We start from the raw sequence: 144,179 nt of genomic DNA on the forward strand, positions 1-144,179 counted from the left end.
AGAAGCATAATCATTGAGGACTAAGCTGTTGCACCCATTTAGTCTTTAATAAAAGAGATTATGCTCCATCAAATAATAACATCCTCTACCAATTGGCTTATAAGGTTTGATTTATTTGGCAAATTATTGCATATTCTTTTCCAGTAGATAGTGGTACTTGTAAGGGACAAGCAGATAAAGCACGAAGCTAAAGGGGGTTTCATAAATTGCAACACAATCCTCTGATGTATTTAGGTTGTATTTACTGAAATGGGGGATTGCAGGCTCTTCCTTTCCAGGCAAGAAAGCCGTTTTTCTGCTCTTCTGCAATCTGGTTTTTGATTCTCCCCCGAGGCAGTGGATGAAATTTGCAGTTTAAAGGGAGGATTCTGGAGAAGAAGCGACAGACGCTGCCCAGTGAGATGGTCGACAGACGCTGCCCAGTGAGATGGTCGACAGACACTGCCCAGTGAGATGGTCGCACCTTCGTTCACTGTCGCCTCGTTGGCGTTGGCTGATAATGTACATTGGAGAGAAGAAACTCAGAAAAGGTCAAATATCCTGCCCAGCATTCAGCAAGCAATGGTTTAAGAACTTACAGAGGCTGAGGTAATGCCCCTAATACTGCATTTAATGGCTGCAGATGGACACGTCCTTCATCTATTTCTCTAATCGCTGAGTTTGTTTTGTATTTGGACCTATATCTTCCAGTAGGGATCTCCAACAGTATCTTCTGGTAGCGATCTCCACAATTTTCTTATGTCACAAAAACTACTCGATCCTAGGAGGGTCCAGTTCATTACAATGAGACGTCCTGAGTGAAAAGCTGAAGACACAACCAGTGTTGCTTTAGGAATCCTCCATCACAGTGCTTTTAATTCTTGCCTAGTTTAGCACCAGCAGACCTCGCCTCATACCTGCGCTCCTCCCACTTCTCCCACTTAGACTCAGTTCTTTGGGGAAACTTGTTTGCTTGCTGTGCTTTTGGGGGTCAGCTGCACCGGGGCCGTAGGCCTGGGGAAGCCTAACGACTCAAATAACAGAGACAGCTATTCGCAGAAATAACAGCTCTTTGTAGGAAAAGAATACATTAACCTGACCCCAGAAACTTCCAGTCTGCTCTAGTGTTGAATCGATGGATGAAAGCGCATTGTGTGTCAGTCTGCCTGCTGTGTATGGTCCTGCTTTAGAGATTATCTCCATACTGAAAAAAATAACTAAAGGTTTAAGAGAATGAGGAACATCACCTGGACTCGGTTTGTAACTCAAAGTTGTGCCAAAAGGCAAATCAAAAAGCACCAGGTTCTGACACATGAAATGCAGATTTATTTTTTCTTCCTATATCAGGTTGCCCGTGTTTGTCTGTAGATTTGTATAAAAACAATATTCCTGAAGGCATCACGTGTTATTGGCATTTCCCTGTCGATCTCTGTGTCAGTCGCTTCAAATATTTCTAGATTTCCCTTGTATTTGGTAATTTCTGCTTGCCAAGCTGCCTGTCAGTTTGTTATTTTGAGGAGGGTGACAGATTGCTGCTGGGTGGGGTGATGTTTGGTTGGGCTTAATGTTTTCCAGCCCTTTCTGGCAGCAGATGTCTTCAATCACTAGAATATTTGACTTTAGAAATAAATAATAGTGCATAGAATTAACCGCCGCGATCAATTTGATAAGTAACAGCAACTCAAAAATTCAGCTTTCAAATAGGGAGAAGCCTTCAGGTTTATTCTGCCTGTGAGCATGTATAAGATCAAGGATTTCATCTCTGAGAAACAGCTGGCTCCTGAACTTCTTGTTTTCAGTCACGTATTGAAGCAAACATTTGAGGCATGTTTAACTTCCAGATGATCTGTTCCTTATAGTGCAAAACAAAAAGATAGTTTTCTCATTCCGCAAATGTAAAAATTGTTCGCTTGTGCCCATTCTGCAAATTTGGACTCAATTCTTCCCAACCTTCAAAAATTGCAGGTTGAGAGATTGTTCTGTACTAGACTTATTTTGGATTATTAGATGCTTGGTACCAGATACCATTTGTACATTAAGGTTCAGCTGCTCCAGAAATATTGAAAATTCAAATTCGGCCTCAGTCCACAGTCTCAGTTTCCCTGTAACGGAAATTAACGGTGCATCCATAACGCTTACTGGTAGAACAATTCTCTATATTTGAGTTTAAATTGTTTTATGGAGTGTTTCTTTGTGATAAGGGAATATGTTTGTGTGCTTTGCTTTTGTCATAATAATATAGTAGATTTAGGGAATGAGGTTTCCTCATTAAGGAGTCAAGGACTCCTTAATGGTATCTTGTAACTTTATTGAATATTATAACATATTAAAAAATAAGTCCGCCTCCCTGCCTAGTGTAGTTTCTCCTATTGGTCTTTGATGTCGGTTTTTTATGTCTAACTTAGTTTATGGACAGGAGACAAATGAAGTAACATTTAGAAGAATGACCACAAAATAACCCAAAAGAGATTGGAGCAGAATTTACCAGCAGCAGATGCAACACTCTTTGGAAACAGCACCTGAGGTTTTCACTGCTCCTGGCCTTCCCTTTGAATTCCCAGTGTGGGTGTCGAGTTTCTTCTTGTGCTCACAGCAAAACTCGGGTTGATCTCAGCCGAAGAACATGCAGAAGAGTAATGGGTGTTATGATAAAAAAGACAAATCCCTTTAGCACACAGGATAAATTGGAAATCTGGGCTTAAGTGACAAAGAAAACAGAGAAAACAGGAGGTGAAATGTTTATTGAAGCGGATGCGGCTGAAATGTTCATTTTCTTAACTGCCTGAGCAAATAGTTCCACTACAAACAGAACTGTATTAATCTGAAGAGGAAAGACATTTCTGGAGTATTTTAAACTTTTAATTGAAACAGAAAAAAGAAGAAACACTTCAATACATCAGAAGAAAAATTAATGCCGAAGTGGTACACTGGAGATTTGCTTACAGTGGTATGTTACAGTAGTGGAAATGTTGTTGTAAATAACACAATAAGAAACTTTGCCATCACTAAAAAAAAAGGCATTATAACCGAAGTGCGCTCATTTAGGAGAGGAAATGTGCAAGTTACCCTTTAACTGCAGTGTTGCCTTTGAAGAACCTGAATGAAGTACGCAGAAAACCGGTGAGCCATGATGTTAACAATAGCGTGTCAAGGGAATGTTTATTATGCAATAATTCTCAAAAGGGCAGACAAGGTTGTCCAAACACTACCTTCAGCTTTTGAACAGAAATAATTTATCTCCTGAAAAGTGTTTCTCCAATATAAACTGTGGGCTTCTTTCAGTATTCTTGCGATGCTTGGGTGAGTTCTTTGCAGAAAACAACATCTGCTCGATGGAAGCCTTGACTCTACACACAACCTGCTCCATACTGTCCATGTCAGAAACTTCTTTCTAAACATCTCGGGTTTTTTTAATCATACAGTTTACTAGTGTGGTCGATTTAACTTCTTTTGATTTCTGTGTTGATGCAGTTTTGTCAGATCACAAAGTCTTCATTGGTTGCTGATATTTAGGTTGAATTTCAAACTTAAATGTATTTCTTATGGTTTTCCCCTTACACCTTCTCTTGAGATGCATACGGGGTGTAACAGGAGCACTCAAGGACGACAGCAAATTGTGGAAAATCTAAATAAGTGTAATGCATCCATTCTGCAAACAGCAGAAGGCGATGGGATCCTCCCAGTGGAGCTGTTCTTCATGGGATGCGCTTAGAGGGGAAGTTTCAGTAACAGAATTTTGGGACAGAGTGATAACAGAAATACAAGAGCAGCTCACGTAGCGGAATTTGGAGCTGTGGTTTTGCTGTGTGCAGCCTATCGCTCGATTCGGTCTCGCTGCGGGGCCGGGAGCTGACCTACTACAGATTCTTATAGCGATGGTTGTAGGGCAGAGTTGCGACTTCTAGACTAGTGAATTCTTACTTCTTCACAGGCAATATTGAATTGCTTCTATAAATATGTTGATAACAACGTAATTTTTTCTAGGGTGAATCATGCCTCAGAAATCCACTCTGAAGGTGTCAACCGCCTTTTAGGTGATCCAGGTTGATAAACTGGGATTTTTGAAAACGAATGTGCAATATCCACAATCCTCTCATGGATTAATAACTGCTTAAAAGAGGGGAAAAAGGATAGGAAGGAGTGTTCAGTTTTCATAACTGACAGTGATAACCAGTAGAATCTCGTGCTGGAGCCTGTGCTGTTTAATATGTTCATTCAAGCAAAAAGGGGAGGGGACGGGAAGGGAAGGGAAGGGAAGGGAAGGGAAGGGAAGGGAAGGGAAGGGAAGGGAAGGGAAGGGAAGGGAAAGGGAAAGGGAAAGGGAAAGGGAAGGAGAAGAGAAAGGGGAAGGAGAAGGGGAAGGGGAAGGGGAAGGGAAGGGGAAGGGAAGGGGAAGGGAAGGGGAAGGGGAAGGAAAGGAGAAAGAAAAGAAAAAAAAGGAAAGGAAAGGAAAGGAAAGGAAAGGAAAGGAAAGGAAAGGAAAGGAAAGGAAAGGAAAGGAAAGGAAAGGAAAGGAAAGGAAAGGAAAGGAAAGGAAAGGAAAGGAAAGGAAAGGAAAGGAAAGGAAAGGAAAGGAAAGGAAAGGAAAGGAAAGGAAAGGAAAGGAAAAAAGAAAAGAAAAGAAAAAAAAGAAAAGAAAAGAAAAGAAAAGAAAAGAAAAGAAAAGAAAAGAAAAGAAAAGAAAAGAAAAGAAAAGAAAAGAAAAGAAAAGAAAAGAAAAGAAAGAAAGAAAAGAAAAGAAAAGAAAAGAAAAGAAAAGAAAAGAAAAGAAAAGAAAAGAAAAGAAAAGAAAAGAAAAGAAAAGAAAAGAAAAGAAAGAAAAGAAGAAAAGAACGAAGAGAAATGTTTAAAAGTGAAGGAACTAGCTTTGCAGCTAAGAGAATGATTCTGTGTAGCCTGAACTGCAGCACATATACACAGATGTGGATCCAAATTCACTCTTTCTGTTTAGGAAGGGCCAAGCTCAGCTGTCAGCAAAAGGCAAGGAGGAAGTTTACAAATAGTTGGGAAGAAAATGGAAAACAAGGAAAACCATCGTTCCTGTATGAACTCACAGCTTTGACAGACACATGTCTACTCGCCGTCTTGGGAAGAATGTGGTAGACAGAAAATGTAGATGAAAGATCAGTGACTTATGTAGCTCAAGAAAAAACCTTGTTCAGCTTGGAGAAGAGGTGACAGACAAAGGTCTGTAAGTGGTTGGTGATTTGGAGAAGGTGTGCAGGAAACTACTCGCTGTTACTTAAGCACGAAAACTCAGCTTCCGGCAATAAATGGCCAACCTTTAAACAAACATACAAAAGAAAGTAAATTTTCTACCCACTTAAATTGTGGGATTTCTAGGCATAGGAAGGTACAGAGACTGAGGGTATTCCATTGAAAAGGTGAGACACCGAAGAGTTATGTGTTTTTTTATTGTTTACTTTTATTCTGCAGTGTAAATGATACTCCAGGGTATAATGTAATAAAATATTTGGTCCTGTGCTCATCTCCTTTAAAATGAAATGCTTCTAAGTGGTTGTAGCCCAGAGCTGCCGCCTCCTTGAGCAGGAGGTTGGACGAGAAACATGTCGAGGTCCCTCCCAGCCAGAGTTACTCTACAATCCCATCATTTTCTGAGGTCAGATGTTACAGATATAATAGCAGACAGTTCGAGAGACCAACTTCTTTCTTAATATGAAGGTTTCACCTGACGTGCTGCACTTCAAGCTGTCAGAAGATATTTCAGGACTGCAGGACTGTGTCTGAAACCCACTGTTATTTTTGCCCTTGATGTTTGTTTCCATAACTGCCATGGGTGGGTTGGCCACAACCCCAGAAAACCACCGTGTAGGTGGCAGGAGGGACAGAAAGAAGAGATCAGACACCTGAGCAGAATTCCCTTCGAGTGCAAACTTTCCTCATTCACAGTGGAAAGTCCTCCAGAACGATTCGTTATTTTTTTAAGCGATAGGGGGAATGTTTGCGTGTGGATGTGGGGGAGTAAATGCAGAGACAAACTGGCTTACAGGAAATTTCACTTTTCTGCTGTACCGATATGCCTGATAAATAGTATTAGAGGAGCAAACTAGAAATTTAGGGTGCATTTATTGTGCCAGACAGCAGTGACAGGAGGAACTGGATGGTTGCTGCTTGCTGAGGATCCAGCTGTGGGCAGGAAACCAGCCTCACCGCATCAGGTTATGCAATTGATAAGCAAATGGCTATTTTTCACTAGAAGCAATCTTAATAGCAAGATTTATAAATCTCCATCATCCCACGGTGTTATGTACAATGGATTAAATTATTTTCACCACAGAAAGGTGTTCTTTTTTTTGAGGACCAAATGACTCCGTGGAGGTCTTGGGAACATGGAATGGAGGTGGTTCTGTATGGAATAGTTGGGGTTTGTACGCCTGGTCAAAGAGCGTTTGTTCTGATACGTTGTGAAGCGTCTGTGCTTAAAACTGACTGGAAGAAAACACTGGGTTTGTGTTAAAAAAATATCCCTTTTTGTCTGCTCAGTTGCTTGTTTGTCCTGATATGCCCAGTCTGGCTTTTCCACGGTTCGCCTCAAGTTGTGTCTGGGCTTTGTCGCTCCACAGCAGCACGGCCTCTGTCGTTTGTCACAGCTGCCCTCTCAAGTCTGCTTCACAAGAGACCTCGGGCTGCTTTGTACTTCACAATTCTGCTTCCCGCACCCTCTAATTTCCTCACCGCAGCTCCTGGTTCATTTCCATCAGAGAGGAGCTCATGATCTGGGGGCTGTTGATCACTGGAGGGACATCTCACACCACAGGGTATCGCAGCACCAGCAGCAGGTCATTGTTAGTGGGTTGAAATAATCTGAAATAAAGCAAAACAATCATGTAAGAGAGAACAGAAGGAGGTTTCTTAACCCACATCATTCAGAGATTAGTTGACGAGGCACCCCACAAAATCTTACAGGGTGAGGTGAGTAAAGAGCTGCAGCGCGTGGGGAAGAACGAGAGATGGGGGAAGGCATCTGCTCAACTGGTTTTGTCATGGGGAAAAAAGAATCATAGTACACTACCCATAATTTTCTTGAAATAGGATTAATACCAAAAATAACTTTCATAGTATTACACGAAATAACGGGAACAGTCATAATGTAAAAGAAAGTTTTCCATTTCTTCTTGCGTCAAAAGGAAAGAGGAATTTTTGCTTGCTAGTTAGTCAGTTCCTTATCAAGAGTCTGCGTTGTTCCCTTGGACAGGGAGAAATCGGAGTCTTGCTACTCGGAACTAAGGGAGTTTGGATGGAAATACTGGAGTTCCCCGATTTGTTGGGTTTTGTGTTTATTTTTGCATGTGCTATTTGCAAAACCACAGAGGGCTATAACAAGAGCTGTACTGCGGGAATGGTGTTTCGAACGCATTTAAAATGCCAAGAAAGAGGGTTGGAGCTGAAGCCTCGGTTTGCAGATAACCCTTCCTTGGCACAGCTCAGGGACAGCTCGTCAAGCCTGGGAGCTTGTGCGTGCCTGGAGCAGGACTGTAGTACTTGTAAATATTGTAGATGCATCCAAATAAGAAAATTTGGGGAACTTAAGAGCACAGGAAGGGCGACCATACCCTCAGCCTTGCCAATCAGTCTCCAAAGGGAAGAAAGTAACTCATTAAGAACAATCGTATTCATGCCATGACTCCAAACCATCACCGAGCTTTTCTGACACATTTTAAATAGAGTCCTTTGCTACCAAAAGACGAGTTTCTGGTGATTTTCAGACAGTAGCTGATGTGGAAAAAGACCCAAATAGTGACACCATTGTGGTTTTGCTGCATTTTTCTGGTTACTGCTCCCTCAAATAGGCCCCATGGGGAAGTGGGTGAAGAGCTTGGCCACATCAAATAGGAGTTTTCTGAGCTGGCAGGCCTGGGTTTGCTCTCTAAACATAAACTCGCCTTTCTTTGTGACAGCCCTCCCAGGACAGCACTTTCCTCCCATGCCTTTTTTCCTTACCAGACAAGGCAGAAAACCAGGTTAAAAGTAATGGCCAGAGTTGCTCAGCTCTCGCAGTGCATCATAGCAGGAGACCAGGGAGATGATGGAGAAAATGAGGTTTCTGGCTTGCTGGCCTCTAATTGTGGCTACCAGTTTACTACATGTTAAGGCATCTTGTTAACAGAATGTGAATGCCCCTCATTTCCCCCTCATTTGTGGAAGGGAACCCTTTGGTTTTTTGTGCTTTGAGGAGCTCCTAGTTGAGTCATTTAAGCGTTTTTTTTTTTATTTTTCTTTTATCTCTGCTTTTTTTACGGCCACATTTTTCAAAGGAGCAAGTCCCTATTTAGATGCGCAAAGCCTCAGCGAATTCTGTCGTAAAACTTAAAACTGGGTATTTGGAAAGAGCTTGACGTCAATATCAAAGTGAAACTTGGTCTTGTCTTTTGTTGTCTCTAGAGAAGAACTGGCGTCTTTGAGATCTGTTTTGTTGAGGGCAGTAGTTACGGGTGAGCAAGAGCCGAGGTTCAGGCCTGTGTTGAAATACAGCAAATAATACCTCAGTTTATAAATATATAAATATACTTCAGTATATTTCCATTTTAAATCCTTTGAAGTAAACCAGAAGAAAATGTAGGAGGGCACCTTAAAGTCATCTCAAATCTTTGCAAAGGGCAAAAGTGATGGAATTAATAAAAATCACTGTGTTGCCATTAATGAGAAGCCGGTGGCATAATTTGAATAAGGCGAGATGGGGCTGTGGTTCAGCCTAAAATGTTTGGTGGTGCTGAGGTGTGACGGGGAGCAGGAGCCTGGCACAAAAAAGACAGCGACAAGAGGTGACTTCCATGTGTGCTTTGTGCTAAGCCTCAGAGTGGTGAAATATTGACTTGAAAGTCAGAATTTGCGTTGCAGAGACTGTTCTCGCTGAGCTGAAAGGTTTATAAATGGACACCCCGTGTCCCCAGGTGTTCCCGTGCACTGTTGGGTCCAAACTGCCTCTTTATTGATCGACTGTGCCGCCAATTGGGGCATCTCCGCACCATTTCATCCTGTTGCTCCCCAACTTTGTTGCCTGTTTCTGTAATTCAGACCCACGGCGGGGTGAGGAAGCATCACCTGGCAGTTTTGAGAGGAGATCGTGGTAAATGTTGTGTAAAATGGGCAGAATTGCCATTCCTGTCCGTAGTTCTGAGGATTTTGGGTGGTCTTGGAGCCCTGACAGACCCTGAGTGGGAGCGGCCACGGGCTGAGGCGGGACATTCTAGCCGTATGATAGCTATTTGACCTTTTTTTTTTTTTTTTCACTTCAACTTCACGCTTCTTGTGGGAAGGCCCCGCGGAGCCCATAGCGCCGGGCAAAGCCAGCGCTGCCCGCCCGGCCGCCGCCGCTCTCCTCAGGGCAGCGCGGGGCGCCCTTAAGGTGTCCCGTCCGCGGGGCCCGCTCGCCAGCCCGGCCGTTGCCCTGCGGGCCCCCGGAGCGGGGAAAGGCAGATAGCCATACCCACCCCCGGAGCGGGGGACAGCAAACAGCCATACCCACCACCGCCGGCGCTCTGCCCCCGCAGCCACCCCGGCCGGCCGGCTCCTCACGCCTCCTTAAGAGGCGGCGGTCAGCTGACGGCTGGCACCTCCCCCGCCGCGCCGCTGAAAAGTGCCGAGTGCCCGCAATGGGGAACGCGACCGTGCCCCGGCCCGGAGGGACGGCCGAGCCCGCGGGACCCCCGGCTACCGTAAGCGCGGTGCCTCCTTCTTTAACACGCTCGGCAGCGGGTGGGAAGGGAGGGTTGGCAGCGCGGGGGGTGCCCCCGGCCCCGCGGGCAGGTGGCGGGTTGAGGCGGGGGGAGCACCCGCAGGGCGGGCAGGGGCGCGGCGGTGCCGAGAGGGCCCGGCCGCCCGCCCTCCCTCTCTCCCCCGCGGTGGGGCTGTTGTAGTGGGGGCTGCCGAGCAGCGGCGTGTTCCCGCGGGCGCCGCCTCAAGCACCTGGCAGCGCGGCCGCCGGGGAAGGCGCGTTGACCGCCCGCCTCTCCGCCAGGAACGGCCGCCGTGCGCCGACCGGTCCCCCCCTCACCCCCAGGCACGTCCGCGTGTAAAACGAAGGTTTCGTGAGGTAAAAGAAAAGCAGGCAGGGGAAAAAAAGGCGTTTGCAGCGCTGGCGTGTGTCAGCGCGGCGTGTGTGCTGTGGGATCGCGCTGCGCGGGGAAGGAGGGGCCGCCCAAGGCACTCAAAGCGCGTTAGTCACGGGCTGGCCGGGGGTTCGTGCGCGCCCTGGCCCTGTGTCCTGGTTTTGTTGAAAACAAGACTGGTTCTCTTTTAGTGATTTTTCCTCTCAGCTAAGTGCCTTCTAAGTGCCTGCATATTTTTCTCGGACGCTGTACTTGGTGCTGATAAGAGGACCGACAGAATCGTGCCAGCAGCAACCACTGCGAGTGGCTTTGGCAGCAGTTCTGTGAACCTGGCCGTGTCATTTAGTGCAGTGTGTGCAATGGAGCAATGCATTTTGAAATGTATAGGGAAGTAACACAATACATCTGCTAAGGAAAAATTGCACAAAATGTCAGTGATGGCAGCTTTTCTTTTGGTTCTGATCTAAAAAGGACTGACTGTCAAAGTTCCCGTTTGTGACTTACAGCAGGTATCTGTTACCGTACATCATTGCTATGACCACAGACTGCCATCCCGTTTGGCTGGGTTTGCACGTTCCGCTTTGGGGGCAAACTCAAGCGCTTCCTGATGGAGGTTCATTTGTTGTCCAGCTGCATCATTTGGAGAAGCTGCTGCTGGGCGCCGTGATGCTTCCTGTGCTGGTGGTCGCGCTTCCTCCCAGTAGCTCACCGGTGAGCACTGGTCAGTCATCTGCCCTCAAGATGCAGCTGCTGGGTTTGGAGGACTGTGCTGGGCTATGACCCTCTGTAGAGCTGGGACACCTTGTGTCAGACCTGTGGGGACAGCTTTATTTTCCTTCTGCTGGTGTAAGGTTTTGTATATACAGCATAGAGTGAAGTGATCCTCTGCAATTGTTTCTGTCTCCACGTTGTCCCTTTACAACCACCTTTCTGCGCTCTCTCGTTGTGCTGTGGCAGGGGTACGTAACAGAAGAGAAACGGATATACTTATTCTTGAATCATCTAATTTAATCTCCTCTTGCGTGGCCAGTTAATCTGCACTGGAAAAGTACCAGTTTGACTCTTGGCACCAAGTGCTGTTTATGACTTAAATTTTTCTTTTTGTCTAATTCTAAGAAAAAACAAAATAAGTCTAATGCTGTTGCTTCACTAAGATTGCATGTTGATTTCATCTTAACAATGGTCAATAAAATACTTTTAAGTTATCATAAGGTGTATGCGGCAACTTTGACAGCATTGGCAGTAGAACTGAAGCCATTCTAGATAGCTGGGACCTGTGAATTCAAACTGAATTAAATTAATTGATCAGCTTGGGCTGGGAAGTATCAGGGGCAGAGTTGTGTAGCAGCCAGAGGGGATGTCTCCTGCTTGTACTCAGAATTCAAGCGTATGAAAACTGACTATAAAATACAAAGCAAATACGTAGTTTCCCATGGAAACTCTGCTAGCACAACAGGTGGAAGCTCTGAGTACAGAATGGCTCATGGTCGGTGTGTGGAGTTGAGATGGGAGATTGAGTTCAAATTTGTTTTTTACCTTAAAAATACCGCAGTGGATCAAAGCCTACTGGCCCTTCAGGGCAGGGAAATGACCTTGGGGGAGCAAAACTGAATTCTTGACTAACTGTTTACTTGACATTAATGGGGAAGCCCATGTTTTGGTGGTTGCCCTAAAGGGAAGTACGTGTCAAAAATATCTGACTTACGGTCTGGAGATGATTTAAGTAATAAAATCAAGTGCTTGCTGACAGCTCTGGTTGGTTCAGCTCCCAGCGAAAGCCTGGGTGACCACTCACGAGACAAATTTTAAAATTCAATTTACAACCAGTCTGTTTTTGTTTCATTTACCTCTTTCTAAACAAAAGCTCCATGTAATCTGCGGAAGGATTTCTCTTTGATTTCATGGATGGTGGCAGCAGAATTGGCTCTCATCTTCCCGAGAGGTGCTGAACTTTCCCGTGTGTGGTGGCTGTGCCTCAGTGATATAACAGAGTCTTTCTCACTTGTCTGAAAAACAAATCCCAGAAACCTTAGTAATGGAAATGATCTCATCACTGCCCTAGGTTATAATAACGCAATGTAGTAACAGAATACTTTCAGAAGAACTCTTTTTTTTGAAGAAAAAGCACACCCTAGTATCCAGACTTCCCTGAGGGCTTTCATTTACTGTTTACCTCAGAGAAATGATACGAATTTCCTGAATGTACCAATTTCCAGTAGCCTGTGGAATGTCTGGAGCAGCGTTACTCAGCCCCTGGTGCGGGGATGAGAGGGCAATGCTGCGACATGTGAAAGTGGTCCACAAAGTGCCAAGAAGCCCCAAAGGTGATTTTTAAACAGGTTGTGGGGAAAGTAAAAGTGACTAATGAATATTTAGACTTCAGTCTATTTTTTTTTTTTAAGTGGAAGATGGCAATACTACTTGAGAGAATTGTTGGACCTTCCTTAGAAAGATCAATTAGTTCTTCAGTGTGAAAGTATAGTGTAGAATTATTTCTATAAAAAAATGAGACCACAGTGTTGGTAAAGGGAAAAATATCAGACAAATATTGATAGGTGATGGGGGAAGTCGCTGTGTGAGTCGCTCAGACCCTTCTAGTGATCCCTGGAGGAGAAACAGGATAAAATTAATATGATCTTAAAGTGGATATCCAACAGGCCGCATAATTAATGTGCTAGAAGTGCTTCTTTCTCTCTACTAGTTAAGCACAGATGAAGACATCTACATGATAGGAGTTTGAGGTGAAAAGCTTCCATGTACACAACTTCAGAACTACACATCTGTAACACTTGTGTTTTTTGTGGTTATCTGATAATAAAACCATTGAACTGACTCATCTTTGATACTTATCAAATATTTTTCCTTAAAATGATCTCAGCATAACTCAGTAGAACTTTCCTATTGGTATTATCAGACAGTTACAACAGCGCTTCTATCCATAGCCAAGATCTGTAGGAATGTGCAGTTCTATAACAAATTATATATTTACAGTTATTAAAAAGTTGTGTGTGTATACAAATACATACATATTATGAGATCTGTACAAATATGTATTTATTGTAATAAGTGGCAATCACAGCCCCCAAGGGATTTCATTTTAGAAGATGTGTGAGGAACAAGACTGATATGTGGAATGTTGGGGTAGATGGAGATGGTGGAACAAGATCTGGCTTTTGGGAAGCCTTATAGGTTAAGTATAGAGGATTTATATTATATATGTATATATGATTTCCCCTCCCAATTAGCATGTCTGTATTTCCAGCATATAGATTGTAAATGGGACTTGACTCCTAGAACTGTATTTCTCATGCATTCAACTTACTGTGTTACCAACTGGATGCTAAAAAGAAATGCCCCAAAGTAGAGCATTCATTTTGGACTGTTCCAATTCCTGTTAATATCCTCAGGAAAACGAGCAACGCTTGTGGGCAATTGTTGTACCAGTCAGGGAGAAGCTCTTGCTGTGGCCTGGGCCATTATTTGCATGCTCTGTCAGAAGAATTGTGCCTTTGTACTCAATATGCAAAGGTGGAATTCTATGCAAAATCAGCAGCTGCTGCCTAACACTGCAGTCTTGTTAGGAAATGAAAAAAAAAACAACAGAACAAATAATTTTGGGGAGAAGCTGATTGTGTAGACCCTTGGAATGTAACTAATTAGAAATTTCCTGGTTGTTACTCTTATGTACCATCTTTTAAAAATAACCTGTAATAGAGAACTGTAAAAGATAATGCACTTTTGAGGCACTTCTAATCTTGAAAGTTTCATTGATATGTATGCCTGCTTAAATGAACATCTGCAATAATGATCATATCTAGACCTAAGCAATGTCTATAAAATAACCATTCTTACGCTGCTGTTTTGTTTGAATCCTTTCTCCTCTCCATCCAAAGAGTTGATAACGAGTTTCTAACTATAGCACTAAGTTCAACACCCTTTTCGCTTTCGATAAAGGCGTGAATCTAAGTTTTCACAACCGTGGTTGTTAGCGACTGTTGTCTTATGTGGTAAAGTATATATTTTTCATGTAATGAAAACCCTGCAGCTATGAATCAAGGACGGTGGTAGTGAAAAACCTCCAGACAGATAAGAATAGCAGCTTGTGCAACAAGAGGAAGATGCTAGGAAGCAAGTTTGGGCTTTTCTTATGTCCACTTTGTGTGTGTGTGTGTGTGTGTGTGTGTGTGTGTGTGTGTGTGTGTGTGTGTGTGTGTGTGTGTGTGTGTGTGTGTGTGTTCAGTGATGATACCTACAGACTTCTTACCAAGTAGTTAAGGTTCCTGTAGGAAGTTGGTGTGATATCTGTGCTGACATTTCTGATTTCAAAATCTTCCAAATTCTTGCATCTCTCTGGCACTTTCCACTTTGAATAGCACGTGCTCACACAGACCTTCTTGGTAAGTGACTGATTACATTTAACTGTGGCTTACTTCCAAGTTTATTGTTATACTTAAATTCCTTTTTCTAAGAGTCCCAAATTTATTAATTTAACGAGCTCTTCAACTCTCCTGTGGCCTAGTGAATACAGCTTTAATTTTGATAAGGGTGGTTTTGAAATGAAATAGCTTCTTTCCAGCCGTTAAGTCAAATCTGAATCAAAACCATGTATCAAAACCTGAAACCATGTCTTACAGTCTCACCTTTGACATTATCCCCTCCTAAATCCACAGTGTGTGAAAAAAATGACCACGATAATTATGGTGATTTTTATGGTGACCTGGCCACATGCAGCTTGGCTGTCTTGAATTAAGTTCAGTTTTGAGTATAGACAGGATAAACTATCTAACAACAGCTTTTTGCTTTGGCAAATTGACATTTTTCTGCACAAAAACTGCTGTTGAAAAGTGCGTGGACATTTCCACTGTGTGTTCCTCTGTCCTGTGATGTGTGGCAATAATTTGCGGAGCAGGCACATGAACTGTGGTTTAATATGCTGAAAGTTGGAGTTGCCAAGGGAGGTGGTAAGTCCTTGGTGTCTTAAGAAATAGGTAAATTAAAAGCTTAGACAATTTGGTAAGAGAGTAGTCACAGTCCATTGAAGTTTAGCTGAACTTTCTCTGGCTGACCAATGCTCCGTGCCTTGTGAAAGTCCCCCTTGCGTCCCTAATTTTGCAAAGCTGTTTTAACAAGGGAATATGTAAATGTAGAGTTTCTTCCTGACTTTGGTTGCTGTCTGTTTACTTCTTGAGTCATGTTTTGTGGCTCCTTAGTGAATTGGATTGTTTGTATCACATTCCTGAAGGCCACATTTCAGGGCTGGGTAGCTTTTCGGTTAGTTTTGTGGTTTTTGTTTGCTTTGTGTAACCATTGGTGTAGCCTTTTGGTGCCGGTAGAATCAGATTACAGTAAGGTTTGACGTATCTTCTTGCTTATGATAAATAGAAAAAATTCCAATAATTATATTAAATCCAAATGTTGTTTTCAGTTTTAGCCCATCTCCAAAGCCTTTGTTGTTAGTATTGTGCATTCATTTATAGTGGCTTAGACCCTTCCCCTCATCCTCCCCGGGGCTTGGCTGTGGTGTAGCGTGGTAGCGCTTGAGGTAGCTGTCTAAAAATAAAGCGAGTGTCACCCGATTCAAAGCTTTCTTCCTAAATCAGCAGAGAAGTTGCACTGAGGCTCTTGGCATTTTTGCTGTTGTTACTCTGAAGTCATCTGAAATGGTGGAGCAGAAAACTCAAAGCATTCTGCTGCTGTAGCCCCAGGAAAAGAGGCGCTTGTTGGCTGAGATGCCCCGAAAACTCCAGAGAAGCTGTGAGAGGCACGGTACAGAAAGGGAAGCTGAGCAAGGAAGACAAGCTCCTGCGGAGGAGCCACAAGATCTCGTGTGAGTTTGTAGAGAAAATCAAAAGCCCTGGGTATGTGCTTTGCCAGTGTAAGCTTGGCTTCTAACACAAGCTGGTCACTCGTGATGGTTGGTTTGGTTTTGGTAACTGCTCAGATCATGGAGTGAAGATCTTGCTCTGTCCCAGCTGTTTGGGTTTGTGGGGACGCTGAGGGTAAGATACCAGATCAGTCCGCAGGTATTGGTGCAGTTTCTGTTGCGAAAGCGTCCTGCCACAGACTTCTCAAGAAAATGTCTAGGGCACTTGGGCTAGCCTGCTGGGTCTAGTATAGATCTAGTGAATGAGTTGATTATAAAATTATTTCTGTGTGAAATATGCGAAGAAATCTTTTGTTGTATAAGTTTACCACTTAGTCTTTCCCCTCAAGAATATATCATAGAATCATGGTTTAGTTTGGGTTGGAAGGGCCCTTCCCAGCTCCCCCAGTGCCAGCCCTGCCATGAGCAGGGACATCTTCACCAGCTCAGGTGAACGATTTCTTCCCCGTGTCTGGCCCAAATCTCCCTCCTTTAGTTGAAAACCGTCACCCCATATGCAGTAGGAATGTCTATATTTGCTTGCGTGTCTGTCTGCTTGTGTGTAAAACATATGTTTATGTTACTTACTCAAACTCCAGCTTGGAAATAGTCATAACATATTTCCATATAAATTTTCCTCACATCATTTAAAAGAGGCTGAAAAATCCCAGCGTCAGAAGCTTATTCATGATTACTTTTACTAGAAAGTCCTGACAAATTTCCTTGTTTCACTCTAAGCGCTTTGTCATGCTTTTGAAGTTATGACCAAAGGAAGTGCAGCACAATTGTCCCCTTAATTGCATATGGTGACCAGAGCTCATATTTTGAGGAAAGATTCCAAAACCAGAATGCGAAAGTTGTAACGTTGAGTCACATTGTACAGACACGGTGAGGTAAGGTGACGAAACAACCTCATGTGTGCGGTCCTTTCTCCATCCCACAGCACCAGCGTGACAGTCGCCCGCATTGCATGTGCCGGCTGGTGTTACAGTTTGTGCTGAAACGCCAGGAAATTCAGAAAAAAAGAGCAGCTTGGATAACTTGCTAGTTGAATTGAAAAAGAATTAAAATATATATTTAAAGGAAATGCCTTCCTGAGCAGAAGCCAGCTGTTAATTTTACCAGCTCCTTGAATGTTTAGCTGTTACTGTGGTTGTCCATGTGTAACCACTGTGTAACTGTAATGCAGAAGGATTGTCATCCGCAATTGAAGACTGAAAGGATCAGCAGCTTTGCATACTTGTCACTTTCCCCAAAATTCAGTCATAAATACTTAAATAAAAACTTATCCTAATATTTTCCTGGAAGTTTTTCGTTTTAAAACATCCCTATTTCACATCAGGGAAGCATAAGAAGGTGTAGGTAAGTTAAGGATACATGAGCCAAACTCTTGTTATTTTAATAATCTTTAAAAGGCGTTGGCCTAGAAATATTAAGAAGTTGGATGGCATCCCTGTTGTCACCAAGGAGAGTGAGGGATTTGGATTAAGCCCTTTGGGGTGTAATTCTGGTGCTCTAAAACATTCGGCACCAGTTCTTCCGCAGTACCAGTGTGGGTTTTTAAGGGTGTTCCTGGAAGGTTTTAAAGGAGGTTCCTGGAGGTTTTGGCAGGCAACAGCTCCTGACCAGCACAGTGGGCAAAAAGGAAAGGTTTGACAAAGGTCCGGGTAAAAATGAGATGCAGGGCAGTTGGTTTTGGTTTTGTTTTGGTTTTCCCCTTCGCCCAGGTTTTAAAGCAATATGTTCAGAAAACAGCTCTGTCCAGTCAAGGTATTGCACTTGCCATGTATGTCACTTAATTTTAGAAGTTATTATTTAAGTGCTTGCATCTTTGGCATCACTTTTAAACCTCCCACTGGGATTAAGGCTTTTCCATTTTGGAGAGCCTGGCTGGACATCTCAACCATGCCGGGTCCTTGGGGCACCCAGTAGTTTGAAATGTGAGGTTTTCCTTCTCTGCTGCCTTAAATTTGGCTTCCAAAAGTGAGAACACCCTTAAATGAATATAATATATAAAAAGTTTATTTGTGGAATAGCTGAATGCTGAAATCCTAATGTACAGGAATGCTGGCCATATTTTAATCTTGCTTTTTATTAATTAGTATGCATATAACAGCCTTCATAGATGATCTTGAAATGATTCAAATAATAGGTGGACTTGACTGGTATACTGTCAAGTTTTTCTGGGGAATATACCCTAATAAATCTTCTTTTTCATGGAACTTCCATGGGATTTTTCACATTCTTCTTTGTATTTTGGCCTTCTTGCTGGAAAAACAAGCTAGCTGGGCATCTGATCTCCACAGCAGGGATTACTAACGTGCTGCTTGAGGTTTTTTGACACATTTTTAGACTCTGCCATCTAAACTATCTGTATTGTGGCTTGGTTTGCTGTAGAAAAACAGAGTGATCTTTGCCATTTTTCAATAATGTACTTGGAGTCCCTCTACTGAGGCTGTTTCTTATTCTAGTGCAATTTCAATTGAAGTAAAATACAGGACATTGGGGAATAAAATTATTAGCTCAAGTAACAGTGTCATTCTCAGAATAAATTGACTCCTTACTTTGAATTTACGCACTTCCGCTTTCTAGTGTTTCTGTAAGTTGGCCAGACAGTAAAATCATGTATGATGCCATGGATTTTTTCGTAACATCTCTCAAACCGTTGGGGTGAGTGTTTCTAGTTAACTCTCCTGTGTGTAAGCAGTATAGCTGCAAGATAAACCATGGTGCCCTGAATCAGCTGCCTCTTCAGGCCTGTAGTTCGTGCTCATGGTGACAATACGACGCTTGGCTGGGTAGGAAGCATTCTGGGGAGTTCCAGGAGCGGTGTGAAATAGGTGCGGGTATTCAGGCAGAAATGCTTCTCGAGTATTTCTGTTGGTATGGTCACTGCTTGGAAAAATGTAAGAGAGGGAGCTTTCTTGGTTTTTCTTTCTCTTGAACAAAGTCCAGCTCAGTTAAGTTGGTTACGGGAGCACATCTGATTTCCCTGACTCACCAAGCCTTGCCTCTGCTTACAGGAGGTGACTGCCATGTGTTTCTACAGCAGCTGCTGGGCAGCTGTGTGATTGTTTTACCACCTCTGCCTTCCTTGCTTTTAGGCTCTAAAGTAGCCACCAGCACTAGATAAGGTGTAAGTTTGCCTTGCTCAAGATTTCTGTGCCATTCCCGGAGTTTCAGCCCTGCTAGGCTGTTTTATAACGCTCCTTCCGTTGAAAGGAAATCTTAATTACTCTGTGTCATTTTAATTTCAGTAATTGCTTTCAGCCTGACAGGTCATCTTTCAGAAAGAGATTCACGGTCTTTCATTTGTTACGTCCTCTTTAGCAGGAAGTCAAATGTGGTTTCTCAATCCTGTCTAGCTATTTTTGCCTTGTCAACTTCCTTGCTGAACTTCACCCTGGAGCATCCTCCAAAAATGTGGCACAAAGGTCAAGCTTTTTGCTTTTCTACTCGGAATCCTTCCTTCTACCCGTGCTCTCTTAGCAAGGCATGGGAAGAACAGTTGTTGCATGTCAGCAAAGCAAATACTTTTAAATTTGTAATGCAAATGGAGTGATGGGTGCTCTACGCAGAGCAAGAGGTAAACCTTCCTGTGTGGGAAGACCTAAATTGAGAAATAACATTACAGTGATTTTCCAGGATGCTGGGCAAAATCATGTAGAAACAGATTATTTGTTAGTTCTGTTATACAATCACAGGATCAATCTGTAACCAAATAAAATTCTGTAATCTGATGTGATAAAAATGGCCGGTGACATTCATACCAAAAGCCTGAGTCGATTCTTAGCTTATTCTGTAACCTTACTCTTATCATATTAGATTGAGCATTAATGACTGTACTGGTGACTCGGAATTATTCACTCACTTCTTAATTGTCTGTCTTTAATTTTTAATAAGAATTGGCCAGCTTAATATAAACAGTCTCCCTCTGATGATTTTTCTTATAATATTGCGGATGTATTACGGTGGTGATATTTACACTGTTCTGCTTTACTCATTTTCAGGAGCTTTTCCATTCAGAGAGACCAACTGTGGAGTAAGTTCATACTCAGCATGAAATAGGAAAATCTCATTATTCTTCTTTTCCTTTGTCCTCGACATATCCTGTAAAATGGAGCTATCTCTAGGAATTTACTGGATCAACACTGAGAAGGAAAATGTTCCAGTAATAATCTCTGTCCTTGTGTGTGTGAACTTCTTTTTGTGGAATTGCTTTGTTGTTGTCGGTCTTTAGAGACAATAATCCCATTTCACTGTGTCACCTCAAGTGAAAATGAGCTAAGATTGCAGAAGAGTCTTCATTTAAACAACGAAACACCTTTCTATTAATAGCTTGTTACTTTTGATGTCTGAAACTGTGCCTAATAATCAAATGCCCTTGGGCTGACGGAAATAGAGTTCGTTTTTGGGTGAGATTTAGGAATTCAGCAGCTGTCTCTGTATTACACGACCGAGCTAAACTGTGGGCTGTTCCACAGTTCGCTGTGGTGTTCTGTAAACTTGGGACAATTGGTCAATAAAACACCACGGAGTATATTGTCAGTTAGTCTGGCCAGCGGAGTTAATGTTGGTGATACTGTCTGAATTGACAGAATTGATGCTGGTGTTGCTGCAGAGGTGCCGGAATGGCTCAGTTCACAGACCACGCGATACCAGCAGATACAAGGGAACCAAAACAAGACATGCTTATGATACAAAAGTGTCCTTGAAGATGGGCTCAGAGGCGCAGCTTCCCCTGCAATCCAAGCGTTGGTCTGGCACCAGCTTCAGCTCTAGTTTCTTTATATGCGCTTGTGATGCAGTCCTTAATTAGCTGATGATTTTTGCGTTGGGCTTTATGGGCTGGACAGTGCGTAGCGGCGGCATTAAGGGAGATAATTTTGGGTTCACGGCTCTATTTGGTGCAGATGTTTGAACTGAATGTTCTTCAAGCCTTTGTGGCTCTTGATAAGTGCAATAGGCAGCTTGTCTTAGTGCTATGTTTTGGCTCCTCTGCCACACTGAGATTTTAGATCTAGAAATATATTGGTATGCTTACCCCAAATTCCACTGACAATGTACTGCAAGCTTGCAAAGGGTATGCTATCATTATGTTAGGGTCAAGTAACTCTGATTGGAATTAAACCCACTGGAAAGGACATAAGTATTCAAGTCACTTAAACATAAATGTCTGCTACTACTTCAGATGTCCTGCTGGCCTCTGGTAGGCATCCTTGGCCATTTTTCTCAATATTCAGCGACTCTGCCTGTGTGTCCTTAGCTTGCAGGTTGTGTGTGTGATCCAGCTGTTAATTACGTGATTGCATATTTATCTGTCTGCATGATCCTTGCCTCGTTCAACATGCAGGACAGCCGGTGCTCAGGGATTCATTAGGGCTCTGTAGTCAAAGAGACTCTTGTTTGCAGGATCACAAACGTGTTTCCTGCAGATGTTGAGACAAATGAGGTGGGGGCGATTGCAGAAAAGAGGATGATCTCATGTCTCAGCCAGTCGACCATTGGAGTGATTATCTGGAGGACTGGAACTCTGCCTCCAAGACACTGGACTAATAACTCAAATTAGGCTTCTTGTCCTAGGCCTAACCCATTTTCTTATTTCTGCAGATAAAGCAGTATCCTCAGCTTAATTTCATGTGATTTCTCAAAACGACCAGAGGAACTGACTGTGCAGTTAGGGGGGAAACAGTGTATTTGCTGGTTTGCAACTTAAATTTCCTCTTCATTACAGTGACTGGATAAGGCTCACTGTTCCCTTTTTTTGATTGCCTTTGATGTTGGCAGTATTTCCTCAAACTGATACAGCAGGGCTTGTTTACCAAGGTTTCCAATGTCTTCCTTTAAACAGGGCACAAGGTAGAATAAACCTGAACGTAACAAGCCAGCTACACAATATGTCTGTAAACACAATGCTACTTCCCTTCCATCTGCCTGTTTACACCACTACTGGGTTTGGCTAATAAAATTTTAATACAAATAAATCTTTGCAATTATTATTACAGTAGGAGAAATAATGGTGGGTTGGAGATCTTCCTTTAAATCTGAAAAGCTACTTGCTTTCTGTGACAAAGGTGGCACTGAGCTGCCTTGAATGAAAACTATGAACCGAATGTATGTTCAAGTCCTTCTTATTCAGGCTTCCTCAGATAAAAACTAATAAATAAGCCCAGGGTAATTTCTAGCCTCAAGCTATTGTTAGGGTTGGGAAGATCAAAGAAGGGATATTGTAATGTTCTAGTGATCATAACGAAACAAAATTTTTATGGAAATACCTGCACATAATTGCACAAGAGCAAGGGTTTTGGGAGTGACATATGGCATCATTATTGAGGGCTTATTCAAAATTGAGGTATCAGGAATCGTTTCCTTGAGACCAAACCCACACATGGTGCTTTTTGTCTTTTCACTCTGGAGCTTCTGCTGATGGTTCAGGTCCGACTGTGGTCCAGCTGAATCTGAGAACAGGTCCCATCCAGCAGTTTCCATGGGTCTTTAGAGATGCAGAAAGGAATAATCTCTCTTAATATGTTTTACTTTGGTGGTTGGAAACAGTTCTGCAGTTTGAGTCCCCTGATTTGAGTAGAAACCCTCACAAAGTGTTCAGAAAACAGTGACCTGTGTATAAATCCTGGCCTCTGGTTTGCAGTTTGCCCACCGAAGCCTCTCCTGGATCTGTGTGGACAACTGGGGGGTTACCCACAGCTTGGGCTGGAATTCCCTTCCCACCTTACAGAGGGCACTAATTGCTGCTCAGTTATGGCTTTTCAGTTCTAAACTTCACATCCCTTGGTATGAATGGAGGATGTATCCATGTACCTCACCTTGTGTGGGAAGGGGATACAAAAAGGAGCTTCATCTGTCTTTTCCTCACCATGTTAGCACGGGAACCAAGAGTTTATCACTACAGTAAAAAGGCTGTTACCTGAACACTGATTATTAATTTTTTTTAACTAATGTAATGCATGGAAGCATATACATTTTATTGGATGTAATAGATAAATATAATTGCTTGATTCTTTTGTTTATCTGTAGAGCTGCTAGAAACACTTGAATGACTGGAATTCAAGATACTTAGTGCATACTCTTACACTATGGTAGAGGATATAAGCACAAGAAATTTCTCTAGTTCAGGCAAGTAAATAGCTATACCTCTATAACTTATATGAAATTAAGTTCTTGGTAAACAAATGAAGTGTGGGAACCTTCCTAAAGTGGAGGGACTAATTTGCTCTGTTACAAAACATAGTTCAAAAGGAACATACAAATTTTTATTCTGTGATTTTATGATTCTAATTATATTTTTTTCTTCGTTTAACAGTTAAAGGGTCTGTCATACTGAACTTTGCTTTGAAAAACTGAGAAGCCTCTTCTGTGTAGAATTGAAAGAGACATTTGACAGTTGTCTTGAAGAAAAAATAAGGCGAAAATGTCCATCATAGATCCCTATCAACACATTGTGGTAAGTCATTTTGAATCTTCTGTGTATACCATCTTGTATATTATTTGTCTTCTATAATGCATCCTGTTAGAGGTTACTCTGAGTATGCAACATTAGAGTTTTTGTTAATTCCTTAAAGAAGTGGTAAGTATGGTTAGAGCAAACTCCTTCAGAAATGTACTTGGATGGGATTTGGGAGATTCAAGTTAGGTTTTCAAGAGCGTGTCATGGCTTGGAGTGGAGTTGCTCATGTGTAAGTCACAATGGAATCCGGGCTCCTAACAGCCTCATGGGTGTGATGTCGTGGGGTTTTGTTATAAAGGACTTGCCTGTTCAAAGTGCTTCCTAAAAGTGCCTGGAGTTGACTATTTCATACAAGCTTTTCCACACGCTGATTGTCAAACTGTAGCTTACAACAGTAAAATCACATGTTTAGCTCTCTCCTTTATGGCATAATTTGGTTTTTGTACAATTCTACTTGCTGAATAATGATATTGTTTTTTCCCCCTTTTCATAGTTGTAGATAAAGGGATAAGTTGGCAATTTTTGCAAATTTAGATCTTGAACTAGTGTGTGTCAGTGGTGTTGATTCAAAGAGGATCTTTGGAATATAGCCTCCAAATTCTATGTGAAGGTCCGTGTTCTGTGCCACTCAACTACACACGGCTGCCAAGAACTCCTGCTCCCTCCTTCCCTCTTTATTCCAGTGTTATTGCTGTGTCCTTGTACCAGCCAGCAAACCATGGGGCTGGAGTGAGCGCAGGGGAAGGGGACAACATGTGAGCACAACCTGTAAAGCAGAAAGCAGGGGTGAGGGAAGAAAAGCTTCCTTTTGTATGGCAAGGCAGTGGAGCGGCTCAGCAGCTCATTCGGTGCTGGCTGCCGGCTGTAATATTCACATGTATCTTTGCTGCAGTGACTTTCCAAAGTAGACACTGAAATGGCAATTCTTCCTCAAGCTGAAGTCTTGAAACAAGCTGGGTGTGTTTGTATCAAGCCATTTTCGTAACAGTCCCAGAATCTCACGGCAGGAACAGTGATATGTGCTTGGAGGTAGTTACCATATGCTTATGGTGTTGAACTTTTGCATTGCTAAAAATACAGCGTGTGCTTCCTTGAAATGATCTCTTATCAATTCTGTGGTTTCTACCCCACACAGTCACATCCTTCACATGAGTTTGCAGCCAGCAGATGTCAAACTTGTGTTTTACTCGCTCTGTAGTTCCATGAGCGCTGCCGTGAAGGCAAATTTGGGGTTGATGTCTGTGTTTAATGCTGTCAGAATAATACGTTAACTCCTTTCTGCATCAGTGCCCTCTCCTGGATGGAATGCTGGAACTGGTCTGTACCTTTATGGAAGAGTAAGGCAGTCAGTTGTATTTCATCAAATCATTCATATAAGATCTTTTTATCTACAGATGTATATTCCATAAGGAACAAAACGCAAGGTTAGGAATAGGTGTAGTTACAGTCCTGAGCTGCTGCTCTAGGAATGCTGCTGATGCAGGAAGGGAGACAGCTGATCCTATAATTGCTTGAAAAGTGAATGGAAAATCCTTGAGGTTTCTTAATTGAAACATTGAAATTGTATGGAAAGTTTTATGAAAATTTATAAGTCAAGGGTAGCAGGTTCATATCAATGCAAAAATGTAGAATTGTTAATATTTGACATTAAAAGACTCAAAAGAATTCTGCATATTCCAGCAGCCCTTCTGTTAACTATGATTTGTTTTCCAATTCACAAAGTTACTGCAGGTACAGACAGAACCGACTGTTCCAAAACACTTTTTAGATTCGGAGAATAAAGAGTTAAAGTGTGTAATACATCTTCAGTTACACTGATATGGGGGATAAATATTATAACAATGGGAAGAATCACTTCAAGATAAAATTTGTGTGTGAGAGCACAGATGTTTATCATAATTTTAATACTCTGTGAAAGAAGAACATGGATTTTATGAAAAGCTGTTACTTAAGAAAACAGGCAAACATTTTCATTTCTCCACCCAGTCATCAGCTCAAGTGTACTTGATGCCAAGGAAGTAAAAGTAATACACAATGACACAATTTATCTATACCAGAGCTTCCTGAGGGATATTTTGTGTGCGAGTATATCTCCTGATTGAGTTACCTTTTGTGACTCAGCATTCTGGGATAGGAAATATAATATATTCAATGCATGCAAATCCCAGCAAGCACGGAAAGTTTGTGGGTAAAACCTGATTGTGTTACAGGAGATCTTGGCGTGTTCTTCTGTTTCCCAGTCCCGAAGTGGGAAGGCGATGTCTACATACGAATGCAGTAATATCTAAAACGGAGGAAATCAGATAATGAGGGAAATTTTACTGGAAGGAAAAAGAGCAAAGGTGGGAGGAGAACAAAGGAGAAAGGAGGAGGAGTTGGAAGGCTGTGGTGTGAAAACAGGACATCTTGAACCATGAGGAGCCTTGGGAAAACTTGTGGGTGGATCTACAAGGGGTGGATGGAACCCGCAGAGTCAATACTGTCCGCAGGAGTTCCCATAATGCAGAAAATCCATGGTCAGAGAGGGCATATTGAAAGCTTTTAAAATCTCCTTTGTTTTCTAAATTTATGGGGAAGTAGGAAGTGAAATGAAGCATATATGTCAAGCCAGGTCACTGTGGGATGATAGGATTTAGTTTTCTGAGTTAATGATGAGCTTCTGAAACCTTCAACCTGGCTTAGATTTTTAAAGGTATGCAGGTGTTGCTCCACTCACTGTTGCAATGTTTAAGTGATTTATATAATACCATCATCTCTTTTTCAGAAGTGATTGAGGAGTTGGCAATGTACAGATGTTTATCAAGACTTACGGTGAACATAAGTCACTTTAGAAAATGCAGCTTAGTCATCTAAAGCAGCAAGGGCTGGATTTAGGGAGGTATTTAGAGTCAATAGATTTCTTGCGGTATTTGCAGTGGGTATCTGAATTCTGTAGAACTCACTCTTCCAAAAAACTAATCAAGAAATGCTTCTGAAAGTTGTGTTAGCTGTTAATATAGACGTTTAGGCCTCTTAATTCCCTTAGAAACTGGATCCTAAGTGGAAAATTGCCTTAATTTCCGATTGCACTTAAGCTGCATGAAAAACATTTGGTTTTGGGGTAAGAAAAGATCTAGACTTGTGAGCTTCCTGTGTTTCTCTGTGTATTTTTTTTTTAACTAAGAGGGAGATAATTTATTTTAGTACCATTCTGCTGCAAATTTCTTCCAAACATGTGATTATGGCCAAATATTAACTTTGTAATTATAAGCTTCAGTATATTATTTTGGGTGAGGCATGGAGGAATAAGATAATTTTGTTTTGCCAGACCTCTGTGTGCTTGCACTCATTTCAGAGGATACCAGATCTTAAGCCAGACTTAACTCCCTTGGCAGAACAACAGCTGGAGTGACGGGATTTGCTGCTTAAGTCAATAAAAAGCAATTCTCGTGGTGGTATTAGCAAAACAGTTATGGACTTGATAATAGAGAGTAGTGATGATCTCTGTGCTGCTGTAACGAGAATACACTAATAAGTGGTGGTTTGAAGGTAGGCATTTTATTTAAGCTTGCGAGGTTCAACAGTAGGACTAGGGGATGCAAGAAAACTACAGCAGTGCTTTTTGTCAGTGAGCATCTTGTCATATCCCCATTTTACAGCCAGAACTCTGGGGCAACAGGTTCCACAGAGCAGCTGAGAACTAAATCTGTGTCCCGTGCTTGTAACTTAATTATAACTCCATCCTCTTCTCCATTGCTAAATGCTCAGTGTTCCCTGATGTGTAGAGTTCAGTGAGGAACAGGCTTTTTCTTAACAGCTGAGGAGAAGGGCGGTGTGTTTGTACTGTGGGCTGTTTCTCTTAATTACAAGGTTGTGTATGACAGAGGAGCTGCATCAGTCTGTGTGAGCAAACTCGGAGGCCAGCGCCGCGTTGCGAAACCACCGCTTCAGCGTGTGAAGTGTGGCACACACCGATAAAACAGCTTCAAGCGCTTGCAAGCAGCGAACTGAAAATGAGGGACAGTGACAGTCGTCGTTTTCTGGAGATTCACAGCTTGTGAAGTTTTTTTGAAGCAGGGTAGATGATGCGGCTGGGGTAATTTTGTGTAGCTGTGTTACAGTCGTACCGGCTGTTCCCAGATACCCACCAAATTCCCTGTTTGCTGGGATGGAAAACTATGGAATTTTTTTTTCTTTTTGCCATGTGGTGGAGGCAGAAGTTTGTCAGGGAGATCTCCCACCCTCATCCCATCCATCCATCTGTCCACTCTTGGAAGCTACAATGCAAAAGGTGGTGGATGTCACAAAATCATTCCTATGTCTTCATGTCAGCACCAGACACATGTTGCTTTTTAACTCCTTCAGATTCCCACATCTAAACCCTTTTTCTTGGGGTTGATAGGTCTGAGGTAACAGTCTGGGTTCTGTTTTTCCTGTGGCTGGTGAGGCACTTGCTGTGCAGCGCTGATTCCAGTGTGCCACTTGTAAGGTGACAGTTGACTTGGCCACAGCTTTCCCCCTGCCTGCTTACGTGGTCTCCGAACCAGACGACTCCTACAGCTTACAGGGGAAAAATTACAGAGCTGGAATTTCACCATAGTCCACCCAGCAGCAAATGAGCCGTCACATGTGGGTGATTCCAGCCTTAATGAAGATGCAACCATGCGGTGTCTGGGCCAGCCCGTGTCTGCAGTGAAGTCATTCCCTCGGTGTGGCCGTGGCCGTTTTGTCCCGGTTATTTTTGCCGCGGTGATGCGGCTCTGCCCTTGCAGACACCTGGAGCACACACTTGGGAAGGAGTTTGTGTTGGGATCATTTGCATAGTTACTTAATGTGTTCTGACTTGAGTGTCACTTAAACATTCACAAGCACTTTTGCTGTTTTTAGGGGATTGTTTTTGGCTCCCCCCCTTTTATTATTAATTTAGAAAATGATACATTGCCTATAAGAAACTGCCACCATTTTGTTTTTCTATTAGAGATCCAGTTTGTTTCTAGTCTCTGGGTGTAAGCATGTTGTAGATGTGCAATAATGAGGCTTGGCTGAAGCAACCGGTTCTGAAATTGAGATGAGAATCACCTGCAGGCAGTTAGGGATCTAACAGTTAAAGCAGCAGTAGCTCAAATGGAGGCATGTGCCACTGTTGAAAACTAAACTATGTATTGTTGGCTTTTCTGTTCCTTTAAAAAGGGCTTTAAAAAAGGAAAAAGGGAACTATCCAGGTGAAAACATATGAAGGCAGCATGAGGCACAGACTGAATTAAGGATGTCTAGTGTCCCATATCAAGGGAATTGTCTATAATTTTAAATAAACTTCAATGGATTTCCTGATTCTGGTACTTTCCCCTTTTCCTTCTGATTAGGATACTTAATATTTAGTTTTTCTGCCTTGCCATATGCAGTGCCGATCCTCACAATGGAATTCAGTAGGTTGGTCAAAGTTACATGCAGATAAAGTAAAAACAGGTGTGAGTTACTGACCTCTTAGTTATGGTTTTAGTTTTGTTTCCTAATTTCACGCCTATTTCTATGTGCCTGTTTTGCTCAGGACAGACCTGCTCTTAGAAAGGCAGCTCCTCCTATGTGCTGGGCTTTGCAGGGAACGGGAACCTCCAGAAACCTCACAAAATTTGGCTGCGGATGTTTTAGCAGCTTGCTTTTCACCTTCTCTCCATTGCTGTAAGGACACTTGCACTTTGAATATTGTTGTGCACTAAACCGGTATATTCCAGGCATTACTAACTCTACCCCTTGCATGTGCAGTATGCATACATCTGTTCTAGAACGTATACTTCGAAATAATTGCACCCATTGTTTTTACTGGGGAAAGATAATTACAAAGACGAGCGCACTGTAAAATAGTCCCCTCTTAATTTTTTTCTTAGTGTACCAAGTTGCCCCTGCCTGACTAAACGCCTTAGAGCAGGTTCTGTGGAGAGGAGGAGTGTTATTCATTGAGATGAGTAGGTGTGGCTGCAGGAAAATCAAGTAACCCTTGTATGAAGTCTCTGACCTTTCAGCAAAGCTACAGGGCGCAGTTCAGCTTTAAGATGCTCTATCCAGTATGAGTTTCTCTTATATTTTGACTGGGTGATTTCTCTCTCTCAGTTTTTGGACAAAATGAAACCTGTTTCGATAGGTGGTTTTTGGTTCTGGAGCTTAATCACCTCTAACTCTCTGACTTCCAGGTGGAACACCAGTATTCACACATATTCACTGTGACAGTCAGGAAAGCCACAAATGTCACGAAGGGAGCATTTGGTGACATGCGTGAGTATTTCTCTTTATACTTTGCCTCTTTCTTTTCGGAGACTGTTGCCACAGGCAGGGGGAGGTGACACATTGAGCTTGTCACGCGTTAAATGATTGTTAGTGGGTTGGTGGTTTTTTATTTTGTGTATGTCTCGCTTGTTAAAGCTGGGGCGATGTACCCATTTCATTGCTCACTCAACTCCAACTCAGAAAGCCGATCTGCCGCTCCTTCTTTCCATTGATCTGGAAAAGCTGAGCGAGTTGTAAACAATTTGCCTACAAGCAAGCAACACCTACACTTAGTTTTTTGGCTCGGTCGGAAGTGCCGTTCTGAGTGTAGTGAAACTGGCAGCCTTCAAAAGGCTGTGGTTTGGTGGTGGGAACACGTCAAAAGAAAAGTCCAGAGCTCTGCTGAGTCAATGCAGTAAGAAGAAGAAAAAGAAAGCCTAAAATGGATAAGCAGATGTCATGGTGGAAGTATATATAGGACACCAGCACTTCTTTGCCTTACTGTGATGCTTCTGAGCCTCCAGACTTAGTAGCTGAGCAGGAAACCACAAGCAAGAGTGACCCGTGAAAACTCTTGTCTGCTCGTAAGGGGGGAATAAGGAGAGAACTTGCAGCTGGGGCTGGGGGGTGAGCAGGGTGCCTCGCTCCTGCTTGCTCATCAGGCTTGTTTGACACGCAATTAGCTCGCTCCCAGCACGTTCCTGGAAACTGCTGCAGGTCAAACTAGAGCAGCTGCTCTGACACACAGCTTTGCTTATGTGGGTTAACTTTTTTGTTTTTTTACATAATTAGTGTCTACTGTTGATATTAAACTTGGGGGTAAGTGGGAGGGACAGTTGGGGCTCCTGAACATTCCCATTGCAGGTATGAGCAGAGCCCTGGCAGATGGGGAAGAAGGAATTTGGCATCTATTTAGCATCTGCTGTGTGGTGAAGGAAAGGAGTACACGGAAGATGCAGTGGGATGTTATCTTGATGGTCCCCAAGAGGGTCTTTGCATAAGAAGACCCCAGGAAAAAACCCCAGTTGTAACGAGTACAAAGGGCCTGCTCATTAGCGTGTGTAAGAAAATGGGTTAAATGAAAGACACAGAGGCAGTGTGGGGAACACGGGAAGGGGGGAAAAGTGGTCGAAATGGGGACCCCATAATATGATATTAAAGGGAGAAGAAAGCCAGAAGACCGTGGCATTCCCTCCCCACCACAGGACAAGTATGGCCCTGTAGTGTAAATTCCAAATATTACCCATCAGTATAATTGGAATTTTTTTTCCAGACCAAACTCTTATCTCGCCAAACCATCAAAACCAAACAGCTACTCAGGAAGAGCTTTTTATTTCGATCAAACCTGACAGAACTGTGCTCAAGGCCAGTGGAACCTGCTCGGTTTCCTGTCAGGCAGCTGCGAGTGCCCCGTAGCCCGAGGCACCTGCGCTCTGGGGCTTGTTCCTGGAGTCCTGGCAAATCCCCCCGAGTGAAACAAAGAGCTCATTGCTTCTGGTTTTATTTTGGGAAAATGAAAAATGTTTTTATTTCCCAGGTATATACAAAGCTCAGAGCCTGGGAGCTATTTCATCGAATCAGTAATCATGTGAATTACTTAAAGATACAGGAAGCTGTGAGTGGTGGAGGGTCTGTACAGTTGAGCCTATATATACACACACATATATATATATATATACATTTTTTTATTATTATTTTTTCAATTTTATTTGCCAAAACTGTAACGTGTTGAAGCAATTTCTAAACTTTTGCATTGGGTTTCTGATCGCAAGGATAGGATTCACTTCCATGGAGCGTGGTTGCAATACATAATGTGAAAAGCCTTGGTTGGGCTGGGTATGTGGGTGTTGCTCTTCCATGGTGGGCACTACTGAGCTGGTGACTCTTCTGGTGGGTTTCTCCTAATTTATTCTGCTGTTGTTGCTCCAGTTTGTATAGACAATGACTGCTCTGTGGGAAATGGAGGTAATTTTACATTGTGGTGATGATGGAGGTCCTGGGGAACATGAGAGATTTTTGTATGGTTTTTCTTTTTATTTTTCTCTTCATATCAGTCTTGCCAAGACTTTCTGGAAGAGCTGCAGAAGATCAGAGTGAATCTAAGTTTATTAAATATGTGGAAGTGCTTATAATTTTGCTGTTTGTGTGATATTTTTTTACCCGAAGGATGTGAGTTCTGCCTCTGCTCAAGGAGTTTTAGGCGAGAGGTCTGGTGTGCATGGAGGGCCTGACTTCTCTGCCATAGTTACCCACAATTCTGTCTCCTCAAGCCCAGGCTGGGGAGATATGCAGAATTTTAAGCAAGTTTTCAAGGTTCCTTGAGCTCCTCATTAATGAAGTGCACAAATGATTGTGTCACCCTTAAAACTAGGTAAGAGGTGCCCACTGCACTGTGATTTTTATAGGTGATGTGTTTCCTTGAGCGAACAGCTCACACACACATCACTGCTGATTCAAGCCGTATTTTTAGTGTACTGGGTGGCTGGAACAGCTAGGATAGCTTCCAGCCCTCCGTTTTGATTTTATTTGGCTGAGGTTTCCCATTGTCTCTGCAAGCTTTAAAATGTTTGTAGAGAGATCTGACAAAGGCGAGCGATCACATTTGAAGCTGGGTCATACCAGGATCTGAGGAGCTACAGCAGCTGCTTTTCTTTTTCAATGATACATCAAAATAAACAAAAATGACACTAGTTGCATCATAGAAATTTTCCATGCAAATGCTTTTCTTATATGAAGTTAATCTACTTACACCAGTTTATCATCCCATGAGTGTGTGTGGGGATGATAAATGAGAATTCCTGTAAGAAAGGATGACCCAGGATGTTTGGGAGGGGGGTAAAAGTTTTGAGGGTAGACTCAGGAGTATATTCAAGCACCTCCTTGTCTCGAGTATCTGCCAAGTCTTTTTATGGGCTGGAAGTTTCATGCGATGAGCAGCTGCAGGAGCTGTGTGGTGGGTTGACCTGGCTGCCAGGTGCCCACCAAGCTGCTCCATCACTCCCCTTCCATCTGCAGGGCTGGGGAGAAAATAGGATGAAAATCTCTCACAGGTCACGAGAAAAGGGAGATCACTTACCTGTTACCATCACAGGCCAAACAGACTCAATTATTTTAATTGGTTGCCAGTTGATTGTAACAGAGTAGGGTAGTTAGAAATAGAACTAAAACCACCTTCCCTCTTCCCAGGCTCAATTTCACTCCTGACTCTTCTACAACCTCCCCAGGTGAGGCAGGGGATGTGCAATGGGGGTTGTGGTCAGTTCTTAACGTCTTGTCTCTGCTGCATCTTCTTCCTCACGCTTTTCCCTGCTCCAGCGTGAAGTCCTGCAGCATAAAGTCCTTCATGACCTCCAATGTGGGTCCTTCCCATGGGCTGCAGCCCTTCAACAGCTGTTCCAGCATGGGTGCTTCCCATAGGATAGAGTCCTTCAGGAATATACTGTTCCAACATGGATCCCCCATGGACCACAGTTCCCACCAGCAAAATCTGCTCCTGTGTGGGCTCCTCTCCACAGGCTGCAGCTCCTGCCAAGGGATCTTCTCCTGTGTGGGCTCTACACAGATGTCGAGGTTTTGATTGTGGGGTGACAACAAAACCGTGGCAGATGTATTGTTAACCCCTTCTCCTTCCCCCTTCAGCCCCTTCCCACTAAGGACAGGCGATTGGGTGGGAAAGGAGGACAGAGAGAAGAGAGTAGTAAAACATTTTTAATTTTTCCAAATGCTACTAATAAGAATAGAGAAAAATAATACAAAATATATAAAACCAATCTTGAAAGTCCTGGCAACCGCTCCAGCAGATGACAGGCCAGGACCTGAAGTCCTGGACTGGGTTCTGCAGCCAACTGGAACTGGATTCAGTCTGTCACTAGGCCTCAGTTCGCAGGGATTACTTGCAAGGTCCTCTCCTAATGTCAGCCATAAGAGAAAAGGTACGGGTTCCTCGTGATCTCCCACTTTTATATGAAGTATGACGTGAGTGGGATGGAATACTTCAGTTGGTCAGTTTTTTGGTCATCTGTTTCTTGTTGCCTCTCTCATGAGATGTACATCAATTCTTAACAATGAGCTCGCATTCCATTGCTATGTTTACCAAAATATGTATCTGGTTCTCCAGGAAAATGCAGCTAATATGAAGCTTTAGCTGACAGGCAAATTCACTGAAAGAGAAACTTGTTTTTAACAAAACCAGGACAACAGGCTGTGGTTTCCTTCAGGTCTTCTGTGGACCTCTGCTCCACCATGGTCCTCCATGGGCTTCAGTGGATCTGTGCTCCACCGTGGTCCTCCATGGGCTTCAGTGGATCTGTGCTCCACCGTGGTCCTCCATGGGCTGCAGGGGACAATCTGTGTCACTATGGGGGAACCTCTGCTCTGGCACCGGGAACCACCTCCTCCTCCTTCACTGACTTGCTATCTACGTAGTTACTTCTCTGGTGTTTTCTCCTTCTCTTGCAGCTGCTGCGCTGGTTTTTTTTACCTTTTCCTTAAATATGTTATCACAGGTACCACTGAGCTGGTGGGCTCAGCCTTGGCCAGCAGCTGGTCCCTCTATCTGATGTCTTCTCATAGAAGCCACCTCTGCAGCCCTCTTAGCCCTGCTGCCTAAAACCTGCCACATAAGACCAAGATAAGATGGACTGTCTCAAAATCTGCACGTTTTTGGTCAGGATTTATCTTAATAGCTTAGCTTTCTGCTGCTTTCAGGGGTCAACAGATCTTGCAAAATCACTTCTTTGCCCTGAGCTTTTGGAAGAGATCTTGTCTCCAGTCCAGTGAGCTCTTATATAGCAGATATTTAGTTTTGAATCTATTCCAGATACCACACTGTACTGTAGAGCCTTCCCATGGCAGTACAAGAACTTGGAGAAAAGGACTAGAATCCCAAACTGCACCATTCTGGAGGAGAAATGCTTTCAAATCCTTTCCATAGGATCTGTCCCCTTCTGGATTTTCAGGAGGGTTGGTGAAAAACTGGGCCAAATAAAGCATTGAAAAAAATAGCTCTTTACAGATAGACAAATTTTACAAGAGTACCATCTTTCAAAACACTTGGTAGCGTCTACAGAGGAAACCAGTTGTGTGACTCTGCTCTTAATGATCACTAATCTCACTTAATCCTGTTTTGGTTTTGCAGCTTTTATTTGCCTCATCTACTTTCAATGTTATGATAATAAACAGTGTAATTCCAGGCATTTTAAGGCAAAGTCTTTTCTTTGAAGCATTTAAAGTTTGGATAGTTTGTGGCACTGGCATGGGATTGTGCTTGCTATGAGCTGTGCCTCTTGGTGTTAAACTGGCTTATTTAAGCCCAGTCACAGCAGCCTAGCGCAGTTTAGATGTGCACATGCTCTGTTTAACCTGGGCTAGTTAAAAGGGGAGGAATTGGAGTCTTGTGTGCTTGTATTAGAGCAGGGACACAAGGAGCTCAGCCAGGACTAATCCATCTGGTCTGTTAGCACAGCTGGCGGTCTTGTGCTCTGACTTAGTTACAGCAGGCTTGATTTCAGTCTCGGAGCGTCATCAGGTAATGCTGTTCCTGCAAGGCCCTGAAGCAGGACCTGCTTTTTGCAAGGGAGGAAGACCAAGCCAAACTCCTCCCCTTTGTCAGCCTAACCATCGGGAGAAAGTAGGTCAGAGTTGGCCAATCTTCCAGGTCCTCCGGGCTGCATGTGCCGATCTTCACGTGGCCAGGAGCCAGAGGCGGAACACTGGAGCTGTCTGGTAGGAAGGAGGTAGAAATATTCCCATTTGGGCCATACTGCTGCAGGCTGTGCCGGGGTGAATCCCGGGGTGACCAAGCTCCATGGGCTTCAGCAACTCCTTTGGATTTATCTCTTCCCAACAGCCCTGTGCTGGTCTGTGCTCCATCACCAGCCTCAGCTGCTGGTACAGAAGTACACCTCCTTAAAATCTGTGCATCTTCAAAAATTAACAGTACGAGTAACAACTGCTCGTGAAATGTCTACTGCAAATCTCAGTCTAATGTTGAGGCAGCTATAGACATTATTTCAGGTTCCTGGACACATGTGGTGTGGGGTGAGCCAGCAGCAGTGCTGGGAGGTGGAAGTCATGTTGGAAACAGGCTCCTGTGTTCCACAGTGAAACTGCTGCTCTTTCCAGTTGCAAAAATAGCTTTTTGATGAGAACCAAGTACTTGCCTGTAGTTATTGAGAGAGGGACTGTTTCTATGTAATGTTAATGAGAACTTCTTGTCATCCTGGGGGAAGGCTCCTCTCTTAATCCATTACACGATAACATCAAAGCAGTCATGCTGGCCTAGACCACGGATCAGTCTTGCCCAGTGTTCTGGTTGAAGAACCTCCCTGGGAACTGCTCCTGTTTCATGTGCTGTGGTGTCTCCAGGCAGAACTTGGTGGTGGGGCTCTCTCCTCCAGGGAGCTGTGCACGCCCCCATTCCCCCAGTTTGAGCCATCTCCCTCCTTTTAATCCATTTGTCCTCTGTATAATTGGATTTTTTCCTGTCTTTATTTTTATTTTTTTTAAATTTTTTCCCCTTTCCCTCTCCTCCCCATTCCCAGGGAGGGCTTTGAAGTTGTGCTAGGGCTGGGCTAACGCCTCTTTCTAAGGGAGAATCAAGAAGAACATCAGTCATAGTCGGATATAAAGGGAAAACATGAGCAGGGTGAGCATGTGTTGCTTTCCTCTGATCCTCTCCAAACGCTCAGCTGCCTTCACTCAGGGCTGCATGTGCTTCTCATACCCTTAGCATAAATGTCACTGGTTTTCCTTGAATCCACATAAGTCTTCTCACACATTGCGCCTTTGATAAGGAGTTTTGCAGCCTGCTATTTACTGCATAAATAAGACTTTTAATTTGTTGTGAATTTTTTTTATAGTGTGATTTGAAGCATCCTCTGGTTACTGTTTTGCCTTTTGCAGGATGCTAGGAACAACCCCAGGTTCCAGTATAAGTTGGGGAATGACCTATTAGAGAGCAGCGTAGGGGAAAGGGACCTGGGGGTCCTGGGGACAGCAGGGTGACCATGAGCCAGCACTGGGCCCTTGTGGCCAGGAAGCCAATGGTACCTGGGGTGGGTTAGAAGGGGGTGGTCAGTGGGTCAGAGAGGTTCTCCTGCCCCTCTGCTCTGCCCTGGGGAGACCACACCTGGGATATTGTGTCCAGTTGTGGCCCCTCAGTTCCAGCAGGACAGGGAACTGCTGGAGAGAGTCCAGCGCAGCCACCAAGATGCTGCAGGGAGTGGAGCATCCCCCGTGTGAGGAAAGGCTGAGGGAGCTGGGGCTCTGGAGCTGGACAAGAGGAGACTGAGGGGGGACTCATTAATGTTTACAGATAGATAAAGGGTGAGTGTCAGGAGGATGGAGCCAGGCTCTTCTTGGTGCCAACCAGTGATAGGACAAGGGGCAATGGGTACAAACTGGAACACAGGAGGTTCCACTTAAATATGAGAAGAAACTTGTTCCTGGTGAGGGTGGCAGAGCCTGGCCCAGGCTGCCCAGGGAGGTTGTGGAGTCTCCTTCTGTGCAGACATTCCAACCCGCCTGGACACCTTCCTGTGTAACCTCATCTGGGTGTTCCTGCTCCATGGGGGGATTGCACTGGATGAGCTTTCCAGGTCCCTTCCAATCCTTGACATTCTGTGATTCTGTGAAGCTGTCCCAAGTATCATTCTATACCAAAGAAAGTTCTTGAAAATAACTAAATGTGTTCATTTATGTATTTCTGACTGATCACATTCTGAAAAGGAGGAAAAAAACCCACCCTCATTGACCTTCCTTATCTTCATCGGTGCAGAAAGGAATGCATTTGTAAAGCCTGTCACCATAACCAGCGCTATCCAAGTTCCAGGACAGGTGCCACCCAGGGCCCACCTGCTCAATGCTCGGACAGATAAATTCACATGCACAATCATCCCCTTCCCTCGGTGCATCTGTTACCGTTGCTGACTCAGTGCTCTGCAATCCCTTCTTTGGGCCCCTCGGGGAAACGCCTGTAACAACCCGACCCAACAGCGAGGAAACAATTCCCAGGTGTCGCTTCACTTCTGAATTTCCTGTAGTTGCTTGCAGTAGCAATGTTGAAGGTTTTACCAAGATGTCATGTTTACATATCCAACCTATACTTAGCTATGGTTCTCCCCAGTTGGGACAGCTCCAGGTTTTTAAAATGTTCCTGACAATTGTCTGAATTAAAAAATCAAGGGAAGAGCCTCTTCTCCCTCCAGGGCCTGGAGCCTGCAGTTTAGCGCTACAGTAAATCAAGCTCTGGGACCAAAACCTCTAAAGCCCTATGATACCAAACATGGATCCAGTGTAAACTTGTTCTGCGGCTTCGGGAAACGTTGCCAGTTTAAATTCGCATTAGCGGCCTTTCTGCCAGACTAGGAGTAATCTGTACTCCATCAGCTAACATGAATCTGGAATAAAAGTCAGATTGTGGGCTTTGACTAATGGGCCAGGAATGTGAGGATGTGCCTGAACCTACTCCAGACTGAATTATTGCTGCCCGGATCTGGTGTTACCTGGACTCCCGCTCCTCCTCTCCTGCCAGTGTCTGTTGGCACAGAAATGTTCCACAAGTTCGACACTGAAAAAGCTCTTTGGAAATAGGCATTTCAATTAATTAAAAAAGCTCCAAACCCCTTGGATTCTGGTATCTGCTAGAAAAGCAGATTTTTCTCTGAGCTACTGCAAGCTAAGTTTTTAGTTGCTTTTCACTGCCGTCTGCAAATGGAACTGTATAAATAACCCGGAGAAGTGAATATATTTTTCATCTTGGCACCTCTATCAATTCAGTTTGAACCTACTGAAGGATTCTGTTGATTTGTTTGGGTTTTTTTGTTCCTGTCAGGGCTGGATCAGCAAAACTACTAGTGGTGTCCCGGCTCCGTAAACTGGGCAGTAGCGCATGGAACTTCAGTTCTTCGCTTAAGTAAGGCCGGAGATGAGAAGCACTGTAATAAAAGGCACTAGTAATCTCTAATAAGCACGTTACCAAGTCACAGGATTTCTCATAGCGTAGCTGCTGCTTTGGGAGCTGCCTTCCTTCAATCGTAGTCACCTTCCGCTCGTGAAACCTCGCGCCGCATCATCCCCCTTGTAAAATCCCTCTTAGAAGTCAAAAGCTCTAATGTTCCCTATAGCACCTTGAGCAAAGGCACCTACTCTGCGTACTCCTGGATATTTTAGGTTCCCTGTGGCCCTCTGGCGTGTCTCCAGGCTCTTAGTCTAGAATCTGTAGCGCTGCTAAACTCAATTTATCCATTTGAAGGCTTTCAGGTATCACGTCCAAATAAATGGGAGGCCTGGATTTGTAGTGGACTCAGCTGCAGTCCTCTGAAGATGGAAATTCAGAACAGATCTAAGAAGATGAAGAGGTGGCCGCGTTGCTGTTGGCTGCTGCGGTGGTTTCGGTACTGGCGGGTGTGCGGCCCCGCTGGGTTTTGAACGCAAAGGTGACCCAGGAGGGTGACGAGGTGTGTTGGTACGTGCAGTTCTGCTCCTGGCGTTCCCGGGCTCAACCTCTGTGGGGAATCATTGATATTTGACAATTATTGAGAAGTACTGGTTTTGAAAATTTCCCCTTTTGATAACTCATTAAACCAAATCATTTGTATTTGACAATTATTGAGAAGTACTGGTTTTGAAAATTTCCCCTTTTTATAACTCATTAAACTGGGAAAAAGCATTACTTTAATATTAATTACATTTTCACCTGACTGTAGTGGAGAGACCGAATCCCATTTCCATGCCGCTGCAAAGCATATTGTCCAGCGAGCGCCGTAAAATTTGCTGTTTGAGTAAAAATTCGGTGATTATTTTTAAACACATATCAGAACTAGGTTTTTGGCCTAGAAGGAGGTTCACGTAGCTCACGCCATGCTGGTTTGCTGTGATCAATACCTTCGCTGTGATCGATACCAGTTAATGTTCAACCTATTGGAAAGCAGACAAAGATGGTAATTTGGGACCTAGTAAGGTGAAGGGTGTTGGTTAATGAGAAGGCGAAACACTTCAATGAACCAAACCAACGTCATTCTTTAAAGAAGTTCTGCTATGTATTTGCTGGAGTATTTCTGTAATTGCATGCACATGGTATCTGGAGATCATGGGTCCAAAATCTCTGAATTAAAATTGACTTTCTATAATGGTGATGAGTATATTAACTGAAAGTAAAGTTAATATAGTTTTATTTAATATCCATTATGGTCATAAGTGTTTAGGATGTGCTCACATGGAAAGATAAACCCTCAAATTCTTACAGTGCAGGATTTTTTGGTAGCAAACCAGATTTTGGAATACTTGAAGAACTTTGCGTTTCTTTCAGGTTTTGATGGACAAATGAGATAGATTTTAATGTATGATGCTAGTGGCTTCATCCTTGGTACTTTATATTTCAACAGGCTTTCTTCGTGACTCTTATGCTATTGAAATAATTGAGGTTGCAATGATTGAAATATGAATTATATGCCTGATAAATTAATTATATTAATATGGAGGCCTGATGACAGTCATCTCACCAAATCAGTAACACAAGATCAAATGATTTCCAGTCATTGTATAAAATTGTAGAGGTTTCTTTAACAGATTGCTTAAAGCATTACTCATTTTTAACGTGAAAATGATTGATCCTAATTACTGTCTGTTGTGTGTTTCGCTTCGTGATTCATAATGTAATGCACGGAGAGAATTCTATGGCAATTACTTGACCAGGAGATAAATCAAACAAGGAAAAGTCATTGCATCCTCACTTCTACCTCTCACCCATTTCTTCAGCCGGCGTGTGTGGAAATAACAGTTGAGATGCCGACTCTGCTGTTGTTATTGGACTTCAGCCCTGGTGTATCTTGTCAATCTTCTGAAAGGATGATTATGAACATTTTGTTAATTACTTTTATAACTCATCTGGCTATAAACTACTAGTTGCAGGACCCTCTGTTAGTTCCATCGGCATCAATGCTGACACTTTGTTTAGCGTAAAGCTCGGGTTTTAGATAAGCTTATACTTAATTGTCGCTTCACGTTCATTTTTTCGTGCTAAATGCTAATGGAGTATTTATCCCCCTACTCCAGATGACAGATAACAGCAGGGATCAAGCTACTTTTTCACTTACATTTTCAGATTAGTTTTTGTTTAAAACATACCTGACAAACCAACTAGCAAACAGTAGTAAATACATCCACGCGGAAGGATACACACCATCTATTTTATCTCTGTTTGATAATATTTTGAAACACATTAAGTGAATGCTCTTGTTTTACTTGCCAGAGTTTTTGGTCCCCAACCAACAATAAGGCATAAGATTTTGATGAACATAGTATAGCTTACAGCAATATCTGAATCAGAACACACAGTCTTCCAGTATTTTTCCTCCTCTGAGGAAGAAGGAAGTTATACAAGAATAGATTTTAATTTCCATCATTGAAAATAGCGCAAAGTAAACTTTCAAACATGAAAGGGCGGATGATTAACTCATTGCCGCGGGTTACAAAAGATAATAAAGGCAGGGAGTGCGGGGGCGGCTTGGCAATACCCGCTCGCGAGGAGTGATTTTGCTAAGTTTAGTCGTTCCAGGCCTTGGCTTTAGTTTCTGTTTCAACACTTGTTTGAGTGTGTCTGATGGGAAGGGAGCGATGGCATCGGTGTGCCAGCCGGGAGCCCTTGGACACACCAAACCATTCGCTGCCTGCGTTCAAAACAAAACAATAGACTTTTATATCTTATAGTTAGAGCTGATCACATACAGAATTGAACAGAAAGGGACGTGTTGGCGTTTTGCGCAGAACACTGTTTAGCGCCGGTATTTTTTGTTAAAAAAACAAGCTTTTGCGGTCAAGTTCGGTCTCTTGGCTGAGCAAGTCTGTGGTGTTTATTGCCAAATAATGGCCAGGCTTACCAGGTGAGATCTTGCTGCTGCTGATTTGGGTAGGTATTTTGCTGTTTAGTTTCAAGGTGGCTCGATTCCGTTATTTCTGGCACAATTTTGGGTAAGAATTCAAGAGCACTAATGTATTCAGTAAAAGCAATCAGCTTGAGAAAAACAGATGGAAAAGGTACTTGGGGCTTGATCACCCGCTCCCCTGACTTTAAAAAAAGAGACAAGATCAGACGTAAATTCTTCGGAGCTAATTAAGGTTGCTATTTAAAGGCTTTCTGCATGGATCCCCGACTTTAAATAGCTCCTTCTTAATTACCTGTGTGGCAGCACGACCTGCAATTAGCAAAGCCCCGTAGATCCTGTGTAAAACTCCCCGAGAAGGTCTGGGGAGGGTTGGAGCAGTTCAAGGAAACTCTCACACGGTGAAATCGTTGAATCGTAAAGTCTATTTACATCCAAAATTTTAATTGAGGGAGCCTTAGTCTAGCAGGAGGTTGTTTTACTGTCCCTAAAGCTTCCCTAGTTAGAGGAATATTTAATTTGCAGCGTGACGCTTGCGTGTTATTCTGTATCTTCAGAGGTATCTGGGGTGCTCTGTGGGTAAATTCAGGATTTCTTACATTTGGCGATGGCATCGGAAGGTGTTTTAGGTCTGGCTGACGTTCCCCAGAATTGCTGGGTGGCCCTGGTGCACATACAGAACCTCCGGAGTGGAGGCTTTTCCTCTTTTCATCCTCAAAGATGATCAATTCCCATTTGACACTATCAACCTTTGCTTTGTTTTGCTCTTTCCCATTTCTCCCCGCTGAAATGCCCATATGGTTCTGAGCCTCAGCAATCTCTCTGGCAGCATTACATTGAAATCCAAGAGTCTCTAAAAACATTTGCTGCTAAAAAAGGTGTGTTAGACATAAAGCGTGTCCAAGGAGGAACATTCAGACCTGTTTTACCTTGTAATGGGGTTTAACCTCTTTGAAAAAGAGACTTTAGGAAAACGCTTCTTGTTTATGGCAGGTATTGTATTTGCTTGAAGATGTTTCACTAGAGCACAGGAGACGCTTTGAAGAGGGGAAGCTGGAAAGACGTGTGTGTTCCACCACAGCAGAGCAGGTGGCTTCTCGTGATCACCAAATCCACTGAAATAACTTCGCTTGCTTTCCTGTGAAGCATCTGAGCGATGTTTTAGAGAAATCTGTGAAGGGCTTGGCCCAGTTTGAGAGAAAGGAAATTCCAACTGGGTGGTAAAAACCTCCTTGGACAGAATAAAGTTACGTAGAATCATAGAATCGTTTTGGTTGGAAAAGACCTTGAAGATCATTGGGTCCAACCATAACCAAGCACTGACAAGTCCACCTCTAACCCCCGTCCCTAAGAACCTCATCTATCATCATTTATCAACTATCGTCTATTATAGTTGGCATGACGTTTCTATATTTTTGGTGAGTGTTCTGTGCGGTTGGTATTCAAATACACTGTGTTGGTGACCCCCACAAAGCTCAGGGGCTTCCAATGGGAGCAGCTCTCCTTACACCGTTAAAGGAATACGTATTTCCAATAAAACTGAATCAGTCCCAATGCTGGTCTGTTTGTTCAAGGCTTTTTTCTCCTCCCCTCTTAGAAGCATCATGTCTGTTTCTTTTTTGGGAGATTGTCAATATCATTGTATGGTGTCATTATATTAATGTCATTTATATAGTTGAATGTTTTTTGTCATAGACTGTGAAGTCAAGACCATGAGCTTGACTGTATTGATGATTACAACCCAAACTTGAGTTTTATCTGGCTTGAACATGTGTTTTGCTCTGCAGTTGACACTCCGGATCCCTATGTGGAGCTGTTCATCCCATCCGCCCCTGACTGCAGGAAGAGAACCAAACATTTCAATAACGATGTCAATCCTGTGTGGGACGAGACCTTTGAGTTCATTTTGGACCCCAACCAAGACAACATTCTTGAGGTAAATCTCATGGCTGAGTTGTACAAGGTCTGGAAGGTTAAAATAACAGTAGCTTGTGTGTGTATGGCATCTGTTAGTCTCAAGATGGCACTTCTTTATTAAGCGTTAAAGGCCGTTTTTTGCCTTTAGGCATGGTGCGAAGCAAGAGGCGCTGTATAAATTGTATTATTCAAGGAGTAGCCTTGAGAGTCATGGTGAGATCTGATTCTGAGTCATCTCCTGGACTGGCTTTGAGAATGAGGAGTTTACTGCTCTTCACATCAGCTGTAAATTATTGTCTCTTCCTCCACTGATTGAACTCTTCTGAACAGTGAATAGCTGGGGGTAAAGTCAAGTCTCTGCCCATTCCCTGCTTCTCCCTGAGGAGACAGAAAGCAGAAACGTGGTTCTGTCTCCCCTATGCCTGGAGCCAAGGGCTGAGCAGCCCCCTGCGATGCTTTGGGTGCTCTTGTTCCATACACAGGCTTATTGACTGAGCCACCGTTAAGTCTTAATATGTTAAACCTTGCCAGATTGTGTACAGAAGGTGAGTGTTAAGCGTAACTATTTTGTAAGCGGGCATGGCAGGCATTTAAGGTGATCTATTGTCCTTTGTTAGCTTGGTTCTTTGTAGGAAATGACCTAATATGTGAAGTCTTCTGACCCAAACTTATGGAGTTTCAGACTAAATTGGCCAACTGGGACAGAGGCCTGTGAAGCTTTTCATTGAGCTGGTAACCATAATTTCTTGGGGCTAAACTGTTCCAGATCTGAAAACTGAATTGCGCTTCCTCCAAGGCTCCCTGTGTTCCTGGGGACAGGGGCAGGTTCTACATTTTGAGGAGGAAAGATCCCACAGTCACCTCCATAGAACATGAAGAACCATCATACGCCTCCTGCACAAGAGACAGCAGTAGGGAATTCGCTACAACCTCACTCAGCTCTGCAGAAAACAATTACCCAAAACAGCTTCCACCAGCCGGGCTGGTGCAACAGTCACCTGAGCTGGTTGTTGCCAAACGTTTTGGTCGGAGACATGCAAACCAACCGCAAGAAACTTGAGAGAAGTTTGAAATCTCTAACTTAGTTCTCGCTTTCTAATGACGAGTCATGCAAATAGGGGTCAGGAATTGGAAAGAGGAATGGGGTGCTTCTGGTTTCTTCGTGAGAAAGCATTTGTTGCAACAGGAAGAAGAAAAGAAGAACTTGGGTTCATCAACCTGCCCTTGTTGCAGTATGGGAAACAAAAATGGTTTGAATTTTGCCTGATAAAGCCTTTGTGGATTTCGGGGGCAGAGTTTTACCTGTCTCTTTGCAGATCCTGTGCTTTTTTGGCAGATCTGCAGGAGCTATGGCTGGCTAAATAATTGTGGTGATCTGTGGTATCTCTCGTGATCTTCAAAAGATGAGTGGAATGGTAAACTGAGGAATAGGAAATAATAGTTAAAATGTACTCCTTTGGTTTCACTGGCATTGTGTAAAGACCGGGCCAGATTCTGCTTGGAGTTACACTTGGGCGGCTTCCCTAGTAATGTGGGAGTTTGTTGAGTACGAAGTTTGCTTCAAGGGCTTTTTTAAAGGATAAATTATTGAAGTCACAAACAGCAGCAGCCGTTGACTTACTTGTTGCCTTCTTGGGAACAGTACCGCCTCCTATACTCTGCAAAACGTATGCATTTTGATGTGAAGAAGTTGAGGTGCTGGTGAGCCATCAATTTCTTACTGTTACACGATCTCAGACACTTGTGAACATGTGGGTCATTCGCTTCCTTCTGCAGTAATAATGTGACTGGCTCATTTCCCACCAGGCCGAGAACCCCCAGTTACCAAAGAATCTTGTATAATTTGACTAACATTTTGTACGACGTTTCTCGATTTTCAGCATGGTTTTATGCATTCACTACAAAGTACAGACTCCACAACCCACTCAACTCAGCTTATTTTAATCTAAATCTTTAACTCTGTCCCGAGTGCAGGTTTCACTCGGAGTTGTAAGAAACTCTCCAAAATCTCATTGAGAAGTTGTTGCTGTTAATATTGGTTTTAAAGGGCGGCCCTCGGAGATTGCAGCAATGGACATAAAGTTCTGCCAGGAGATGCCTTTAAAACAATGAGTTTTGTTCATAATTTCAAAGATTTGCTTGTGGCACAGGATAAAGAGGATTCTTTATAGCTGAGAAGAGGCTGAACCCAGATTCAAGTGATTGCGTCTTCATTCCTTTTGTTTTATGCAAAAGATATGATCCAAGCCGCAAACATATGTTTTAGAATATACAGTTCCACAAAGTGGGAAAAGTTCCTAAGCCAAAAGAGTTTGGAGAACTGATTTAATAGAAGCTATGTAAATGGTAATATGAAATTCTTTCTGAATATCTTGCTTGAGAGCTTGAAAGGCTGCCGCTGAGAAAAAAGGAGCAAAAAGATGGAACGCTGCTCTGCGGTATCCATGTACAGCTTTGGATAGCATCGTGTTTTGCAAAGGTATATGCTCTGACATGGGGAGTATGAGAAGAGACTTGAAGATCCAGCTGGACGCAGAGAAAAGCTCTGTGTCATTTGGAATGCTGCACATTTTGCCAAATCATTGCCATAAAAATCTCGGTCTGTAGATACAAGGCTAGGATGCGTGGATTCTATCTTCACTGAAAAGTCGCTGCGTGTTTTTTGGTGTATCACGTTTTAAACTACATAAGTTTCTCCATAGAGAAGTTTTACTAACTGGAAATGTGAAATAATTGTATATTTTATATGTATATTTAGAAGTTACAATATCTGCTTAAAAAGATGGCGGGATTTAGTGACAGAGACGTGCTCAGATGGAAAACCCTTTGTAAATCATAGAATCATGGAATCATTTATGTTGGAAAAGACCTTTAAGATCACCGAGTCCAACCATTAACCCAACACTACGCCATGTCCCTGAGAACCTCATGTCCGTCTGTCCAGCCCTCCAGGGATAGTGACTCCAGCACTGCCCTGGGCAGCCTGTTCCAATGCCCCACAGCCCTTTGGGGAAGAAATTGTTCCCAGATCCAACCTCAGCCTCCCCTGGCGCAACTTGAGGCCGTTTCCTCTGCTCCTGACGCTTGTTCCTGGGGAGCAGAGCCCGACCCCCCTGGCTCCAAGCTCCTTTCAGGCAGTTCAGAGATCAGAAGGTCTCCCCTCAGCTCCTGTTCTCCAGCTGAACCCCCTAGCTCCCTCAGCTCTTCCTATTCCTTTTCCATAAAAAAATATTTTTTTTTTTACTTTAGGCATAGCCTGTATGGAATTTAAAAGGGATTTATTGAAACAGAATTGAATACCCCTGTATCTTTTCTAGGTTACTCTGATGGATGCCAACTACGTGATGGATGAGACTCTTGGCACATCCACATTTCCTATATCTTCTCTGAAACTGGGAGAGAAGAAGGAGGTCCAGTTAACTTTCAATGACGTAAGTTGCAACATTCATGGCTTTGCCTTTGTTGGTGCAGCTTTGAACATGAGGGAAAGTTCTTAATATAGAGTGAAGTTTTGAATTCCAGAAGGGACTAGAATATGCTGCTCAGTGTATTACCTGGTGCCTGTGGCTCCCGGAAAGCTAACAGAAATTCTTTTGTCATTATATGTTTCCCTTTCAGTAAATGGCTTGTTGTAACACAGCCCTAGTTGACATGCAATAATGCATTCATGTGAATGCTCAAAATAAAAGGCAAATCAATTGGATCATTCTCTTTAAACATAATACAAAACGGATGGAGTTGTTGGTTTAACGGGGATTGTCTGCCTGCACGGTAACTCCTGGGAATTGTTGCTAAATCTGCATGTAATTGAACTTGGTCTGCATGTATTAAAATAACCGTCATTTATTAGAGTAACATGTCAGAGGCCATTCTGAACGTAATTCTGTATTTGTAATTGTATTTATCACATCTGGTTATCTTTTTATATATATGTATATATATAAAATGCTTATAATGTATGTATAAATACTGTCTGTATTTCTGTTTGGGGTATAGTTTATTGTATGATCAAGGACTTGTGCCTGCTGTTTTCCGTGTAGTTTAACTTTAAAAGCGTGGCTACAACAAATAACTGCTTAAGGCCTATTAGTTTCAAATCAGACAGTTTCATATGTAAGATTTAGCATTTCATAGCCTTAGGGAAATTGGAATTTTGATACCCTCCCTTTTTTTTTTTTTTCCTTTTTTTTCCAATTTACTGCATTTTTTGAAGTTTCTGCTTATTTCCTTGAGTGCTTTAACAGCTCGTGGGCTTCCAGAGCACAGACTGACAGCTGGTGCCTGGTTCTGCCGACACGACGGGAGGTGCTGAGGAAGAGCGGTACATTTTTTATCACCCAGTTTGCAAAGCTCATACTAATAACACAAGGCCTCGCCACATTACAGATATGCTTGAACTTCTTGTCAGCACTCAGCAAAGCTTGCTAGACTACATGGGGAAGGAAATCCGTGAAAAAAGCCAAGTACACTCTGAAATTTGTCAGCATGAAATCAGATCGAGCCCCATGTAGACGATTTGTGTACACAGTGCGTATTCCTGAGATTTCTGTGGCAGTCTGTATAAGGTATAGAAAATGGCCTGCTGGTTCCCGATTGGAACACTTCATTCCAAGGGTTTATTTAATACCGTGCGCATACATTTTTTTTCAACCACTGGATCGCTGCGTGGTTTCCAAAGTGCTTTCTAAATTAGTAATATCAGGTGCGGGAATAGTGTAATTACTGCCCTGCCTTTGAAGTATTTCTGTAAGTGACTCTTCGCTCTGTTTCTTCATGTTCTCCCATGTTATTTCTTTGCCTTTTCTGTCTCCCACCCCCTCATGCACAACTCCCGTTTCGGAGGGGAGGAGCGGAGTGCCAGGTTTTGCCAGGGACGTGGAGAGGGGCCAGAGGAGTCACAGAAATGATGCGAGGCTGGAACAGCTCTGCTGGAGGACAGGCTGAGAGAGCTGGGGGGTTCAGCTGGAGAAGAGAAGCTCTGGGAGACCTTAGTGCGGCCTTTCCTGACTTAAAACAGGTTGATAAGAAAGATGGGGATGGACTTTTGAGCAGGGCTTGTTGTGACAGGACAAGGGGTGATGGTTTGAAACTAAAGGAGGGAGATTCAGGCTGGACATGAGGAAGGAATTGTTGGCCCTGAGGGTGGTGAGAGCCTGGCCCAGGTTGGCCAGAGAGGTGGTGGCTGAACCATCCCTGGAGACATCCCAGGCCAGGCTGGACGGGGCTCTGAGCAACCTGAGCTGGTGAAGATGTCCCTGTCATGGCAGGGGGGGCACTGGGGGAGCTGGGAAGGTCCCTCCAACACAAACTGTTCTGTAATTCTATGATAAGCTGTTTATAGGCAGAGGCAGAGTGAGACGACACTGTGTGAGACTGTTCCACACCTACCAGGCTGTACCGATATGTTGGTGGCCGTTGCATGAGAGCGAGCTCGGGGGGATGAAAATGCCTGTCTGTTCTTAGTTGTAGCAACTTCGTACTCTCACATTTTGCCTAACAAATGCAATTGGTGCTAGAACCATAATTTTTTTAACTATTTCCCTTCAGGTGACCCCTTTAAGTGAAAGGCAGAGGAGACCAACCCATCGCTTATGGCTCAGGTCATTCTCTGTGGCCTGCGAGTGAAATCATGATGTAGTGCCATTATTAATAAATTACTTCCATCTTTCAGAAACTAGTAAGCGATTGCTCTTCCTGCTTGATAATTTCAATGTATTTAGCTGTGTTAGGGGACTCGGTGACTCATGTGGAGCACAGAACAGCCGTTCCCTTACAAGTCTTTGATTTAGGCACAAGCTGAGTCTGAAGTTTACCCAGCGAACTGAGAAGGAAATGGCAGATAGACCGTGGCTGGCAGGAGAAACAAAGGATCATAATTGCATGAAGATAATGAGATCCCTTCAGGCCAAAGATGAATAGCACTGGCTAAAAGTCCATGGAAGAAAGCCAAGAAAATGGGATCTGGTGAATGAAAGTCAGGACCAAGCAGCACCCAGCAGCATTTTCTGCTGCGCTCAGTGCTGGTGGTGTGTTTTGGAATCACACTGTGTGCTTTTCTGTAGAAAAGGAACACATTCATATATCTCAGAAATGTCCTCTTTTTTTAAAAAGTGATTTAAAGAAAAATCCTGACAGCAATATTTTCTGTTCAGGTGTGTTTGGTTTTTTTCCCTTTGTAAGTAGTGTAACCATATTTAAATATTTCTTGTTTAGGTCACAGAAATGACCTTGGAATTGTCTCTTGAAGTATGGTAAGTATCTCCTAGTGAAAAGAAAAGGGTAGAAAATGAATTAGCAGTGAAGGTATTTTTTATTTTACTCATTAGAATTTTCTTAAAAACATGTCACGTATAGTGCAAAAATTTCTTGTTTTAGCAAAGAAATACCAACTGCTGTAAAGTCAGGAGACTTTAAAATTGAGAGATATTTTCACACTGTAATTCTGTCATGGACTTAAACGCCATTGCTTGTACTAAGAGCTGTGCCCTTTCCAAATGTTTGCTGGAGCGAGGCCAACGTATCCGAATTCCTCATCCTGGTTTATATTAAGTGCTTTACTTTTCAAGGGCTTTTTCTTTAATAAACTCACACCCATTGGGTTCAGCTGTTCTCCTCATTATTTTACCTTCTGTGGTAGCTTTGTGTCTCACGTTCACATTCAGCGTATGTGGGTGCTCATTACAAAGCTGCCCCTGAAACAGAAGATATTGGAGTGTTGATACCACACGGTACTGAAGCCAAAGGCGAAGGTCTCAGCAGGGCCAGGATTGCACCATCTCCAGATTGCTTTCTCAACCTATCTCGGTGAAAGACCAAAAATCACCTTGAGGCATCTTTTCATCCTAAAAATGAATTACTGAGAACAAGGCATTAAAAGTTTTGTTGTTGGGTTTTTTTTGTAATGTGTAACTATAAATAGCAGCACTGAGCACTGTAAATGTACAACTCTTTAATAATGACTCTGGAGACTGCCAAACATCCCCCAGGGATCATTCCTGCTTATCTTTCTGTACTAATAGAAATGTATATGTGGGCGGTCCTGAGACCACTCCTAAATCACCCAGGGCTTGTACTTTTATTTCTCTGACATTAAAACCCCTTGGAACGACGTACGGGCTCCGTGAGTTAACAAGTCCAAATGAGATGACAGTTCAAATTGTTCATCCCACCTCGATATCTGAAATGAGCTGAAGTTGTAGCTTTTGTTTAAGTACAGTATTGGGGTCTTTATGCAGCCCTATGTACATTTTTGATCACACATTGTGGGGAAAAAGCTGGAGAAAATAGTTTTTTCCTCTGGCCAGCCAGTACAATTAGTGCTGAGATACACACAGTTTTTGACTGTAAGATGGAATGGGTGTAGAGTCAAAATTACTTTCTCCTCCCTTAACACAAACCTGTAACTTAGGAAGGGTAAATGTTAGTAAAAATGTATGCACATTTTTCATTGCAGTCCTTTGTTCCGTGGATTAGCAGAGAATTCAAATTTCTAGACTGTGGAAATGTATAATTGTATGTGAGTCGCGAACTCACTTGCTATATTCTCATATTTATTTTAGGCCACAAAACCGACCACTTTAAACTGCAGGTTTTGTTGTCAGTAGTATGTGAACAATGAGGTTTCTATATAAAATGCCTTAAAAATGCAGCTTGCCATTGCTCTTTGTGTCCATCACTCCATGGAAGCAGCTGTTGCAATTGCGTTACATGAAAAATCTTTTGGTTTATTTTGGTTTTTGTTATGTTTTATGTAAGTTAATGAGGAATTTGCTCTAACTGCCATGCATTTCCCTAGGTGATACTTGAACTGTGTTTGGAATTAAGCCTTTTGTTAAAGCCTGTCTGTTTTCCAAACAGCTCTTCAACTGATCTCCGGTTCAGCATGGCTCTGTGTGACGAGGAGAAGAAATTTCGGCAGCAGAGAAAAGAGAATATCATGCAGAGCATGAAATCATTTCTAGGAGAGGAAAACAGCAAGAACTTGACCAGTTCCCGTGATGTAAGTTTGAAAAGTTCCCATTAAGATTAATATCACCTTCTGCATTTGTCTCTGAACAGCAGAAGGGTTCAATGGAAAGGCAGATGGCAGAAGCAAAACAATTTCTTTTTCCTCTACGCACATCGAACGTTTAGAATGGACAATAAGTTTTTGTTTTGCTCTGAATTTACAGTTTAGGAGACAAAATTCTGTGCCCAAGTAAAGCTTCACTGATTAACAGGTGGCTAGAGGATTGGTGTCACTTTTCAGGAAAGAGATTGAAGTGCTGGAGCGGGTCCAGAGAAGAGCAACAAGACTGGGGAAGGGACTTGAACACAAGCCCTATGGGGAGAGGCTGAGGGAGCTGGGCTTGTTTAGTCTGGAGAAGAGGAGGCTTAGAACTGAGCTCAGCACTCTCTAGAACTACCTGAAGGGCAGTTCTAGCCAGGTGGGGATTGGTCTCTTCTCCCAGGCATCAGCAATAGGACAAGGGGCCATGGGCTTCAACTCTGCCAGGGGAAATTGAGGCTGGAGATTAGAAAGCAATTCTGTGCAGAGAGAGTGGTCAGGCATTGGAATGGCTGCCCAGGGAGGTGTTGGACTCACCGGCCCTGGAGGTTTTTAAACTGAGATTGGACACGGCACTTAGTGCCATGATCTAGTGAATGGACTGGAGCTGGACCAAGGGTTGGACTGGATGATCTCTGAGGGCTTTTCCAACCCAGTCCATTCTGTGATTCTGTGATTCACTTAAATACTATATCTGTCCATTATATACAAAGGACAAGATGGGGTAAATGCCACTGTAGGACAGAAATCACAGCTTTTCATTTGCACTGGCGAGGTAAGCAAACTGCCGTAACTTTTACTTGGTTCTTTATTGGTTGAACCCTTTGCAGGCTGTGCCTGGGTTAAAATTGGGTAAAGAAGCTAAATCCACACTTTTCCTTTTTGCTCTGGTTCTGAATTCCGTGCTTTGTTAAGGCGCTGGTTCTGAGCTGAGCTCGTCATGCGCGGGATGCCCGGAGGGTACGTGAAATATGGGCGGCACGAGGCGCGTGCGGTGCTGCGGGACCTGCCCCTGCCTGCTCCGCCCCTCCCGAAACGGCCTTGGCCTTCGTGTCGGAGGGAGGAGGCAGAAAATGAGCTGGTTTAATGACACCATCAGCTTAGAAATTATTTTCTTTCCTTCCTTCCTTTCCTTTGGCCTGTTTTATATGATTAGGATTATGAAGTTTATTTCTTCAAGAATGTGTACAGATGCAGCTTTTGTTGGCTGGCTGGTGCTCTGGACCAAGCCAGCGGACTGAGATGGGTCACATCAAAGCGAGGAAGGGAGCCGAACCCCACCGATCTTTCCAGCGATTTCCTAGAACCCCACGTTATTTTGAGTTAATTAAGAATCATAGAATCATTTTGGTTGGAAGAGACCCTTAAGATCATCAAGTCCAACCATAAAAGGATGCACATGGTACAAGTCCACTTGTTCTGGAGTAGGTTTCCATTCTCCTCTGTCTTCCCTGCTTGTTCCCCGTCCTGTTCTGCTCCCAGAATTGTGACGGGAAGCCCATGTGTATGTGGGGGTGTCAAGCCATGAACAGAGTCAGTGAATTAATCCAAACTGATTCCTTTTGAGTGTTTTTAGTATAAGCAGAACGTGACGCTCTTTTGCAGAAACTGGAACCGACACTGAGGGATTCCTTTTAAATTTCTCTGAAGTTTAAAGCAGGCGGTAAATGTCGTCTAGTTCGAAATTGTCTTGCCCGGTAAAATGTGTGTACTTTTTGAGGAAGATGAAAGAATTTGACAAGTATTGTACATATTTTATTTGTAGAGATATAAGCCGTCCATATTGTGAAGGAACATTTTCAAGGCTTTTTAGTTTTCAGTTCAGTTATTTTAGTCTTAACACAGGCAGATCTTATCAGAATAGACATTTGTGGATGTGACGCTGCGCTGATCTCCTAGAGCAGAATAGGCCCTTTCTCAGGGTACAGATATTCTGCCCAGATGCAGTTAGGACCGGAGCGATACTCGGTGCCTAAACAATCAGTTCTGTGCAGCTGGTATGTGTGTAGGAATTATTGCAAACGCTAGGCAAGCTTTCCTACTCTTTTCGCCATCGTTTTCCCCGGGTATCCCTTGCTGTCTCAAATACTGAAAGTTTCTCAGTTCAACTGCGTCTTCCAAGACCAGACCGCGATCTCTAATTGCAGGTTTATCTGAGGACTGAGGTAATGCCATCCTCCCCATTTTCATACGCCGAGTGTGTATTTTTAAGCTGACTCGTCAGAATTTTTAGCTGCCTCTAGCAATTAAGAAAACCCTTTTGTTCTAATTAAAATACAGTTTTGTCCTTAGAGCCCATCATTTTTGCTTTTATTGCTACAGATGGGAGATAGCGGGAGGATTTATAGGGTGTTTGTAGTCTTAACGTGGCATCAGAAGGAAGGAGACGTGAATATTCTTAGCTGCCTGTGAGTCATTGTTTAATCTTAAACAAGTCGCTTACTTGCTCAAAGTTCACCTCAGTTTCTTCATCTGTGAAGAGCAACTCGTGTGCCTTGCAGGAATGCCGGGAGACTTCAATACCTGGGAAATAATTACCCATCCCTGCCTGGGGAAGTGAGTACTTCCAAATTTCCTTACTTCATCTTGAGGCACTTTTTGAAAACACAGAGGATGAGATTTCTCATATCTGTGTTACCGCTCAGCTTATTTCTATAATTTTTGTTGCTTTAAACAATTTTCTAAAAATGCCATAATTAAAGCAAGCGTCTATTCCCAAAGACCGCATTTGCAGAACGCTTTTTAATAATCATCCCTGTACCCCATGGCATTTTGTTTTGCGCCACAGGTCTGGATTTTGTGTGCTGTGTTTCCAGGGCATTTGAATAAAAACATCTACACCACTCGTTCCCAAAACAAGATTTAATATGTTTTAGCTTTGCTTTTTTTTTTGCCAGATGACTGCAAAATACTACGATTGAGATTGTTTTTTTCAGAGCTCGCTTTTCTTGAAACATATCTCGTTTCCCAAATCCTTTTCATTTTCATGCCCGGTTTGGTGATGCAGCGCTTGTTGAGATGACCCATATGCTGCTGAGCTTGTCCACACAGCGCGGCGCCCCATGTTTCTGAGAAACAGCACAGATATATTGACAAAACACTTGGTCTGCGCCGTTAAATCCTCTTCAGTGGAGCTGGAATGGTATCTCAGCAGCTTTGTCCAAAAACAGTGTGGGTCCCTTAGCCTTGTGTTCAATTCCCATCTTGGCCGTTGACTCACCACATCATTATCTTGTGAGTCACTTCAAAATGGTTTTGGGTCTAAGTTTACTAATCTGCTCGAATGGGTTTAGTACCTCTGCCCCCGTTTTATCGATTCTGTACAAAGGCTGTTGGGTTCAGAGCTCCCGAGAGTGGAGCCTGTGCAGATGGAGAAGCCTCCGCGCCTCCATCTCCCATCTTTGCTCTGTTCTTTCTAGCCATGAAATGACTTCTTGGTTCTTTTCCCTTTGGACTCTCTCTGCAGCTTCTTCCTCCCGCCCCGTTTGTCTTAGACATCAACTCGTAAAATAGACGTCATTTCACATCTTACCATTTCTTGTCCTTAAACGGTTTGGAAACTGAATTGCAGCTAAAGGGCCGCTTTACCAAACCTGCCCGCTTGGAAATGTGCTCCCCTCTTCAGAACTCAACCTTCCGCACCTGGCTTTTGCCTACGAGTCAACGTGTGTTCAGTTGGCTGAGATAAATGAAGATAAATGCGCAGCAGATGATTGTTTGCAGTTCTTTTTTCATGGCTGAAAAGCTTTCTGTGCTGCGGGAAGCCTGCGTAGGCTGCTGCCTTCTGCTTTAGAGCTCTTTAGTTGAATTGAATTCCTGGAAATAAGGTAACGATCGCAACTCTTTGTACTTTGTTATCAAGAAGAAAAGAAGAGATCTTATACTGTACATCCACTGGCCTCTCGTTAAACTCGCCCTCCTGTATATGGATCTGTGATTGCCAGTACACCTGTGGATTAAATACGTGTTTGCAGCCAGGATGCTCGTGACTTCTTGACTGTGTTTGTTGATCCTCCCTACAGATTCCTCTGCATCCTGAAGAAAACTCAGATTTTCCCTTGTGTTCATTGCTGATGAATAGAGCTGTTGAGTAGTGGTGCTTTGGAATTGCTCTCACATACTTTTTCCAGGCTTGCACCTGCAAACCAGTCTCGGTCCTGTTGGGATTTGCCCGCGGAGGTTAATTAGGTAGTGTTTGTAAAGAGCTTTCAAAGCCTGATGTACATTATGAACTTCGTGATTAGTAATGCGGCTCTTCTGTTCAAAGCAATTGCTCCGTTATTGGGGCGTTGGCTTAACAAAACAGGCACGTCCTAAATCTTTACCTTTGTTTGGTCGTTTTTTGATAGATAGCTATCTCCGAGGCGCGGGATGCAATCCAATGCCAGAAATACCTATGGTTTCTATTACTAAAGCTTAACACTTATGAAGAAGATAATCAAATCATCTCACCGCATCACAAATAAGCAGTTTTCGCGAGAAGCGTCTCGACGTATTTGGTCATCGTGCATTATTCTGTCCGTGTGACTGTGTTTTCGGTCCGCAGGGCAGTTTCACGGCTTGGCACACGGAGTCCACAGAACGAAACGCAACTCAGGAGCCACATCGGTCCTTTTTTTATAACTAATCCCATCTATTGGCACCTTAAATTGCGTTTCAGTGAAATTTTTGACTGATGACCGGTTTGATCAGATAGGGACTTTCTGCACGACTGTGTAATTCTTTTTACGCTTCGTAACAACCAAGAGGCTGTTACCTTATCACCGCTGAACAGTGGAAAATTCTTGTAGGTTTCGGAAACTGGGAACCAGCTGGGAGCTTTGCTGAGTCTAAAACACTCTGATGATGGTAGCGAGTGAATTTTGATTTTATTTTGTCTTCTTTCTAGATACTTGGGGAAACTATGCGGTGGAAGGGAACAGCTTTGAAGTCAGGACTGGGGAGTAAGAAGGAAAGAAGTGTAAAATAAACCCCCTGTAGATACATTTTCAATGTGGCATCACGTATAACTGGCCCTGCTTTTCCTCACTTTGCTGTCTCTTGGTACCTGCACAGATACACATAAATTCTCCTTCCCTCTCCTGTAGTTTTTTGCAAGGTTATTCTGAATTTGAGACTGTTTGCATGCTATCTAGTAATAGCATATTTTTATTTGAAAACGTGTTTTTAAACTCCTAGCCAAAATATTATTTCTCTCACTTCTGGTTCTGATTAGTAACTTGTACTGCTTTTGGCTCTGTCACAAAGATGTCATTTGGTGCTTGGAATGCTTTAAAAATTTCTGTGGTCTTCTTGTAACTAAATAGTTTATTTAATAACCAAATTTAATATCTGGGATTATGAATAAGAAGGACAGGCATTCTAAAGAAATACTGAGTATATTTTTATTTAGAAATCTTGCTACAAGTGGTGACTTCTTCAAATAAATTCTAATTCCTCAGATACCAGGCAATTAGAGTTCAGCGTAACAGGGCATCACGGGGGCGACCACTTAGTAATGCTGAGACCTGGCGTGGTTTATTCGCCTGATATGGAGACTTATTGGTTGTATTTTAAGGTCTGCAGCGGTGCCACAGATCTGTGTGAGTGAACTGAACTTGAAATTCTGCACATGATTTTAGTAGACAGGGCGCTGACATCCCCTGGGAGCACCGTAGCCGGATCGGGACACTTCTGGTCTTCAGAGAAGCCCCTGCCTGGCTCATCCCGTCGCTCAGCAGTCTGAATCCCAGTGCCACCATGTCCCCAGCGGTACTTTATTTCTGATCGCAGCCCAGAAACTCCCAAAAGACGCGTGTCTGGTTGTATCCTGATGTTCTGTGCAACCAAAGAGCTGCTTTCCCGTAGAACACAGCCCCCTTGTATGCTTTCCCTGCCTGCATTCCCTCCTCCACCCATCCATGGCAACGTCCCAAGCATCCCTGCTGTCCCACCAAATCTAGGACATTCTGATTGTGTCAGAGGCCTCTGACTGCACTTGAACTTCCAATTTTTCTTGTGCATCAGTCTAGAGACACTGGAGGATGTTTCATTTGGAGCAGGAACACACAGATCTCACTTCCAGCTTTTTCTCCCCTGCGTTCCTCCTGCCTTTACAATGTTTGCAGCCTTTACTCGCTTAGGTCCTTGTCACTGAAGTTTGTCTGAAGTCTTCCTCATTAGATTAGCAAGTCCGTTCATGTAAGTGTTCCTCACTCTGTTGGTCAGGTGGTTTCTTTCTTCTCCTGCGGACCATCTGCATGAGCACGCAATGCTTCATGAGCAAGAAGCCAAGCGTCTCACTGGTGACACTGCCTGAGCCTGATAGCATCTGCTGGAGCTGTTCCTCTTTCAGACTGGAAAGAACAAGGCTGCAGGCCCCAGTCTTGGGTGCCTGCGCCCCTTGTTCTTGCTCTGAGGGGGGTCTGGCGGGGGTATCCCCTGCCTGTGTTACTGCTGCCCGCAGTGCTGAGCAGTCCCACCTCCTCCCTGACAGCATTTGCTCCTGTGTAATCAGAACTCTGAGCTGAGGCCAAGAGCTGCAGGTGGGAGGTGTCTGTCACTGCCAGCAGGAGCAATCTTGCAGCTCCCTTCTCTTGGGCATTCCTGCTTTTGTCCTGCCCTCGTGTTGCCTCAGTCAGATCTTCCTCTTGCCTGCATGGGAGCCAGGTGCATTTAGAATCACAGAATCTTTTTGGTTGGAAAAGACCTCTAAGATCATTGATTCCACCCGTACCCCACCCCTGGCACTGCCCCATATCCTGAAAACCTCATGTCCGTCTGTCCAGCCCTCCAGGGATGGTGACTCCAGCAGTGCCCTGGGCAGACTGTTCCAGTGCCCCACAGCTCTTTGGGGAAGAAATTGTTCCCCACATCCAACCTTAACCTCCCCTGGTGCAACTTGAGGCCGTTTCCTCTTATCACTTGGGAGAAGAGACCGACCCTCGCTCGGTCCAACCTCCTTTCAGGTAACTCCAGTAACCATCTAGAAACATTTCACTGCCCTTTATGTCCCTGCCTGCTAGGTGCTTTGTTATGTGCTGTCTGTTTCGCCTCCTGGGTGTCCGTAGGGATAAGATAAATAGGAAGCCGAAAGGAATCATGCTCTGCTCCTCTGTGAGGTTTCCACCGCGGCAGACAGGACCTCTCGTGCTGCCGGTGGGTTCTGGCGTCTCTTGCTCGTGGTCGGCAGCGCTCTCCTCCCGCGCTGCAGGCCCAAAATCAAGAATAACAGAATGTCCTGAGCCGGAAGGACCCACAGGATCATGGAGTCCAACTCCTGTCCCTGCATTGACAACCCCACAGGTCACCCCGTGTGTCTGAGGACGTTGTCCAGTCTCTTCTTGAACACTGTCAGGTTGGGGCCATGACACGTCCCTGGGGAGCCTGTTCAGTGTCCAGCACCTCTGGGTGAAGAACCTTTTCCTCATGTCCAGCTGACCCTCCCCTGGCAAAACGCTTCTGCCCTCCAGCTCTTTGTGAAGCAGAAAGGCCTGAGTAAATGACACACCGATACTGAGCGTCACTCTTGGGGACAGATGACTTCATGGGTGGGATTACAGTACTGTTCCGTTCCACGCACACTGTTTAAAAGTCGCATCTCAAAGTGCTTTGTTAAAGTGCTTTGTTGTCTCTTACACACATGCAAAATACCTTCTTTTTGGCTTGCTAGAGCTTTTGTGCCCAGCTTTGGAAAAGCACAGGTCTTTTTGTGAGGATCTTGGGATGGTCACCTATGAATTGCACAAGTATGTTTGGCTGTGGGTTGATGAATAACATGTATTTAGTACTTTTAAGTCTTTATCAGCATTGATGTGGTGATACGCTGTTCTTCTCGTCTCTGCAGGTGCCGGTGATCGCAGTGCTGGGCTCAGGAGGTGGATTTCGCGCCATGGTCGGCTTTGCTGGCGTCATGAAAGCGCTTTACGAATCGGGAGTTTTGGACTGCGCGACGTACGTTGCTGGTCTCTCGGGATCCACGTGGTAAGGGGCTTTTTCCTTTGTTTTTCTTCACTGTTTCTTCAGGCAGTTCAAGAAGGAATTTTTGTGAGACTTGACTTATTTCTAATATTCTAGTTCACAGACAATTTTATGCATGCACAATCAGTGCAGCAGAGGCATACGGAGCAGCTGCCTGGCAGCGTAGCAGGTTGGTGGGACAAGTCTGCTGGTTGGGGTGGTTCAGAATGGCTCCATCTCCAGGTCATCTCCAAGGAGTTCTGACAGCAGGAGTGGATGAAAAAAGATGCTACATGTATGCACCCATGTTTCTGAATCAACAGCTGATGTTTTATGTACTCTGTAACTGATTCTTTCATCTTAATAACCAGAAAAAAAAAAAGACTTCATGCTACTGGTATAAATGCAAAATATTTTTTATTTTCCTGATGAAATTAAAAAAAAAAAAGCCTTGTGATTTGAAAATGATGCCTCGTGCAACCGAAACTGCATAATATCCTTTTGAGGCACTTTTCAGAGATTCTCAACATCACCGGAAGATCTTTTGCTCTGTTTTAGACTCAGTAGTCCCCTTCTTAGTGGATTTACTGGGACCTGTTCACTAATTCTTTCTTAGTGTAAGGAGATTTGAGCAGATGTGTTTCAGCTCGTAGGAAAGCGCATCGATCGACTGCCGTGCTGCGGAGTGTCCTGCTGTGGATTGCCTCATATCGCTCCTATTGTCACTGTTTAATTTAGAAATTACATCGGTTTTTCGAACAGTTCTCCCTGTCAGATGGGAGAAAAGATCTACAAAGACATCTCAGTTTGAATGTCCTACGCAGGTAGTGATGATGTCCTTGTGTCTGACTCAATGGATGCCTCAAACCATTGAGAGGAACAACATCAACAGGGAAAAATCAGAGTGATGTCAGTGTGTGAAAGGCATTTTTTGGGTGCTGTGAGCTCAGCGTTTGTGGGCAGCAGAACGCTTTGAACCCCGGGATTGCGGCTGCATCAACCACTCTTCTGACTGAGCGGGTTCCTCCCTGCCCAGTGCTGGGAAACCGTAACCTTTTGTCTTCTCAGCTTTGATAAAAATTCCCCAAATCACACTTACTACAAACATTGAAACTATTTGTCTTGATGTTTCTTCGATGAAGTGATGTAACATATTTAAAAGCCGTGTAATTTTCGTCAGCCAAAGACATCTGACAAATTCAATCCAAGTTTCTTAACTGTTTGGAATCCTTAACTCTACATTCTTTTTCATTGAGTGAAAAATTACAGACTAACTTTACAGTCAAACTTTTAAACTTGTAACAGCCTCTTTTTGGAGATGGGCAGCGAGAGGATGAGATGTAATGGCCTTAAGTTACAGCAAGGCACATTCGATTAGCTATTAGGGAAATGATTTTGCAGCGAGAGTGGTCAAGCTCGGGGATGTGTTCCCGCATCCTTGTTTAACTGGGTGAGGTGTCGTTCTCTTTCTCTGACTCAGTGAATTCTTCATGTGAAAGCAGAACTTGACTGAACAAAGCCCTGAGCAACCTCGTCTGACTTCAGCTGGAGAGCTCGAGGTTCCTTCCAGTCTAAATTATAAGGTTAAATGAAGGTCTCATTTCTTCGAGAGTAAGGGAAAAAGACTTTTGTTGGACTAGCTAAATATAAATGAGCAGGGAATCTGCGTGGATGAGTTTTATCCCCTGGTTTAACCAAGGAAGCACATGAATTTTGATTCCACACACTCTAACCCCAAAGTCGTTAAGTCTTTTGGAATAGATAAGGATCTATTCTGTTTCTTGTGTGGTTTATTTTCAATTATTTTTGATTTGCATGAGGCTTGTTTCCCCTCTCCCGGACTAGACAGAAATCCTTCAGAATACCAGAAGATTCTGAAATGCCGTGAGCGTTCGTCAGCCAGAGTAAATTTCTTGTTCAGATGGAGCTCTAAATGGTTTGCATCCCTGGAACCTGGGTTTTCTATCAGTAGTGCTTGTTGGGGGCAGATTTACCACTGTCTATTGAGAGACCTGAATGTGCTTTTGTCCGATTTGCACAAAGTGGAAGGTATGTTTTGGCTGCATAAAGAGCAATAGCGTGGCCCAATGCGGTGTGGAAAGTTTCTGCTGTGTTCCTGGGGAACGGTGTGTAGTCCACGGTCTGCAAAGATGTCACTCAGCTGGCCACAACGTCCTTTTATTGGGAAAGCCCAGGTGTGAATACGTAGTTGATGTAATGTACACCTATAAAATCGGTATTAAAATAGCAAGATTATCTGAACTGATTCGGTCAGAAACATATGTTGGAAGCAGTTGCATTTAAACAAATTTGCTTTTGCTGTCTTGGTGATGTCACCTATTCAGTCTTTCCATGCTTGATGAATAAATAAATTGACACTTTGACACTCCCTTTCTTTTCTTTTTTTTTTTTTTTCCATGCAATCTATACTTGGGAATAATGCTCTTTTCTTTTTCTTTCCTGAAGGCTGGAGAATTCCTTTTCTGGAGACAGAGGCAGGTTTTTGCTTGCTTGCCCAGCTGCATGCCTAACCTTGGAGCAATGCATTGACCTCTCCGATAGTTTCTGTCATCTGGCTTCAACCTTGCGCTGAATTCTTCATCCTGTGTTTCCCTTTCTCCGCTCACCTGGCAGCCGCTGCCCCGTGCGTTTCGCCCACGGGCTGACGTGCGCGCTCAGCTCTAGCTGAGTCAAGTTCTTACATCACCCGTGCCGGGGTTCGTCGTGCTGCCCAGCAAAGCGCCGGGCAGTGATCTCAGGGCTGAGCTCACGCAGCGTGTGCCTCACTGCTCTGCACAATTAGAGCGTTATGCCTGCAGTGTGGTATGTATACCCGAGCCAGCTAATTGCATAAGTAATAGTGAAATTAGCAGCTAATAGGTTGGTGCAAAAGTAATTGTGGTTTTGGACTATGGGTTTGAAACCATTGTAACAAGGCTCAAACACATCTTTAGTAATCAAAGTAGGAACCATTATAATCATCACATTTTTGCCAATGAGAAATAAGTTTGTTTATTCCTGTATTGTAAAAATCCATGCTTTGGGATTCAACGAACTCTTGGAAAGCACAAAGCTGTCGAGATGCTTGAAGAGGCGCAGTCGGTTGGGGGAGCTCAGGCGAATGTGGCACATGAGGCAAAACTTAGTACCTTTTGCAGCGTTGTTTGTGTGACCTGCGCTCTGGCTTTGTCATGGCGAAGAATCGGCCCTCTCTGGTGAGCGATGCCGCTGCCGACGCTGCAGTTTTGGTGCATCTCACCGGTTTGCTGAGCAGACGGCTCAGGTGTGACGGTTCCGCTGGGATGCAGGAAGCTGGAGCGGATCAGAGCGGCAGTACCAAACAGTGACCGTGACCTTTTTTTGGTGCACGTTTGGCTTTGGGAAGTGCTTTGGAGGTTCTTCTAGGTCCACGCACTGAGCTGGTTGTCGTGTACAGTCCACGTTTTGTCACACATCACAATCCGATCGGGCAATGGTTTGTTGTTGTTGTTGTGTAGAAGACGACACTTCCAAACAATAATTTCTTTGTTTTTTGGTCAGCTCACCAGACACCCACTTATTGAGCTTTTCCACCTTTCCAATTTGCTTCAAATGCCGAACGACCGTAGAATGGTCGACGTTGAGTCTTCGGCAGCTTCTGGTGTAGCTGTAAGAGGCCCAGCTTCCATGATCGCTCTCAGCTGGTCGTTGTCACCTTCCAATGGTGGCCATTCTGCTCCTCGTCCTCAAGGCCTCATCTCCTTTGCGAAACTTCCTGAACCACTGAGCCCAGGCGGCTCCTGGGCCAAACACCGTGTTCGTCTTGTGAGTTGTCTCCGCTGCTTTATGACCCATCTTGAATAAAAGCATTGCTCGAATTTTCTTTCTGTCTGACATCACTTCCATAGCCTAAAATAAATCTAAAATAAACAAAGTGATAAGTCAGCAGCAAAAAAACATAAAGTGAGAAAAGCGCATTAAAATGGTGTATAACATAACCACATTTATTTAAGAATGTATTCCAAAATGGCAAATTTCAACAAGGCAAAAATGGCAATAAGTTTTGCACCAACCTAATAGCAGGTTTCAGCGGCCCATCTTGAGTCTTTACCCATCGTGTTACTTGAGACAACCAAGTGTGAACCACACGTGTCCACAGGGGTGTCTGAGCACACAAAACTGCAGTTTCCAGAGTTAGTGAGAAAACCAGGATTTGCCAGAATTTGACTCTCCTGAATCTCCAGAGTCAATTAAATCTCTGCACACATTGTAGTTATTGTGCTTCGTCTGATTATGGAGCCATCTCGGTATTCTCATATGTTTTAGGGATTTTTGAATAGTGATAATAAACTGGAGAGTGACAGAGAGAGGTACATCTTAGAGTTACAGAGCTGTGTATTTACAGGACCTCCCATCTGCAAAATGTACCTACACCCTGACAGCTGCTTTTTCTGCTTATGATGATTCTGTTCTTTTCCCTTAAATAAATATATGAGGAATACTTTCTGATCTTTTACATCATCCACATTATGGAAATCTATGAGTGTCTGTATGCTTACATTTTGAACGAGTTGTTTAGCTTTCTATGCCTTGAGAAAAAGACATGACCATTTACTGTATAAATGGTGAGTAAATTAATCTGATTCATTCAGTAATTGGATCAAATTACTTATTGTACATTTCAGGCAGGTGACTTTGAACCGGGCTTCGGTACTTACAGAGCAAATTTTCCATTGCAGGTACATGTCGACTTTGTATTCGCACCCAGATTTTCCAGAGAAAGGACCCAAGGAGATTAATCAAGAATTGATGAACTCTGTGAGTCACAACCCACTTCTGCTGCTCACTCCTCAGAAAGTCAAACGCTACATCGAAGCGCTGTGGAATAAGAAAAGCTCGGGCCAGCCCGTCACCTTCACCGATATCTTTGGAATGCTGATAGGTGAAACACTTATCCATAACGTGAGTTCATTTCTCGATGGTAATTAGGGCTGTGAAACTATTGCATAATAACCGCTGATACTATTTTTTTTTAAATTACCTTGGTGACATTGTTTAGCAATAGGAATGTTTAAAGTTACAGCTGAACAAATCCTGAATAAGACACTTCTAAAAGGCTTTCCTTGCTCTGGGACATGTTTGTGAATGGTATTAATTTATTTAAGAGCCAGGAAAACACTGTGCGTTCGTGTGCAACAGAAACGAACTCAACTGCAGCCTCTTAACATTGTGTATCATCCATTAAAATCACCACTCAAGCCATTGCAACAAAAATTATGGAATGGTATCACCTCTTCATGCAGATTTTGCTATAAGAAAAGCAACATTTGCTTAACAAAATACTAATTTCAAGGTGAAATATCCACATCTCTATTTATTATTACTTGTTTTCCTGAAAAATAGAGGCCATAAGAGGGCTTCATACTGTTGTATTTCACAGACGTGTTTTCTACACCTGTATTTTTCATGACTACACGATGCTGTTAGGTTTAAACACTCTAAAATACTGAAAAATGGGCAACGCAGCTTTTAGTAACTGTGATCTCTAAGGTGAGTTTCTGATGCTGAAGGGATGTTAAAGATCTTTGTTGACTTTTCAGAAGAAGCACAGATTAAATACAAATAATACATTATGATCAATGGTGGTGCTGCCTAAGAGCGTTTTCCTCTAAGAGTAGCAAAGAACTTACTTCATCCAGCAGTGCTATTTGCTCTTTGGTCACATTATTTTTTATATCATTCATGCTTATTTCATCTTCACATCATGTCTACTCCCACTCCTTCCTTCCTGAATTGTGCACTTAGAAGATATTCAAGTCAATTACTTCCTTTTACAAGTTCTTCTGTTTTTCTTGGCAGTAACTGAGCTTGTCCATTTTCCTTCTCTTGGAGGATTTTCGAGCAGTGGGTAGTTTCCCAGACACGGGCAGGATCTGTTTGGACGTAATATCTTTCTTTTCGTGCAGAGAATGGACACCACCCTGAGCGACATGAAAGAGAAAATCAACCGTGCCCAGTGCGCTCTCCCACTCTTCACGTGTCTCCACGTCAAACCAGATGTCTCGGAGCTCATGTTTGCAGGTGTGTTTTCCAGCTGTGGATGAGTCAATTGTGAAAAGCAGCGTGTGGCTGAAAAAGAGCTTATTATTGTTTTTTTTTAATACTTCTGAGACTAATTGTATCCTGCAACTTGGGACACGTTGAAGTTATTAGTCGTATGGCGAGGATTAGGAAAGAATTTGCTGTAATATGAAAACATTCTTCGGGGCTTAACAGAATTTGTGTTGTTATAAACTGAGTTATGGGGAGATTTGAATTTATTTCAAAAATAGGAATGTGTGATATCAGAGGAGATACCATGTCAGAGGATATATACCATGTCAGAGGATATATACCATGTCAGAGGATATACCACATCAAGGGTATACCATGTCAAAGGAGATACCAAATGGGCACTTCCAAGGGGTTTTCAGAGGTGATGGGGCAAGGGACACATCTGTGTTCGGTGGCTTCTGAAAACACAAGGTTACTCAGGGATAAGTGATCACATACTTCAGTAGGTGCATATTTATACAATTGGTGCAGTATTTGCATCAAGGTTGTGGAGATCAGGTATCATACGGACGTATTTTTCATGGCATACCATGCAACTGAGCCTATTTTAGGCTTTTACGATGCATTTTTTCCTGTCCATGGAAAGCCAGACTTCATTATAGGTCAATGGCCTTTTATTTCTTGGGTTTGGAGACTTACTCTTAGACTATTTTGTAACCTTTATTTTTTTTTTCTGAAATTAAGTCTAACACTTTAGGTTGTTGTGAAATATTAAGTGGCAACCAAGGTTTATTCTGTATATGTGGCAAAAAGATTATTTCCTGCCCATTGTGAAGAATATTGCTTTTCCATGAAGTAGCTATTAATAAGTACATCGCTTGAGTCAAGACAAAAAGAAAGCTGCTGTTTCTCCAACAGCAGAAAACTGTTTAACATTAGTGTATGAAACAGGGAAAGGGAAATGTCTTCAGTTGGACAGGATTATTCCTCTTTTTAAGAAGAGTTAAAATAAAGTTAAACAAAGATGATCTGCTACCTCTTTTTTACTTGTACAGAGTCTTAAGTACTGTTAGTAACACAAAAGGGGGGTTTGCTTTTATTTATACTGTAGGTTTTAATCCCACCTAGTAGCCTCGGTTGAGAGTGGGTCCGATTGTGCTAGATGCTGTATGAAAAAAAAGGAGATATATATATATATAACTATAACTATATATATAGTTATATACAAGACTGAGAATGTAAGGACCAAGGTTTATAAGTCAGGCATTGTATCCACATTTCCTAAAAAGATTATTTGGAGAAGCTGCTGTCAAAACTTTGTTTGTAATGGAAAATGAGGGTGTAAATTAGGTTACGTTTTTCATGGGAGAAAGTCTACTTTCCTCCTTAGGAAATGGAAAGCTTTTTGCTTAAAATGAAAGTATTTGGGGTTTTGATGAGTTGCTGTTTTATGAAAAGTTTTATTTGGGTTACTTGCTTACCATATTAAAAATAAAATTATCTTTAATTAATAATGATGTTCTCTAAGCGAACCCAGAAGTACCCGAAGGCTGGTCTGTAACTTCTCTGACCTTACCCATTGGTCTAATAAAGGCATCACCTCTACCTGTGGATCTTGGTTTTGCTTTTTGAGACCGTCGTCTATATCATTATATAGGAAGCTAGATCTTGATCTTTTCTTTTGTATGTTTTCTTTTCCTTTTAGAACGGAACAGCTTGATGTGAAAGTCATAGTAAGATTTGGACAGGACTATCTACACTTTCTTATTTGCTAGATGACAGCTGTAGATGAACTCTTTCATGTGCATGCAAGTTGAAATGCATTAATGAGAGCAGATAATTTTGGGGAGCGCTGGAGCGGGGTTTCCTGCAGCTGCTCAGAGCTCTCGTGCCCCAGGCTCTGCATGTTTTCCTGGCCACCGGCATTTCTGACCCGGCATTTATCACAGATTAAATTAATTCTAATTCTAAATTCCATTTTGCCGTCAATATGCTTCTGAAATCCCTATCTGCCAATTCCTCTTTGTGTATCTAAAGGGAAATACTGTTATATTCCTAGACTGGGTCTTCCCCAAGGAAGGAATTTCCATCTGTTCCAATGAATGCGAAGACTTGTGGGTGGTTTATTTGGCAAATAGGATGTTTTATTTGACTTAGCATAGATAAGCATTGCTCCGTGAAACGGAACTCTCAGCGGTCGTGATTAAACCTTTCCTTTGCAGGACGAGTGGTTAACGCTGGTATTGACGTTTCCACAGAAACACCGAATATCTCGAGGAGCGGATGGCGTCCCATCACTTGTGGGCATTTTTCAAAGCTGTTTCTTTTGCCTTTCCATTTCAGAGTTATTTCACAAATCAATCGCTACTAAAAATATAGACCATCAAATAGATGAATGGGTGAAATACTAACAACACAAGGTATTCTTTATTTGCCGTTGCTCCCTTTTTGAAATGAATTCCCTAATGTAAGCAACTCCATTGCTATCAAAGAAGACATTTCAAAATCAGCTAAAATCCGTTTTCAAAAAAGACATACATCACAGAATGTAAATCACTGCTGAAATGTTCTGCTAAGATCATAGAATGCATTTGAACATTTTATGCCATATTTTTATTGAGCTCTCTATTCAGTCATGTACTTTTAAAATCTATTTTGCGTCATTTAGTACTAATAAGTTTCTCAGCTGCCTCCCAGCTTTGCCTTATCAAATTGGATTTCACTAGAAACTCCAGGTTTTGGCGGAATCCAAATGCCTCTCCTAGAATCTTTCCCAACTTTTCTGCTATTAAGTATTTTTTCTGCCGCCTTTTTCTCTGCCTTCCACATTTTTGTAGGATCACAATGAAAGAAACTTGGGACTTGGACCCACGTGGCATTTCGTGTGACAGTGAAGCATGAGATGGAAACCAGATGTCATTTTGTTTTTCTCCTTCGTGATCGCTACTTTTAAACGTCTGTTTTTACAGCCTCATATTCTTCTACCATAGTTTGTTGTGATACGAGAGAATGACAATTCCTTCTTTGCTGTGACATTAGACTGTCCGTCATTTGAAATAAAACAATTCTGACTTCTTTACAACCTCAGAGATATTCCTTTTGGTTATTTCCCTTCCTATGTAACTAAAATGTCTCTGCTTGGACAGAGGTTTCGTTCATTTATGAATGAAATACCCTGGATGAATATCCTCTGCTTCTGTTCAGGTTGAGATTGCTAATTAAATCAAATGTGTTTCCTGTTTTGCAGACTGGGTGGAATTCAGTCCCTATGAGATTGGTATGGCCAAGTATGGCACTTTTATGTCTCCTGATTTGTTTGGAAGCAAATTTTTTATGGGGACAGTGGTGAAGAAGTATAATGAAAATCCCCTGCATTTCTTGATGGGTGAGTATGTGACCGAGACTTTAAATTAAATCTAATTTTGGTGGTTCACAGAATCACAGAATGTGAGGGGTTGGAAGGGCCCTGGAAAGCTCATCCAGTGCAATCCCCCCATGGAGCAGGAACACCCAGATGAGGTTACACAGGAAGGTGTCCAGGCGGGTTGGAATGTCTGCACAGAAGGAGACTCCACAACACAGGGGGTTTTAAATGCAATCCCACAAATTGTCCAACAAGCAGCAGAGTTCTCAGTTTGTTTGGAAACATCCATTGGAAAGATTTCACAGACATGGGTTGGCATTCCCCATTTCCTTGTTGCTTTTGAGCTTATGAGGTAGCATGTTCCAAAATCAGAGTTGTGCTCCAATAATTGCTTAAATACCGCAATATATGTTTGGGTTTTTTTCTTCTACCAACCTCCATTCACTGTTTATTTTTCCCTTTCAGGTGTCTGGGGCAGTGCCTTTTCTATATTATTTAACAGAGTGCTTGGCGTCTCCAATTCTCAAAATAGAGGTCCCACCATGGAAGAAGAATTAGGTAATACTAAGAACTAATTCTGCTGCTATGCAAAATAATTATGAGCAAGATGCAGGGCTTGTGGAAGGACGGTAGTCATTTGTGGTCGTCATTTGAAGAATGTGGAATGAAGTCACTGTAGTTGCTGACATTGCTAAATGCTGAATGAGGTCAGGGAAAGAACATTCATAATTGGATTTTCTTTCTCTCACTTTGGTTTCTGATCAGTATCCGAGGTGCTGTAAGTCACCTGCGTATATCCAACTGTTTTCACACAGCTAAGAGAGTCCAATTCCCTTTTTTATGTTGTTAGGCAGGTTTTTGGAGATTGGAAGTTGACAAATACTGTGTGGCCTCTTGTCACTGAACTGTATTATTCAAGGGATTAGTAAAATCAAATTTTAGCATCTCTAGATTGTTGGGTTGTTCCATTCTAACCACAGATCACCTGTTGGTATCTGATCCTTTATTTACTACTTAATAATTTTGGTTTCATTCCTAACGCACAAATGGCAAAACGACTGTAAGGAATTCATCTTAGGTTGGTTTCGACAGACTTTTTGTGTTTCGTTTGAGAATGCAGTTGACAATGAAGGGGTTTTTTACACTTTTTTTTTTTTGCTATTCAGAACACAGGGACATATAAAACCAATAAATAAATTGTACTAGGCAGTCAGATTTTTTCTGAAGAGCGTAGAGAGAAAATGCAGATAGAGTTGATTTAAAACAGCAACAACAAAACCAAGCCCCTTAGCTGTCTCAGTCCCCTAATAGGTGGCATTCAGCTGTGTGAAAATGTACTTTTATGGATGAAAATGAGACCTGTGCCTCCAGGTTCATATTTCTGATACAGCTCATGAGTGTTAACACCTACTGATGGGAAGAAGCCAGAGAGTCGTGGTCAATGGGGCAGAGTCCAGTTGAGGCCTGTATCCAGTGCAGTGCCTCAGGGGCAGTGCTGGGGCCAGTATTGTTCAATATATTCATCAATTATTTGGCCGAGGGAATAGAGTGTACTATCAGCAAGTTTGCTGATGACACCAAGCTGGGAGGAGTGGCTGACACTGGAAGCTGTGCTGCCATCAGAGACCTGGACAGGCTGGAGAGCTGGGCGGGGAGAAATTTAATGCAATATAACAAGGGCAAGTGTAGAGTCTTGAATCTGGGCAGGAACAACCCCAGGTTCCAGTGTAAGTTGGGGAACGAGCTGTTGGAGAGGAGTGTAGGGGAAAGGGACCTGGGGGTCCTGGGGACAGCAGGGTGACCATGAGCCAGCACTGGGCCCTTGTGGCCAGGAAGCCAATGGTACCTGGGGTGGGTTAGAAGGGGGTGGTCAGTAGGTCAGAGAGGTTCTCCTGCCCCTCTGCTCTGCCCTGGGGAGACCACACCTGGAATCTTGTGTCCAGTTGTGGCCCCTCAGTTCCAGCAGGACAGGGAACTGCTGGAGAGACTCCAGCGCAGCCACCAAGATGCTGAAGGGAGTGGAGCGTCTCCCGTGTGAGGAAAGGCTGAGGGAGCTGGGGCTCTGGAGCTGGACAAGAGGAGACTGAGGGGGGACTCATTAATGTTTACAGATAGATAAAGGGTGAGTGTCAGGAGGATGGAGCCAGGCTCTTCGCGGTGACAACCAGTGATACGACACGTGGTAATGGGTTCAAACTGGAACACAGGAGGTTCTATTTTAATTTGAGAAGAAACTTCTTCCCAGTGAGGGTGGCAGAGCCTGGCCCAGGCTGCCCAGGGGGGTTGTGGAGTCTCCTTCTCTGCAGACATTCCAACCCGCCTGGACACCTTCCTGTGTAACCTCATCTGGGTGTTCCTGCTCCATGGGGGGATTGCACTGGATGAGCTTTCCAGGTCCCTTCCAACCCCTGACATTGTGGCATTCTGTGGTTCTGTGATCTCTGTCAATAAATCTGATAGTGGACATGTCTCTTATTGCTTTTGAAGACGTAGAGACACAGAATGGTAGCTCTCATCCATGGCTCATTTCAGATATGTTGAAAAACAGGCTTTGAAGTAGGATCACATGTGAAAATAGTGACGTGACTTGAACCACCAGAGCTGTAGATGTCCCAGTGAAACTTTGGTACCCCCAAAGTCAATGACAAAATTCCAGGGGACATGCGAAAAGCCACTGTGCGTAGAGCACATAGAAAACCACACCTAGAAACAGTAAATAAGAGATTTTGCTTTAAAGAGATGATTTGATGTCCAAAAATTTGATTTATTGGGGGTTTTTGTCTTCCTTTTTTGGTCACTATTTTTTATTTTGACCTGTCTCCTATGTCATCGCCAAAGAATTTGTGTGTGTTTGTCTTTGGCGCATGTTTGTCCATTGACGGTGTTTGAGGACCTGATGAGTATTAAAGAGAAAAAATACTTAAGGAAAAATACATGATGACTAAGCTCTTCTGCTTCTGTGGGCGTTTTACAGTGTTGTATGTTCCTTTGTAGAAAAAAGGTGACAGTGGTGGTCACTTGAGGCCAGCATTCATTACCTAGAGTAATAAAGCTGTTTTTTTTACACTTGATATTACAGAGACTCTCTCATTAATCTTTTCTCTCAGATTTAGACTTAAGCAAAAAGCGCCAAGTGTAATTGCCGTTGTAATTACCATATTGGGTAGGAATCACAGCATTTGCGGGAAATACCAACCCAAGGCAGGGACGAGCCACCGGTGACCAACGTTGTCCTTCTGTCACATTGTATTTTCATTTTCAAATGGAAAAAACAGTTATTACAGCACGTTCAAGTTCATTAGGAAACAACCCTCATTAAGTTTATTTTAACTGGCTTCAGATTTCGATTAGAGATTAATCCCAGCATACAATACACTAGAGAATAAAGAGTGCTAGTTTTCCAAAGTCTTCTCTTGGATGCCCTTGCCTGTAGGCTCTACGCTTCCAAGATAAGGCTGCTCATAAAACATTGCAAATCTGTTATATTTCAATAAATTAGGCCATCCATAATGAGTGAAAATAACATTGTCAGCCTATAATCCATTTTTACATGTATTCACCTCCACTACAAACCTTACTCAAGGGATGGAAGGTGTCGCTCTTCAGTACTAGTTTTGATTTGAAATAATTCCGTGAGATAGCAGTGAACAGGTAACAAAGAGTTTGTGGACAAAGCTGTTGACCTTCACAAAGCTCCGATTTTTGCCAGAGAAGTTAATTCCTTTCTTGCTTTATTTCTCTCACTTAACGTTATGAGAAGAAATGGTCTTTTCTACCCGTGTAGCTGCATTGACCTTTATTTTTCGCACATATCCAGTAGAACTTCCATAACCATCTTGGATTTTGTTTTCTCCCCACTGCTTTGGGAGGTGCTCATTTATAGATGAATAAGGTTAAGCATTTGTTTTTTCCAATAGCAGGTAATTAATAGAAATTAACTTGGAGTTATTGGGCGAAGAGAAGCTATACATCTAAATTTTAATCCCGGTGAATGAAATGAGTCAGCTGTGTGATGCAGAGGCGAGCGGTAGGTCCTGCTTTAGGATGACATTGTGTTTTCTCAGCCCTTTGGCTAAATCTCCTTAGCGCAGGAGCTTTGTTAAAATTGCAGATGAACGTGAGTATATTCTGATCAGATTCTGTACACAGAGAGAGATCCACAGCAGCTCGAATCTCTTCAGCTGGATTTTTCTATGATGAAGACTATGATAGCGTTTATGACTCAGATTGTCTTGAAATTCTTAGCTTTTCTGCTAATTAAAGCCCAGCTGTTTAAAGGAATTTTCTATTTCTTTCAACAGAAAATATCAGGCTAAAGCACCTCGTAAGCAACGACAGTTCAGACAGTGAAGATGAATCGCAGCATCCAAAAGGTAAGGAAATGCTCACATTTTCTTCCGTAGTTTACTATTTTCATCAGCTTTTGCTGATGAATTGTAGTCAACCCAGCCAATTATGTCCATTGTTTTCAGGGCTTCCTTGATCAAGTATTAATTTGTGCTTCCAGCATTCATAGGTATCTTCTAGCACCTTTACACGGTGTTTTAAATAACGCCCAAATCCGGTTTCCCAGAAAAGGTGCAGCCACAAGGGGAACATGGGGCAGTGGGATGAAAAGATCCTCTTGAAAATTTTCTTCAGGCACCTAAAGCACCTGGGGATTGCTGGGATTTTAGTCAGGATCTATGTTTCATCCTAATAATGCTTTTGTATTTGATGATACTTTGGGGGACAACAGTGATTTTCACCTGAAGAAATTGATGGTGTTTTTAACAACTAAAGCAAATGCAGCTCTTGGGAATTTTGGGATCTCCAGGAAGAAAAGATCTTGTGCGATGAGACGATGAATTATGTCATGAGCTCAGTTAAACGATTCCTTCTTCTTGTGTAAAAGAATAGAGGGCGGGTGATGGCACAGTTTTGTGTTTGTTTGTGGATTTCCTGTGTAAGCGCTACAGCCAGCACGAAACGCTGCATTTCTCTCATAGTTTGTAGCCATAGTGGGCAGCCTACAAATCTGTCATTTGTAAACACCTGGTCATCCCTCTCACTTCTATACAATATTATTGTACAGATGTTGGGCCTCTAAACTTGGTGCTGTTTGATGCTTGTTTGCTCTCTACTTATATAAAACCCAGCTTTGTTAAAGCCTGGTTTAAAGAGGCACATCTCAGTGCTGGAGTTAAAGTAACAAGCCTGAACTTGAATTATCCTGTTGCATAAAATACCCCAAAAAAGTTAAGTTTTGACACCGGTCCAAGTCATTTTTACTGCGACATCTAGCAGTAGACATCTAAGTCTTTTGTACTCTTTAGTTAATTAAAACCAGATATTAATTGTAGTCTGCAGTTCACTGAAAGGATATTTTGAGATATTTTAGAATTCCCATGCTGTAGCATTCTCTTGTATGCAGACTAACTTTGCCTTCTTAAGGAAAGCTGGGTTTCTAGCAGGCGGTAAAGGATGGAGATGGGTGTCAACACACAGCCAGGTGAATTTACCTCTACGTAAATCTTGGAGACTCAAATCTGTCCCCTGAGCCTGGATCGTTTGCATTTTGGTCACTAGTGCAGATAAAGCTGTATCCTCATCGCCCTCACCATCCGGACCAATTAAGTCTGTCTGGCTCAGGTCATCTATTATAATAGATGCTTTATTTTAGTAGACCTAGAAATCTTGGTTTTACACTTTGCGTATGAACTGTCTCACCGTGGATTATGTTGATTTTCCTCTACAGGCACTGAAAACACGGAGGCGAATCAGGAGTATCAGAACAGCAGCCAGGAGAGCTGGGTCCAGCGGATGCTGATGGCGCTGGTGGGCGACAGCGCCCTTTTCAACACCAGGGAAGGGCGCGCTGGAAAAGTGCACAACTTCATGCTGGGCTTGAACCTCAACAGCTGTTACCCGCTCTCTCCCCTGGCAGATCTCCTGTCCCAGGAGTCCGTGGAGGAGGACGAGCTCGATGCCGCCGTTGCAGGTTAGAAACAGCGAGTTTGCAGCGTGGTAATGTCAGCTGTTGTTGTGACAGGACAAGGGGTGATGGGTTTAAACTAAAGGAGGGAGATTCAGGCTGGACATGAGGAAGGAATTGTTGGCCCTGAGGGTGGTGAGAGCGTGGCCCAGGTTGGCCAGAGAGGTGGTGGCTGAACCATCCCTGGAGACATCCCAGGCCAGGCTGGACGGGGCTCTGAGCAACCTGAGCTGGTGAAGATGTCCCTGCTCATGGCAGGGGGGCACTGGGGGAGCTTTGGAGGTCCCTCCAACCCGAACGATCCTGTGATTCTGTGAACCATGTGGCTTTCTCCTGCCTGCAGGTACGTGCTGTTGTATGTTTCTGTAGCAGCAGTGATGACCATTGACCGGCAGCTCTTCTGCTGCCTTCGTCTTCCTCTGAAAGAGCTGTGGAGGCGACACATTGCTTTACTCATAGATCCTTGCTTGCTGACAGCGTGTTCTTCCCAGTGACCCCGTTCCATCAGGTGCATCCACCTCTCGATTGCGACTGATGGGCAGGTCACATTGGCATAAGCAAGAATGTGGGCAGAAAATTAGAATTCTGGGAAAACGTTGATTTGCAAAAGAAGTTCAGGGTCTTCCCCTACTCCATGAAGTCTAAGGTGCCTGGGACAGGAGCTGCAGAGAGTTAGGACTCATGTTTAAGTAGTATTTTGAAGATCTGCTATAGACAATCATGACAATCTTCTTAATGAGAGCCAATGTATTTCTTAGTATTCTTCCAGCACTGGTGCTTTTTAAAAATTCCTCAGTAGGCGACAGAGCCCTGAGTTAAGGCTGTGAGTTTCCCTATAGGAAAGTTACGTCGTGGTGAAGATGCGCACGTTGTGGAGCCTCCACGTACAGTGTCTGATACAAACTAACTAACTTACTTCTGGATTATTGTGGATTATTCCTGACATCCATCAAGTGGAGGAGCTACAAATCACTGACAATGGCGTTTCTCCCCGATCTTGTGTAGCAGCACAGCGCTGCCAACCAGCCCTCGCAATAACAGGAGTCCCTGCAGCCTTTATTCCCTGTCCAGAGGAAAGAGATTGTCCTGCCTGGTCATTATGCAACAGTAAATACCAGATGTCATTTAAGAGCTTAAGTAGCAGACGCGCTCTGATGTGTATTTGTTCGTGTAACAAATCCCTTTGAGTGCCTCTATAGTAATTTCCATCTGTACTCCACTTTCTAAATATTTTTGTCATCTCAGAGGTGTTTACAGCTGCGTAATCTTAATATTTATAGTGGTCGTAAAAGAGGCAGGAAAGAGGGTAGTAAATTTATGGTTGGAAAAAATGGCAGTTGATGAGAATTTTGCATAATTAAGACATGTGGATAATCTTCAGAATCAACTCTCAACTTCCTGGGTTTTCATTTCAATTGCACTAAAATGCTGGTTTGACAGAACGAGCCTGCACCCCCGAGACAATTACTTTTCAGTGGCTGAAACTTCTTGGGGTAAAATGTCTGGCAAAAATTGGACATAACTGCGACTTTTTTAGCGTTAGCTGAAGCCCACGCTCCTAATCCTCAGCTAACAAATCTAACAGCCGTGAGTAGTTGCAATATTATGATCAAGAATAGCTAAAACCCCTTGAAATTTCAGTAGTTAATGTGAAATTCAGTCATTCGGTAGCGTGGTAAGTGTATCCACATTTTAATGCTGTGAATTTTGTCTAGGAGCCCAGGGGAGTAGATAGAAAGGAAACTTTGGCGTAAATTTAAAATACTGTATATTACCAAGGCGCTAGATGCATTTAAGCTTTGCATATGTATTCCTACCACTGTCAGCTTGAGTACAGAGAGAAGTCTGAATTGCTTTAGGAGTTTTCCTTTATTACCAGGTGCTGTGAAGAAGACAAAAGTTTACCAGAAAGGATCTAAATAATCCTTTACATCTCCAATTGTGTCAAAGCTTCTGTGACCCCCGCGTTGTGCTGCAGGGATGGAGCTGTGCTAGAGCTACGCCCATGTTAGAGCTGTTCCTTAGGATGGAGTTTAGGCTCTGCCTAGATGGCAGTGGCTTGGTCTGGCAGTAAAACTTGGCTTGGCTTTGCTACAGATTCCGCTTTTGCCGAGCGTTTTCGTAATTGATCTCCAATCTACTTTACAGCCCTTGTGTGATTTCATCGTGTTTTGTTTCTGTGCCTTGATGTTACAACACACCAAAATCACTGGAGAAAATGCCAAGTGAATAACAATAGGGGAAAAAATAACTCAGAATCTGCTTCCTTATTTCAGTATTTATGGAAACTCCGCTATAGCAGACACGCGTCAGTAGCAAATATGGATCTGATTACTGCAGATCAGACAGATCTGCGCTGCTTTAAGGCAGAACTGGGCTCCTCAGCATCTCCTGCTGCTCCCACTTTGCTCTTTGATGCACTGAAAGCTGCTCCTGATACCGACAAATCTTTCATGAGATGGGTTGGAAGTTCATGTACTTCTAAAAGGAATTCTAATAAAAAGCAAAACCTTTAGGTTGAGTCTCTCCTGCGTTTGCAGAAGACCACAAGTAAGAAAAGACATATATGCGGTCATTACAATTTTTTGACGGCTTTATGATATTTTATCATCTATAAAATAAAATTATTATGATAAATTTGATGGTGGAGCCATGAAGGCTCTAAGAATAGGAACTGTCTTGTTCCTCAACACCTTTTTGGTAGGAAGTTTGCAAGTGCAGTAACACTCCTATCACAAACGTGATTACAGGCGGTACGGTTCTTGTTTAAAGAATCACTAGTTGACTTCAAATTCAAATTTCATAAGATAATACAAAACTTGAACAAAATTATTTTTGCTTTTTTTTTTAATTCTAATGAGAACAAAGCTTAAATTATGTTTGAAATATCTTTTAAAAAGGAGGGGGAATACAAAACCGGTTTACTCGTGCTAAAAGGATCTGTAGTAAGTGTATTTTTTTTACCAGTAAAAGATTGTCATTGCTTTATGCCAACACATGGTTATGAAATAAAACTGGTTCTAAAATAGGTCTATAAACACACTTGGCCCTTTAGCAGCAGGCAATGATTTGAAAGTGTTTTCTCCCTTAGAAATCAAGGCAAATATTACAAAACTTGTGCTTCATTTCACAGTGCATTCTAAGAAATAATAATAATAATAATAATAATAATAATAATAATAATAATAATAATAATAATAATAATAACAGAAATAAAAAGTCAAAATGTCTGCTCTGAGATTTTTTTGCTGCTCAGAGCAATAATTTTTTTTCGTGGATCCTGAAACGATTGGAACGAGAATTTGAATGATTTTAATGGATTTTCTTCGCATTAAAATATCTTTTTTTTTTTTTCAAATTACGTCCATCGCCAATAAGTGGGTGCTGAGAAATCTAATTATACAATAAATATTGTATACAATAAAGAAATAGATCTGTAAATACAATAATAAATATATTATTCTGTTCAGCATTCCTTAGATTACACTGCCCTCTACAGATATGAGCATTAGTCAAAAGGCCAGAAACATGCACTGGAAACATTGTGAAGATCTAGAGCAAGAAAAAGACCATCAGGAGAGAAGTTCTGAGCTCTGCAGGGATCGTTTAGTAGAATCCAGAGACTTGATAAGCGCAAAGACACTTGGGACAGATTGCTCGTCCTTTCCTGAGCTTCACCGACGGATATTAAAGGGGAAACCAAATCTTTTCCAGCCCTCATTTTGGGCACTGGAGGCAGGAGATAGTTTTGTCCTTTACCACGACGGTAACAGCAGTAAGGGGCTTATACATAATTCTGCTCGATGCTTAAAATTCCGATATGGCAATTTTTGGTTTGTTTTATTTGTCCTGCGCAGATCCTGATGAGTTTGAGAGGATATACGAGCCGCTGGATGTGAAGAGCAAGAAGATCCATATAGTGGACAGCGGGCTCACCTTCAACCTGCCGTACCCGCTTATCTTGAGACCTCAGAGAGGTGTCGATCTCATCATCTCTTTTGATTTTTCTGCAAGGCCAAGTGATTCCAGTCCTCCTTTCAAAGTAAGTGAGAGAGGCCATTCCTTTCTTTGTGTTCATGAATTAGATTTGACTCGGTTGTATTTTTCCAGCCAGCTTGGTGGCACATCCCATGGTTCCAAAGGGCAGTTTGTTTCCACATCCAGGCCCAATATTGCACTCTGCTTCGGTTCCTGTTTACATGACTCACATGAGACAACTGACACAAAGAAGGCTAAAATAATTCATTTCAACTAGTAGCTCTGTTGTTTTGATGGAAGTCCTGCTTTCACACTGAATTGCAGAGTTTTATGTTATGTCAGTATTAAACAATTAAGTCAGTTATTTACCATTGTGCTCTGTGCAGCTGTTCTCTTCTGTCATGGAAATGAATCGTTTTCTGTCGTCATCTTGAAATGCCTCGGTCATTCCGGTATTGCTAAATACGTAACTAAATATATAAGTGTTCATTTACATCTCACGGGGATAATCCCAGTACTGGTTTCAGTAGGATTCCTAAATTATTCAGGCAAGAGCAAAGCAACCACAGAGAGATCCAGCAGGTGGAAGCATCTATACAAACCTATACAAACATGCCCAATGGACTAGACAAGTTGAATGTTGGACCATTTTGGTAGCTAACACAAAAAAAAGCAGCACTTAGGAGGCTATTGAGAGGTGTTCAAAGTGGCAACGTTTATTTGAAACCCCTGTGGGTTTTAAAAAATAAGTTTTAAGGAAACTGAGAGAACTTGCCCATTTGAGAAACAATCAGAGTTGTTACTTTGGAGAAAAATTTCAATTAGAACAAGTAGTGTTTTTTTCCTTCCTCGTGCTATCAAGACAACATCCCAAAACAATATTACAAAATAACAGCAGTAGCAAAATGAGCTCTAAATCAGTGTTGTCAAATGCAAAAAGCAAAGCAAACACCAAAAGCACCAACAAAGCTTCAGGAGAAGCAAGAGGAGTAAGTTCTGTACTCTGGGTTTCTTGGGGACTACCTGGAAGTGGGGAGCACTGGCAAGACTTGTACTAGTGCTGAGATCCTTCGTTTTCCCTGAATTGACTGAACCACATGTATCATAACATGGAGAGATTGAGTGGAAGTCAAGTGGTGTCCTGAAGGTTTTTCCATAAACTCTAATTTCAAAAAGGCAAAAATCCTTTTACGCAAGAAGAAAACGCTGGGAAAATTAAATGGCGCTTTAGGTTTTGGTGAAGCCACCGTTGAAGGGAATGGTTCATTATTTCCGACGCGCAAATCTGTGTATAATGACGAGTGACGTAGCTCCAGCTCACGCCTGGGCATGGGCCACAAGCTGAGGCCGTGTGCTCATGGCCTAAAGGACAGAAACCAGTTTTGTCCACTGTCCGTGCAATCCCATTGGTTCTGGTTGGGTTTCAAAAAGCAAACAGCGGTTCCGGAGCTGGCCTGTGTCTGTGGGAGCACTCGAATGTGTTTCGTTACTCCAGCACATGGGGAAATCAGCCAGCTGGAGTCAATGACTCCGCTCTTATTTTGTTGTTTTACACCCACTATCTTTCAGTCTCCTGCGTATCCAAAACAGTTGCCCAAAGAAGGGTCCTGTTTCATTCAAAACCAAGATTAAAGACATTGACCTTCCCTCTCGCACATCCTTATCACACGCTTTTGAGTCATTATTTACAAATTATTTTGTTTACCGAGTTGTCAGGAGGAAAAAAAAGCCTGTTTTCCAGACTGAATTCTTCCCTTAGCATGCTTTGAAATGCCGGGCTGCGCTGTGATGTGACTGGGAGCATAACAACGCGTGGACTGGTGTTTATGAACTCGCGTTGGTTTCCATAGCGCTGAAACTCAGTTTGCAACCAAAATCACAGACGTTTTTTTTCGAGCTGTCAGCTCAGTAAATTCGCCCTGAGATTTATGTGCCAGATCAGCTCTTGCCTTCCTGTGAATCATCGCAAATGGGGGGGCCTGGGCAGGCTGGAGTAGGTGCCCAGTTTGCCACATCTGTACAAAGATCGATTGACTTAATCGGTCCTTGGGCCGTAACGAAGCGTGAGTTAATCAAACTACTTCCAGTGACCAATTTGACCTGTGTCTCTCTACAAAACAACCGCACTTTGCAGCAGATGATTATAAGTCTTTGTCCTCTTTCCAGGAAATTTTACTTGCTGAAAAATGGGCCAAAATGAACAAGCTTCCTTTCCCGAAAATCGACCCGAATGTCTTTGATCGAGAGGGCCTGAAGGAGTGCTATGTTTTCAAACCAAAGGATACCTCTTCGGAGAAAGACTGTCCAACTATCATCCATTTTGTTTTGGCCAACATCAACTTCCGCAAGTACAAAGCTCCAGGTGCGCGCACAGTGTCTGCTGCTAAATCAGAAGTTCCTTTGGAGTTTTGTAATGCCGTGGTGATTATGAGGAATGTTTTCTCTCTGAAATAACTCTTTATCTTACCTGTAGTAGTTAGGGCCATTCCAAAACAAGATGGTAAGTCCTCAGACCTCACATTTAGATCGTATTGTTGTATTTGTTCTGTACGCAGGCGTTCCGAGAGAAACGCAGGAAGAGAAGGATTTTGCAGACTTTGACATTTTTGATGATCCCAATACACCGTTCTCCACCTTCAACTTCCAATATCCCAACGAGGCATTCAAGAGGCTTCATGACCTGATGGAGTTCAACACCCTCAATAACATAGACGTACGTACGCTCTCAGAATTGAGGTTATAGCCAGGGGAAAATATCGGCTTTATTTCAATGAGGGCTGGAGTGTACCCGAGGTAGGTTCTTCATACACAAACTGTGGGGTGGTCAACGTGCGCCCTTCCAGCCTCGGAAGAAGAGTCCAGACACTGGAGGTGAAAAACCTCTCAACAGTATTTCAGGGCCTAAGAAGATTGATGTATTGTGACCATTTCCAAATGGCAGAACTATTGGAGTGTAGCATGTGTGCTTTTCGTCGTGTTTGAGCCTCTGCTTGTTAGGATCCATTCCAATTCATACTCTTTGTAGTTGCGTTCCTGGGGTGTTTTTGTCATTTTACCATCAAAAAAGTTCTGCAGGGTAACTGAGCAAAGGAGTCTGCGCGGGATGGAGACATTGTGATCAGGGTTTTATACTCGGTTCATGATATATGTCAGTTTTCTAACTGGAAAAAAGGAAAATTGATTTTTTTTAAAAAACAACATTGTAAATGTCTGTATCAAGTCAGTAATAATTCTTTTAAATTGATACCGTAACTCGATGTACCGATGTACTCGATACCCAACTCGCTGTAACACAAGACCGTGATCCCAGCATCCACAGATTGAGTTGCCACATTCACAAGTGCCAATGATCATCCCAGATAAAGAAATGACTTTTTGTCAGTGTTAGTGAACAAATCTTGTTACTTGAGGACAAGGGACACCACAGCGATGATTTACTCTTTCTCAAGATAATTATTTTCAAGATCCTTTAAGTATGGATTTTCTCAGTGCTTTGATTTACCCATCAGAATTTCACTGGGACTCGGTTTAAGTAATGTATATTCTTAGATGTTGGTGGTATGCAGTCATATCTTAATTAACGACATTAAAATTGTTGCTTTATACAGACAAAAAAAGCGTATTAATACTCAGCAATCACTTTGTTCAGTGACAGAGCAGTGATAAAAGCAGGAGCAACAGTTAATAGCTGAAAGGGTCTTTTCTATCAGTTAATAAATCATTAAATGGTGATTTTTCCCTGAATGAGAGGTCGTTCCCTGTTTTCCAGGTGATCAAACAAGCCATGATGGAGAGCATCGAGTACAGAAAAGAGAACCCGTCGCGCTGCTCCGTGTCGCTGAGCAGCGTCGAAGCGCGGAGGTTCTTCAACAAGACCCATCTGAACAACAACCTGACGTAGAGGATGCGGCACAGGTCCCGCTCCTGACACGGGCTCTAGAACTGGAGGCAAAAAGCCATTCTCAGAGCGTCACTGCTCCCCAACGGGGCTGTGCGAATCCACCTTCCCCGGTGGATTTGCCAGTTTAAGTATCATTTTGTACTCCTTTTTTTAAGAACTAAAAAAGAGTTGGAAACATTTCAATATACTGTTATCCTTACTCTAAGAACTATGGAATTAGTTTATCTTGACTGTTATCGTTGGGTCCACCACCGTCTTCTTTTTCTCACAAAACTCTAAACGCTGCTTTCTCGTAGCGTGGCAATCGTGGGGCTTTTAATTGGTGTAAACTGGGCATGTCTCGAAACGTAAGTGGAATGGGAAACACAAGAGAATAAAATTTAGTAAGAGAGACAATACGTGTACCTGAGCTTAAGCCCGGATTCCCCTCTGCTTTGTGTCAGTTAGATTTCCTCTAATTTTGGGTTGAAAAGTCAATAATTGGTCACTGCCAGTTCACTAATGACCATTGGCTCTGTCGGCCTTTCCAAAACTCCATCTTCAAGCTGTGTTTCAAATTTTCTTGCACAAGTGGCGTCTCTTAAAATAGAAACAAACAACCCCACAGACGTGATAACAAAAGGGTTTTGATAACAAACGGGGTTTACACCTCAGCTGGTTAGTAATGCTTGTGTACTTTTGTAGCTGATGCTGGGTAGGACCCGCTCTTGAATCTTCTCATTCCAAGTATTTTCACCGAAATCAAAGTCCACTGTTTAAGGACGTATGTATCCACTGGGCAAAATATCCAACCTCTTCCATTTTCTTGTTCTCTTTCTTTGCACAAAATCACGTTGCTGGAATTCTTCAGCTAGCAGCGCCTGTCTGTTAAATTATTGTTACTTTATGTATTTCTGATCAAAACGTTTATGGATAAATTAAAAGTGATTTTGCATTGGATGGTGGTTCATATTGTCACATTTCTGGGAGGGGACAGTGGTGATGTTTACTGGGGATCAAGAAAACGTTCCTAGGGAAGAATGGGAAGTAAATCATGTGCTAAGGGTTATTTTTTAAATACACTTGTAGTCTGTTGAATAATGAAAAACCGCACACAGACATAGACTATTTTAGTTCCGTCTCAACAGGTGTTGAGATAACTCTGCAAATGCACAGAAAAGTTCTGTCGCACCCCAAAAAACCTCCGAAGTCCTTGGAAATGGTGTCACGGGCCAGCGGGTGACATGGGAACATGGCTGTTCCCTTTATTGTGAATTATTGACCTGCTTTTAATTGCAGAAACCTCTAAGCCCATGGGAAGAGAAGCAATTATAATGCATTTCTTTAGCGGCCACTGCATCATCGCTCCTTAAATCTACGTGCAACGTTACGTGATGAGTAACATCTTCTGTATTGATTAATAGGTTTTATTGCTGCTTGACTTAGTGCCTGTTTAAAATCAGGAGAGAAAATAAAAGCAACTTACTGTAGTGCTGCATAATTTAAACATTTTCAATACATTTGGGAATACAGGAGGAAACTGGTACCATTGTTTTACTGTGATATTTTCTTTTATTTTCCTTTTGTTAACATAGTCTTTTTTATTTTATAATACAGACCTACTCTGTTTTATGGAAGTGTTTTATCATACTCTATACAGTTTTATATTATCACAGTGTTATCAGCCAATAAAAAAATAGCTATATTGGGCACCACCTGTTTTCAGGCAGTTTATTTTGCTCGTTTGCAGGACATTTTCACTTCTATCGTGGCCAGACATGGAACCAGCTCCATGGTGCGTGGAACCCGGTGGGACAGCTCAACACGCAGGAAATCCCAGGTTTTGCCTGTTAGTCTTGTCTTTTGAGTTTAGCTGTGAAAACTACGACTTTGTTGAGCAGGTGACAGCATTTCAGTCCATTTTTGAGATATTTTGGTGTCAGGACTCTGTCAGATATTTTGTGCTGTTCAGTTAAGAGCTAATACAGCGAATTATAGTCCGTCTTCCTCTTCTAAAAGCAAATTTGTCCTAAAACACCCCGAGTTCTGTCTTTTTCAAACATTTGAAGTGTCTTGGGTTTGCAGGGAGCTCACTGGTAAGTTCATAGTCTCGAGCAAAAAAACCTCTCTTACTTCTGTGTCCATACACTTCAAATGGCAAAAACATCCATCGTAGCATGATAATGAACTTAGAAATGGAAACTTTATCGCAGTTCTTCTCCGCAGGACCTTGGGGCAACTCTGGCTGGGAGGATCTGAACCCTCTGATCGCATTTTACCTTCAGCAGCCGAGGCGAACGCTCCGAATAGAACCCCCTTGACCCGCAAAGCACGAGAGCGTTGACCTCAAGCCCACACCAGCGAGAAGAAAATTCCCTTTGGCAGGAAAACGGGGTGGCGAGGAACGCGCTGTCTGGTTTGACCCGGCGTGTTTGGGCTGAAACTTGAGAAGTGAGTGTAAAGCGGCCGTGGTTTTCTCCGGAGTGTTCGGAGGGGGGTTCTTCACCCATGTGCTAACGCTGAGGAGCGAGTTAGTTGTGCAACCACGTGCGTTTCCGTATCGCGTTTTTGCTCGCTCAGAGCCAAAGCACGCAGACGTTTCCTGAAGCTCTCGCTGCTTTTTTGCACTTGGCACGCGGGCGAGATTTTGTCTATTCGTGTGACTCATCCAATTAAGTTTAATATACACACTGGTGCTTCTCACGCTAGGTAAAAAGTAAAGACCGTCATGGTTCACAAGCGAGGAGTTCCCCATGACAACAAAAACATGGGACTTCTGCACGCAAAGAACGGGCCGTGTGGCAATGAAGGTGACAGAGCCACTCGTTAACCCTTAGATTACCCCCAAAAAAGCAATATTCAGTACGATGGGAGCAGGAACTCCTTATGTGACCATGCAACCCGTGAATGCCAAGCCACAAACACTTGGCTCAAACAGAAATGATGGCTGAAAGGCCAAGCTAAGAGACCTCTGTTCTCTTTTGGTTTTGGCAGGAGACGTACAGGAGGCATCAGCCCCGATCCTGAGGTCTGCCAGGAAAACCACAGGGAGCTGAACTCTGACCCAACTTCATGCTGAAAAAAACCCTTTTGCCTTTATAACAGAGCGATGCTCTTCCAGTGCGTCCTCCTTGAAGCCTGCGGCCAAGCCAGAAGCAGAAACCTGAGCGCTTTGGGGTGGTTTTGGCCTTTGTGTTCCCCTCTGATTCTCAGCCAGATGTATTTTTGTAGGCAAGAGTGAGCAGCGAAAAACCTGCAGCTCCGTTCTTTGGGTATGAAACGATAACTTTTGCCATTGCAGAATGAGCTGCGTAAGTAAAGCTATATACACTTTGTTACCCTTTTCTAAATTAGCTTGATCACACCATTTTCTGGCCGGGGTGGCAGGGAGAGATGGATGGGGCCAGCGCTCGCTCTGCACAGGACGCGGAAACTTGTCCCTTCTGTAAGGCGACTCATTAAGCGCTCGTTAAGATGAGGAGGTTAATGTGGGAGGCATTTTCCGCATCCAGCTTGTCCTAAACACACGTTATAGACTTTTGGTTGCCAAGACATTGTTTAGGGTGTGTTCTGGAAAACATGAGACAGAATTAACGTGATGACATTCGAAGAAATGGAGGCGACTATTTTGCCAGCGCGTTTGGGAAGTAGAAACGCTGATATTTTGCAGCTGGAGATTTAATAGAAATCTCTCCTTCCGGTCCAGTTTTGCGTTAAACCCCGGGGATTTGCTACAGGGTGTTTTTGTGTTATGGTCAGACGCTGTTTATGATGGTAACTCATTTGTGCTCTCACCAGCAACAGGCACAGCGTAATGCCTGAGATCCTATCTACGTACGAGTGTATGCAGGTGTGAAAGTCCGTCTGTCTGTCCGTGGCGCCGGGGCTCTCGCTTTCGGCCTCATTTACCTGCAGATGCCAAGTCAGGATGAGCGAACGTGGCAGGAGCAGAGGCTGAAACCAGGTCTGAGGCTGAAACCAGGTCTGACCACGTGGACCGCAGACATTTTTCTGATATCATGTGCCTGTATGTCTTGTCTCTTCTATTTTTCTTTTCTTCTCAAGCATAGTGGGGCCAGGGCTTGCCAGAAAATAAACGAGATAAAAATTCAGCATGTGAAATCCTCACTGTGTCTTAATTCTCCAAGAGGAGCATCCATGCTCGCTTTTCCTTGTCGCTCTCCCATGGCACTTCCAAAGCAAGATAAGGAAACGCCACCTCAATTAGTGAGATGCCTGTAATTAGTAGGCTTCATTAAGTCGCTCACAGGTAATGGTTGCATCCAGCAGTAAAGGTGATAGTGGAAACCGTGAGTCACATTATCAAATATGATTCATACAAATAGCAAAAGGTCACAGCTAATTATTCTGCGGGAGAACGGCTTACAATGCAGGGTGGGTGGTGGAGCATGGGGCGGCTGCCCGGGATGTGGTCGTGGTGAAAATAAACCCCCCAAATGTTTCTGCTTAACTGGAAGTTTCGATGTTTTGCAACTCTCTTCCAGCATGGAAAATCCCAAAGCAAGGAAAAGCATCTGGCCGGACGCTGGCCCTGCGGCCACCCGCGGAGCGGCTCTTCCCCCGCTTTGCCGCTGTTTCCAGCTCCCCTGCCCCGATCCGGACCCTTCAGATGATGCTCCCACCCCGCAGACTTGTCCCGGACATGCTGCTGGTCCTTTTCTGCGCTAAATCACCAAACCTACGGTGTTTCAGTGGAATATGTGTAAGTAGTTGTGTCCCAATAATACCGGAGACTCCAATACACCATTACTCACCTTAGACTTTATATTTGCAAAGTGGAAGTACATGGGGGAAATAAGACGATCGCCTTTTTCATGGATCCAAAAGTCTTCCCTGTCTGCTTCCAGCTTTCAAGAAAAATAGAAATCTTCCCTTTACATGCAGCTGCTGTGAAGCAAGAAGATGTTTGGGTCTTTGAAGCTATTTCAAAACGTCTCCACCAACTGGTTGAAATACAAGCAATACGGTATTTATACAGTTAAATATATATATTGGAAATTTAAGTTAAACTTATGAACTGTCATTGCTCAGGACCAAACACAACCCACTTTTTCTTCTCATCCCTCTGGCCAGTGCACGTTTCCAGGTAAAGGAAATATTGAAATAAAAAGGATCGTTGCCCTGATGTTCAGTTCACGTAAAGGCAGCAGAGCCATGTGGTCGGGGTTTGTCTTTCTGCTTGTAAATGATGTGGTACGAGTAGCGAGACAGGTGAGTTGTGCCCACAGCAAAATGTGATGAAAGTGGCCTTCTAGGTTTAATAAAATGGCTAAAAACCGGGAGGACGTGAAAAATAGGTGAACACTGAGGGATGCCAATTGGCCTGGTGTGTGATTTACCTATTAACTGAGTTAGAAAGTCTCTCTCTGTCTGGAAAGCCGTAGCCTCAGGTCTTTCATACAGCATAGGCTTAAATATAGGTGTTTTTCTTATAAGCCGTGCCCACAATATCAGCCGAATTCCAGTCAATTTGAATGAAAATCCAAAGACACAGACTTTGGTCTACAATTGTGTTGTACGCTAAAACCGGCCATTCTTTCTTCTGCCCCGATTTCCCCTTCTGTCGAACCCCAGCAGCTCTGAGGCGCTGTAACCCAGGCCGCCAAACGTCTTTAATAAGTGCCATTTGTAACGTTTTTATTTAATGTTTTGTTTGTAAAGGCACCGACTTCAGTGGATTTACCAGGAGAGATTTGGAGCGCACCGATGACATGGCTGATAGACGGAGGAGAAAACCAGGTCAGATCATATCGGTGGAGCTGATGGATTGAAATAAAATAATCACAGGAGCTCCATCCTGCAGCCTATTTTGCTATTTGAATTTCCTTTCAAATCAGAACGGGCAGCCAAGTCCTGTGGCTGGAGCACTTCTAAGTATCTCGCTCTTTTAAAGTTGGAACGTTTCACTCCGATGTAAAATTTCAACATTCTCTTTCTATAGCGTGACGAACGCCGACTTTCCTGCCATGTTGTGTAACATAGTAAATGTCACATTGAAAAATTCGACTTCATTGAAACGTCCTTTTATAATCGCCCGTGATGTTGTAAGATGCACTTAGCAAAAATATGTTGCCTTAATGCATGCGATTGAACCCTGGCTTTCTGATGACAAGTGGAAAACAGCCTTTGCTAATATTTTCCTCGTTCCTTGTGTGGTAGGACAGCGAGGAGAGCTCTTGCAAAACACAAAGTGTTGCCTTATGAATCTACAGGTAAGAACCAAGTGTTGGTCTTTTTTCTTTCTAAGCAAACACGGCTTGTTTAGGCAAAATAAAAATAATTTAAGAACCTGGCTGTGATGTGTGAGCTCAGTAAATGGGGTTTTAATGGTTCACGAGGTTTCTCCTGGCCGCAGAATCGGTCCGTTGAGCTGCAGCAGATCTAATTAACATGGGGACACAAGTTATTTCGCTGTAAAACTCAACACGTTTCAGTCTTCCTTTCTGGTAAGGCACTCTGCCAATTCATCCTAAGATGGTTTTCGGCAATCTTAGCCCAAAATGTTTTCTACTTCTCAGTGGTATTGCGGTAAAAATAATTGTAATAAGTAATAAAAATTAAAAATGATATAACTAAATATTGAAACAATGAATAAATAATATAAAGAAATATGATAAATATTAAAAATATAAATAAAATAATAAAAATAGGTCATAAAAATAAGTGATATAATTTTATTTTTTTCCCCAGTAGGATTATATCTATGATATCTATTCTATTCTATTCTATTCTATTCTATTCTATTCTATTCTATTCTATTCTATTCTATTCTATTCTATTCTAATTATATGGTATTATAGTATATAATATAATATAATATAATATAATATAATATAATATAATATAATATAATATAATATAATATAATATAATATAATATAATATAATATAATATAATATAATATAATATAATATAATATAATATAATACATATTCTTATAATCTTGTCTTATCTATATTCATTAATGAATGAATGGTTGGAGAGCTTTGCATTTTCTGGATCCTGCAGTTAAGTTCAAGGAAAATTTTGCTCTGTGCCTTATTGTTTTTTCTTCCCTTCAGGTATTTGCAGCTGTAAAGATCTAAAAGTTGCATTTTAAAAGCATTATTGTGTGTGACCCTGCAGCAGCTGCAGCCCCCGCGCCCCCTGCCCTCACAACCTCCTCCCTGAGGGCACCAGGAACCAATGGAACACGTCCCCTGGTTGACAGACAGCGCCCTCGACCAATGAGACGCCTCGTCTGGGAGAAGTGTCTAGGTCATTACCACAAATGGCGGCACCAGAGGCCTCCGGTGCGTTGGTCTCCTCAGGGTCTGCGGTTTGAGACTCTCGTCCAAGGAGAATTCCTCTCATGTCCGAGGAATGTTCTTGGAGCACCGAGACACCTTTTCGAGCTGGTGAGTGATCTCTCGGGTACCCTTGAGAGGCCTCTCTGTGTGCGGGTGGGAAGATGCGCGTTTTGAATCATCGCTCAGGAGTTTTTGGGATCCCCGGAGCCTGGACCGGCTGTGTAGTGACTGAACTGACTGGAATAAAATTCTGTGGTTTATAATGTTGTCGGATAAACCCTATTTCCAGCTGGTTTCTTTGCTAAGTAGTTCTGGTTAGAATGAAGTCAGTCTGGAACTTGTCACCTGCCTAAAACTGATTTTTGGGGTGTCTCTGTGGCACACTCTGGCCAGAAAGAAAACAAGACTCTGTAGATGGGCTTAATTTTTGACACATTAGAATCTTATATGTAGATATACACGTCTGTACGTTTATAGTGGTTGTTCTTTAGAAGAGGCAGAGCGGACATAACATTCAGGTGGTGGAGGAACAACTGCAGGTGCTGCCATCGATGTCCCATAGTTTGGTACCTGAAATCTGTTGGTTAGCTTTTAAAGAAGTGGATTTGATCTCAAACCCTTATTTTGTCCGTAGTAAAAATTCCACAACTACTTCCTAAACTTGCTCGCTCTTCTCTCCAATCTTTTATATTTTTTATTGTTTTTTTCTGATCCCATGAGGCTTGAATATACAGTGGCCTTGGGACTTTTGCGTTTTGTAAGCAGTAGGGGAAAATCTCTGATTAAATATATGCTTTGTCAGAATTTCATAGTGAGGAGAGTCACACAGATGCAGACGAGCAAGAGGAACGGAGGTTGACCAAGCAAAAGAGAATAAATGTCATTGTTTGGTATAATGGTGCACTTGGCAGTGTTGGGCTCACGGTTGGACTCGAGCTTTAAGGTCTTTTCCAACCTGAGCAATTCTGTTTTTCTCTGTCTTCCACATGTAGCCATAGATCTCTCCAACAGCCAGACATCCATCAAAAGACTAATGAAAGTCATCCTGCCCTCTTTTTGTAGTTGCTAACTAGTCATGCTTTAAACCTCCCCAATTCTTCAGCCAAACAGGAATTCTGAGTTGTGTACAGCATTGTTTTAAGTCTCCAACCCAGAACTAAACAAATGTTTAGTTCCTTCTTAGTTAATGTTTACCTGGGCAAATAAGGCTGTGATTATTTCACAGGTTGTCTTGTAATAGTTACCGGTTTTGTTTTCTCTTCCTGACAACGAATTACAAAATCCTGAGGCTGGAAGACAAGTAAAATATTGTATCCAGCTGTGTTTCTGTATTTTTACTTAAGGACAGTCACACCAGGATCTGTATCTGTATCCAAAAGAACCTCTCTCCAATTAATAGCTAAATTTGTTTTGGAATTCACCAAATAAGTCCATAATAAGAGGTATTTCAGAATTGTGTAAAAAAAAAATGACTGGAAGTGTCTCCAAAGGTCATGAATTGTGTAAAGGTGAGAAATGGTAACAATTGCTTTAACAGTTCCTTGTTTGAGGATTGATACAGGGTGTTATTATTTGACCTAAAAAGAAAAAAAGCATCCAGAGAAAGTTTTGACAGTGCAGTAGATTAATTTTAAATTAGAATTCTGGAAAGTCTTAATTCCATATAAGGTTTTTTGATTGCTTGAAGACTTGTCCAGTTGACCCTTCCAAAATTGTTTGACTGTCCTCTCTATGTTGCCATCAAAATCAGAAAGATAGAAAAGATAATACAGAGGGGAAAAATGATGTCATTCCAGGTACTGTAAAGACTTTTCAGTCTGGTAGGTGAAGTGTTTAAATTCAAATGTCATCTTTGTGAGTGTTTTGAAGAAATTTGTTTATCCGTTACGCTGCATGGCACTCAGGGTGAATGGTGTAAATCGACAGAGAGCATGCACTGTGTTGGATAAGAGGTTAATTTTCCTGTGCTTGAAAAGATCTCATAGTGAAGATGGAGAGTGCTCTTCTGGAGTAATTTGTGCTTAGGAGGAAAACGTGGAAGGCACAAAAAGCGGTGGAGATTCCCACTGATTGCTTGCTACTAAGCAGATCAAACAAATTGCAAAGGCAGCTGGAGGTGACTTTTGACATAAGTCAAAAAAAGTATGCTGTAAGGAATGGAAGAATATAATAGGCTTTTGCTGTATTAATATATGCATGAAAGACTCCTTTTTTAAGTGAAATAATTCAACCGCACTGTTAAGATTCATGGGGAGAACAAATATATTCTCCCATTTGCAGAATTTCTAGTTAAATCAGCACCTTGCTGGCAAAGTAGCTGCTTATATCTGTGTTGGTTTTCACCATCGGCGCATGGAGGTTGCTCGTTGCGCTGATGGCTTTTGAGTGTGTTGTCATCCTGCTGTTAGGTGGGGAGGAGAAAAGTGTATGAGGAAAAGCAAAAGCCGCAGGATGACAAGCAGCCCATAGGTTTAGCAGGAATTATGTGAAAAGGAAAGAATACAGCGTGGCCGTATATGGCTTTACCGCTCTGTTGTCTTGCTATTATGCCATGAGAAATAGTTTAATTGAAACACTCACAGCACTCCAGATGGAACATGGCTTGGAAGCTACAGCGTGGAACCTTCTTCCCTCTTCAGGAGACACAAGAGGGTCCATTGGGTTCAGTTCAGAATGAAATCTCAGGGTTTTTTCAAAAGCACATTTAAATACAGGCAGCTCCCCTCCTATTTTTTTGTATAGCGATGAGAAAGACTGCCATGAATCTACACCAATAGTTGTTAATAAAGTTGCTAAAAGATTGTTTCAGCTCCTTTCCTTTGATAAAATCATGGAGCAGATTGCTGCTAATTTGGGTTATATTTTCCTTGCTGCTAATTGGGGTTAAGCTTGGTATGTCTTTCTTTCGTGTTCAGAAAAGCTTAATTTTATTTTTTTAGCCTTTTTTTAAGCAGCTGTAGAAAAATCAGCCCATAATAGTTCCAGCTCTTAGTCAGTGACTGTGTACTCTGAAGCACTGACTTATCAGTCTCTTTAAATCCTGCAAATATTTTGTTTATTTGTACAGAAATATTTTTTAATGCTTACAGTGTCTTGGCCTCAGTGAAATGTCTTGGCAGTGAATTTCATGGACAGATTTCAACCAGACCCTCCCCCTTTTCTCTTCCTTTTTCCCTTTCGGTGCTTTGCTGATGGTCAGCTTGTGCTCATAGCGTGGAAGAGCGAGAAGTGATAGTCTTGCACTTTGATTTGTTTAGCTTTATTCATTTCTACATTTTCTGTTTCTCCATCTGGGAATGTTCCTTTTTCTCCATCTGGGAATATACTGAAGCTGCAAGTCAGGCCAGTTGCGATCCCTTCACCTTCTGTATTCAGGAAAACTGAGGCATGTGGGGATGGAGATGTGCTGGCAGCAGAGCCCACAAGGTTATATTATACTATATTAAGTGTTTTCCACTCCGTTAGTAATTAATTCTAAATGCTGAACTCTGTTTTCTGACATTACCTTGAAAGGTCTTTCTTTTTGCCAATGTCTTTTGCGTGTTTATTTTATTCTTGAATGCTCCCATTGGCTGTTTGTCTCTGAACTGGACTGTATGTAAGTAAATGTTACCCAGCCACATCCATATCGCAATGTCACGGTGTAGAAATGTAAGACTTGTGATCAACACGTCATGAGTGTCCAAAACTTCAAGACAATACAGTCAAACTCTTTCAATCTCCAGTAGTTTGTGGTTTAAAATGTTAATATTGTATATTCTGACTTCTAAGCAGAGAAATTTCAGCTTAATGAGATCGGAAAAGGGACTGGAAAAAACCTGCTATAGAATTTCACATTTACACTGTTCAAGCGCTCTTCTGAGGGGTGGATACAACTGAAGTTGGGGCCAGTAACAGAAGCCAAGGGCCCGCCTTGGATAAATCCAATCAGCAAAGATGTGGGAAAGGAGCACATGGCTTATTTGGGCTATTTGGGGCTGCAGTACCCAGAGATGGAGGTGCTTGGAGGCCGAGGAGTTGGGGAAGCTGCTGAGTCGAGGCTGGAAAGAGCTGTTCCTCTTTTTATACAGTTTCCCAAACATTTGCCAGGTTCTGCTGTTTATTTTCGCCTGACCCGAGCAGCGTTCTGTTGACCAGTTCCCCCACCTCAACGAGTCCCACAGGCAACATCTACTGGTTTCTGGGCGCCACCTCTTGGTCACTGGGGATGGATCATTGCATGTGCTGAGCTTGTGAAGCTCTGGTTCTCAACATATCCTGTGCATGTCACACTGGGCTTTCAAGAAAATTATGTTAAAAGAAATGTAATGCAAATGAGAACCTTACGTTGCTCACGATTGGGTTAAAAGCAGAGCAGTATCATGACAGTGCTCTATGACATGGTCTTCAAGGAGGTCATCTCTTGCGAAGATGGGCAGCGAAACTCGCTGGCGTTAGTGACACCTGGGTCATGGTTGTGCCGTTTCAATGCATTTTCCGTAATCCTGCCCTTGAGCTTCTCTAAATGATGCAAGGTCTGGGGCGTGCGGTCAGGTCTCCGTTTGGTATTGAACGTGGGTCTGTCTGGAGTTCTGCTCGTTGGTGAGCAAAGCCACGGGTGTGTGTGGTAGCAGCTCGTTTGGAACATCCCTGCAGCATCCGCTGGGAGGTTAGTAACATCTTACCAAAGAGATGAGCAAAATCTGCATCTCAGAAACGAGTTCCAAACCCATCTCTGTAAACCACACATTGCTGAGCAGAAACAGAATCTAATATTTTGGATCAGATCAGGTTTATCTAATTGGTGTTGGTTGGTTTTGCTTTGTTTTTGTTATTTTTGTGGGCATTTTAAGTCGCTAAGGCTTGCCTGTGCCAGATCTTTCAAAGAAACCCACTGTACCCTATAGGGATAAAGTCTGATGTGAAAACATCAAAGGACAACATTCAGCATCCTTTTTATTCACTCACAGAGCACAGGTGCAGCTCTCCATCACCTTCCTTTTCATCCAGCTCTTACATAACTGATTAAAGTGTCAATAATTGATTAAGACAGTGCGTTTCAGTTCCGTTGTTACTGTGCTGGGGAAAGCAGACTTTACCAGCATGGTGTGTGCTGAGGGTTTTACACGCCGGTCTGGAGCCCCCGGCGCACACGGAGAGAAGCCTGAGCAGATGGCGGTGGCTTTCCCTTGGGATCCCCCAGCAGCGTTTGGATGGAAGTCTCATTCGTTAGCTCCTTAATGTTGAGAGCTCGAGTGGCTCTTGGGGCATTATCTGAGGAATTGCGAAAGGAGGAGGTGTGCATAACCACGGGTGGGATGGAGGGTGAGCGGTTTTGCCTAAAATGAACGTTTCTGCTCTGTGCCTGCAGTATCGGAGCCAGCGCAGTGTCTGAGCCCTCTGGTGTCACCATCCTGTGAGCCTCCCCGTCAAACAGCTTCGCCTTCCCTCTCTCAAACTAAATGTGCTTCTCTGACTAATTAAGACTTGTGCCTCGGGGCCACTTTCTACATTTAAAGGGCAGGAATTGCAGCGCTATGAGTGCTGCTAATTAGATAAATAAGTTTTGAACCCTGCCTTGAGTCCTTGAAAGAGGAGCAGACAGGGAAGGAGTTAACTACTGCTGCTTTATACAGCGGGGATTTGTGCCGCAAAGCTCTAGGAATGACTCGCTGACTTACAATCTGCCTCTGTTTGCAAGTTTTATGATGCCACCCAGGATTAACTGATTTTGCCATTAAAGGGAGATAAAATGATAAAACTAAAAAGCAGTCTGTAAATTCCAGCAACAAGGGGTGCCAACCTCTGCATTTTGTAATGGATGGGACTTTTGACATTTTTATGTTCCTCTTTATTCGCAGTTTGGCTCTAGCTGGGGGAGACAACATTAATTGCCAGAAGGCAGAGAAAGAGCGGTGCAACTAATAACAATGTGAGGTTATAAGACTGGGGGATGGTTTGGAAAAGCATGTGGATATTCCTTCGTATTAGTCTTTTTTAATTGGATATTAAGGAATCACTAAAAGAAGCAATAGAAAGTTTTAAAGGGATGGAGGAAGGCCTACAAATATTTAAAGAGTAGACTGGGAAGTCCAGGTAGTGAAGGCAAAGCACAAAGTAATGGGATTAAGCTGCACCAGTGAAAACCTAGTGTAAGTATTCCCCATATTGGAATTGGAAATGGGTGCATCTGTGACTGCTCAATCATTTGCTCTCATTGAATTAACCAGGACAGCCATACTAATGTGGCAGGAGCAAAAATAAAGTGCCAGGGTTTGATTTACTTTTTTTTCCCCTAAAATGGAAGTGGGGTGATCTGTGTCCCCCCCAGCCAAATGAAGGGCTTTATTTCAAGGGCCTAACGATGACTCTCAGCATTACAAAATGTTCTCTTACTCACTATTTTCTGCTCCCCAGTCTTAATTCAAGGACTCGGCTTTGTTCTGTAAAACTAAAGTTGTTGTGAAAGGATTATACTTGTAGTTGTATTTTGAGGCACAAATTGTGGAGTAGTTTCCATCAGCAGAAAGGAGCACACAGGGATCATTGCTCACTCTGGGCCATGTCATTTCCTTACTCTTGTCATCTGTATGTGGAAGATGGAAGAGATTTTCTAGAGCTGAAAAACAATCGTGATGGACCAGGCTGTTCAGGACCTGAATTCTCCTTGTCTGGCTGGTACATGCAAAAGTTGGGATGCTCAGGGCGATCTCTCTGTGCATCCAGATGCTCATAAGGCTTCTAACACTGTAGTGTCTTGTTTCTGAGTATTTTATTGGGTTATTAGTTTCCATCAAATCTCTTTCATTTTTTTTCCTTACCTAGAAAACTGAGGTTTTCTTCAGTGGGGTTGGGGGACAGAGGGAGAGGAAAAAGACAAGGGAAAGAAAAGAAAAATTGTTAGAATTTGAGTTCGCTAAATTAAAAACCCCCCAATGTTTTCTGTTTTCTCTCCTATTTGTTAGGAGCCTAGAAACCAGCTGAAAAAGAAGCTGAATGCAATATCTAATTTCAGTGGTTTGACCTGGAAGTTAAGAAGCTATGTGAAGGCAAAAATTACATTTGAAATTGAAATTCCAGATAAACTTGGCAAATATGTAATGTCCGTGTTGAGCAAATGAGAGTCAGGGCACAGGCTGCAGAAATTAGTTCACTAATATGAGGTTTTGAAAGTCTGGGTGTATATTGTGGGCCTAATACGGACTGAAGTTTTATTCCACTCATTCATACCCATAAGGGGTAAGTCAGGGAAAAGTGTCTCAAAGGATGGTTTAGCTGATTAGTGCTTTGACGTGATCTTGCAAAGCTGAATTTTGAAGGTATACTAGTCTGAGTATACCACAAACTCAATATGGATCGATTTGTATGTCCAAAATGCTCTGAATTTCCCTTTCTGATTTTCACCTCAGTGTTGTATTATTTTAATACATCCAGCAAACGAGAGAAGATAGATGAGCATTGAAAGATGCAATCTGTAGTCCGAGTAAGCACTAAGTAACAAACCAAACTAGGCTTTTTCTTTTATCAGTAATATCAGCTCATGATGTCTTGTTCAAAATCACGTTTTTATTTCTTCGAGGGGAGGGAGTCAGAGGGATCAAGGCTGGAATGATGCTGATGCGTCACTCTGGGATCCAGCGAGCGCGTCCTCAGATATAGATGCTGTCAGATAAATTCTCATTTGCTCATTTAAATTGGTCTTAGAGTAAAAGAGAATTTAGCCTCTTCTAGATATCATATCTGTCTTTAAAACTAGAGGAGTAAAATGTGACACATTGTTGTCCCTCAGGGCTGCAAAACATTTCAGCTGAAGAACCCTGAATATTAAGCCGAATGGTCCGAAAATGGAGTGTTTGGGGATTTTTTTTTCAAGGCTGTATTATTAGCCAGGCCCCAGTTTGCACGAAGTACCGCGGCTGCCTCCGAGGTGATATAAAGCTTTATTGCTTTCCCAGTGGATGGAGCGGAGGAGAAACTCTCTGCAGGAATATATTTCCTTGCGATTTGCTTGGTTAGCATACTGTAACATTGCCAAATTTGGTTTTATTTATTTGGTGTGTGTGTGCAGACTCTTCCCGGTGTCTCTGACTCCAGGTGGTCTTTAACTTCAGTGCTGTTATTAACCTCTTTCTTTTGGCAGCTCGGTCCTCAGGAGCTCCCCGCGTTTTTAGGGTCCCCGAGCAGCCTTGCATGAGCAGGTATTGTATATGGAGGTGGGAGCCAGTCTGTCTCACGGGGTCCCGCCGGCTGCCAGAGCTGATTTCTATTTCTGGAAGCCACTTCCACTTTATTCCCGGCAGTAAAACTTTAGTGGCCAATTTAATGAGGTTTTTCTTACCTTTGGGAAATTAAAAAAAAATAGTAATCGCTTATTCAGAGCTAATCTAATATATTTTGAGAGATGACAGAAAGAGAGCAGAGAGAAGGCGGTATCACCTAATGTGTTGTGAGAAAGCAGGCTGCGGTGCTTGACTTCTCCAACAACGAAAAGCTGCCCAGAAACACCAAATCCCACCATCCAGTTGACTCCTGAGAAAATCAGCTCACAATTCTCCAGGTATTTGCGAGTTAGCGTGAGGCCATCGTAGGTTGGGTCCAGTTTCCGGGAGAAGCTGTTAATCACGTTAAAACACAGATATCAGACCTTCTGGACTCGATCTTCCTTTATCACAGCTGGAAACTTTGCAGAAGTAACTAGAGCAAAACCTGAAGTGAGCGATAATGGAATAAATGAATCCAAGTCTGATCCTGCAAAATCTGCCCCAGAGAGGGTGAGATAAGTTACTCAGACTTATTTCTGTACATCTTTTAAATGCTATTTCAATTAACCATTAATTATTAACTACTGTGAACGTATACCATGAGTGGTCATTACTGCTTCTTGAAGAATGTAACCGTGGACATTGGGTAAAGCTGATTTCAGGTAGAGCAAAGAACAAATATCCAGCTTACAGTAACTCTGCAATATACAGTAATGCCTGATATAATATGGGATTTATGCACCAACAAGGAGAGAGCGAGTAAGCAAACTGTTAAGGAAGTCATAAAAATAACATGTGCAGACTCGAGTGAAGAGCTGTTCTATTCTATTCTATTCTATTCTATTCTATTCTATTCTATTCTATTCTATTCTATTCTATTCTATTCTATTCTATTCTATTCTATTCTATTCTATTCTATTCTATTCTATTCTATTCTATTCTTCTATCAGCATTATACCCTTCCTGGTGAGGAGTGTGAGATGCTGCCCGCAGTGTCACGACGTTCAGTGAAGGGTGGGCACAAACTAGAGAAAGGGGCGGCTGTGAGACCGTTTTGCGTTTATGGATTTTAATTATGTCATTATTGCAAAAGAGCTGCTATAATCGGATGCTTTGGACTATAAATGTTTGTAACATTGTAATTGGACTAATAATAATTATTGGATTAGGCTGTCAAGACTTTAATGAGGCTATCAGGGAAGTCTTGACCCTGCATATCAGACGTGTTCCTTTGGGCCGGAGAGAGTGTTGGTATGACTGCCCACAAAGGCTCTTGTAAAATCTGGATGCAACAGTGTGTATTATGCATAAAGGGCCTTTTTTGTGATCTTTTTAGGATGAAACAGAGAGAGTGGTGCAACTGATTTGTTAAAACTTGTTATATGACAGTTACAAGAGGTTATTCCTGAAGATGTTAATATTTGTGACTCGTTCCTTTAAAACAGGGCAATTATAAGGCTAACAGGGAAGAAACACCTAGAAGAACCTAATGAAGACTTCATGTCTTGATTGATCTTATCTGCTACCGCTGTTTCATAGGAGGGGCTTTAAAATTCAGCTACACGTTGAATATTCATGGTGATGTTGAAGACTATATACCTTTCAGCAACCAGGGAAAAATGGAGTATGGATAGTGGAAAATCTTTTCTCTGGACTGAAGGGAATTCTTTGCGGTGGTGTGTATCTCATTCCAGCTGATTGCTGTTGCGCTGCTTCCTGCAAAGAAACTGCAAATCCAGCTGTAGAAACTTCCTTTAAAAATGTAGCCAAGGTGACGTGAAGAGGCTGGAGGCAACTGGCTTTCAGGAGATATGTTTAGGTAGACTTTGGGTAAAGAAAGAGATGAGGATTGCTTGAATTCTGCCTAAGTCCTGCGAGGATTTTTGGTGCTGACACCTTTCTGAAGCTCAAACATCTGGATGGTGTTCTGAAAATGGGGCAAAAAGCAAGCTCCTGTTTTTAGTAAATACGTGAGAAAAGAAGAATGTTATGAAGGAGAAGGTGATGTCCCAAAGTGTTGGATGTCTTCTAGCACCGTGACATTCCAACAGGGCCGCAGATCCAGCCAAATCCATTTGTTTTCGGGCAACAGAGAGTTGTTCTTCCTATTCAGAAAGATACAGGTTGTAATTTACGGGCAAGCCCATTGCTGAGTTCTAGTGAAAACTGACTCTGATGTAAAAGCTGCTTCTGAAGTGAAACAAAACAAAACCATAAAAACCAAAGCGTGTTTTCAAAAAAAACAACTTTCAGATCAGATTTAAAAAACGATTAATGAAAATATCCACACTGAAGAGCTTCACACGTGGCTTTCTAATATGTTAAAAAATTCCAAATGTCTATTTCTTGATGCCATTTTCTTTTCACAACGTTCACAGCTGTTTTGTTACAACAGCTGATGTTTTTCCATCTCTTCTCATCAGAGCTGAGACTTCAGCAGGTAGCCAGGCAGATGAACATGCCTGTCCCCTTCCTGACTGCTGACCCTGAGAAAATGGAGAAAGAAGATTGACCGTTTCCCTTCCCTGAGTTTCCAGAGTTTCAGACTGTTGTGTATGACAGTAATTAATACAATTGTCTTCCTCTTAGGAAGGTGGCAAGTTTGCGGTTCAGAACTGCAGCGCAGAAGTGGTAAAGCATTTCAGTTTGGCAAAGTGGCAGCGAGATTTCGCTAGGGCTGTTTAAACAGGCGTATATCTCTATTTTTTAAACAAGGGCTAGGATGGTAAGGGCATAACGTTGTTTTCTCCTGAAATCTGTTTGCTTTGCTAATGGTGAATGTGGAGCCGCAGTGTCCTACTGTGGAATTTCCCCCACGTCCACTAGGTGTTAGTGTTGCTCTATAGAAATGCACTGCAGCAGCGACACTGAATTCCTCCCCAAACCTCTCCCTGAGCCTGCGGAGCTCTGTGTCAAACCCGTCTCCATCCCCAACAACCTCCGCCCTCCGTAATTTACTTTTTAGATTGTTCCTGTCACATCAAGAATTTACAAAATTGTCACTTAAGAGTGGAAAGTGACAATTTTCCTTCAAAATCTCCTGGTTGCGGAGACCTCTCCTGCCCTTTTCTTTGAGCACATTAAATGCATCCAGTACATAGCAACAATTTAAAGAGCAAAATAGCAAAAAGTAAGGCTATAATTTTTAACTGTTCTGTGCGTTTATGACATAAATCCTGTAAAGAATTACTGAGGAGCTTTACATTTCTCTATTATTAGTATGGGGATTAAAGGAATATGCTGTGAAGTTTGTAATTAATTTTAGCTTTGGGTTCTCATGTTTTTTTCTTTTTGTTTATCACTTAGGAAAAATGATTTTAAAGAGGATTGTTATGTCTTTGCTTTTCTTCTGTCCTGTTCATCCTCCCTCTTTGCCCTCGTTTATCTCAGAAGCTTGACTTCTTCCCTGTTTCCTTCCATCTGATTAGGAGACCTTCAGTAAAAGATGCTGGTGCAGAAAGTCATGAGTAGGATTTCAGTCGACCATAACACTGGAGAGTTTAGGGTGGGTAAACCATTCACTTATCCTGCTAAATGTCCCCAAGATTGTTGCAGGCTGTCTGCAGGCTCGGGAAGGTGGTGCTGCATTGGTTATCCTTAAATGACAAATCAGTCTGCAGCCAAAGCGTTTGGAACAGCAGCAGCTTCTCAGGTTGTTCAGGAGAGATGGTGGTTGGATGGTGCTTGTTTCAAAGCTCTGCAGCAGCTTCAGGCAACAGCCACAAATCGTCTCCCTCGTCAGCCACAGAAATGATGTGAGGCTGGAACAGCTCTGCTGGGGGACAGGCTGAGAGAGTTGGGGTGTTCAGCTGGAGAAGAGAAGCTCCGGGAGACCTTAGCGTGGCCTTTCTGGCCTTAAAAGGGGTCGATAAGAAAGATGGGGACAGACTTTTGAGCAGGGCTTGTTGCAGTAGAACAAGGAGTGATGGTTTTAAACTAAAGGAGGGAGATTCAGACTAGATTTAAGGAAGAAATTGTTGGCCCTGAGGGTGGTGAGAGCCTGGCCCAGGTTGGCCAGAGAGGTGGTGGCTGAACCATCCCTGGAGACATCCCAGGCCAGGCTGGACGGGGCTCTGAGCAACCTGAGCTGGTGAAGATGTCCCTGCTCATGGCAGGGGGGGCACTGGGGGAGCTGGGAAGGGCCCTTCAACCCAAACTACCCTGTGATTCTGTGATACTATGATTCTATAGTTCTGTGTGTGTGGTGTAAAGCCCATGGTCACAGGTAGGTGTTTTCAGAGGAAAATGACACGAATCCTGATGCATGTCATTCTGTTCCTAGTTATTTCTGCATGCGCTGTTTAAAATGTTTACATACACCCTAATTAACCTGAAGTTGAGGCCAACCAGAGCAGTGATGGTGATCCCTGGAGCAGGAGGCCTTGGTGCAGCTTTCTTTTCCATCTGGAAGATTTTCAACCCAGACCTCCAAATCAGCAGGTTTTTTTCTCTCTTCTGCTTCCCGAAAGTTTAATTTCCCTTGGGAGTAACCTTAACATGACTGTTAGTTGGTGCTCACAACTGTGGTGGTACCAAGGGCATTTAGTTTCTTAAAATCTTTGAAAAGGATACCAAAAAATGCACCTGCCAAACGGTTCTGCTGGGTTACCAGCCCAAAATAATCCGTATTTGCTCGGGTGAGAGAAGTGCTGAGAGTCACCCTCAGCAAGAGCGAACTGAGGATGTGGACATGTTTCTCTGATACATGTTTTGTTTAGGTAATGCTTCGTGGGGTGCTTGTCACAGTGTAAAATACTAAAAGTGGTGAAAACCCTTCAGTTTCTTCTAAGATGCTCATTCCTAGTTTTGTTACCTGGCTGAAAATCTGATTCTCTTCTGAATACTCCTGGGAAAAATATATGTAAAACTGCTGGATCTCTTCCCATACCAGTCATTTCCTTCTTTCAGAAGATCACAGAATATAAGAAAGAAACTAAAATGGAGCAATTCAGAGGTGCTCGTTTATATCAGAAGCACTTCCCTTGTGTCCTGAGTGCTTGTCCCACCTGCGTCTGGTTGCACAGTGACATGGACACCTGGCCACACTGAGACCTGCACACCTGCGCTGCTGGACTCACCCACAGAGTCCCAATTACCCCAAAAGAACAAACGGAGTGATTTTGGAGACAGCCCTTCAGGGATGCAGTGCCATGAGCCTTTTTCAGATTGTTTTTCTTTTGCGTTTACTGGATGTGGCTGTTCCGCTTCATCCCAGAGGGCATTTTATACAGGGTGTAAATATGAGAAGATAAATAGTTGGATATTTTGAAGTTGTGTGCTTTCATGTAGCTGTTTTGGTATCATTTTCATTTGGTTTGGTTTGTGTCAGGAATTGGATGGGAATTTCATTGCTACAGATGGTGCCTTGACAGAAGACTTTGGTCTAGTACAAATGGAACGGAAATTTCAAATGATGCCCACAGGCTTAAATGAAGAGAATCCAAATCAGTAATGCAGCAGGTGTTGGCCATTTGTAATTCCCGTTCCCTCGTTCAAGCAATATCAAGCTTTCTATCAGTTCTGGGACTTGGGCAGCTTTGGCTCTGTTGAATCAAGGCCAGCAATATTTTTTATTTTCTCTAAAAGATAGTCTGTCTGTGCATAGAATTTAACTAGGGTGCAACCTGAGTGTTGGTCAAGCCTTTATTGACTTTTCTTTGTCCATCCTTTTTATAACAAACCGCTTTCCACCTGAAATGCACATATTGGGCGCTTCTACTTAGCTTCATCCTCATTTAAAACTCACTGCAGTTTGGTTTAGATGGTGACACTAGTTGGTTTGCAAACGTTAGCTGGGCTATGCCACGTTATAGATAGGAAAGAACAGAGTTTCTCACAACCAGATTCAGCCCATGGCAGATAATATTCGCTCACCGTTGACCTCATTGATAATGGATATTTTCTGAACACTGTTTTTTTGTTTAGAGGTCCCCCTACAGCGATTCTAATTGATAGGAAAGAACATGTTTCATTTAGTAAATGAAGAGACAAGCATCCAAGCAAATATTCTGACTGTTTAGTTTAACTTTTAATAAAAAGAGGGTATAGAACATATCTGTTTCTTAAAAGAAAAAAAAAAAACAAACCTTAAAAAATTGATATTAAAATTTCTTGTATCTTACAGAAATGCCACCATCAGAACCCTTAATACACATGAATCTAATCTTCTGCCTTGATTTTTTGGTGGTTCTTGTATCTTTGGTCTTTCTCATAGATTGATTGGTTAAAATCGAAGAATCCAGTGCCACAGATAGATTCCCCAGATTGGTGTGGACAGATCATGATGAAATCTTCTATTGACTTCTCTTTTGGTTCACTAAGAAGACTGAAGTCTTGGACTCTTTCCATGTGAATTGAACTCCCCGAATCTCTGATTTATTGGTAGGCTTTTGGAACCATGTGCACCAAGGCATTGTTAGCTCTCCCATAATACTAACAGACGTACAACTTTATGTTTAGAGGAGTATTTAGTATTATGTATTTAGAGGAGAGCTCCTCACTTTACCTGGGCTCCTGAATAGGGGTGTTGGACTCTTCTCCGGAGTATCAAGTAATAAGAGGAAACGGCCTCAAGTTGCGCCAGGGGAGGTTGAGGTTGGATGTGGGGAACAATTTCTTCCCCAAAGGGCTGTGGGGCATTGGAACAGGCTGCCCAGGGCAGTGCTGGAGTCACCATCCCTGGAGGGTTGGACAGACGGACATGAGGTTCCCAGGGACATGGGGCAGTGCCAGGGGTGGGTTATGGCTGGTCTTGATGACCCTGAGGGTCCCTTCAACCAATATGATTCTGTGATTCTACTCCGTGATTCTGAAGATGAAGCCTTTCTTTATCAGTGATGGTTCCTCAGCTGTGTTTTCCCCTGTCCCATTCTTTGTTTTCTTTGTAAGTCTTAGCAAGGGTAGGATGGAAAGTTTTCTTTCCTCGTATCACTAACAAAAACATGCAAAACAGCAATTCATCCTAATTGGATCCTGCTGGAAAAAACCCTTTGGTTCTGTGTCCTTTCCCCTTCAGTGGGATTTCAGGAGCTAATGTGTATCTGTGTAGCAGCTGCCATCAAGATTTTTTGGTAGTACTAGTTACTTTACCAAAGCACCCATGATACCCGTGCACAGAGAGATTTTGGCGTGTCCATCCTTGGATGTATTCAGAAACCATCTGGATATGGGCCTGGGCAACCAGCTGTAGGTGCTGAGCTGAGGGGTTGGACCAGGTGGCCCTGCCAGCCTCAGCTGTTCTGTGATTCTGTGAATAACCCTGGAGTTTCGGATATCCATTCTTTACATCCTGAATTTTTTGATTTAAGTATGTTCACCTCTTACTTGTACTCTCTGATCAGTAATTAGAGGAATGAAAGCTGATGACCCTGGGTTAAAGGCCACATGTTTCTCTGACCTGGTTGACACACACATGAGCTAACTTTGGAAAAAAACAGCCCCCCTGCTCCACCAAACAATTCCTGCAGCTCTGAGGCACAACACAGATTTGAGTTTGCAATCCTTTTTATGCTGCAGAGACTCCAAGATTCACGACGACATCCTGGCTTGCTCACATCTACGAGCTGTGTGCTGGTGACTTTAAAACCACGTCTCAGCCTTTTCACAGAGATTTGCTGGAGGGGATGTGTGCATCTGGGTAACAGTTGTCTAGGAGTTTTTCGTCTGTGCTGCTTCATTAGCTGAAATTAGTCCAGTTAAACTGGTTACGGGTTATGCTGTGTGGTTGCAGCTGTGAGGTCCGTGTTCAGACCCAAATCTCTGTCTTGTTGAGGTGTGATACTCTAATAATTCCATGAAATGTGTGCATAAAATCCGTTTCTCCACAGCAGGAGCTGCATCTTGCAAAACAACGTGTCGTGTAGCCGTGTCCTCTGAGGAGCCACCTCTGCCATGGCCATGCAGCAACCAGGCTACTCAGATGTGCAAGGTCTGGAGTCCAGGCCCCAGCAGAAACTTCAAGTAAAATCAAATACTTTGCAAACTGCTTTGTTTTGTATTGCCTCATATATAGTTAATTTGAGAGAGATAGATAACGATAGCTTTTTAATCACCCTAGAGATGATCCTTTTACCCTTGAACCCCCTCCAAAATGAAGTTAGGTTTACTGTTTCCGCCATGGCCTCATATTGCGTTTTTAGCTTAGAAAAACTCTCAGGTGTCATAATTAGAACTTAGTTTTCTCTGTAGGTTTGGTTTTGCATAACTGGAATGAAGAATTGAATACATGATACAGTATTTCACCGAAAAACAGCCCCAAAATGATGAAGATGAGGGTTGGTTGAATAGCTATTGTGTTCCAACATGGGTTGGTTTGCCAACATGCTCCATTTGTCACCTATGCATGGATGCGTTCCTGTAAGACAAAGGGCATTTCTTCCCAGTGCTTTCCAGTGATCACTTGCTACTACATACAGGCTTTCTTCTTCAGACAGCTGTCACCACTTGGATTTGGGGATTTTATTGCAAATATGGAAAAAACCTGTCAAAACCGCTGAGAAAATCAAGGCACGCAAGGTGGAGAGAAGTTTTCCAAGGGGTGGAGAAACACACACAGTGGGGATCAGTGCAATGAAGGAAAAATCATAGTGAGTATAAACATTGAAATAAAAGCAAAATATAGCTTGAGCTTGCCCAAGAAAGTGAAAAAAAGAACGTCCTGAAACTGGTAAAGGAGACTGACTGGTAAGGTCAGTGTGCATCCGTGTAGACGTGGAATTCGCTGTTTAATTTTTATTCAGTGAGTCTCTGCCATTTATTATTCAGAGGAGACTATGCAAATGGTTGACATTAGCATTTTAAAATATAGTCATGTTGAACTACTTGAAAAGAATACGCCAAAGCCTATGAATGCAAAAAAGAGTTTTTCTGATCGTTCACCCTTATCCCATTGTTCCTGATATTTGCAAGTTATTTTGCACGAACATGGACAGAAGAGAATGCCTAATATTGGAAGTCGTCACTGTGGAGCTGTTTTTCCCAAGCTGTGCTACCAAAGGTATTTGTTTACCAGGGGGATATTTATCCTTAAATGCTCTATATGCCGTTGAAAAATTAATCAGAAGTCTCCATGGATTTCCCTGTGGACATGAAAAACGTCCTACATGGGATGACGTGAATTTGCCATCTTGCCAGCAATCTTATCTGAGAATATCAAAGCTTCACCTACAGACTAAAATATCTCCCTATCACTAGACGTTATTTCAATAAATTTTATTAGTCCATATGAATTCCAGTCCTCTAGAGAAATGGAGAATAATGGTCTGGTACAACCAATTTGGAATAATTCCTCACATCTTACGTCAGTTTTGTGGAAAGCCTACCTTAGGTACAGAAGTTGCATAGGTACGTGTATGTAGTTTTAACCCATGTAGAGTTGGAATTTAACTACTCTGTAGTTCTATAACACACGTTTAAACATATGGTAAAGCAGATGCAGGAGTTGTGCAGAGAGCGGCCTGCTAAAGGAGTGGAGCTGTAATCTGTCGTTCTTAGCTGTGGGCTTGCAAATCAGGCTGAAATTGCTTTCTACAGTCTGAATAAATGGTTCATATAAATCCGTTGCTCTATGTTGATTAACTCAAAGCATAAATTGCTGAGCTGGCCTTTATTTGCATAACCAGCGAGCATTTTTCTTGAAAGAGCAAGACTTCAGAAGTGCTACCTGGTGCTTGATATGTTGCTGTCGTACTAAAAAATGCACTTGAAAAACACAAAATCCCTAAATAACCGGGATGATGAAAGCTCTAATTTCTGAGACAAGGGGTGGGATTGACGAGCAGACGCTGTTCAAAGTGGTTGCCCTGTCATGGCTGCAGATACAACTCACAAAAGGACAGAACCGCTGTCCTACATCTCTTTGAGTTTAAGTATGTTGACAAGTAGTTCAGATAAACGAGGATAAAGCTCCTTTAATCTGCCAGAATGTGATTTGATTTCTTGATATTTTAAGAAGAATTCCTCCTCTTTTGCTCCGTTAAAACTAAGTTGCCAAGGTAACATGAGAAGGAAAACTGTTCCCAGGCGTCCGCAGCGCTCGGTGCGACTCGGTGACGTGACAAACCACGGTGGGCCGGGGAAAAGCCTTTCCCTGCGTGCTCGGGTTTATTTTGCTGAGTGCTAAAGTCTGCAGAGCTGCAAGATAAAATAAAGGATGGAGAAATCAAGCTTCGCTCCTGCGCGGCTTTTATCTCGTCCTAAGTGTGAGGGTCTTAACAGCCCCATTTTCCTTTGTATTACAAGTTATTTTCTATGCTTAATCTCCTTCCAATTTCTTGATCTTTTTTTTCATGACATGGAGGAAAATCAATATAAAAAGTTGATGGCTCAAATTCAGTTTTATTTTTGGAAAAGCCTTAAAAAAGCGCTAAAGGAGGCTCTAGGTTGAGGCTGAACACCACCCCATCCTTGCAGTGCTTTATTTTTAGAAACTCCTGCTCTGGGCATTACCACTCATACCTCCGATCAGATCTCATTGTCGAAGACAAAGAACCGCTCAGGCTGTCTCTCGCAGGGACCATCTTACACTGAGAAAATCTTTAGACTTAATTAAGACAGTTTTATCATTCCCGTGGACTTCCAGAGTGGCACAAAAAGGCCCTATTACTGCTCAGGAGCTCTCACTGTTCTAATCCAGTGATAGGAAGCAGAGGTTTATTTCAAGGAAGGTAACAACCCTCTCCGAGTGAGACCTGTTTTGTGCAGAGCTGTGGATTATTCCTTTATCTCCTCTAGAGATACAACTCCAAAATTTCCTGTACAAATAATTATTTTTACACCTCCAAAGCGGTACTAAATTCAAGACCCCAATTGAGTTTACCTCTCATAAGGCTTTTTTTATTTTTATAACTGTTTAACAAGAAATGTAAAGATCTGCATCCGATCAAAGCGAGCCCCCTGATGTTTTATGCAATGTGTCTGCCTTTGACTAGAACAAAAAATAGATCTGAGAGCACTTTAATCTGTTGAAGAAGGACTGTGCTCACAGTGTGCATCAGATCTCGAGTGTTTGAAGTGACTTAGGATTTCCTCATCTGACTTGACATTGTTTTACTTCATTGTTCGTGTATTTAAGATGAAAGAAAATCGTTACTGTTTTAAAATTAACACAAAGAAAGTAGTCGCGATCAGCACCAAAGCTTTGCAGGTCCTTGTCTGTAGCATTCCTGGATGCTTTTTTGAGTGGCTCAGTGTATAGTCTTTATGTACAGTTATATGTTTATGTTAAACTACTGGTATACTGCACTATGGTGCTAAAGGACTGGAGGAAAATCCTGCATAAACATCCAAAACTCTTTCAGGTCTTGGTTTGCAAATTTGGGCTTAGATACTTGCAGAAAGATACTCTGAGAAGATGAATAGTGTGTTCTGCTCTAGACTGGATGTTACACACCAGTTGGGCAAGAAGCCTTCACTAAAAGCGAGAAAAATGTGGACTTGAGAAGCCTGGTGTTGGCTTGAGGTTACTCAGCAGTTCTTGTCCAGTAATCCGCGTCTGTTTTACGCAAGAGGAGGAATTTGGAGACCTTTGTCTTCCAGCTTACCACATGGAGCATCACTGATGCACCCTTGGGAGATTTTCTTGGCGTTTTGAATGTTGTTACAAATTCACAGGGGTCCTACTTGCTGAAAGATTGATTCAACACATGGGTGGTTTATTTCCAGTCTTTGGTCCTTCATTTGAACCAGTCATTGCATCCTGAAGAAATATTTCTTGCCAAATCCTTCCTTGAAACTTGTATTGAAAAGTTCTGATCTCGAAAGATCTGTGGATCTTATTCCTCCTCTACGACTGCCTGTGTGAGGACTTTCTGTCCCGCCCCAATCAAAATCTGCTGGAAATTCAGTTGCTTCAGTAGTTTTGTTCCAGATATGGCTTGGAGAAAGAGAAGTATCGGGGATGAAAGTTTCGGGAGCTGCACAATTATAATTACAAAAAGAAGAATATATGAAGAGCCATTAAATTTCCTGCCCTGCCCTTTGTCTAGGGAAGCGGATCCAGTGAGCTTTCCCATTCCTGTTTTATCTATTTTAGCTGTTATTACATAGGGCTTTTAACATGGGAATTCTTCCCAATCAGGAAGTAATTATAATCACAGGCTGAAATATTTAATGGAACAACAATCACATTTTTATTTATTTTTTATTGCAAGCATATGTTTCTCTCTTGAGTTTTGAAACATGTTGCTACATCCTCTTCAATCACAGAAAGGAATGAGCCGTGACATTTCTTTTTAATGAAAATGCTGATCTACTGTTTATCTTCATAGAGCTAAATGAAAAGTTTCAAAGACCGACTCGGTTGAATACGTTTATGGTTTAGTCTGTGAAATGTAGTGCTTTTGAGAAGTTGGATATCATTTTTGTGTTTAGGCTGATTTTTAAAAGCAGGGAAGGGCTCAGCCTGCTTAGTATTTCATCTCTTCCTGGGTCTTCAGTGACTTGTGATAAATGGTTTTATGTGGTGAGAAAACCTGAGTGTTGAGTTGTGAAGTGTGTCTGTTAGGAGTGTTGAAAACAATCCTTTCCTGCCCAAAGGGGAGCAGCGTTCAGCTTCACAGAAGGGGATGGATCATCCACGGTGACAACTGCTGCGTAGCTTGGTGGTGTTGGTTGGTTGGGTTGGGTTTTCTCTAGTTTTTAAGGTCTTCCAGTATGGTTCCTATTTTTTTAATGGTGGGAAATATATTAGAGAGACAAAACCTGTTTTTCTCAGCTATCCCTCAATGCAGAAGAAATAATTGGTTATTCTCTTCTTCTTCTACAGAAAGATCATGTCCCTGACAGCTCCCCCTCCCATCCTTCTCCCCTGCTGGTGCTTCTTGGGAGGATGGCAGGGATCAGGAGGGTGGTGGGGATCAGAAGGGTGGTGGGGATCGGAAGGGTGGTGGGGATCAGGAGGGTGGTGGGGATCAGGAGGATGGTGGGGATCAGAATGGTGGTGGGGATCAGGAGGATGGTGGGGATCAGAATGGTGGTGGGGATCAGGAGGGTGGTGGGGATCAGAAGGATGGTGAGGATCAGAGTGGCGGTGGGGATCAGAAGGATGGTGAAGGTCAGATGGATGGTGGGGATCAGAAGGATGGTGAAGGTCAGATGGATGGTGGGGATCAGAAGAAGGATGGTGAAGGTCAGATGGATGGCGGGGACCAGAAAAATGGCAAAGTCTGTCCTCTGTCCACATGCTGAACCAGGTCTGGTCTCTTTGGGAACTGGGACACCCCAGGACACGCTCTTTTCCTCGTGTCTCTCTACACCGTTCCTCGCTGTGCACAAGGGGACAATGGCAATGCCACATCATTTCAGCTCCTGTCACAGTGACATCGAATCTCTCAGACGAGCCCTTTTCCTTAAGATGTTCCTAGCTGGTTTCAAAAAGCAATATTTAAGTGTTTGGCAGTAGCTAATGTTCTGCTTGTAATAACGGCGTTGAATCCATTAGTGCCACCGCACTTGTTAGGGCTCCACCCTGAAGAGTGCTATTAACTACCTAACGTTCGCTGGCTTCTTCACACAGAGTGGGTTTTCAATAAACAAAACATTTACCTCGATAATGATCCAGCAGACACACACTGTGCCAAATGACTGCTAAAAATAATTTGTGGTTGGTATGGGAAAATTGCCATTTTGAAGTTGCACAACAATGCCGCTTTTAATGGCGGGTACCCCAAGTACTTGAGATTGTCTGGATTCTGTTCAAATAAGTGCTTTCGTAGCCAATTATCAAATATTAACTGGGAAGGTGAAAGAAAAGTGGATGTTTTGTATCCTCCTGGTTTGAATTTCAAAGCTTCCATACTTAAAAAATTTAACAAGGTTGAACTATCGATTTAGAAGCCTTGCAGAAGTTTTAAAACATGACCGGTAAAGTCAGCGCAACAGAGAGAAAAATCCCTCCTGCAAGTTCAGTCCCTCCACTGTGATCATGTCAGTGTATTCCCATGGAGCTTGGGTTTGCTCTAGTTTAAATTCTTTCTGAGTCAGTTTAAATTAACTGCAACAAGTTGGGCTGTTACCTTTAAAGGAACATGCAGGGTTTAGTATCTCTTGTCTTTTTGCCCAGAATATCTCCTTGAACTTAAACTTTCTCATGCAAACAGGGTTTGCCCTTGCTAGAGTAAGCCCATATTACATGTTTTATGAAACCGATGTGATGCAAACAAGTATCTATAGCTGATTAATAATGAGTGGACCTGATTTGTACCCAAAATCACCTTGACACCACTCTAGGACAACAAAGTAACTATAAAAATTGAGTTTCAGGGCTACAACATCTTTACACCTTAGTGTAAATATAAACTGGGACCAGTCAGGTTGGCTTAGTCCCCCCACCTCAGGCCCAATTTCTTGGTCCAATTTAAATCTTCCATTGGGAGAGAGAGCTGGGGAAAACAACATTGGTGAGAATGGAAATGTTCTGCGAAGAGACATATTTTAAATAATGAATGAGCATTTCTATTCGCTGCATGACATCGTGAATGTACACAATGACATTTTTACAGATAACATTCAGCTGCTACAAGTGGATTATTAGATATCAGCAGCTTAGCTGCATATTTCAGACTTAAATAGGATAAATGAAAATATACTTGCATAGTAGCCTTTAAATGTTGCAATTATATTACAGTTTCTGTGACTGGCTCTCTTCCCTTTTAAAAAAATAAAAAGAATTGAAACGGCACAGAAAATACCAGAAAGATGTAAGTAGGATGAAGAGGCAAACTGTACCTTTGCCTAATTGTATTTGCATGTTTATTTCAATTGATATTGAGTTAGATTTAGCCTCTAAAATCTTGACATTTTCCAGAATCATCGTCAAATGATGCTGGTTAAATGTTGGGAGCTGTATTTTGCTGGTGACAGTGCTGGGAGTACAGTTGGGCAGTGGGGACAGAGACAGGAAGCGACTAATAGCAATATGATTTCCCGGTTCTATTCATCAAGAAATGCACAAGAATTCTTCCAGCCTGCGTGGAATCTAAACCACATCAGGTCATTCAGTGGTGGAGTTATTAATATTTCCTTCTCTCCTTCCCCAGCATAATTATGTCATGATCTTCAAATGTGCAAAAATTGTGAGGCGTTCGTATGACTTATTCGCTCTGCTACTTCTTCATCTCCCTCCCTCCATCACCAAGTTATTCCTGTCACACAGCGGATCCTCCAAGCTCATAAAAAGCTTCACCAAGTGTACATTTTACTTCTTATTTTTACCAAAATGCACTCAATTTAAAGCAGTTTCAAAAGTCATCTTGGGGAAATACTCCTCCCCTCTCACGGGAAGTTCCTCACTTATGTGCCTGATTCTTATAATGAACAAGAACTGCTGTAGAGTGAAAACGAGTAGGAGGCGCTGGAGAGAGACTCGAACTCTTTGTGGGTAACTCTGAGCAGTATTTATTGTAGAAGATTCGCAGGAACAGCAGCGTTGGGTCACCTCCTCAGAGAGTGACAGTCATACAGCGATACAACTGGTCATTATCTAGGGTCCTAACAAGTATTATGCAACTAAGCAAAATTTATCACTGTCCACAATGAATTTTCTGAAGATTCACGATGTCCTCAGGTTCCTTTTGTCACAATGGTCTGCAGGTTCCACTTCTTTCTTGTTCCATTACGAGGAATACAGAACGAAAGGTCATCGGGTCGTAGGATTAGCTTTGTCTGATGTTCTACCTGTGTCGTTTGTTATCTATAGTTCATCGGTCTAGCACAGAGATCAGCAAACCTAAGAATAGCATCTATCAATGTCTTAGCTAAAGGTACAAGGTAATAAGCACTTTGGGTAACCACGCTTGTGGTTCTGGGTAAGGGCTATACAAGGGACAAGCTGAGACTTTCAGCCTTAGCAGCTTAGCTTATCTTACTAAGTAAACTTAGATGAGGGCCTAAACCTCTATTTTCCTAATTTCCTACAACATAGAGTCTCAGTGCTGCTAAGGGAAGTCTTTGATGGAAAGATAATTCTTCCATATTCTTTTATGCAGTGGGAGTTTCATGTGTGCCAACAGCTTCTTGGCCATGGTTGCTGTTACTTCTTTAATTTGAAATGTGGGCCAGCACAACACCGGTTTGAGGATCTCCTGGTCTCTGACTTTCGGAAGGTACGTAACCCCCACACTGGCTCACAAACTAAATGGAAGAAAACGTTCCAAACGATTTGTGAAAATTTTGGCAGCATGAGACTGTTTTTTTCTTGGTTATTACTTCACTCAAGGTTTTAATTAATCGTTGAAATATTGAAAGAGAAGATTCAAGACACAGTCTTGAATTTTCTTAACATTCAAGGATGCTCAGCAGCCAAAGAGCAGAGCCGGGGCTGTTTTGCAGTATGGCTCACAGTTTTTCCCCATTCCCGGCCCACACGGGCAGCAGAAGTGCTGTGGATTTAGCAAAACAGCTCATTGCTGAATTTGACCTGAATTCAAACACATCATGTGCCTACATATTCCTGCAAATCTGTATGTTCAGCCAAGCTGACAATGTTCAGGAGGTGAGTTTCACACCTTGATTTTTACTTTCTTTTTGCAGGTGTGGCCACGATTCTTATTTCTCTTTAGTTTACTTTGCAAACACGTCGATCTTTAAATGTAACATCTGGTGATAAATATAACTAAAAATGCTTCTGCAGTTTCATATCAGGTTTTTGTTGAATGCACAGAAAGTACCTTCAACATCTGTATCCATGTCAGCGTTATTGATAGAACACGGAATTTGTGCAGAACAAACGTTTGCGTTGCCTCATTATCCCACATGGGAATTATTATCACAGAAAAAATATTAAGCAGCGGAAAAGAGAATGGGAAGGAATATCTTGGGCTTTAAAACTTGCATATTGCAGGGTCTCAAGATACTCAAGAACGTATTTTTCCTGACTAAAGGGTAGAGGCTTTTCCATTTGACTTTTCATAGACCAAGTCAAATTCTTATAGTAGAAAATGAACATTAACTCTTAAACAGTTTGGATATTGAAAGGATGGATTTTCTTTACATATATGGCAATTTATTGGGATGAGGTAACCGTAAACACGCACTACTAGAAATAGCATGTAGTATTTCCTTATGATGGCATTTTCAGCAAATGTAACACAAAAGGAGAAGGATGTATAGAATTTAAATCAAAGGGTGTTATTAGACTCCTCAAATGAAATGATGGCTGAACAATAACACTCCTACAATTCCGCTTCAGGACATTTACCCACTTCATTTAAATATCCTTACATTTTAAAAATTATATTTACGTAAGTTGGTTTTGTCTGAGGTCTCAGGCAGGTGTCTGGTTGGTACCCTTAGGTTTCCTTGCTGGGAAACTTGGGAATGTGCCAGAGTTTATGTTGTGTTTCATTATGATCGATGAGGGAGGAGTGGATTGCTTGTGTTTGCCTGTGTGCTGAAGCTTCCTGGCTGCGTCCTGCTCATCCGCACACTGACCTGGAACACGGCCGCGTGCTCGGGCTGCGTTGCACAAATAAACCACAGTACCAGAAAATCCATGCGCTAAATAAGCATTTGGTACACACAGACAGCTATTTGCTGAGGGTTATAGTTAGTATCGAGTCCTATAGATCAGATTGAGGTGGTTTAGAAAATAAAAATGATGACAGTTCGTATCAGGAGACATTTTTCGTTGTTGTTCATAAGCAGTTGTAACTGTAGAGTTGATTTAGACCCATACCTGTGAACACACAGAACATTTTTGTGTCCTTGACATTTTAATGATCTCTTAAGGTCAGGTGCTGATGTGTGCACTGGAGAGAGGGGCATGAAATGGTAACCAAAAGCTGTTAAAATCACATTTTGACGTTTTTATTAGGTCCAAATATGGCCATTTCTCCTGAGAATTAGCGTATTGTATATAATACCGTATTAGTCACAGTTCCTTGCTGTTCTGCTTTCCAATGTCTTCTAATAGAGAAAATCAGCTGCTGTTTGTACCAGGCAACCATGGACATGGGGTCTTCAGGAGCAGAATCAATACCTTCCAGCGTTTACATTTTTGATTGTTTTATCTTTTAGTTAATCCTTAAAAGTAAAAGAAGCCCTTCTCCTGATGCAATACAAGGACTGGAGAGTAAAGGAGCAGCAAAGTGCGCAACAGCAGCGCAAACCCCACAACGGTCCTGGGAAGGACCTCGTGCCAGGGCGAGATGGTGGTTTTGGCCACTACAAGTGGCCCCAATTTAATGGAACTCCAGAGCAGATAGGAAAATGTTGCTTTTACTGGAAATTACTTCAGGTTCCGTCTTCTGTGCTAAGTTTAATAGTGGCAATGGCTAAAAAGGAGACGTGAAAATAGCGTTGCCAGCCGGATGAATGTTTTCAAATTGCTCTTGCTGGTGGTTGTTGGGCTTCTCCTGCTCTTTGGCAATCGTGCATCTTCATATTCTTGAGTGATTTATATGCAGTGTAGAGATTTTAAAGGAATTACTGGTATTCCCTGGGAATGAGGGAGGGTATTAACTGATGATAAAATATTTATTTACAAGGCTGATTAAATATATTAATTTAAAATTAAGCATTATTATCTCAAACCGGTGTGGCCTTGTTTGCAGATGGGGTGATGGGGACTATGGTGACCAACATTTGAGTGAAGCAACTTAATTCAAAGGGCTGTACCGGACCTGGTTACTTTCAGTTACAGAATACTGAAAGCTTTGAATTCTTGCTCCGGACTAGTTATTAACGTTGATATCACGCTGTGATAAAACCACATTTTTAATCTTACAGTACTTAAGGTGCATAAAGCATCACTGCTGTTTGAGATTTACTGGCTTCCTACTGCTCGAGTTCACTTTGTCAGCAGTAAAGTCAACTCAGAGTTGGTCGGTAGCGTGGAGAGAACTGGGATAAGTGATTGTTCAAAGGTCTTCTGATGGCGAGGGGGAAATTAGAAAGTACAAATTGTCTGGTTTATTAAATTAAAAAAGCAAAACAAGCCTACCCCTCAAATCTCTACAGCATGTGGGAATTATAGAAACGTTGGTAAGAGTTTAGAAATCAAGGCTTATCTTTTCACCAGTTAAGGCTTTCTTAGCTTTCTGTGGATGGTATTTAGATCTTAACTACAAGTTCTTTCGCAGGAAATATAGGAATAAATGGTGCTTAAGACCAAGAACATGATAGTCTGGCTGCGGGAGAGCTGAGCTGAGGAAGCCCAACCTCAGGTAACCAACTGGGTAAGTTGTGTTTCGGGTTATCCAGCTTGTGCTCAAGCCCTTAAAGCTCTTTTCGGCCTTTCCCTTGCTCCAAACCCTTTCTGTCTATACATTTTTAGCCTTGGATAACCCTTTTTGGTGGTTTTGCAGAGCAGAGCCTTCAGAGCAAATGAGAAGGTGAATTCATCCGCTGGCAGTGGCTCAGGATTTCTGGTAAGGCCTCAGGGACCGTGTGCCCGTGCTCAGCGCACTGATTTTCCTTCTCACTTTGACATCTGTGAGCACAAGTATAAATATACTGAGAGATAATTAGATATTTCAACACCAGCACTTCACTATTTATTAATAGCTTTTTATGAAATTGTATAATTTCACCATCTCCACTTTGTTTTTTTAATTTGCCAGCCAGTGTTAGAGCTGTATTCTTTGCTGGTGTAAATAGGCATTAAAACTGCTTTAATTACTCTGCTTTACCCCAGCAGGGGGTGCTGTGACTTTGGCAGCTTTTCTTTAGTGCAACCTAATTATGTTTACACAGGCAACGATTTTCACAAATTACCTGATTGTGTCAAATGGGTTTGTTTATGACCAGAATCTACTCCCCACACTTCCAGCTCCTTAAAAAAATGCCATTCTAAACATAACTTTATAGACAGGAGTTGATTTGAGCTTTCTCTGGCTTGCACAGAGTTGTTTCCCATCAGGAAGAACTGGAGAGTGGGACATTGCAGCCGAAATAAATACACTCCAAAGCAGGTAGGACTGCAGAGTTTGGGTGCAAGGGGTGGTGGCCCTCAGACATGATATCTCACCTGTTTTCCGTAGGAGGGGTTTTAAATTTAAATATTGGTTAATGCAAATTGCCATCCATTTCATGGCTGGACTATCGGTGTTTCTAGATCTATATGCCTATAGTGAGCTGGTGTCACACCACTAGAGGTTTTCAGATTATACTGGCAAGTACAGACACTTTTCCATTGAAAGAAACAGAAGAGTTGGGTCTACATCCCTCAGCTGACTTTGGAAATCTCATTATTTAGTCTTGAAATAAAGAGTGTCTGTTTTATTGTGTTTCTTTGAATCAAACTTTTGCTCAACCAGCTGTCGACATGGATAGTTAGAAACACGTTTTGCTTGTCTTGAAGATGCTGTTTGTTTGTGCGGATGGGCCGCGCTCCTAATGCTGCTGGAGCGGCACCTCCGGGGAGTCACCGCGTGATATGTGTGCGAATTAGCCGTGAGGAATTCGCTCTGAGCTTCAGCAGCTTCGGAAGGCGCCTCGATGTGTTCATTTATCCGGCAGCACGTAGCCAGAAAGGTTGCTGCTCAGGTAGAAATGTCATTCACGCCTCTCCCTCTGATAAAATTTAGATAAATAAAATGTGGAGAGGAGACCGAAGAAGAGATTCATCGAGAAACGCCTACTAGAAACTTTGAAAAATGCAGAATAACATGAGAAACAATAGGGAGCAAGTTTTCATGATGACCACAGCATGACTCCAGCTTTGATCTTTACTCAGAGATAATATATTCACATATCCCATTGTCATTTCCTGAAGGAGGTTTCAAAGGCGCCTGAGGAAGGCTCCTGCTGTCTGTTAGCTCTCATTTCGGTGCTATACTGAAATCATACTGGGCTGCGCTTTCAGTCTGGGACTTCTGAACAACCAGCTTGAGAATACTGTGGGTGCACAGGAGCAACGTGTTTGAAGCCGGTGGCAGGAGCTCTGCAGCTCCATCATCTAAAACCCTCAGAAAAATATCATGTTGAGAGAGCGGGGACACCCATCTGCGTCTGTTTTGGATATCTTCCTTCATTTGCAAGTTTTGGTATAAAAAGAATGAGTTATACAGCTTGTAAGGGACTGTCTGAATCAAAATGGATGAGATGTATAAAGAGGGGGAAGATGGAGCTTCTTTATTGCGTGCTGCAGAGGAGGAAGGACTTAGTAGACTGAGTATATGTGTATATACATATCAGAGGACTGGAGATACTGGAGATAGATGAGGAAACGGCGTCAACTTGTGCCAGGGGAGGTTGAGGTTGTATCTTGGGAACAATTTCTTCCCCAAAGGGCTGTGGGGCATTGGAACAGGCTGCCCAGGGCAGTGCTGGAGTCACCATCCCTGGAGGGTTGGACGGACAGATATGAGGTTCTCAGGACATGGGGCAGGGACAGGGGTGGGTTATAGTTGGAATCAATGATCCTGAGGGGCTTTGCCAGCCAAAATGATTCTGTGATTCTGTGGCAGGTGCTTCAAAGACCAAGAAACCAGGACAGAACTAAATTCATTCACTAACAACTGACTCCTGGCTAGTGTAAGTTCTTAGAGAATACTAATCATCAGTGCTGTGGATACAAAGCCATTATTATTTACCACTAATGTTCTATAAGCATCACGGGCCTCTAATTTGACTACATTTTCCTAGTATTGATTTGAGAAGCACTGTGATAAGCATAATTTTTTAACGAAAGTAAGCAGCTTTGCTCACATGTACAACAGGTAGTGCTTATTCTCTGTATAGACTGGTGAGTTGAATTTATATTTTTAAGTACATTAACATGCCATTTGCATGCTTGCAACCATCGGATCAAACTATTCCTTGAGAGTTTAAAATAGCAAGTAAAAGGTGCATTTGAGGGGATACATATGTGTATGTTTGGGCTTTTCGAATGGGATATCAGTGAATCCAGAGCCCCTCGACAGCCCAGATTTTTAGAGAGCACCAGACTTTCCCTGGGCCTGTGTGGGATTCCATGCTGCTGTTTTTCCTTCAAAGCCACTAGTACATTATGTTGCTATGGCTACTTCAAGCCCTGTTACCAATGCATTAGTGTGCTGTAAACTCAGTGTTTTCCCCTCGGATTTGAAATTCTGTTGTATTTGTCTCTGATGAGGGATATTTTAGGAGGAGGTTTGCATTAGGGTGGGCTTCAAGACCTTTTGGTCTAGCAGATCAAGATCTTAGTGTTTCGCTGTCCACTTTACACCTTTAATGGATTTTATTAACTCTGTTACTGAGTGGCATGAGGGAATGAGCACTTGTGCCCTGGCTGTTTTGACTCTGGTAAATTAAGCTCACATACTAAAATGCAGATTGGCAGAGCTGAGGTGCCAGATATTCTTCCAAGATCAAAACAAGCTACTGGACTTCAAAAATTGCTAAAGAAAGTTAAAAAAAAAAAAGGGTGATGCCATATGATAGAGAAGGAATTAACTCTACAGCATTTTTTGGTCCGAATAATACCCATGGCATCTAATGCTCCCAAAATGTTGCGGTGTCTTGGTGTTGTCAATGCAGGCCGTCTGGTGTTAGCACCAGGTATGTGTGCACTGTTGCCACTCGCAGTCAACGCTCCCTGAAGATTTTTAATGTCCTTTCCACTCAGCTTTCTGGATAAGTGTCTCCTGGTCATGAGAGAGCAGCTACCAGAAAACCAGGCGAGAAGGGGATGCTGAGGAAACCAAAGTGTCCTCGAACGCTGCAGTTTCCTTACACCTTTTGCTTGCTTTTTACTCCCCCAGTGGTGATCACTGGATGTAGTTTCAGTCTGATACTTGCAGGGCTTCAAACTGTTTTTTCATGGGAAATGCCTCTCCTGACTTCCTCTGAAATAAGAGCAGTGAGGATAAGAAATATGAAAAATATATCTATTTCTCTTCTGTTTCATGTACTGCTGCTTTGCCCAAGCTAACTTTTTAATCAGTGCTCAGGACAAAAGCAATAATGCCAGTAAATCATACCACATTCATTATAAGGTTACATAACATAATAACATTTTCTTTGAGAGTGTTGTAGGAGAGGCTGCTCTTGCTGACGCTGTCGGTCCTTGGCGGGGTTCAGAGCATGTGTCTGACCCGCAGAACATCCCTGCGGTGGCTTCAAAGGATGATCCTCCCCAGCCCTCGGGGTGTGAAGGTGGCATCTTCTCTCCATCCTGACAGACGTCAGTTTAACAAGACAGCTGTGCTGAAGATCACCCTCAAAGGTACCTGGCTCTCCTCCTCCTCTCCTAACGGGCAGAAGGTTAATGAGGTCCGGCTAAAGCGTTCCCAAAGCTGCGGGAAGGGGTTGGTCGGGTGGCAGCTCAGAGCCCTCAGCAAACCAAATGTTCTCCAGACACTTGAGGGAGGAAGGGTCGGGTGGTTTGGCTTCAGAAACTTGGACTGTTTTGAGCTCCCTCAAGTCTACCCAAGCCCCAGGTACCAAAGCGCTGCTCTGCCAGGTCTGTAGATCCTCTCGGCAGCAAGAGCTTCTTTTAAATTCCTTATTTCACCTCTGGCTGCAGACGGGGGCGGGGAAAGTGGGCCTCATTTATCCCCTTTGGTATTTGTGGTCCTGGTGCTGCCTGAGGTGCTGCTGACTCAGAGCAGCCTCTTGTTTTCTTCTCACACATCTACTGCAGAGAACCTGTGACCACCTGGAGATCCCGCTACTGCTGTGCCGAGCTCCTCAGTTCTCTTTTTAAAGGGAGCAAAAGTCGCTGTTGTGTTAAAATCAAGCAGAATGTGAGTATCTCAGTTTCAGTAAATTATTCGTGTCACTTAATGTCTGTCTGCTGCGTTTGTATTTCTCTGAAACTTGTTAAAACGTGTCTGAAAAAGAAAAGATAGGAAGGAAAGTACCACGTCTTGAGTCATAGCAAATTCTAATGTTTATACTTTGCCTACACCAGGCAAGACAGTAAATGAATTGTAGCTCCTCACATGAGGGACATTTTAGATGACATTGCCTATCATTGCCTACCTCTGAGGGGCACATTGTGCAGCCTTGTTTTCCAGCTTTTATCTAATTTTGAAAAAAAAAAAAAGAATGGAAATGCGGGATGTTTATCTACAAATTAGGACATAGACAAATAACCTTGATGGAGAAGTTTGCCTGAGTTGATGAGGACTGGGTTAGGGAGCAGTTAGGCAATCTGGACATCCATAGATGCGTTGGTCTGGATGGGATGCACCCGTGGGTGCTGAGGGAGCTGGCTGAGGGCATTGCTGGACCACTCTCCATCATCTTTGCCAAGTCTTGGGAAAGGGGAGAGGTGCCCGAGGATTGGAGGAAAGCAAATGTCACTCCAGTCTTCAAAAAGGCCAACAAGGAGGACCCGGGTAACTATAGACCGGTCAGCCTCACCTCCATCCCTGGGAAACTGATGGAATGACTTCTTCTTGGTGCCATCTCAAGGCATATCAGGGATAAGAGAGTCATTAGGGGCAGTCAGCATGGCTTCACCAAGGGGAAGTCGTGCTTGACCAACCTCATCGACTTTTATGAGGACATAAAATGGATGGATGATGGCAGAGCGGTGAACGTGATCTACCTTGACTTGAGTGAGGCATTTGACACAGTTGCCCACAGCATCCTCACAGCTAAACTGAGGGAGTGCGGTCTGGATGATCAGGTAGTGAGGTGGACTGGGAACTGGCTGAAGGGTGAGTGTCAGGAGGATGGAGCCAGGCTCTTCTCGGTGACAACCAGTGACAGGACAAGGGGCAATGGGTTCAAACTGGAGCACAAAAGGTTCCACTTAAATATGAGAAGAAACTTGTTCCCGGTGAGGGTGGCAGAGCCTGGCCCAGGCTGCCCAGGGGGGTTGTGGAGTCTCCTTCTCTGCAGACATTCCAACCCGCCTGGACACCTTCCTGTGTAACCTCATCTGGGTGTTCCTGCTCCATTGGGGGATTGCACTGGATGGGCTTTCCAGGGCCCTTCCAACCCCTGACACTCTGGGATTCTATGTGATCTGGAGAAGGAAAGCGTGGCCTTGTTTTTGTGATGTGGAAGAAGTGGATTGCGTTCTTGTCTGTCACAAACCTCATGTGACCTTTTATGAAACGCTAAATTATCACGTCTTTTGTCTTCCCGTGTTTTGTAGTAGCTCTAAACCACTCGTGAAATGTATTTTTGGCCAGTTTAGCTTTAGTTGAAGTGGGATGGTGTGGGTGCAATCAGAGTGTGTTCCAGGGCCCAGGATTCACACATAGAAAAATCATGGGAAGAATACATAAAAAAAATCAGTGACTTGTCTGTATTCCTTGAAAGAGACCCTCAAATTGTTTTTTAACCGAGAAAAGATGCACATACACCCTTGTTTTGGAAAGAAAGGGAAGAATTGTGTGCTTCAATCCCTGAAAATTCCTGCCTCAGTGAGGACAATGCCCAGTTCATTTTATTTGTAGGTTATATGTGTCTGTAAGGTTTTATTGCATAGTTCAGACTCATTAGAGCATCTTTTGGAGGTGTCACTTTAAAGAAGGGACAGAGAACAGAAAGGCCTCGAGGCTCTCTCTGATTCAAAGTCCTATTATGTTAAATTCTCTTTAACATTTATCCTGCAAAATGTCTCCTATTTTTCTAAAATGATTAGGTTGAACAAAGAAATAAAGATCTATTTTATATGATGATACCTTGTGAAATTAAGGTTGACAGGTGATAGACTTTCTCCTTAGAAGCACTTGAGAGAGAAAAGTAATCAATGGAGAAAGTCAGAGGAAAATGTTAGCATAAGAATGAGTGCTTTCAAACCGTCTGCTCATAAATTCAGGCCGGACTTCACAAGTTTGCTCACAGATAGAGAAAATGAGGTTCTGGAATGACTTTCCAATAATAACGGGAAAAGCAATCAAGTGAGTTGTAAAGACAAAATAACTTTTTCTGCAGGAAACTGTGCTGTATAACTCATAATGCCATTCCTTGTGTGGGAAGTGCCCCACAGGCCTGCGTTTCCTATCTGAGATTCTCCCATGGAAGGGGTTGGGGCTGTATCAGCAATGTGGCATCCTCCAGAGGCTCTTCGGTCAGTAATTCTTGTTCCCCAGATCCAACCTCAACCTCCCCTGGCGCAACTTGAGGCCGTTTCCTCTGGTCCTGTTGCTTGTTCCTGGGGAGCAGAGCCCGACCCCCCCTGGCTCCAAGCTCCTTTCAGGCAGTTCAGAGATCAGAAGGTCTCCCCTCAGCTCCTGTTCTCCAGCTGAACCCCCAGGTCCCTCAGCCGTTCCCATCACACTTGTGCTCCAGCCCCTCACCAGCTCCGTTCCCTTCTCTCCACTCGCTCCAGCACCTCAAGGCCTTTCATGAGGTGATCCCGCCACCCCTGGTGCCCCCATTTTGAGCGCTGAGGTGATTTTGGTGCCGCCATTTTGAGCCCCGGGGTGATTTTGGTGCCGCCATTTTGAGCCCTGAGGTGATTTTGGTGCCTCCATTTTGAACCCCCAGGTGATTTTGGTGCTGCCATTTTGAGCCCCGAGCTGAGGGGTCCAAACCTTGTTTCTTGTGCCATCTTTTGCCATCAAGCCTTGAAGTGTGGAAACATCTTTTCTCTTTGAGCCTTTCTGACTCTCTTCACAGTCACAAAAGGCCTCTGAGGGATATAAGCAGCAGCATTCCCATTTTACACATAAAAATAAACCTTGCTAGCTTGCTTGGAACTAATTTTCTAATTACTAGCTCCCTGATATTCTTTTTTCTTAGAAGCTGTGTTATTTCTGTGGATAATAGTGCTTTGTGGTGTTGTTAGGCTCGTTTGGGTTATTTCTCCCTAGGGAGTGTCTCGTGATATAACTGCAGGCAGTTGGGCAGAACAGAATGGAGACCAATGAAGGCATCCAGAAAATACTCATTAAACATACACATCTTTGCCTGACTTGCCACGGAAGAGCAAGCTGTAAGTTGATTTTCTTTAAATTATTTTCTTACAGCCTATTAACATTTTTTTTAAACTTTGTATTTCCAAAAAAATCAGCAATGTGCTTAACAAGTGAAAACATTCATCTTTAAAGGTCACGCCATTCGTAGATGGACTTGACTGTTGATTGCACTTGAGCTAGTAGCTTTAATTCATGTTAACTCCATTTGTTTTTAATTAAGCAATGTCTTGTAAGCAAAGATAATCCATCGCTAATGTCAACAGGTGAGTTTTGCTCCGCAATATTGAGTCTTATATTTTAGTTTAACTGAGATAAAGCTTTGAGGGCCATTTACTCAGACTATAGATTTTTAAACAGGAATGCAAATTGTCTTGCAGTTTGTAGTGATCCAATTTAACCTAATAGCTTTCCAAGTGAATTGGGAAAGAAACAACTAACCTAACCATAGAACTGATTGCATATTAATGTATATTACCTCAGTATCGAGAGTGGAATAGATAGTATTTGTGTTTATTAACACTGATCCATCTGATAAAGTCGACCTTCCTACCCTACATATGACTTGACTGCTGCTTTTGTAGTACTAACATTATTGTTAGTTGATCATATAATGCTGGATAATGCATAGAATACATTTTTTTGTTAAAAAAAGAACCAAAGCAATCAAGAAAATGTAATCTTGCCTACAGATTTTGCAAGCGAAAGGGCAATAAGGGTCTTAGAGTATTAAACCATTACAGATGATATTTGTCAGTGGAAGGCATGTGAATTCTTAAATCTTTCTGAATTAGTAAATATTACACATGCATTTCTAAGATTTTTTGCCGTTTTGTTATTAATGGCTTCAGTGTCTTCTGACAGCACGGGTAGGAATGGTGGCCGTTGTGACCGGAATGCTGAGAGCAGGACTAGTCCTTATTAGTCAGTGGGATTCATTAGTCGGTTTTGCTCGAGTTGTGTAACATCATTAGTATTTTATGTATACTTGCACAATTGATTGGGTTTGCTTTTAACTACACAGAACAGAATTTCTTACATATTTCTTTTTACCCTTTTGCTAGTTGTTTCTTGGCAATTAAGCAACATTTGCCTGTGCAGCAAAATCCTTTTAAGCAGGAGATTTGGCTCAAAACACCCAACTTCTTGTTATTTTATATATTCAGCCCTTTGCTCTGCTTTTGATCATCAATTCTTAGCTTTTCCTACTGCTTCTAAATAGAAGCTCTCTCTTTTGGAAAAAAGTAATGAAAAGGACATCAACAACAGCAATCAAACTGAATTAGAGCAAAGCTCTGGCTTCCAGTGGGCAATCGCTGCAGAAATTGGGCTCAATTCATTGTACACTGTATGCACACGCAATTGAAATTTCCTTCCTTTTTTTCATAAGCATGTTCCCAAAATACCACGTATCTCTTCTCCTTAATTAAGGAGAAAATTCAACCTGAATCTCGAGTAATTATGAGGCTTTCTGCTGGGCTGCAGAAGAACCAGATGGGAACACCCATAAACACAATGGGCACATGCATCTTGTTGCTCTTCCTTGTATTTTACTGCCAACAAGACTCAGACATAGTGAAACAATATCTGGGACTTGGTAGAGCTGGTAGAGCAAAATAGCCAAAAATACAGGTGATAAACTTTTTACTGTGAGGCCCAAATTGTTTTCTCTTTGGTTTGGCCAGTAGTTTGATGCTTGCTGCTTTGCAGCCTCTTTTTTGCAAGAAAAATTAACAGCCAAGTTAATTGGTTCCATGGGAAGCCCCGTTACCCCTGATTTTACAGAAACCATAGAGGGAGTGTTTTCTTCTCTTAAAATCCTAGTGGTTTTATTATTATTTTTTAACATTTATATCTAGATATATTCCCCCCACCCCAGTTAGCACTCTACTCAAAAGGGGTCCCTTTTACTGTCTCACAACCACATTTCCAGTGCTGTTTCTGCTGATCTTTTCTGGTGCTTTGCATCTGCATTTCTCTATGTTATTGAAAAAGTGCTTCCAGTGTTTTTATTCCACCTTTATTCTCCCTCCCTGCCCACCTCTGCTGCTGCTTTTGTGTTATGGGCCCAGCAGGTTTGTGCCGCCACCTCCCCTCGACTCCCTCTGCAGATTAAGGGGTGAAGGAGATGAGATTTTTGGTTTCACCGAGGCAAATTTCACCTTGTTGATAGTGCCCGCTCCCGTGAATCTCATCCGCGGTGTCTGGAATGGCAGCGCGCTCCTCGCGTGCCATCGCACCATTGGAGAAGCACTGAAACCCCTGCTCGCTCGGGCTTGGCAGGTTACGTGCTCCATGCTGCGTTTTCTGTCAAGACTCTTTTCTTTTTCTGCAGTGAACCCAGCTGCATTTTGCTGCCTTTCAGATCTGCTTGGGGGATTGCCCAGGTTTTTTTCCTCACCTTGTCGGGTTTCTTTCCTGACACCTGCTGAATAGACACTGAGGGAATTCTGCAAAAAGCCGGTTATTTAGGGCAAACCCGCTTGCAGGGACACGTTCCTTATCCCAACAGACGCTGTTTCGCCAACAAACATTCCCTGCTGGAGCTTGTGCACTTGAAATCTCTGTTCCGAGGGGGGTCATGGGGACATTTTGCTCCATCCTGGAGGGCTCTTATGGTTAAATTAAACATAGATTTGGAGCCTCCTGTATTGCAAATACCACTTTAAAGGATGAGGGCAGTACAAGGCCTGCGCTGTTTAAACCAGTTACCTTCTGGTTCATGTGCGTGCAGGTTTCAGTGGTTAAAACTCCCAAAACTCACCTATTTTGCCTTCTGCCCATCTCAGAGGAGAAGCGACCATCTGGCGACCAGTCGCCAGTGGTGTCCTCCAGGGGTCAGTGTGGGGTCCAGTCCTGTTTAACATCTTTATTGATGATTTAGATGAGGGGATTGAGACCATCATCAGCAAATTTGCTGATGACACCAAGTTGGGAGGGAGTGTTGACCTGCTGGAAGGCAGGAGGGCTCTGCAGAGCGATCTGGATAGAATGGAAAAATGGGCTGATTCCAATGGGATGAAGTTCAACAAGGCCAAGTGCCGGGTCCTGCACTTTGGCCACAACAACCCCCTGCAGCGCTCCAGGCTGGGCACAGAGTGGCTGGAGAGCAGTCAGGTAGAAAGGGACCTGGGGGACTAATGGACAGGAAGGTCAACCTGAGCCACCAGTGTGCCCAGGTGGCCAAGAAGACCAATGGTATCCTGTCCTGTATCCAAACCAGCGTGGTCAGCAGGACAAGGGCAGTGATCCTTCCCCTGTGCTCTGCATTGGGGAGGCCACACCTGCAGTGTTGTGTTCAGTTCTGGGCCCCTCAGTTCAGGAAAGAGATTGAAGTGCTGGAGCGGGTCCAGAGAAGAGCAACAAGACTGGGGAAGGGACTTGAACACAAGCCCTATGGGGAGAGTCTGAGGGAGCTGGGCTTGTTTAGTCTGGAGAAGAGGAGGCTTAGAGCTGAGCTCAGCACTCTCTAGAACTACCTGAAGGGCAGTTCTAGCCAGGTGGGGATTGGGCTCTTCTCCCAGGCATCAACAATAGGACAAGGGGCCATGGGCTTCAACTCTGCCAGGGGACATTTAGGCTGGAGATTAGAAAGCAATTCTGTGCAGAGAGAGTGGTCAGGCATTGAAATGGCTGCCCAGGGAGGTGCTGGACTCGCTGTCCCTGGAGGTTTTGAAACTGAGATTGGCCATGGCACTTAGTGCCATGATCTAGTGAATGGACTGGAGTTGGACCAAGGGTTGGACTGGATGATCTCTGAGGGCTTTTCCAACCCAGTCCATTCTGGGATTCTGTGATTCTGTGATCTGTCACAGGCGTCACCTCCTCAGCATTCACCGCCTGGAGTTGCTACGGCAAAAAGATTAAATACATAAAAGAAGTAAATATATCACATTGTTTGAGGAGCTACCTCTGAAGCAGCCTCTGAGGACTTCCCATACAAAATAAGATTTCCAGCAGCCTCTTCTCTTTTCTCTGGATATAGTGTCCCCTGTGGACCACGTGGCAATTTTCTTTATGAGGACTTACTCTTAGAATCTGTATAGGTAGCAACAGACTACTTGGTTATTATTATTATTATTATTATTGTTATTGCCTAAATCACAAAGACAATGCAGGTTCACAGGAGATGTTCTTGTTTCTCTAACTCCGGTGACCTTCCACATGGGCAGCACTTTGTCCATCCAGGGGAGAAAAGGTGAAACTCACTGACGTGCGGTTTCCAAACGATGATAATCAACAAAATTTGTGTTTCAGAGGGGAAAAGGAGGTTCCTGCTGATAAGAAAGGCTCAGTTTGATTCTAATCTTTTTCACCTGTTGAACAATTATTGATGACTTTCATTAATAGCACTTTGTTGTCAGGCTTTGTAAAAGAGAATAATCGCTCTTGCATTAAGCTACATGTAAAAAGTCTGTCTTTATTTGCATGGTAATGAAGTACTACCCAAGGTGGTAGAAGTAGAATCAATAGGCTAATGAGATTTTATGGAAACAATCTCAAGGAACAACCCGGTCTCACTCTTAGATAAAAGGATTTGTTTGAAGTAGTAAAATACTTCGAGGTTGTTTTTTATTTTTTTTTAAATGTATCTTTATATCGGCGCAAATTGAAACATGAAAAAGAACTATTTTTTTTAAGTGTAAAATATTTCAGAAAATAATTCCAATTAGAGTAGTAAATAATAACCTCATTGGGCTGATTCTCACAACAAAGGGGTATAGTTTTGTGTATCAATTTCATTCTTTCCTTTGGTACTAATAGTTAGCCACAAGAATGAAGCACCTAGAGGTCCCCAGCTGAATACAAACCGTCCTCTCAGGAATGAAAAGTATAATAATAATTAAAATTGCCTACAGCTTCTCAGGTACCGCTCATGCACTTTGCAATGGAGGAAGAGACGCGTTTGCAGGTGAAGAACTGACTGCAACAGTTCAGTGCTTTGACTGGGATAAACATGCCACAGTATATTGGAAAAAAAAGCGTGGATTTACTTCCTTTGCTTCATATTCGTGGCCTTTTAAAATTCCATTATACTTAAGATTGCTTCTCGGTGTTTTTAGGTGAAGCGGTGTTGCAGAACACACTTTTACCAGCTGGGCTGTTTGGTTGCAAATTACGGTTTGCTGCATTTTTGGGGTAAAGTATGGGAAAACCACCTGACTTTGTGTTACCAGGACACTTAGCTACTCCCAGCACTAAAATGCTATAGATATAATAACGGAGATGTACAGAAATATGAGTTTAGCTGTGTGAGGTAGTTTGAAACCTCCTAAACAATGGGCTTACCCAACACAAACAAGAAATTTTAAAAAATGTAATCATGTTGGTTTATTAGAAAGACACGGAAAACGCAGAGTGAGCAAGGCACAATCGGGAACCTTGGGTGGGAAGAAGAAAACTCCATAAAGACAGAGCTAAATGATTCTGGTTTTCCATATCCCCAGCTGGCGCAAGTGTGGGAGAGAACAGCACAATTTTGTCCAGGATTTTTTCCCAAGATCCAGAGGATTGGGATGTGCAGCATCCCATGAAAGACGTGCTCACTGTCCCCAGCAATTGACGTATTTCTGTGAGCGTTCCAAACCGGATGGACACAAAGGGTCGTATTATCTACATTTGGGTTGAATAACAGCAATACACCTTAATTGCAAATTCAACTCATTCTATGACTTAGAACAAAAAGTACTCAGGTGCCGTTCCTTCTTATCTCAACCTATGTAACGCTCGGTCTGTTGAAGAGCCCCCGTTCCTCCCTGGGGGCATCTCCCCCCACTTCAGCCGCCTCTGTGGGTACCGGAGGAGCCGCTTTGGGGTTGGGAGGCTTTTGTGAGTGCTCCTCTCTCCAGAGATGAGCATCTCCCATGGTGTTTGCGTTGCTTTACCTAGGGACGCCAGACCTTTCCACCAAAGCCACTTCTGTGGTGCTTTGTGTTTCTTTTTCTTCCAGGACCAAAAATTTATCTAATCTGTGTGTTTTGCTAATGAATAGATAAACCGAATGAATTTGCGCTAAAATAAAATTATCCATTGCTAAAAATGCTGATGGATCCTGTTCCTTATTAAACAACCTTCTGTATTTGTCAGTCGTTGCTTCCTTTATTTTTAATTTTATTTTTGATTTTTGCTTTCCGATGAAGTCAAGCCCCCTAAAAAGCGGGCAAAGCAGCTTGTGAAATGCGCTCCACAGTAAAGATGCGTCTACTTTGAATTTGGTTTGAAAGACAACCCTGCAAGTGCAAGCAGAGCTCCTGGAGGTGAGCGATGCTTGTGCAATGGAAAATTGCACAACGATTTTGGGGAAAGAGGCTTGAACAACCCTGATAGCTTTTGTCCAACAGGGTGTTTTGGTTTTTAATGTGGGGAAGAGGATGAAAAAGCTGTGGCGTTTTGACGTTTAGGAGTTTAAAGCTGTTGTCTCAGGCATCCCCCTGGTTTCTTTTCAGCCCCTTCATCTGCGTCCATCGACCGCAGGCCAAGCGAGACTCGCGTGGGCGCACAAATGCTGCCCCAACAGCAAGTGTCGCGTCCCAACAGCTTCCCAGCTGCTCTGCTGTCAGCACCTTTCCACAGTTTTTGAAACAAAAGGTACAATACGTAAGTTTTCTGTGCTGTCTGTTCTAAAAACAGTGGAGAGCTAAACAGATTGAAGGGAAGAAGAGTTTTGGTTGCTATGTTGTTTTCTATAAGCTCTTTTCATAGTGACATTTACTGAAAACAGTGTAACTTTTCAGTTATGTATTTATTGGATTTTTAATTGAAAGGGCTGTTATTATAAACCTCTGACAAGCTAGATAAGGCTGTTTTGGTTTTAACAGGTCTGCTGAGAACTTACGATATAATCTATACCTATTTATGAGTTAATTTTTTCAATGATATAAATTTTTTTGTCCTTCTGTGAGGTCCTTCAGTGTCTCCTACTGTGGAGCCCAAGGGAACCAGAAAATTAACATCTAAGGCAGCGATCACAGTGAATTATAATTGTGCTGTTTTGCATATGAAGAACTAGTTTCTTCCACTTGTTAAAACCTTTGTCACGAGCATAAATTACCAAATTTTTCATTGTTTAATATTCCACGTCAGTTCTAGCGGAAGGAAGACAGCGTGACCTTTGTGCTGCGCTGCTCTCTGGTTTGGATTTCTTCTCCCGTGTCTTTAACAAGAAAATAATCAAAACTGCTGAATTCTTGCAGTTCTTAACAGCAAAGGCATCAAGACATGAAGTTTGTTGGTGGTCCTTAGGTGTGGGGATAACCCTATGCAGAAAGTGTTGGCCAGGGGGTGACCCGCATGGGATTTCCCCTTCTGATGACTTGCTTGGATTTCTTACACAGCCTCCAAAATTAACCTGCGCTCATTCTGCTGTGGGACGGGGACAGATGCCTGGTGAACATCCAGATAACTACCTACTCTCTGCTACTTTATCATGGGTTTGGTAAGGAATATCAAATATTTCTTGCGGGTCTGGAACAGGAAAATTTGGTAGCGCTGTTTGGCTCTTCATGGATGTATTGGAAACTCCTTAGGAAATCTGAATTGAGTTTTGAGTTGATGACAGAATCTCCAGTCTCAGGCCGACAACCTGTTTCGTTATGGGTTCAGCCGGCCTTGGCGTAGGTTTTTATGAAGTGGTGGATGAGAAATAAGTTAGTTGTACTTTTTAAAATCACTAAGTCTTTTTTCTTCACCTTTTCTTCACCTTGTCATTAACTTTCAGTGAGGAAGCACTGGTGCGTCATGGCCACAGGTCTGACAGTGAGGATCAGTTAAGGCCACATAAATTATGTAACGCTCTGTTGTGTTTGACAGTTTCTTCTTGTATTTTATTGCTGCTAGTAAATGCAGTCTATTGTTTTCTTTAGAATTACAGAGAATCACAGGAATTGTCTTTTGCACATTCTCTTTAGCACCAGCATTACTTTCTGATGTTACATTCCCCTGTCCTGATGATTATATTCTCCTTCTTCAGTGTTGTATTTTATATCCCTTCTGGAGAAGCAGCGGGAAGCCTGCAAGTGCTGCTCACCTTGGTGGATGCTCATTGACATGACTACGACCTCCCTCTCATGAGTTAGGTGCAGTAAGAAGGTGATATATAGGAGCAAAGTGTGTCAACGACTGTCTTCCCTCAGCTCATCATGTAGGAAAAGAAAATGTATAAACAGCAGAGGCAGAAAGGAGAAAGTGGTGTGAACGAAGGGGAGATTTCATACACCTAAATGAAGGTATCCAGACAAGGGGCCAAGTATTAGGGCCTCAAGTTGCGCCAGGGGAGGTTGAGGTTGGATCTGGGAACAATTTCTTCCCCAAAGGGCTGTGGGGCATTGGAACAGGCTGCCCAGGGCAGTGCTGGAGTCACCATCCCTGGAGGGTTGGACAGACGGACATGAGGTTCTCAGGACATGGGGCAGCGCCGGGGGTGGGGTATGGGGGGACTCCACGATCTTGAGGGTCTTTTCCAACCAAACTGACGTGAGTTGCCTAAGTCAAATTGTCCTTGTTTTTATTCCCCTGGTTCAGGACTAAGGGCAGACCAGGCACATTAGAGGCCACAGTTCAGCACAGGCCACTCTCTCCTTCGTGGCGCTGGGTTCCTCCTTGAACTCGTAGGACACAAAGGTGACAAAGAGCTGGTGTTATCATCCTTTCTCTGAAGTCAAACCATTTATGTGGTCTCTCCACACTGTAATTCTTCACTCCTCCAGGCAAGATGAAAGCAGAAGATGGAATATTGGCTGAAATAAAGGGCAACAACTCCTGACTTTGTCACGGTGTGCAAGGGATAAGTAAATAATTCCTACTGCAGACCTACCAGTGCTGCCATAGCAAGATCTGACACGTCACTTGTAGTAGGGTGGCGGAAATGCGCAGTTACACTGCACTCAAAGCCAGCTTGCCTGCTTCATATGCAAATGCTCCAAGTGAAAAATCTCTTTACTTACTCCTTTTACTGCATTTCCTAGCAAGATGATTATGTTACATATTAACGAGAGAACAGCCTGCTCAAGCCGCCTATGCAATGGCTGTAGCATAACAGATCTTTTAGGGGAGACAGTTTAGAAAGTCTGAAGTGCTGTTTCCAGAGCGCTCCCAAGCGTGAACACGCAGTTTGGTTTATAGGAAGCACAGTTGTTAGGAACAGCAGGAACTGAAGGATAATGAAGAGCAATTGTGGAGTGAGGGAACTAGTTCATGAAGCACTATAAACCACCTCATTTCTAAGACACCGGTTCTAATATGATCCATGTTCTGAAAATAACCCATTTTAGACATGGAGTGTTTTGTTGTGCAAAAATCTTGACGAATATAAGAATTCCTCTGGGTTTTACTGGCGTTACCAAGATGCTTAGCACTGAGTGAGTGCCTGGGTGGTTTATCCAGTCTGGGCAACATGGGCTGGATGATTTTTCACTTAACTGGGAACTCCTAAAACTGCACCATAGCTGCTTTTTCATGTGCTTCGCTTTACGCACATGTTTAAGAGTTTCCCTGAAGAGCCTTGTTTCCTGCAATCCCAGTGAGCAGGTTTTGCTTGTGGGTATAAAGTGGTCAGCATTTAATTCAAAGTAGTTGCATGTAAATGTGAAATTCCTACACAAATCTTTCTGCTTTACAGAAAAGGTGGTTATTGGTGTCAGCTAATTATTCGGCGGGAGAATAGTCTCTCTAATTCCAGGGATTTAATTTTGGAGTAGTATCAAAAGGAAATAAATGTAAAAGTTTATGTTGTACCTCAAAACTAAGCAGTAATCTAAATTCTTATTAATTATAGGGAGTTGAAAAATATCATTTCAGAAAGGCAGTCCACAGAAATGCTTCTAACGACGTATAGAAAGATGATGTCAAGTGGAAAAAATAGTGGACAAGCCTTATGTACGGTGCGATCCCCCATTTGTGCTTTGTGGCCATTCAAATGGCATCTCTCAGTATTCCATCACACCTGGTCATTGTTTGTGGAACGCAGGGCAAAGCGGGGATGTTGGGCTTGTATTGCTGAATCTTTTAAGGCTTGACCTACCTGATAAAGTGGTTTCATGGGAAACCCGTCCATTCCTCTCCAGACTCTGAGGAATGAGGTTCATAGCTCTAGTGCTGCACCCCTGTGGAATTAAAAAATGAAGTAATGGCTCCAATGTAGAGAAGTGTCCAAGCGTGTGCTTAATCCTGAGCAATCTGCGGGAGTCAATACAAGTTAAGGATGCAGAAATGGTTTGCCGGCTTGAGCCTGTGGGCAGTGGAGCTCATCAATAACAAAACTAAGTGGATTAAATAGAGGCTGTGGTTCAAGAGAGCCTGTAAAAACAAAATCCCAACAACCCAGAGCCTCGTGGTAAAATTGAACATGCTCCCATGCTTTCCTGAATAATAAAGTTTTCTTAATGTGGCGCTGCAATGGATGGGTTGAAGAGGGAAGAGGATCATGGGTTCCAGTAAAGGACTGGAAAAATAAAGGGATATGCACAAGTGAGAAACACTTGGAGACAGGTCTGAAGTGAGAGCTGGAATGTGGATCAACAGAGCAACACCTGAACTGCAAGGGCTGGGAGTTAGCACCTGGCATTCGAATCATCCAGCACCAGCGCTTTCTCAAAAAAACAACAAACAATAGCAAAGGATGCAGAGCCAAATGTAACCCTGTGCTACCAAGTGTGCAACATTTTCCCAGAATGTAATCAGCTTTTTAAAAAAATCACCCTGGTGGTGTGACACAACCCAGGGACCTGAAGGAGAACCCGTCTAATGAGCGCAGAGAAGAGACCAACCGCTGAAGGGCACCAGGTACTGCAGCTGCTCTAATCGTGGGGTGATACACTAAGGAAAAGAAATGAAAGACTTGCAGGGAAAGGACAGGGAAGTGTTGGAAGAGCTGCTCTTTGGGCATGGGGGAGGCTTGAGGGCTTGGAGGGTTGTTCCCCCAACCCTCATCTCTATTTTTATATATATATATATATATATATATATATATATATATATACAGAGAGAGAGAGAGAGATGAATGTTATTCAAGAAGTTTGGAATACATACAAATGGTTTTGCTTCAAATGTATGACCTGAATTTGAAGCTGAGCTCCATTTATTGTAGAGCATATAAGGGGAGGTGTTTGGGAGAGTAAAAAAGAGAAAAATCACTTCCAAGGAAATACAGAAAGGGATTTCTTGGGAAACAGAGTTACAAACAAGTGCAGAGTGTGGGATCTGCAGAAACCCTTTTTCAACTGGAAAAAGAAAGATGGTACAATTTATCTTGACCTTGTCTTAGGTAAAATCTCACACTTCAACAAGAACAGATGTTCTATGCCTGTTCTTCCTGTAATTTGCTTTGTTGGTTGTTGCTGTGTTTGTTGTGTGTTTGTTTTTGTGAGCCACTCTGAACAGTGGTAATGGGAAAAATAAAGCAACAAAAATTAAATCCTGTGTTTAACAACAAATCCTCTCTTAGTTGTTGTATTGCATGTAAGTAACATCAGAGAATTGGAGTCTTTGAACATAATACAACTGCAAAACTTTCAGAGAGATAGAAATGTAGCAAATCCATTACTGCTTCTAAATCAGCAAGTCCTGGTTCATGGCATATGACTGACTGCAGCGGTTCCAAACTCGGGGACAGGATGTGATGGTCCTTGAAAACAAATCTGGGAGCCTGTTTCCAGCATCACAACCTACCTGTAAACTGCAAAAGGACAGACGCAAGTTAAACCACAGATTTTCTGCAGATGAGGTGCTGCTAAAGAATAAACCTGAATTATTGAACCAAAAAAACCCCAAGAGCAGGGTAATTTTCACGTATAGCACAAAGGTGTATAAGGCGTATCTATTGTTTTTTATTTCCTTGATATATTTCTGCAGATTAGCACTGTGGTAATACTAGGATTAGCTCATTTTTCCCGCTGGATTTGTTTCCCACCAAATTTATCTCAAAAGCTATGGGTTTTTACATGAAAACTATATAGAGATTAATGTTTCACTCCCGAAGCGATAGTTCCTTTTCATCTATCAAAATAAATGTGGCACTTGCTGTAATTCATTCGAAATACCATCTTGCTCTGCTTGGTAATGATCGTTTTCAGCTTCCATAAAAGCCAAGTAGAACTCCGGATCCCAGGGAAGTTGAAGGGAAATTTGTAATCGAGTGGAAACAAAACTTCCAGCAAGACCGGTGAGTTTTCCAACAGAAAGATTATTCTGTTTGTGAGTAAATTAAGTCCCTAACGGCTGGTTTAATATATATATATGTATCAGCTGCGAAAATAATGGAAAGGGAAATAACGCTTTCTAATTACCTTCTTCATCTTTGTGAAGCTCCTGCCCAGAGTTTACAAAGAGGATGGCAATTCCCGAAATGCTGGGTTTTTTGCCTAGAAGAGCGATGCTTTCCCATAGTCTAGTTCCCGCCTGCAAGAGCTGGCTTTTTAATTAATGTAAAGTAATTAGCAGTAGCCTCCTTGCGCACAAATGCATTTAAGACTGTGCCAAAGTGTTTCTGCTTTTAGAAGAGACAGGATTCAGATGTGGGCACAAGGGCGACATTCAACCTGGTTCTTATGTCCATGAAATAGGTAAAATTTTGGCATGTCCTCTTCCTTCCCCATCAGGTCTGTGACTCTACACCCAACTCTTCATGTTTTCCCTTACGAGAATCCCAAAATACTGTGTCTGAACTTAATGCTTTACGCATAGTTTTGTGCCCTTCAGGTATTAATATTTCATTTCAGAGAAGACAACAATAAATTAAATTGGGTATTATCGGCATTCTAATGTTCTTAACGATATTTTTGCTCAGCTTCTGAACGGAAAACTGAAGAATTAAACAGCTTTTTACATCAGCTCAGTGAGGCTGTTTCTGTGGGAGCTCCGAAGAGGGACAGGTTAATTCTGACACCACCAAAGTGCTGTCACTTCCCAAGCTGATGTGGGAAGTGAAATCTTGGTTCGTGAAAGCAACGGAACAGGTCAGGCTGCAGCTTCACGTTTTGATTCACAGAATCACACAGAATCCCAGAATGTCAGGGGTTGGAAGGGCCCTGGAAAGCTCATCCAGTGCAATCCCCCCATGGAGCAGGAACACCCAGATGAGGTTACACAGGAAGGTGTCCAGGCGGGTTGGAATGTCTGCAGAGAAGGAGACTCCACAACCCCCCTGGGCAGCCTGGGCCAGGCTCTGCCACCCTCACTGAGGAGAAGTTTCTTCTTAAATTTAAGTGGAACCTCCTGTGTTCCAGTTTGTACCCATTACTGCTTGTCCTGTCACTGGTTGTCACTGAGAAGAGCCTGGCTCCATCCTCCTGACACTCCCCCTTTCCATATTGATCCCCATGAACGAGTCCCCCCTCAGTGTCCTCTTGTCCAGCTCCAGAGCCCCAGCTCCCTCAGCCTTTCCTCACACGGGAGATGCTCCACTCCCTTCAGCATCTTGGTGGCTGCGCTGGACTCTCTCCAGCAGTTCCCTGTCCTGCTGGAACTGAGGGGCCACAGCTGGACACAAGATTCCAGGTGTGGTCTCCCCAGGGCAGAGCAGAGGGGCAGGAGAACCTCTCTGACCTACTGACCACCCCCTTCTAACCCACCCCAGGTACCACTGGCTTCCTGGCCACAAGGGCCCAGTGCTGGCTCATGGTCACCCTGCTGTCCCCAAGACCCCCAGGTCCCTTTCCCCTACACTGCTCTCTAATAGGTCATTCCCCAACTTATACTGGAACCTGGGGTTGTTCCTGCCCAGATTCAAGACTCTACACTTGCCCTTGTTATATTTCATTAAATTTCTCCCCACCCAGCTCTCCAGCCTGTCCAGGTCTTTGATGGCAGCACAGCTTCCAGTGTCAGCCACTCCTCCCAGCTTGGTGTCACCAGCAAACTTGCTGACAGTCACTCTATTCCGTCATCCAAATCATTGATGAATGTATTGAATAGTACCGGCCCCAGCACTGCCCCCTGAGGCACTGCACTGGATACAGGCCTCAACTGGATTCTGCCCCATTGACCACGACTCTCTGGTTTCTTCCCTTCAGCCAGTTCACAGTTCATCTCACTACCCGATCGTCCAGATTTTTAAGCCTGTTGATTAAAACTCCTACTCATGAGAGTAGGCAATGCTTATTAAGTAAAAAATTATTAACATTTTGTGTGTACAATGCCCTTCTAGTTAGCATCTGGTCTAATTAGTCCAAGTAACATGATTCATTTGTACTAAGTTCGAGCAGAGCTGGTGGTGTTCGGCATGGTTCCCATATTCTACACCTTGGGGTTTTTTGGGACACTTAATTAAGCAGTGCTCCTTTGTTTGAAAGGTTATCTTAGCTCAGTATTTCCCCTCAGAGTTTATTTCAAAGTTTGATGCTATTTCTTCCTTGTATATCTGATACAGTTATTGGCGGATTTTATTTTAATAAAAATACACAGACTAATGAGTGACAGAGATAAAGTTTAAAAAGTAACCAAACTCTTCTGGTGTCTTTCCCCTGGAATTTCGCGTAGTTAGTTGGGCAGGGTTTTATTGATATCAGTGAAAGCAGACACAGGTTTAAATCTTTTCCTAAACCAGCGTGAAAATTAAGGAAATTCAGGGCTTAATGGAGAGGTCATTAAATTCCCATTGGCTGTAGCACCTATAAACTGTTACACACAAGGAGGGGCAGTATTTAGATATAATTATGAGGCTAATAAATGGAAAAATTAACTTGGTGCGGCCTTGGGCTGAGCTGGGCAACTGATACCTTCTGTGGACATGTCCAGCTTGGGCAACCACGACCAGTCTCGCTGCATCTGGGGAGGCGTTTGCTCTCTACCCATTTTGGCTGATGAAAAAATATCAAGAAGAGGTTTGTGGAGATAAGGAGGGCAGCTCGAGCTGGAGAGGCCTGCAGGGTTTCATTGTGGCCACTGACCTTTTAAGTTTTCAATAGGAGAGCTTGGCTAAGAGGAGGAAAAATTAAAGGAGAATAAATAGGAACTCTTACCTTCTGCCCCAAAAATGACCTTGTTCCCTGCTCCCATGAAACTGAAAATGATGATTAATAATTTACCAACCTGCTGTCTATTCAGCAGGTTGTAGGTTTACGCAGCACTGGAATTTATAGTAGCTCTAATCCCAAATTAATTTGCACTCGTGTGGAAGTGGTATGTGGTGGAGGGACTATGATAGGAAAGAGGGATTCATGGTAGATTATGACCAAAGTGAATGGAAATCCTGTGTTCAGCTCAAACGCAGGGATATGGAGAGGGAGGATAAGTATATCTGAGGTAAAATTTACACTGAGTACTGAAGCTAATGCCATGAAACCTCATTAGGGTTTTGAAACCCAAATTGCATGCCAGAGCGTTAGAGCTAATATCCCAACAATGAAACCTTGAAATGTATTCAGGCCTCAAGGTGGGGTAATACTGACCAAGGTCTCCCCACGGTTTCCCTACGGTGGATCTCAAGGAAACTCTTTCTTGGGTTTTATTTACAGCTTTGATTGCAGAACAGATGGTATCTCCCACACCTCCACAAATGTCCACAGAACCGCATGACGTTCTCTGAAAACACAAAACCTCTTGTTTTGCTGCCAAAACACTTGACTGAAGTTAAAGCATCCGCATCTGAGAAGCCACAGCAATTATTTCTGGTGATTCTTCATTTAGCTTGGAGTTGTGTGTCTACAAAAAGGCTGAGACAGAGCAGCAATGTTGGCTTTTCCAAACACATGTAGCGTGGGGAAGACCTGGCAGGAAGGGAATGGTGCAAGCTGTGATGCAGCATGGACTTGAATATGCATGAGGAATTTTCATATGCAGCAGGATGGATTTTCTTTTTTTCTCCTGTGAGACTATATCTTTGATTTATTCCGAATAAAAGAGAATGTCCCTTTCAAATCCATTGAGTTTTACGTTAGCCATAACCTGAGATTGCCTCTCTGGGGATCAGTTACTTTGGGGAGCAGAGAATTTCAGAGAGAGGCAGTTGAAGGTGGAGTGGGATTGCCACAGCTGCAGCTCTTCCGTTTGCAAGAACCTTTTTAAACTTGATTTCAATGCAGGGTGAAGAAAACAAGCTTTTCACTGTTCCTTAAACTTTCTTTTGGGGTGATTCTGTTACTAAGTTGTTTTGCCTGCTTCTGTGTTGCATCATTTCACAGTCTTTTGTTTCTCTTGCTGGCATACACCTGTATTTTCTTGTCCTCTCTGCCAGTTGTCCTTGGTTTTGGTTTACATTCAGTTCTATTTTTACATATATTTTTCAGCAGAAGAGCAAATTCTCCCAGCTTGTTAAGAGAGATGAAGTTCTTTAATAAATGTAAAGGTAAGGATATTTGAGGCTCCTTTGTACCCCTGAGTGTGCTCCTGTTATTTAAATTGCCTTCCAGGGAAGCCCATGGCTAATGAGCTTCTAGCATATATATTTGGCATTTATATGCCTAGTCCTGAGATTAAGCTCTATTTCTAGGTATCTATAGATTATTAGAAATTCTTTTTTATTCCAGACATTGATGCAAAAAGCCAATCTCCGTGCCTATATTAACAGCAGCAGAAGAAATATCGCTCGTAGTCGCTTCCACATGCAGAGCCAGTTGAAGACAATTGGTTTTATTATTACTGTGCTCTTCACACTCATATGCCTCAAATTGAAGCAAAGCCGTCTGGATTTATGTGCGGTGTCGGGGCTATCAAACGCCAAGGCGTGGTAGTCACCGACGATGGATTACTTCGGATTTCAGTGTCATTATTTGCCTTTGGAAACAGAGCGAGCCATTCAATCCAAGGAAGGACGCTTCAGGTTTTAATTAATAATTTCGGAATGCTATTATTAACTTTTATTTTAGCTTCTTTCATTAATTAAAGATGACAGCTCTGTGGTCAGAGGGAGGAGTGCAAACTGTATGGTGAAGTTTGACAAAGAAAAGGACGTTTTAACACAGCAAAAGAAAAATCCATCGGATCTCTGGGTTTTAATGTTAAGGCTCTGCCATGATCCAAAGCAGACAGCTAATTTATTTTAATTGCTAAAGCATTATAATTTGGAGGACAGATAACTAAGCAAAGTTGTTAAATGTAGGGTATTAGACAACATAAATTGTTTTGCACTTGTATAATTTTAATTAATTAGTTTGGGCTATATGCTTTTGCGTACAAATGTGAATGTTTTCTTGTGTGAATACTGGAAATGAATCCTTAAAAAAGAGAATAGATTTAAAAATGTGAGTATTTGATGTTACATGATATTGGGCATGACTGTACAGATACAACTCAACACCTCTACACGTAGTCATAAAGTTTATGATTATGGACGAGCATGTTTTACTGACAGAATGCGTAATATTTTGCAGGAATGGTAATGTGAAGGACAATGAGCATTTCTGGCAGGTCTAAATCTTTTATCCACACACTTTGACTCTCAAAGTCACCTTGCAGGAGTCAGAACTTGGGCCAGTTTTAAAATCCAGTGCTTCGGTTGCTCAAATGACAGAAAATCGAGTTGTGAAAAATTATTTCTTTCTGCTGAGAATATGGAGACCATGCACGTAACATCCGTCACCATTCCTAAAATTCCAGCTTTAGTGGGAAAGGACTGTGGCAATCACACCCCCGCATGAGCTCCGGAGCTGCCTACAGGCAGCTGGCGGCTCTTTATCACCTTTTTTTACCCTCTTTTGTCCCCCTGTCCCGTCCGCGCCGCCTCACCGCCCATGCCGCTCTGCGGCCTCGGCGGCTCCTCACGGCTGAGGGGCGGGACCCCGGCTGACAGACAGGCCGTTCAGCCAATGAGAGGCCCAGGCCCGGAGAAGAGTCTGGGCCATCTCCATATATGGGCAGCGCCGGTCTCGCCCGCGGTCTAACATGGCGGCCGTGCTGTAGCATCGCGGGGCAGCGAGGCTGTGGGCAGAGCCCCTGCGATCGGGACCGGCTGAGGAGACCGCCTGGGACAGAGCCCTCACCTGCGCCCCGGTGAGTGATTGTCTTCTGTTTCCATCCGTCAGTGAGCCCCTGGGCCCCCCGGGCAAGCGGTTATTTCTGCTGGGTGCCCTGGAGCGAGAGAAGCTTCTCTGAGTGAGCACATGTGCTGGGGACCCTCGTTGTTCTTGTGTGGTTGTACAGTAATAATACTTTATACATCGGTCTGCCGTTTATTAAATGTTGTCAGAGTGCTGAATAATGCTCAGTAAACCCCGTTTTTAGTTGTTTTTTTGTGCTAAAGGGTTGTGGCTGGCAAAAAGTCTGTCAGGAGCTGGTTGTTTGCACACGCTGGTGTCCCGCACCGCTGTGGAAACCGCCCTTGGTTGGGCTGTGGTGGGTGCAGCGGCTGTTTGCTGAGGTGGTGCTGCTCAAATGTGCCAGCAGCGTTTTGTGGATAAGTTTGTGTTCTTAAAAAAGGTTTGTTTTTGCAACCCGAGTGAGTTTGATACTAATATCACTGGTAATTTCTTGACATTGTGATTATTTGTTGTTAGAAGCTGTCCAGGGCTGTCCTGTGTGGGCAGGAGATCTGGCTCTGGATAGATAAGCTGCAAGTGGAATTTTCTGCACAAGGCTGAGAAAACAGATTATTAATCGTGTTTCCCACATGTGGTAACAAAGGTTGATTGAAGGAGACAGACTCTGGGCTTGTAGGGCTGGCTTTCAGCTGGGGAGTGGATTTGAGCGATGGTCATGGCATCGCAGGGCTTGTCTTTTGGGATGGGTTTTTAAGCAATTGCCCAAGTTCAGCAGTAGGTACCTGAGGCGGGAAGGTTAACACTGACTTGGATGTGTCTTGAGGATGTTTCCCTTCTCTTGGTTCACTGCATTTTGCAGCGCAAAAAGCAGAAGCAGGTTAGGAATGTCCTGCACACTTGCTGTATGCTCCTTGTAGAGCACTCAGGGACTGACCGTGTGCTGGAATAACTCCATTGACTTGATAGTGATGGGCTTTTATTTCGGGTCTTTAATGCATCTTTTTCAGATGTACCATCTTTGAACAATTTGCTTCTTGGACATACCTGCTTTTCCAACTCCTCTGAATTGATTTTCCCTCATTTCAATTTTATTTTGTCCTGCTCCTTTCTTCTGATTTAAGTGGAGAGTTCAACTGATGATAACCAATTTTTCTGTAATGCTGGTTATATTGTGTGAGTAAGTGGGAAGAGCATAGCATCTCTGTTTGTTCTCAATGGGAGGTGACATGCTGTTGATTAAAATTTATTGCTAATATGATTTGATGAATATTTCAGAGTACGTTATTGTTTTACT

General features: G+C 42.9%; 1 protein-coding gene across 1 annotated transcript; it reads left to right on the plus strand.

Moving 5' to 3' along the window:
• Positions 1-9,564: 9,564 nt before the first annotated feature.
• PLA2G4A (phospholipase A2 group IVA) lies at positions 9,565-83,590 on the plus strand. The gene is made up of 18 exons (XM_082053577.1): positions 9,565-9,656; positions 23,234-23,374; positions 29,545-29,626; positions 43,287-43,435; positions 46,734-46,847; positions 49,630-49,667; positions 51,274-51,415; positions 59,289-59,425; positions 64,120-64,342; positions 65,347-65,461; positions 68,682-68,819; positions 69,264-69,356; positions 73,100-73,171; positions 74,536-74,778; positions 78,630-78,814; positions 80,917-81,112; positions 81,306-81,463; positions 82,520-83,590. Exons 2-18 carry the CDS (start codon positions 23,342-23,344, stop codon positions 82,649-82,651), a joined length of 2,250 nt encoding a protein of 749 aa, XP_081909703.1. The 5' UTR covers positions 9,565-9,656; positions 23,234-23,341; the 3' UTR covers positions 82,652-83,590.
• Positions 83,591-144,179: the final 60,589 nt, after the last annotated feature.

Source organism: Streptopelia decaocto, assembly GCF_964273445.1.
Source record: "Streptopelia decaocto genome assembly, chromosome: 5".
NCBI classification, from domain to species: domain Eukaryota; kingdom Metazoa; phylum Chordata; class Aves; order Columbiformes; family Columbidae; genus Streptopelia; species Streptopelia decaocto.

What these genes read in the sequence shown, in the direction of transcription:
- PLA2G4A (XM_082053577.1), top strand. Translation starts at nt 23,342, where the DNA reads ATGTCCATCATAGATCCCTATCAACACATTGTG. An exon ending in CCGCAAGTACAAAGCTCCAG is followed by an intron (nt 81,113 to 81,305) that starts GTGCGCGCACAG and finishes TTCTGTACGCAG; the next exon opens with GCGTTCCGAGAGAAACGCAG. An exon ending in ACACCCTCAATAACATAGAC is followed by an intron (nt 81,464 to 82,519) that starts GTACGTACGCTC and finishes CCTGTTTTCCAG; the next exon opens with GTGATCAAACAAGCCATGAT.